General features: G+C 46.9%; 2 protein-coding genes across 3 annotated transcripts in view; one reads left to right on the top strand and one right to left on the bottom strand.

Moving 5' to 3' along the window:
• The window catches only part of LOC141258703 (uncharacterized), a 291618-nt gene extending 239803 nt beyond the window's left edge, over positions 1-51815 (bottom strand). Inside the window, exon 1 of one of the 2 annotated variants that reach the window (XM_073673723.1) lies at positions 51292-51815. In XM_073673723.1, coding sequence (XP_073529824.1) covers positions 51292-51495 — 204 coding nt within the window. In that variant the 5' untranslated portion in view covers positions 51496-51815. Of the gene's footprint in view, positions 1-20784; positions 21013-51291 lie in introns of those variants that run through there. The other variant, XM_073673724.1, reaches the window with a different exon arrangement.
• Positions 51816-81777: 29962 nt separating this feature from the next.
• On the top strand, positions 81778-122648 carry LOC141258704 (uncharacterized). Its single transcript, XM_073673726.1, has 7 exons — positions 81778-81924; positions 85049-85230; positions 107184-107333; positions 107737-108046; positions 108852-108928; positions 110656-110764; positions 120241-122648. The coding sequence occupies exons 2-7, from the start codon at positions 85153-85155 to the stop codon at positions 121527-121529; spliced, it is 2013 nt and encodes a 670-aa protein (XP_073529827.1). The 5' UTR covers positions 81778-81924; positions 85049-85152; the 3' UTR covers positions 121530-122648.
• The last annotated feature ends 21531 nt before the right edge of the window (positions 122649-144179 follow it).

The following is a 144179-nucleotide window of genomic DNA, read 5'->3' as shown; positions in this document are numbered from 1 at the left end:
ACGGAATCCTTCCGCAACCTTATGGCGGTGGCCATCCCTCAGTACTCGGTCCCCAGCTGACACTATTTTGCCCGGTGTGCCATCCCCGCACTGCACAAGCACGTGTCCCAAAACATCGGCCGTGCCCTCAACAACGCAGTTACTGGGAGAGTCCACCTGACAACGGACACGTGGACAAGTGCTTGTGGCCAGGGACGGTACATCTCCCTGACGGCACACTGGGTAAACATAGTGGAAGCCGGGACCCAGTCGGACCTTGGGACAGAACACATCCTCCCCACACCGAGGATTGCGGGCCCTATGTCAGTCAGAGTTGCCCCCACAGTGTACAGCTCCTGCGCATCATCCTCCTCCTCATGTTCAGCCTCCATCTCAGATATCACCACATCAGTTACAAGCTGGAAGCACTGCAGTACTGCCTCAGCCAAGCGGCAACAGGCTGTGCTGAAACTCATAAGCTTAGGTGATAAACCTCACACTGCTTGTGAGTTGTGGACAGCTGTGAAAGAGCAGGCAGATCTGTGGCTGAGACCGCTGAACCTACATCCAGGCGTGGTCGTGTGTGACAATGGCCGTAACCTGGCGGCGGCTATGAGGGGAGGCGAGATCACACACGTACCATGCCTGGCTCATGTGCTTAACCTCATGGTTCAGCGGTTTCTTAAATCGTACCCCGAGTTGCCAGATCAGCTCGTCCAAGTACGCCACCCGTCAGCTCATTTTCGGAAGTCGGCTACAGCTTCCGCCACCCTTGCTGTGTGATGTCCCCACACGTTGGAACTCTACCCTCCACATGTTGCAAAGGATTTGTGAGCAGAAGTGAGCAGGTGTGGAGTACCAGCTGCAACAAGGCCGTCAATATTCAGGTCAGACTCCACACATAAGACCTCAGGAGTGGACCTGGATGTTTGACATATGTACCATCCCGACAAACTTTGAGGAGTCCACCAAGATGGTGAGTGGCGATGACGCCATCATTAGCGTCAGCATCCGACTTGTCTGTCTTTTGCATCGCTCTCTGCAGAGAATTAAAGAGGAAGCATTGCACCCAGAGTATGAAGAGATGGATCAAGAAGCCGTAGGGGGCGATTACACACAGCCCAGCCTCTTCTCATCCCAATGTGCATTGGGGGACACTGAGGGAGAGGAGGAGGAAGAGGAGGATGAGGAAGAACAGGAGCTGGTATCATGCGCTGTAGACGGTAGTACCAGTACAACTGTCATACCGTCTGTTCAGCATAGGTGGCCTGAGGACAGGGGAGAGGAGGAGGAGGAGGAGAGGGAGAGCATGGTCAGTCGTCATCTTGGAGAGGACACAGAAGTCTTGCCCGTTACCAGTCTGGCATGCATGGCTGACTATGTTACGCTGCCTTAACCGTGACCCTCGCGTTGTCAAAATGTTGGGTGACAGTCACTACTGGTTGGTGACACTTTTAGACCCCCGCTACAAGGAGAACTTTCCCTCTCTTATTCCTGAGGTGGAGCGGTCTACAAAAATGGGGCAGTACCAGAAGGCCCTTGCTGCAGAACTGTTAAAAAAATTCCCATCTGAACACTCTAGCGGCAGAGGTCACAGTTCGTTGCCCAACCAAGGCGTTGTAATGAACTGCTACAAGCACTAAGGAAAGATAGGAAAACTGTCCCTACAATAGGACTAAGCTGATTCCCTACGATGCAGCGGGGGACCTGTTCCTTGTGAACAGACCCGCCTAAGTCCTCGGCTAGTCTGAACGCAGACCTATAGATATAAGGGAGGGGTCCCTACAAGAACTAAGGACTGGGATATAGATGGACACCTCCTAGCAGAAATTGTAGCAGAGCAAAGACAAACAAACAAAAAGTACTAGTGGTCCAAAGACCAAGCAAACTACAGAGTTAGGTACAAGGCACCTGGCTAGCTTAAGAGTAAAAGAAACACTGAAGTCCAGCAAGGCCAGAAGGGCGGAGCTGGATTATATAGGCAGAAAGTCATGTGACCAACAAAATAGAAAAAGAACTAACAGGAGGGTTCTAACAGGCGTACAGACGAGAGAGACGCAACTCCAATCCAGCAGAGGCAGGGGAACACTGTCAACGTTCTGGGACAGTTTTCTGAGACCCGCCCAGCTTACAGGCCCTGAGCCGTGGGGTACTCTCACAAGGAGTGGAAAGTTTCAAACGATGGTGAGGGAGTACCTTGCCGACCTTACCAGCGTCCTCCGTGATTCCTCTGTTCCTTTTAATTATTGGGTATCCAAGCTGGACACTTGGAATGAACTCGCTCTGTAGGCCTTAGAGGTCCTGGCCTGCCCTGCCGCTAGCGTGTTATCGGAGCGTCTTTTTAGTGCCGCTGGGGGAATTATAACTGATAAGCGCACTCGCCTGTCAACTGACAATGCTGACAAGCTGACCCTTATCAAAATGAACAAGGGCTGGATTGGGCCAGACTTCTCATCACCACCAAATGACAGCAGAGTTACAAAGTCAAATCCACTGTGTTATTTCGGGAGGTGTATTCCCATGCACCGATTCACACCCACACATGGATATACGCTTCCTCATTTCGGCTGTATTTTGCTCTTCTCCTTATCCTCAGCCTCCACCACCACTATACCACCAGTGTGACCGTGGTCCGTGTTGCCAGCATTGCTAGTTCCTCAGTCCTAATTTTTGGCAGCTTTTGCTTGGAAGGCATAGGCAAAGACTATGGGACACCCACTCCCCAATAATGGGAATAATGTTTTGAATATGCTGTACTGCATGGCTCTTGTAAGGTGCATTAAAACCGTCTTGTTAAGCTACTGTGACCTCCACCACTCTTCCAAAGGGCATTAAAACCGTCTTGTTAAGCTACTGTGACCTCCACCACTCCTCCAAGGGGCAGTAAAACCGTCTTGTTAAGCTACTGCGACCTCCACCACTCTTCCAAGGGGCATTAAAACAGTCTGGTTAAACCACTCTAAACTCCACAGCTCTTCCAAGGGGCATTGAAATGTTGTTTTTAATTACCTCTAACCTCCACGACTCTTATAACGGGCATTACATTTCCTCCTAATTTTAGTCAGCTTTTGCTTTTCAATGCATAGGCGAACACTAAGGGAGACCCACTCCCCAATAATGGGTAGAAGGTTTTTAGTACGCTGTAATCCACGTCTTTTTCAAGGGGCATTGCAGTTCCTCATAATTTTTGGAAAGCCTTCCATTCACTGCTTAGGCCAACAGTGTACTGGAGACCCAGTTGCTATAAATGGAAAAAACGGTTTAGTTAAGGCCCTCTGACCTCCATGTCACTTCCAAGGGGCATTGGAGCGCCTCAAAATTTTTGGTAGGCATTGCACTCACTGCATGCCCTATAACTGTGTAGCCGAACTGCTCCTTTTGGTACAGAAACATATCCTACAAGACATGTGTGGTTGACTGGCCTGATATTGATGTGAATGGTCCCTGTTCCTCCTGCTCTTTCTCCTTTGCCACCACCTCATCCATCATTCATCACCTGAAGCTTTGTTTTAACGGGAGTCATAGAACTGGGATAGTAGCAGGAAAACATCCAGCAATCCTCGGAGGAGGTAGGATATGCGCCAAAACGCTGACCAGGCCTAGCGGCTACTACATACGTGCGCTTGCATTCCAAGGAACAGAAAGCTAAGGAGATGGATGGCCTCATGATCATGAATAATTTACTCGTTGTGTAGGAGGCCAACCACTGCTGCTGTCTACCTTCTGAACTTTGTGTTGAAGCCTGATTGACCCAGGACCCGCAATCCTCTATTTCTGGAGGATGTGTTGCATCCCAGTGTCCAACTGTGTCCCGGCTTCCACAATATTAACCCAGTGTGAAGGCGTCAGTCAGATGGACCATCCCTGGCTACATTCACTTGTCCACGTGTTTGTGGTTAGGCTGTCCTTCAAATAGGGGCGGCTGGGGACCGTTTATGAACACCCGGCCGCCCCCAGGTGGCTGGGGACCGTGTGTGGGCACCCAGCCGCAGGGCGGCTGGGGACCGAGTATGGACACCCGGCCGCCCCCTGGCGGCTGGGGACCAAGCGTGGACACCCGGCCGCCGGGGACTGAGTATGGATACCAGGCCGCCGACGCAGCCATGACGTGGTGGCCAGATTCCGCCTCCACATGCCTAAAAGGCCCAATTTCAAGTGCAAGCAAGCAAGCAGTATGGTATTGCAGCCTGGGGGTGGGTGGGTGGCAGGCTGCATACTTGCGCTTGCATTGCAAGGAATGGGGGAGGTACAATTAAACACTGCCCTGGGACAAGTACTTGCACGGGGATAGTTGCAAGTCTGCATCTTCTGATGCGGCAAGGATCACTTCTGATGGGCACACTTTCAGGCAGTGACCTGGGTGTCAGAGATGCTTCCAGGGGTCTTCCCCATGCTGTTCCCATGTCTTTTCAGCACTGTATGCATGTGTCACACAGCACATGGCCAGATAAGGTTGTAAAATGTTAAAATGACATTTCCCGAATGCATTTGTCACGGTTGAAAGCAATACAAAAGTGCAAAAATACATAAAAAATGCTACTTGTGAACATAGCCCAAGGTGTGGAGGAGTATTTTTGGTTTTGGTTATTTATTTTACCTTATACACAAGTCTTTACCCTGGAAAGGAAGTTCCTTAACATATTTCACAGGAAAACAGTTTCAGTTTCGTTTTTTTACGCTTTATTGTGAGCCCGTAAAAGTGGCTTAATACCACTGACCACGTTGTTGACAGCAGTGACCTGGGGGTCAGAAATGCTTCCTGGGGCGATCCCCATGCTGTCCCCATGTCATTTGAGCACTGTCACTATCATTTTGGGCACATTTTAGGCTTTCTACAGACTGCCGGGGGTGCCGCCGCAAAAATGCTCGGGTCTCCCATAGACTAACATTGGTCACGTTGGTCGGGTCGAGCACCCGAGTATCACGGTGAGCTGAGCCCGAGCTTCGAGCACCCGAGCATTTTACTGCTCGCTCAACACTAGTAGGGACCAATAGCGGAGTCGTTCCAGGGAACACGGCGTCTATATCCAAGAAATCATGTGATGTTTAAGGACCTTCCCGGTCACATGATAAGGAGCCATGCAGGCACACTGAGTGCTGCAGTTACTACTTTTGTTAATTTATTTTTAGGGTGGTGGGAAGACAATAGTTTTTGGTGACGATTTAGTTTTTTTATACACAAGTCACATTTTATTTTGGGGTAGGTACATCGATCATCTACTTTTCCTATGGGATGGTGATGCACAGTTATTTCTTGATTTCAGCAAGATTCTAAACAGGAATAAGATATACTTCACATACGAAATTGGAAACAAAAACATCAAGTTTTTGGACTTAACTATACGTATCCAGGATGATGGCTATATTCATATGAAAATTTTTAGGAAACCTACAGCAACAAATGTTTTCCTTCATTGGAATAGCTGGCACACCCCGCCACTCAAGGCAGGGATACTGATAGGACAATATCTGAGAACTCGCCAAAACTTTTCAAATAATGAAAGTTTTGGTAAAGAATGGGGCAAACTTTTTAGATGGTTTACAGCAAGGGGTTACCCTGAAAAGGTGCTACATAAAGAATTCAATAGAGCAAAAGTCACAGATAGAGATATCCTATTAGATCAAGGAAAGAAGAAGAAAGAAAACTCATTAATCAGATTTATTGGTACTTTCGATAGGCAAGCAAAAGAAGAGGTAAACAATCTCGAGAAATTCTGGCTGATTCTCAGAGCAGATCCAGATTTGGAGAGGTAATCATTGTCTAGGACGCCAGCGACGACACTGGGGAGATAACACAATATCCCACCGCTGCTCTCACAATGTCAAGAATTCACAGGATTGAGCAGGGATTTGCGAGCACACGATCCCGACTACTCACTATGTGTATTTCAGATTCCAACGCATGGAATATGTGTATATATGTCTCAGTACGGTTACTGCCAGCTTCACGATAGCCCAATTATTATTCTCTGCCACCACCGGCCAGATTGGAAATATAATACAGGCCTGGTTGGATGCCTGCATTCTGGTAGCGTATGGCTTTAGGGGACGGAACGATTACAGAGCAAAAGAAACAGAACTATTACATTTTATATTTAATCCAAAAGGGAGGCAGTGTTTAGGAAAAATATATACAAGGATGTTACAAAGGAGACACTAAAATACATAAGCAGTTGCATAAAATAAACAGGATACAAGAAGAAAAACTTACACTATACAGTTCGCAGGGAGGAATCAGCATAGGTGGAGGAGGGGCTCCCCAGTTGATTTGTTTCCTAAAGTTAAAGTTCTAATGTTTCCTCAGCTAGATGTAAATTGTCGCAGGTCTGTGTCAGGGGAAAGCACAGTCGTATTTTAATTGGGTTTGTAGCACCTTTCTTTGTGCTAGCATTTGTTTACAAGCCCCTTCTGCTGTGTGGGCTAATTTGTGTAGGAACAGATGGTCCAGGTGTGAGCTCTTGGTCCTTTGACAAATGGTGGATAAGGGAGGGGTGAGAGGGGCTTCAGGGGGAGAATGAATATTTTCTATGACAATTGTCAGGGATTCCAACACAGCAATGACACCGGGGAGATCACGCGACATCTCACCGTGCCATCACGCTGTCAGTATTTCGTTCGGAATCGCGAGCATGCGGTCCAGATTACTCAATATGTGGTTATCGGAAAGCAACCAGTGAGAGTATGGCATCACACCTCTGGGTTACAAAGCCTGGAATCAGTGTTTACGCCCTAAGTAACGTCACTGTCAGCTTCACGATAGCCCAACTATTATTATTCTCTGCTACCACCGGCCGAGTTTGAAATATAATACAGGCCCCGGCCGGACGCCTGCGTTTTGGTAGTGTATATGGCTTCGGGGAAGGGAATGATTACAGAACAAAAGAAACAGGACTATTACATTTTATAATTAATCCAAAAGGGAGGCAGTGTTTAGGAAAAATATATACAAGGATGTTACAAAGGAGACATTAAAATACATAAGCAGTTGCATAAAATAAACAGGATAAAAGAAGAAAAACTTACACTATACAGTTCGCAGGGACGAATCAGTACAGGTGGAGGAGGGGCTCCCCAGTTGATTTGAGCATTATCGAACGCGATCCACTGCGTATAATCCTTATACCCCCCTGGCAATGAGTGCTCCTCTAAAGTTCATGGGTTCTCTTATATCTAAGGGGAGATCTGGCCACACGACCCCTGTGGTGACATCATGTGGGCTGGTTTCCAACCTGTACATTTTTATTAAAAATGGTAACGTCTGCGATAACTCATCGCTCATTGATCGCAGAAGCTTGCAAACAATGCCATTTTTTTCCCTTATGATTTTACCTTTATTTAGAGACCACTCATCGCATAGCTGCAGTCTGCTATTCTGGTGTTTTTGCACTACAGCTCTCTGATTTGGCTTGCAACAATGAAAAACTATGTATGCATTCCTCAGCTGTTTCTGTCACTAGAAATATGGGTCCCATTATTGTCAGACGCATAGAACTTACAATATTTCATATTTCGTTTCGTAGTCGGATTGTCTGGAGATTTCTTTGTTAAGCTCGGGAAAACAACTTTCCCAGTTACAAGAAAATTAGTGCAATCCTGCCAGTAATTACCCCCCTGCGTGTGCCAGGGACAAGAGGCTCGCATCTTAGCGAAGTTATAAAACTCCTTGGCTGCCATTTGTTTGTGTAAGCTATTTCTCAGGCGTGCGTTAATTGGGGCTTTTGTGCTGAGCAAAAGGGGAATAAGGGAGGGGGGTGAACATCTATGTCAGGCAAATATGGAAGAACATTTTCCTGATATTAATATTTCCCTGACATCTCCCCCTATTTGAGGTGGCGTAAGGGGTGATTTACAGATCGCCCCTTTAAGACCATCACCTGGCCCACTCTTCCTGCTGACCTGACAAGCCGCAGACCCACTTGACCACCAACCTGAGGATCCAGCTTTCCGATCACCCTGACCGGTTTGGGATACATTTTCCCGACACCTCTGACAGGCTATGGGGCCTCCCATACTCATGACAGACAGGGGGACACACTTTCCTGTTACCTTGCCTGGCTATGGGGCCTACCTTTTTACCTGTCATCATTTTTACCTTGGGAGCGGTGCTCCTTAGGGGAGAGCTACGCCCGACCAAGTCACAGTCCGTCATGACACTGGTCGGCGGCACGGGACCACTTTTCCTATGATCCCCGTGTTTCCCCTCATCCTTCCTCATCACCTCTGGAGCCATGCTAGTCATGGGGCAGCTACCATTGACCATGCCACTCTCTGGCGTGACACTGGTCACCTGCACAGGACGACCTGCTTCCAGGTGTCCGTGCCTGCTCCCCTTGCCCCTAGCACTTATGCTGGCTCGCTGTAGGGGATCCTTAGCAGAATCACCCCGCGGAATGAGGTGGCTGAGTTCACCTTTACCACAACACACATTTTTATCATACATCACATTGACATTTTTGACAGTGGCATTATAAGACATATCAGACCTGGGAGGGTTGTTAGGAATGTATTGGCCAACCAACCATCCCAGATCAGTTCCCAATTGCACATTAGTGGGGAGATTCTCCGACACCCCCACTTCCCTTAACCCCCTCCCCGCACCCCAGTCCAGGAAAACTCGGGCCATCAGTATACGGCAGCGAACACCCCCAAACCCGGTGACACTCAGGGTCTTCCCAGGAATGAGTTCCTCTGGCAACATAAACTCAGGGCAGATCAGGGTGCGTTCTGCTCCAGTGTGCTTAAGGCCGACAGGGACAGTGTTGCCCACAGAAACGGATTGTAAGTTCTCCTGGGCCCGGCCAGCCACCCCACCTACAAAAAAATGTCTGCAGTAGGCCCTGGGACCTCAGGTGTGGTGTTCATCTTCTGCCTCTCTGGGTAGACAATACTGATGTGACCCGTTTGGTCACAAGTATAGCACTTAAAGGAGTCAAATGCAGTCCAGGTGCTGGAAGATGAGGCAGAACCCGCTGAGGGCCGGCTGGCTGGAACACTGGGGTTGGCTGTAGACTTACCCCCTTTCCAGCTGGCGGAGGCTGACTTTCGCACCTCTGGTGTGCGGTTGGCCTCATAGGCATCTGCGATCTGGGCTGCTTTGGCGGCTTCCTTTTGCTCCCGGTCAAACACAAACTGTCGCACTTCCACTGGATAAAGATGAAGAAACTGGTCCTTCACCATCAGATCCTTCAGGTCCTCGAAGGTGGTGACTGACAGTCCTCGGATCCACAGCTCAAAGTTGGCTCTGAGCCCATCCACCAAATCACTGTAGCTATCTTGGGGTCAACGTTGGAGGGCTCTGAACATTTTAAGGTAAACCTCCGGAGTCAGCTGGTACTTTCTTATCAGGGCCTGCTTGACGGCCTCGTAGTCTCCATCTTGTTCTCGAGGGAGAGAAGCAAACACCTCCAGAGCTTTTCCTCTGAACCCTGGAGTTAAGTACCTTGCCCACTGGTCCGTGGACAGCTGATACTGCCTGCAGGCCTTTTCAAAGCCTCGATGGAATGTGTCCCAATCCCCCTCCTTTTCCATCACAGGGAAATGCTTAGGAAGGGGGTTTAAAGCAGTTGGCACTGTTGGACTCACGGGTCTGCGTGGAGGATGACTCCTTCTGAATCTGGGCTAGCTCCAGCTGGTGTTATCGGTCAGCTTGTGCCTGGCGCTCCTCTCCGTCAGCTAGTGCCTGGCGCTCCTCTCCGTCAGCTTGTGCCTGGCGCTCCTCTCCGTCAGCTTGTGCCTGGCGCTCCTCTCCGTCAGCTTGTGCCTGGCGCTCCTCTCCGTCAGCTTGTGCCTGGCGCTCCTCTCCGTCAGCTTGTGCCTGGCGCTCCTCTCCGTCAGCTTGTGCCTGGCGCTCCTCTCCGTCAGCTTGTGCCTGGCGCTAGGATTGCTCCTGGAATTTCAAGATCAGCTGCAGTCGTCCGTCATAATCGTCTGCGGCGAGCTGCTCCAAGGACATCTGCAGGTGGGGGTCCACACTACCCTGGTTGCGGGTATGGCTGGCAATCACAGGTGGAACCCCTGCAGCAGCGCCATCCGGGCCTTGGCTGACCGCCCGATCATCAGGGCTCTGCTGTCGGATGGGCTCTGTGGCACCTTGCAACAATTCAGCAATCAGTTGGGCCTTGATTTTGGCCGTGAGGTCAATCTGTCTCAGCTCACAGAGGGCAGTGAGAGTGGCCTTCGACTGCTGTTGATACCAGGGCTCTTCACGTGTAGCCATCATTGCCAAATAAAAGATAGGACATAAAAACAAAAGAAGGGAGGGAATGCAACCAAACCGCTTTACGTACAGTAATGTCCCAGTTAAAAAATATTAAAACACCGAGTATGATTTCTTAATACTCAGCACAGAATTCTGGCAAGAACAGTGCCAGTTTTTAGTGATAGGAATGATTGCTCAATTTAGCCACTGATGTTCTGTAATATCCCACCGCTGCCACCAATTTGTCAGGGATTCCAACACAGCGACATCAGCGTGGAGATCACGCGATATCTCACCGTGCTGTCAGTATTTCGTCCAGAATCACGAGCACGCAATCCAGACTACTCGCTACGTGGATATCGGCAAGCGACCAGTGAGAGTATGGCGTCACACCTCTGGGTTCCAAAGCCTGAAATCCGTGTTTATGCCCTCTGTACTATCACTGTCAGCTTCAGGATAGCCCAATTATTATTATTCTTTGCCACCACCGGCCGAGTTTGAAATACAATACAGGCCTGTCCGGACACCTGCGTTTTGGTAGCGTATATGGCTTCTGGGAAGGATTACAGAACAAAAGAAACAGGACTATTACATTTTATAATTAATCCAAAAGGGAGGCAGTGTTTAAGAAAAGTATATACAAGTATGTTACAAAGGAGACATTAAAACACATAAGCAGTTACATAAAATAAACAGGATAAAAGAAGAAAAACTTACACTATACAGTTCGCAGGGACAAATCAGCATAGGTGGAGGAGGGGCTCCCAAGTTGATTTGAGCGTTAACGAACGCGACCCACTGCGTATAATCCTTATACCCCTCTGGCAATGAGTGCTCCTTTAATGTCCATGGGTTCTCTTATACCTAAGGGGAGATCTGGCCACACGCCCCCTGTGGTTATATCATGTGGGCTGGTCTCCAGCCTGTACATTTTTATTAAAAACGCTAACTTCTATGATAACTCATCGCTCGTTGATCGCAGAAGCTGCAGTCTGCTATTCTGGTGTTTTTGCGCTACAGCTCTCTGATTTGGCTTGCAACAATGAAAAACTATGTATGCATTCCTCGGCTGTTTCTGTCACTAGAAATATGGGTCCCATTATTGTGAGATGCATGGAACTTAAAATATTTCATATTTCGTTTCAGAGTCGGATTGTCTGGAGATTTCTTTGTTAAGCTCGGGAAAGCAATTTTCCCAGTTGCAAACAAATTAGTGAAATCCTGCCAGTAATTACCTCCTTGCGTGTGCCAGGGACAGGAGGCTCGCATCTTAACGAAGTTATAACTGTTACAGATCTGGGTGGTGGAATCTCTGTGCTGCGGTGCAAGGAGGGACCAGAGGGGCGTGACTAAGTATCTACTTGGCCCGACCAAGGTATCACGGCGGCTCAGTCGACTCCGTGAACCAGGGAGGAACAGAGCAGAGGGACTAGGTGCCACTCTGGGACCGACCTTGTATGAGAGCAGGTGACTCCCACGGGTCAGAAGGCAGGAACTGACCGGTACAGCAGATGAGCACGGCAGGCAGGCTGACGGGTGGTCCGGGTAGACAAGCAGGCTGATTCGGCAGATAGCCAGACGGGTGCTCCGGGTAAGCAGGCAGGCGGGCACAACAGGTAACTGGCAGGTGCTTCCAGGTAAGCGGGCTGGCGGGCACGGCAGGTAACAGGCTGGTGCTTCCAGGTAAGCAGGCTGGCGGGCACGGCAGGTAACAGGCAGGTGCTTCCAGGTAAGCGGTCTGGTGGGCACGGCAGATAACAGGCAGGTGCTTCCAGGTAAGCGGTCTGGTGGGCACGGCAGGTAACAGGCAGGTGCTTCCAGGTAAGCAGAGCCCATAGACAGACTGGCGGACTGGGCTGAAGATCAGACTGGCGGACAGGACTGACTTGCAGAGGACCTGAGGGCTGAAGCAAAGTAAATATCACAGAGCAACAACCTTGCACGGGCACCTCTATATTGGAGGAGGTGCCTTATATAGGGAAAGTCCTCCGGCCATTTTAGCACTCAGCACAGAGCCAGGGAAGCTGTATGCACCAGCAGCAGCTGCAGGGAGACCGGAAGACGCCGGAGCAGGAACGCGATTGTAAGGGGAACGGCGTCTCTGCCTGGCAGGGGGTAGAGATGCCGATGCTACAATAACACTCCTTGGCTGGCATTTGTTTGTGTAAGCTATTTCTCAGGTGCTTTTGTTCTGAGCAAAAGGGGAATGAGGGAGGGGGGTGAACATCTACAGTGGGTACGGAAAGTATTCAGACCCCTTTAAATTTTTCACTCCTTGTTTCATTGCAGCCATAGTAAATTCTAAAAAGTTCACTTTTTTTTCTCATTAAAGTACACTCTGCACCACATCTTGACTGAAAAACAGAAATTTCGAAATTTTTGTAAATTTATTTAAAAAGAAAAACTGAAATATCACATGATCATAAGTATTCAGACCCTTTGCTCAGACACTCATATTTAAGTCACATGCTGTCCATTTCCTTGTGATCCTCCTTGAGATGGTTTTACTCCTTCACTGGAGTCCAGCTGTGTTAAACTGATAGGACTTGATTTGGACAGGCACACACCTGTCTATATAAGACCTCACAGCTCACAGTGAATGTCAGACCAAATGAGAATCATGAGCTCAAAAGAAACTGCCCAAGGAGCTCAGAGACACAGAATTGTGGCAACGCACAGTGGCCTCCATAATCCTTAAATGGAAGAAGTTTGGGCCCACCAGAAGTCTTCCTAGACCTGGCTGTCCAGCCAAACTGAGCAATCGTGGGAGAAGAGCCTTGGTGAGAAAGGTAAATAAAAACCCCAAGATCACTGTGGCTGAGCTACAGAGATGCAGTAGGGAGATGGGAGAAAGTTCCACAAAGTCAACTATCACTTCAGCCCTCCACCAATAAGGCCTTTATGGCAGAGTGGCCCGACGGAAGCCTCTCCTCAGTGTAAGACATATGAAAGCCCGCATAGAGTTTGCTCAAAAACACATTAAGGACTCCCAGACTATGAGAAATAAGATTCTCTGGTCTGATGAGACGAAGATAGAACTTTTTGGTGATAATTCTAAGCGGTATGTGTGGAGAAAACCAGGACTGCTCATCACCTGCCCAATACAATCCCAACAGTGAAACATGGTAGTGCCAGCATGCTATGGGGGCGTTTTTCAGCTGCAGGGACAGGACGACTGGTTGCAATTGAAGGAAACATGAATGCGGCCATGTACAGAGATATCCTGGATGAAAACCTCTTCCAGAGTGCTCGGGACCTCAGACTTGGCCGAAGGTTCACCTTCCAACAAGACAATGACTCTAAGCACACAGCTAAAATAACAAAGGAGTGGCTTCAGAACAACTCTGTGACCATTCTTGACTGGCCGAGCCACATCCCTGACCTAAACCCAATTGAGCATCTCTGGAGACCTGAAAATGGCTGTCCACCAACATTCACCATCCAATCTGACAGAACTGGAGGGGATCTGCAAGGAAGAATGGCCGAGGACCCCCAAATCCAGGTGTGAAAAACTTGTTGCATCATTCCCAAGAAGACTCATGGTTGTACTAGCTCAAAAGGGGGGCTTCTACTCAATACTGAGCAAAGGGTCTGAATACTTATGACCATGTGAGATTTCAGTTTTTCTTTTTTAATAAATTTGCAAAAACTTCTACATTTGTTTTTTTTTTCAGTCAAGATGGGGTGCAGAGAGTACTTTAATGAGGAAAAAATGAACTTTTTAGAATTTAACAAATGGCTGCAATGAAACAAAGAGTGAAAAATGTAAAGGGGTCTGAATACTTTCTTTACCCACTGTATGTCAGGCAAATATGGAAGAACATTTTCCTGACATTAATATTTCCCTGACAACAAGCCTCGCTCCTACTGCTGATTACCAAGGTCAGGACTCCCCCACTGCTGCCATTGGATAAATGCTGATGAAGAGAGTAAGTTTGTATATGTCATGTCCCAGTATAATGTGTGTAGTATGTATATATGTCTGTTTAAAGTGTATATATAGTGTGTATATACAGATTATGTCTCTGTATAATGTGTATATGTATAATGTGTAGGTCATGTGTCCATGTAATGTGTAGGTCATGTGACCGTATAATGTGTATATGTATAATGTGTAGGTCATGTGTCCGTGTAATGTGTATATGTATAATGTGTAGGTCATGTGTCCGTATAATGTGTATATGTATAATGTGTAGGTCATGTGTCCGTATATGTGTATACAATACAGACCAAAAGTTTGGACACACCTTCTCATTTAAAGATTTTTCTGTATTTTCATGACTATGAAAATTGTACATTCACACTGAAGGCATCAAAACTATGAATTAACACATGTGGAATTATATACTTAACAAAAAAGTGTGAAACAACTGAAAATATGTCTTATATTCTAGGGTCTTCACAGTAGCCACCTTTTGCTTTGATGACTGCTTTGCACACTCTTGGCATTCTCTTGATGAGCTTCAAGAGGTAGTCACCGGAAATGGTTTTCACTTCACAGGTGTGCCCTGTCAGGTTCAATAAGTGGGATTTCTTGCCTTATAAATGGGGTTGGGACCATTAGTTGTGTTGTGCAAAAGTCTGGTGGATACACAGCTGATAGTCCTACTGAATAGACTGTTAGCTGCTTTTTTCTTGCCATAATACAAATTATAAGTAAAGAAAAATGGGTGGCCATAATTACTTTAAGAAATGAAGGTCAGTCAGTGCGAAAAATTGGGAAAACTTTGAAAGTGTCCCCAAGTGCAGTTGCAAAAACCATCAAGCGTTGCAAAGAAACTGGCTCACATGAGGACCACCCCAGGAAAGGAAGACCAAGAGTCACCTCTGCTTCTGAGGATAAGTTTATCCGAGTCACCAGCCTCAGAAATCGCAGGTTAACAGCAGCTCAGATTAGAGACCAGGTCAATGCCACACAGAGTTCTAGCAGCAGACACATCTCTTCAACAACTGTTAAGAGGAGACTTAGTGCAGCAGGCCTTCATGGTAAAATAGCTGCTAGGAAACCACTCCTAAGGACAGGCAACAAGCAGAAGAGACTTGTTTGGGCTAAAGAACACAAGGAATGGACATTGGACCAGTGTAAATCTGTGCTTTGGTCTGATGAGTCCAAATTTGAGATCTTTGGTTCCAACCACCGTGTCTTTGTGAGACGCAGAAAAGGAGAACGGATGGACTCTACATGCCTGGTTCCCACCGTGAAGCATGGAGGAGGAGGTGTGATGGTGTGGGGGTGCTTTGCTGGTGACACTGTTGGGGATTTATTCAAAATTGAAGGCATACTGAACCAGCATGGCTACCACAGCATCTTGCAGCGGCATGCTATTCCATCCGGTTTGCGTTTAGTTGGACCATTATTTATTTTTCAACAGGACAATGACCCCAAACACACCTCCAGGCTGTGCAAGGGCTATTTGACCAAGAAAGAGAGTGATGGGGTGCTACGCCAGATGACCTGGCCTCCACAGTCACCAGACCTGAAGCCAATCAAGATGGTTTGGGGTGAGTTGTACCGCAGAGTGAAGGCAAACGGGCCAACAAGTGCTAAGCATCTCTGGGAACTCCTTCAAGATAGTTGTAGGACCATTTCCGGTGACTACCCCTTGAAGCGCATCAAGAGAATGCCAAGAGTGTGCAAAGCAGTCATCAAAGCAAAAGGTGGCTACTGTGAAGACCCTAGAATATCAGACATATTTTCAGTTGTTTCACACTTTTTTGTTAAGTATATAATTCCACATGTGTTAACTCATAGTTTTGATGCCTTCAGTGTGAATCTACAATTTTGATAGTGATGAAAATACAGAAAAATCTTTAAATGAGAAGGTGTGTCCAAACTTTTGGTCTGTACTGTATGTATAATGTGTAGGTCATGTGTCCGTATAATGTGTATATGTATAATGTGTAGGTCATGTGTCCGTATATTGTGTATATGTATAATGTGTAGGTCATGTGTCCGTATAATGTGTATATACAGTACAGACTAAAAGTTTGGACACACCTTCTCATTTAAAGATTTTCTGTATTTTCTTGACTATGAAAATTGTACATTCACACTGAAGGCATCAAAACTATGAATTAACACATGTGGAATTATATACTTAACAAAAAAGTGTGAGACAAATGAAAATAGGTCTTATATTTTAGGTTCTTCAAAGTAGCCACCTTTTGCTTTTATGACTGCTTTGCACACTCTTGGCATTCTCTTGATGAGCTTCAAGAGGTAGTCACCGGAAATGGTTTTCACTTCACAGGTGTGCCCTGTCAGGTTTAATAAGTGGGATTTCTTGCCTTATAATTGGGGTTGGTACCATCAGTTGTGTTGTGCAGAAGTCAGGTGGATACACAGCTGATAGTCCTACTGAATAGACTGTTAGAATTTGTATTATGGCAAGAAAAAAGCAGCTAAGTAAAGAAAAACGAGTGGCCATCATTACTTTAAGAAATGAAGGTCAGTCAGTACGAAAAATTGGGCAAACTTTGAAAGTGTAGTTGCAAAAACTATCAAGCGCTACAAAGAAACTGGCTCACATGAGGACCGCCCCAGGAAAGGAAGACCAAGAGTCACCTCTGCTTCTGAGGATAAGTTTATCCGAGTCACCAGCCTCAGAAATCGCAGGTTAACAGAAGCTCAGATTAGAGACCAGGTCAATGCCACACAGAGTTCTAGCAACAGACACATCTCTACAACAACTGTTAAGAGGAGACTTTGTGCAGCAGGCCTTCATGGTAAAATAGCTGCTAGGAAACCACTGCTAAGGACAGGCAACAAGCAGAAGAGACTTGTTTGTGCTAAAAAACACAAGGAATGGACATTAGACCAGTGGAAATCTGTGCTTTGGTCTGATGAGTCCAAATTTGTGATCTTTGGTTCCAACCACCGTGTCTTTGTGCGACGCAGAAAAGGTGAACGGATGGACTCTACAAGCCTGGTTCCCACCGTGAAGCATGGAGGAGGAGGTGTGATGATGTGGCGGGGCTTTGCTGGTGACACTGTTGGGGATTTATTCAAAATTGAAGGCATACTGAACCAGCATGGCTACCACAGCATCTTGCAGCGGCATGCTATTCCATCCGGTTTGCGTTTAGTTGGACCATCATTTATTTTTCAACAGGACAATGACCCCAAACACATCTCCAGGCTGTGTAAGTGTTATTTGACCAAGAAGAAGAGTGATGGGGTGCTACGCCAGATGACCTGGCCTCCACTGTCACCAGACCTGAACCCAATCGAGATGGTTTGGGGTGAGCTGGACCGCAGAGTGAAGGCAAAAGGGCCAACAAGTGCTAAGCATCTCTGGGAACTCCTTCAAGATTGTTGAAAGACCATTTCCGGTGACTACCTCTTGAAGCTCATCAAGAGAATGCCAAGAGTGTGCAAAGCAGTCATCAAAGCAAAAGGTGGCTACTTTGAAGAACCTAGAATATAAGAAATATTTTCAGTTGTTTCACACTTTTTTGTTAAGTATATAATTCCACATGTGGGAATTCATAGTTTTGATGCCTTCAGTGTGAATGTACAATTTTCATAGTCAAGAAAATACAGAAAAATCTTTAAATGAGAAGGTGTGTCCAAACTTTTGGTCTGTACTGTATGTATAATGTGTAGGTCATGTGTCCGTATATTGTGTATATGTATAATGTGTAGGTCATGTGTCCGTGTAATGTGTATATGTATAATGTGTAGGTCATGTGTCCGTGTAATGTGTATATGTATAATGTGTAGGTCATGTGTCCGTATAATGTGTATATGTATAATGTGTAGGTCATGTGTCCGTATAATGTGTAGGTCATGTGTCCGTATAATGTGTAGGTCATGTGTCCGTATAATGTGTATATGTATAATGTGTAGGTTATGTGTATGTATAATGTGTATGTTATGTGTATGTATAATGTGTATATGTATAATGTGCACCGTATATGTACAATATGTAGGTCATGTGTCCGTATAATGTGTGTATATATATATATATATATATATATATATATATATATTTTTTTTTTTTTTTTTTTTTTTTTTTTTTTCTCTGCGGTATCTGTGCATCATGAATCGCGGTATGTGCTAAAGGGGCCACTGAGACTCTTTCGCCTGGGGCTCACAAAATCCTGGAGCCGGCCCTGGGTCCTGCAGCTATGGTTTATCCAATCACTGATGTGATCATGGTCATGTGACCCCGCAGGTCCTTTACACAAGTGCGATAGGAATGCTGAATGGAAAGTCCTTCAGCTTTTTGTAGTAATTTTAACTGCAGCGCTCAGTGTGCCTGCATGGCTCTTTATCATGTGACCGGGAAGGTCCTTAATCATCACATGATTTCTTGGATATAGACGCCGTGTTCCCTGGAACGACTCCGCTATTGGTCCCTATCTTTTCTGCACCAAAATGATAAGTGGACCTAGTTTATAGCTTCGACCCGGAAGACTTAGGTCATTGGTGCTGATGGGGAAGGAGATAATAGGACTGGAGAGGTGAGAAACCTCCCCATAACCTTGTAGAGTCTATTAGCTTTTGTTTAGTGATTGACATAGCTGTCCACCAATGTTATTGGACTTAAGAACAGCCACGCTTATAGGACCTGTGTGACGTCACTAATCAATCTTTTATAAACTCTATGGTCCCGTCCATTTACCACTGCAGCCTCAATCCCCTGATGAAGCCAGTGATGGTGAAACTAGTTGGGGAGGCAGCTGGTTCATTTTATCAGCAGTGAGAAGTTATAAAGATGATATTTTACCTTCACAGAACCTTTAGTTAGGACTTATTTCATTCATATCAATATGTAAATATAAATCATAGATTTTTAACACACGCCCAAGTGACACATTTACTAACTGTTAAAAGCACTATGTCCTCTATTTTTAATAATGGGAAGAGCTTCATAGGCACCAATGTGCAGTAAGAGGTTTATTCAAACAATAATGTAAGAGAAATATAGAAGAGTTTACCTCTCCACTCAGTAGATAATAGAAATATAGAAGAGTTTACCTCTCCGCTCAGCAGATAATAGAAATATAGAAGAGTTTACCTCTCCACTCAGGAGATAATGATAGAAATATAGAAGAGTTTACCTCTCCACTCAGCAGATAATAGAAATATAGAAGAGTTTACCTCTCCGCTCAGCAGATAATAGAAATATGGAAGAGTTTACCTCTCCACTCAGCAGATTATAGATATATAGAAGAGTTTACCTCTCCACTCAGCAGATAATAGAAATATAGAAGAGTTTACCTCTCCACTCAGCAGATAATGATAGAAATATAGAAGAGTTTACCTCTCCACTCAGCAGATAATAGAAATATAGAAGAGTTTACCTCTCCACTCAGCAGATAATAGAAATATAGAAGAGTTTACCTCTCCACTCAGCAGATAATAGAAATATATAAGAGTTTACCTCTCCACTCAGGAGATAATGATAGAAATATAGAAGAGTTTACCTCTCCACTCAGCAGATAATAATAGAAATATAGAAGAGTTTCCCTCTCCGCTCAGCAGATAATAGAAATATAGAAGAGTTTACCTCTCCACTCAGCAGATTATAGAAATATAGAAGAGTTTACCTCTCCACTCAGCAGATAATAGAAATATAGAAGAGTTTACCTCTCCGCTCAGCAGATAATAGAAATATAGAAGAGTTTACCTCTCCACTCAGGAGATAATGATAGAAATATAGAAGAGTTTACCTCTCTACTCAGCAGATAATAGAAATATAGAAGAGTTTACCTCTCCACTCAGGAGATAATGATAGAAATATAGAAGAGTTTACCTCTCCGCTCAGCAGATAATAGAAATATAGAAGAGTTTACCTCTCCACTCAGCAGATTATAGATATATAGAAGAGTTTACCTCTCCACTCAGCAGATAATAGAAATATAGAAGAGTTTACCTCTCCACTCAGCAGATAATGATAGAAATATAGAAGAGTTTACCTCTCCACTCAGCAGATAATAGAAATATAGAAGAGTTTACCTCTCCACTCAGGAGATAATGATAGAAATATAGAAGAGTTTACCTCTCCGCTCAGCAGATTATAGATATATATTGGGGTTTACCTCTCGGCTCAGCAGATTATAGATATATATTAGGGTTTACCTCTCCGCTCAGCAGATAATAGATATATATTAGGGTTTACCTCTCCACTCAGCAGATTATAGATATATATTAGGGTTTACCTCTCCGCTCAGCAGATAATAGATATATATTAGGGTTTACCTCTCCGCTCAGCAGATTATAGATATATATTAGAGTTTACCTCTCCGCTCAGCAGATTATAGATATATATTAGGGTTTACCTCTCCGCTCAGCAGATTATAGATATATATTAGGGTTTACCTCTCCGCTCAGCAGATAATAGATATATATTAGGGTTTACCTCTCCGCTCAGCAGATTATAGATATATATTGGGGTTTACCTCTCCGCTCAGCAGATTATAGATATATATTAGGGTTTACCTCTCCACTCAGCAGATAATAGATATATATTGGGGTTTACCTCTCCGCTCAGCAGATTATAGATATATATTAGGGTTTACCTCTCCGCTCAGCAGATTATAGATATATATTGGGGTTTACCTCTCCGCTCAGCAGATTATAGATATATATTGGGGTTTACCTCTCCGCTCAGCAGGGAGATGATCTCCAGGGCGCACTGGATGATTCTTCGGGACGTCTCGGCCTCCATCCTCGGTCGTCGCTCAGGAGACAGAAGCTGTTGGATGATATTGGAGGATGGAGACCTGGAGGCTTCTGTATATCAGCGGCTGACACCAGAGACAATAACCTGCAGCTGCTGCACTGGAGGACATGAAGGACCTGTGATGACGTCATCACCATGTGATCATAAGGGGTGGAGCATATCACAGTTGTGGTGAAGGACCTGTGATGACGTCATCACCATGTGATCATAAGGGGTGGAGCATATCACAGTTGTGGTGCAGGACCTGTGATAACAACACCATGTGACCAGGAGGGGTGGAGCATATCACAGTTGTTGTGCAGGACCTGTGATGACATCAGCACCATGTGATCATAAGGGGTGGAGCATATCACAATTGTGGTGCAGGACCTGTGATGACATTAGCACCATGTGATCATAAGGGGTGGAGCATATCACAGTTGTGGTGAAGGACCTGTGATGACATCAGCACCATGTGACCAGGAGGGGTGGAGCATATCACAGTTGTGGTGCAGGACCTGTGATGACGTCATCACCATGTGACCAGGAGGGGTGGAGCATATCACAGTTGTGGTGCAGGACCTGTGATGACATCAGCACCATGTGACCGGTATATAACACAGATCTCCACAGTGAGGTGAAGAGAATGGGGCAGATCTGGCAGCAGCTGACACCGCGCTCCGCTCCTCAGGACGGCACAGAGAGGAGACAGGAGATATACACACACTCACACACATATATAGAAGATACGATGCCTCTCAGTGACGTGCCGGCGGCTCCCTCTCAGTGACGTGTCGGCGGCTCTTCTCAGTGACGTGTCGGCGGCTCCGCTCAGTGACGTGTCGGCGGCTCCTCTCAGTGACGTGTCGGCGGCTCCTCTCAGTGACGTGTCGGCGGCTCCTCTCAGTGACGTGTCGGCGGCTCCTCAGTGACGTGTCGGCGGCTCCTCTCAGTGACGTGTCAGCGGCTCCTCTCAGTGACGTGTCGGCGGCTCCTCTCGGTGACGTGTCGGCGGCTCCTCTCGGTGACGTGTCGGCGGCTCCTCTCAGTGACGTGTCGGCGGCTCCTCTCAGTGACGTGTCGGCGGCTCCTCTCGGTGACGTGTCGGCGGCTCCTCTCGGTGACGTGTCGGCGGCTCCTCTCGGTGACGTGTCGGCGGCTCCTCTCGGTGACGTGTCGGCGGCTCCTCTCGGTGACGTGTCGGCGGCTCCTCTCGGTGACGTGTCGGCGGCTCCTCTCGGTGACGTGTCGGCGGCTCCTCTCGGTGACGTGTCGGCGGCTCCTCTCGGTGACGTGTCGGCGGCTCCTCTCAGTGACGTGTCGGCGGCTCCTCTCAGTGACGTGTCGGCGGCTCCTCTCAGTGACGTGCCGGCGGCTCCTCTCAGTGACGTGCCGGCGGCTCCTCTCAGTGACGTGCCGGCGGCTCCTCTCAGTGACGTGCCGGCGGTTCCTCTCAGTGACGTGTCGGCGGCTCCCTCTCAGTGACGTGTCGGCGGCTCCTCTCAGTGACGTGTCGGCGGCTCCTCTCAGTGACGTGTCGGCGGCTCCTCTCACTGACGTGTCGGCGGCTCCCTCTCAGTGACGTGTCGGCGGCTCCTCTCAGTGACGTGTCGGCGGCTCCTCAGTGACGTGTCGGCGGCTCCTCTCAGTGACGTGTCGGCGGCTCCTCTCAGTGACGTGTCGGCGGCTCCTCTCACTGACGTGTCGGCGGCTCCTCTCACTGACGTGTCGGCGGCTCCTCTCAGTGACGTGTCGGCGGCTCCTCTCAGTGACGTGCCGGCGGCTCCTCTCAGTGACGTGCCGGCGGCTCCTCTCAGTGACGTGCCGGCGGCTCCCTCTCAGTGACGTGTCGGCGGCTCCCTCTCAGTGACGTGTCGGCGGCTCCTCTCAGTGACGTGTCGGCGGCTCCCTCTCAGTGACGTGTCGGCGGCTCCTCTCACTGACGTGTCGGCGGCTCCCTCTCAGTGACGTGTCGGCGGCTCCTCTCAGTGACGTGTCGGCGGCTCCTCTCACTGACGTGTCGGCGGTTCCCTCTCAGTGACGTGTCGGCGGCTCCTCTCAGTGACGTGCCGGCGGCTCCTCTCAGTGACGTGCCGGCGGTTCCTCTCAGTGACGTGTCGGCGGCTCCCTCTCAGTGACGTGTCGGCGGCTCCTCTCAGTGACGTGTCGGCGGCTCCTCTCAGTGACGTGTCGGCGGCTCCTCTCAGTGACGTGTCGGCGGCTCCTCTCAGTGACGTGTCGGCGGCTCCCTCTCAGTGATGGATTTCCCCTCCATTCTCTGGATAATAATATTTTTATGGGTGAATTTCCGGGTAAGATCCATTTTCTGCCTTCAGACTATTTCTGGAGATTATCTTTTAGTCTGAACGTTTCTCTTTATAGCCGTGAGGTTTTCGGCAGAGACGGCGTGCATCGTCCAGCTCCCAAGGTGTCAGACACATTCACCCTCATAGATATATATACACATCTGATATCGATGTAAATACTTGTATGCAAAAAATGACAAAAGTATTCTTGGGGTGATACCTTTATTGGCTAACCAGAAAATATATATATATATGCAAGCTTTCAGAGCACAGAGGCTCCTTCTTCAGGCAAGATTACAAATGAATTCATAAGACAAAAGGCACAGCATTTGAGAGATGTTACAACAAGACATTTGTTCATGAGGTGTAAGTTGTGATGCCTCCTACAGATAAGTTAGGGAGAGCAAATTGATACGGCTCAATTTTGTAGTGATATCGAGGAATTCTTCCGCAGATTACGGTTTAAAGAATTCTTTCACAACCATGCAGATATCACACCACAAGATAATCTGAACAACATATCAAAAAAGAGGACAGACTGGACCCCACAACCTGGGCACAACCAAACTCTAGATCACTACATAGACTGTTTCCGTAAAAAAGTTAAATCTGACATTTTGGACAGACACTACAAAGTGCCGCACAATATCAGTATGGAGGAAAGAAAAGCCATACAATCTTTAAAAGCAAATAACAATATCATCATCAAAACAGCAGACAAAGGAGGAGCTGTAGTCATTATGAACATGTCAGATTACATCCAAGAAGCACAGACAACTCTTGGATATAAAATACTACACTCCACTTCAGGAAGATCTCACCAAAAAATACACAGAGGAACTAACACATATCATCAATGGGTTTGATTCTACTTCATCCTCACTACTGGAACAAATACCAGACAATCCCCAAACAGGTACCTTCTACATGTTACCTAAAATACATAAAGGAGGTAATCCTAGGAGGCCAATCATTTCTAGCATTGGGACATTAACGGAAAATATCTCAGGCTGGGTGGAGAACATTCTGAAACCCCTGGTGAGACCCACACCCAGCTATATCCAGGACACCACGGATATTCTCTGCAAACTGTCAGCCCTGGGCCCACTTCCGTAGGACACAATACTAGCTACCATGGATGTAGAGTCTCTCCACTCCAACATTCCTCATGAGGATGGGATTGCAGCATGGAAACATTTCCTACAAAAAAAACAATCTGGCTACAGAACCAACCTTGCAATTCATCAGGTTTGTGCTCCATCACAATTATTTCTCCTTTGGGAACAATTTATACCAACAATGTATGGGCAGCGCCATGGGAAGCAAAATGTCCCCACAATATGCCAACCTGTTTATGGCTAAACTAGAGGAGGAGTTTTTGTCATCTTGCTCTATTAAACCTCTACCATACTTCCGCTACATTGATGATCTGCTAGTAATCTGGACAGGCTCATAAGATGATCTGCTGACCTTCCACGATAACTTCAACAGGTTCCACCCAGCCATCAAGCTCACCCTCAAAATCCTAAATACATTTTCTGGACATGATCATATACATCAAAGACAACACCATACAAACATTGATTTACCATAAGCGCACAGGACGTCCGGCATATCTTAGATGGAACAGCTTTCATCCAAGACACACAAAAAAATCCATCATCTACAGTCAAGCTCTGAGGTACATTCGAATCTGTTCAGACAGTAAGGACAGAAAACTACAGCTGCTATCACTGAGGAATACATTCCTACAACAAGGATACCATCCACTGGTAATAGATGAACAGATCCACAGAGCTACAAGAATCCCAAGAAGCTGCCTCCTGGATTATAGACAGAGGGAGGACAACAACAGGGCGCCTCTTGTAGTCACATACAACCCCCACACGAACATCCTAACGAAAATTGGTGCTGATCTCCAATCCATATTCCACAGAGACCACAAACTGAAAGAAATATTCCCAGAACTACCACTTCTCTCCTACAAACAGCCCCCTAACTTAAGGAATCTCCTTGTCAGAAGTGTCCTCTCATCACAATCAGTGACGGGTACATTCCCATGTAAAAACAAAAAATGCAAAACTTGTACCCACATATTACCATCAAATACAGTCTGCATACCAAACACAAATCAGGATTACAAAATCATGGATGTCTTTTCATGTACATCCTCCAATGTGGTGTACATGATGCAATGTACAAGGTGCCCGGAAGGAGTTTATATTGGAGAAACTATGCAAAGGCTGCAAACGAGAATGAATTTACACAAACACACAATTAAGAATGAACTGGACACCCCTGTGGGAAAACATTTCTCTGGCCGGGGACACTGTATGAAAGATCTAAAAGTTTTAGTACTAAAAGGTCACTTCAAGGGCAACAGAGAAAGAAAAATTTGGGAATTCAAATTGATAAGGATGTTCAATTCACTGACAACAGGACTAAATATAACACCTGGCTTTATGACTCACTACATGGACACAATTCACACCTCCAGATAATTAAACATTCCCAAGGCCTCTAATTTTGCAACAAAAAAAACTAATTTGCTCTCCCTAACTTATCTGTACGAGGCATCACAACTTACACCTCATGAACAAATGTCTTGTTGTAACATCTCTCAAATGCTGTGCCTCTTGTCTTATGAATTCATTTGTAATCTTGCCTGAAGAAGGAGCCTCTGTGCTCTGAAAGCTTGCATATATATATATATATATATATATATATATATATTTTCTGGTTAGCCAATAAAGGTATCACCCCAAGAATACTTTTGGCATACAAGTATTTACATTGATTTTTCTGGCTAATACAGTACCACAATATAACTTTGTATTGTACATCATACATCTGATATAAATGAATTACCCTGGGTAATCGGCGACCGTGCAGGGGAACCCACACATCGGCGCTGCAACCACACCTGGGTTTTCCTGCACGGTCGCTGATTACCCAGGGTAATTCATTTATATCATATGGATATTTATTGATAACATTATGGGGGTCTTCTGGCACTATGACTATGAGGTAACACATGGTTCTCATACTTATAGTAGAGTTCAGGGCTACATATAAGTAACATAGTAACATAGTTTGTAAAGCCGAATAAAGACTTGCGTCCATCAAGTTCGACCTGTTAGTTCTGTAATTGCTAAAGTTGATCCCGAGGAGGGCAAAAACCCCAAATGATTTAGCCAATCTTCACCTGAGGAAAAATTCCCTCCCGACTCTGAAACCAGCAGTCAGAATAAATCCCTGTATCAACCTACTATTTTATTTTATTTTTAATTATATGCTGAAATCTGCCTGGTATCTAGAAATGCATCCAGTCCCCGCTTGAACTGGTTTAGTGAATCCGACATTACCGTCTCCTCACTCAGTGAATTCCATATTCTCACTGCTCTTACCGTAAAGAACTCCTTCCTATGCTGGTGCTGAAACCTTTTCTCTTCCAGTCTTAGTGAGTGCCCTCTTGTTACCACAATATCCCTCCTTTTGAACAAATCCCGGGCAAGATCTCTATACTGTCCCCTAACATATTTGTACACATTTATTATGTCCCCCCTCAGCCTTCTCTTTTCCAAGCTGAATAGTCCTAGTTTTGCCAACCTCTCTGGGTATTGCAGTCCCTCCATTCCCTTTATTAATTTTGTTGCCCTCCTTTGTACCTTTTCAAGCTCATTTATATCCTTTCTATATATTGGGGCCCATAACTGAGCACAGTATTCCAAGTGTGGTCTGACCAGTGCTTTGTACAGTGGAAGAACAATGTTCTCATCCTTTGCAGCTATACCTCTTCTGATACATCCCATTACCCTGTTTGCCCTTACAGCAGCGGCCTGACTTTGGGCACTCCAATTTAGTTTGCTATCAATAAAGATGCCCAAGTCCTTCTCCATCTCTGAATTCCCCAATGATTTCCCATTCAGTGAGTACTGGTGACTTCCATTTTTCCTTCCCATATGTATGACCTTACATTTCTCCTCATTAAACCTCATTTGCCATTTAATGCTCCACCTACCCAGCTTATCCAAATCCCTCTGTAGGTCTGCACTGTCCTCTTTTGTATTAATTGTTTTACATAACTTTGTCTATTTAATATGATGTATGTAAGTATTGTGGTAGATCGCTCACACGGAGGTAGAAACAGGTACGCCGTCTCTTTAAATCTTTGGTTGATTTATTGTAATGCTACATAAACCAACCTGTAGTCCATAAATATAAACACAGCCCACTGGGCAAAACAGGAAAACAAAGCAAAAATGGTGACACCTAGAACACAGTCCTTGGAGTAGCAGGGATTCACCTGCTGAGAGTTCAGCAACTCCACATGGTTCAAACACACGCTCCCTTCTGGAGCTTACTTCTCCAGACATTGACCTCTGAATGCCTCAGCTGGCTGAGTACTGAAACCTCCCCCAGACCACACCCTGGGGAGGAGATATGGAGAACAACCTCCCACCCGCTCTATGGTCGTTCTCATAAAAACACGCCCTTTGGAAATTGAGACTTAACCCCTCCTTGCACATAACATGCTGGAGGAAACGTAACAGTTTAAATTCACTGACGCCCATAGTCTCAGGGAAACATGTCTCCCCTCCACCACTTTACCAGTGACTTTGTCACATATCCCCCTCCCCTGCCCAAAGCCGGGGGTTTTGGCTCCTTCACTCGCTAAACAGGGAAGTCTGGACAGGGCATCTGCGTTTCCTTGTAGTTTCCCGGGCCTGTGCTCTACATGAAAATGAAAATCTTGGAGTGCTAGGAACCACCTAGTTACCCAGGCATTGTTCCCCTCACTTTCCCTCATCCATCTCAGGGGTGCATGGTCTGACACTAGCCTGAACTTTCGGCCTAACAGGTAGTATCTTAGGGTTTCAATGGCCCATTTGATGGCCAAGCACTCCTTCTCTACAATGGCATAGTTTTTTTCACAGGAGGTGAGTTTCCTACTCAGGAAAAGGACTGGATGTTCGTCCCCATCTATTTCCTGGGACAACACAGCTCCCAAACCGACCTCAGAGGCGTCAGTCTGCACCGCAAATTCCTTAGTGAAGTCAGGCGCGACTAAGACCGGCTGTCCACATAGGGCGAGCTCCAACTCCAGGAATGCCATCTTCGCTTCTGAGGACCATTTTGCCATCGATGTCTTCGTGCCTTTAAGAAGATTAGTCAGGGGAGCCGCTATCATGGCGAAATTTGGAATAAATCGGCGATAATACCCCAAAGTTCCCAGAAACACACGAACTTGCTTCTTGGACTTCGGTTGCAGCCAGTTTTGGATAGCCTCCACCTCCTTTACTTGCGGCTTTATTTCGCCCCTTCCGACGACGTAGCCCAAGTACTTTGCATCTTCCTTCCCGATGGCGCACTTCTTTGGGATTATCGTAAACCCTGCCTTCCTTAGTGCATCTAGTACCACCTGGACTGCCTGTAAATGACTTTCCCAATCCGGGCTGAATATTACGATGTCATCCAGGTAAGCCGCGGCGTACTTCTTGTGAGAGGTTAGTATCCGGTCCATGGCCCTCTGGAAGGTAGCTGGGGCTTTTTGCAGACCGAATGGCATCCTGGTGTACTTGAAGCACCCATCAGGAGTAGAGAAGGCCTTCTTCTCCTTGGCACTTGGGGACAAGAGAATCTGCCAGTACCCTTTCGTTAGGTCCAGGGTGGTGATTTATCTGGCTGACCCTAGCCTCTCAATAAGCTCATCGACATGGGGCATCTGATATGCATCAAATTTTGATACTTCATTCAGCTTCCGGTAGTCATTACAGAACTGCCATTCCCCATCCGGCTTTGGCACCAGGACAATGGGGCTGGACCAGCCGCTTTTTGACTCCTCGATGACGCCGTGGCTCAACATTCTCCTCACCTCTGTGGAGATCACCTCGCGGCGGGCTTCCAGAATCCAATACGGCCTTTGATTCACCCTCACATGTGGCTCTGTCAAGATTTCATGTTCAACCACCTGCATACAACCTGGCAGCTCTGAAAACAGGTCACAGTTCCGCTGAAGCAGCTCTCGGCACTGTTGCTTCTGAGCCGGTGACAGTGTCTCTGCCACTGTGACATCCTCGATACGGGCTTCAGGTTGGGCTTCCCGGCACGTAGCCACCACTGGCTCCCTTTCTCGCCAAGGTTTCAGCAGGTTAACGTGATATGTCTGATATGGCTTTCTTCTTCCTGGTTGGTGGACCTTGTAGTTGATGTCACTCAACTTTTCGACCACCTCATATGGCCCATGTCACTTAGCCAGGAATTTACTCTTCACTGTTGGGATCAACACCAACACCCGGTCTCCAGGGCTGAACTGTCTCAGTCTCGCCGATCGATTGTAGACTCTTGCCTGGGCCTTTTGGGCTTGAAAGAGGCTCTCTCTTACAATCGGCATCACCCTCGCGATCCGGTCTTGCATTTGGGCCACATGCTCGATGATGCTCCGGTGGGGTGTCACCTCGGCTTCCCAGGTCTCCTTCGCAATGTCCAGCAGTCCCCGAGGGTGCTGCCGTAAAGCAGCTCGAAGGGCAAGAACCCCATAGAGGCCTGGGGAACTTCCATAATGGAGAATAGCAGGTAGGGAATTAGGCAATCCCAGTCTCGGCCATCCTTCCCCACGATCTTTTTAGCATAGAATTTAGGGTCTTGTTGAATCTCTCAACCAGGCCGTCCGTCTGCGGATGGTACACAGACGTCCGGAGTTGGGTAATTTGCAGAACTTTACACAACTCCCTTATCACTCTCGACATGAACGGAGTCCCTTGATCTGTCAGGATCTCCTTTGGCAGGCCTGTTCGGGAGAAAATATGGACTAGTTCACGCGCTATACTCCTGGCAGAGGAGTTTCTCAATGGTACTGCCTCCGGGTATCGTGTGGTGTAGTCCAGCACCACCAGGATGTATTGGAGACCCCTGGTGGACTTAACTAAGGGTCCTACCAGGTCCATAGCAATGCAGTCAAATGGAACCTCTATAATGGGTAATGGGACCAGGGGACTATAGAAGTGGGACACGGGAGCAGTTATCTGGCACGTTGGATAGGACTGACAGTAATTAACAACCTCCCGGCGACACCCAGGCCAGTAAAACCTCTGAAGGACCCGCTCTTGGGTTTTGTCTATGCCCAGATGCCCCCCCAAGACAAGAATGGGCTAGGTCTAGCACCCTACGCCTATAGGGTCCTGGTACCAACAGCTGCTCTAACACTTCCCCTCTCTGTTTAGTGACCCGATATAGCAAATCCTTATTGACTGCAAAATAAGTTAACCTGGTGTCAGCCCCCTGCCCTTGGGTGACCCCATTTATCACAGTCACATTGTCCCATGCACCTTTTAATATAAGGTCCTCAATTTGAACAGTCCCAAAATTCCCCCCAGAAACCCCCAATTCTGGAATCTCATCCTCATGGGTCACAGTCTTGTCCTCATTGCCAGCAAGGACACACAAGAGAAACTCTTCCGCCTCTGACTGCAAAGAGGATTCTTCACAGATGAACCGGCTCTTACCTGAGTTAGTGGGTACCCCCACCTTTCCCCACAAATGCCAGAACAGTCTGAAGTCCCGCCCTATTAATACCGGGTGCAGCAGGCCCTCCACCACCCCAACCTCATGGGTCTCAGTCCCACACTTAGTTTTTATTGTTACTCGGGAGATGGGGTAGTCCTTGGCATCCCCGTGGATACAGCGGACACCCACATACTTTCCTGGGACCAACTGGTGGGGAAGTGTGGCTTTTACCAGGGTCACCAAACTCCCAGAGTCCAAGAGTCCCGACACCAGTACCCCATTTACGGTCACAGGACATGACTGTGGCCCCTCACTGGGCTACATAGTTACATAGTTTATAAGGCCGAAAAAAGACAAGCGTCCATCCAGTTCAGCCTATTTCTTGTGCACTGCAGCTATTCCGCAGCGTTGATCCAGGGGAAGGCAGAAAAAAAACATGCGGTATAGGCCAATTTACATCATTGAGGAAAAATTCACTTCCCGACACCAATCTGGCAGTCAGATTAAATCCCTGGATTAATTAACTAAGCATAAGATGTAATTTTATTGTTCTCAAGAAAGGCGTCCAGGCCTCTCTTGAACTCATTAAGTGAGTTGGACATCACCACTTCCTCTCCCAGAGAGTTCCAGAGTCTCACGGCTCTGACCGTAAAGAATCCCCTTCTATGCTCGTGCAGGAACCTCCTTTCCTCCAGACGCATAGTGTGCCCCCTCGTCTTTGTCACCATCCTTGGTATAAACAGGTCATGGGAGAGATCTCTGTACTGCCCCCTGATGTATTTATACATGTTTATGAGGTCTCCCCTAAGCCTTCTCTTTTCCAATGTAAATAGGCCTAATTTTGACAACCTCTCTGGGTATTCTAGTCCCTCCATTCCCTTTATTACCTTAGTCGCCCTCCTTTGTACCCTCTCTAGCTCCAATATGTCTTTCCTGAGCACCGGAGCCCAGAACTGTGCACAATAGTCTAAGTGTGGCCTTACCAGCGCTTTATACAGAGGAAGAACAATGTTCTCATCATATGCCCCTATTCCTCTTCTGATGCATGCCATGACTCTATTTGCCTTCGCAGCTGCTGCCTGACACTGGGCACTCCAATTTAATTTGCTGTTAACCAAGACGCCCAGGTCCTTCTCCATGTCAGATTTCCCCAACGGTTTCCCATTTAATATGTATGGGTGACTGCTGTTTTTCTTTCCCATGTGCATGACCTTACATTTATCAGCATTGAACCCCATTTGCCATTTTTTGGCCCAACTCCCCAATTTATCTAAATCCTCCTGTAGCTGTGCCCTATTGTCACGCTGTCTCTGAATACTGGAGGTAGGGGGCCTAAGCTGACCCTAAGCTGGGGCCCTGACTAATCCCTCAACCTGGAGGTACTGTTAAAGGTACAGAGGTCCAGGCCGCCAGCGTAACCCCTACCTCCTGAGGATCCCTGCACCTAAGTAATCTAGTCCTGAGAAGGACCCCGATCACAACAAAAGGGGACAAGTAATAATATGCCCACACACAGTACTTAGACGAACGAGACAGTACAAGGGAAAAACCAAAACCACCTTGCATACAAAAACTACACAACTACAACAGAGGGAACACCAACGGGAAAGGAGATAAATGATAAAGCGAGGAAGGGAAAAAACACTCCAAATACACTTATCTCTGAAACTCCAAATACCACGATCCGCTCTGTTAGTCTGCATGAAATGCTTTCACCGACACTTCCCAAACAGACCAGCAGGCATTTGAAGGAGTCTCACTACAGCAGCATTGATTGCAGCTGGGCGAGGCTGGACCTCGTCTAGCACAGAGAGAGAGAGAATTAACTCCCTCACTGCCGAAAAACACAAAGCACCAAAAAGTCAGCTGCGAGAAGTCAGGCTGTGTAATTGTGACGATCTTCGTGGCGACACACCCGTGACAGTACCCCCCCTTCTACGAGGGGCCTCCGGACCCTCAGGGCCAGGTTTATCCGGGTGAGTCGTGTGGAAGGCCCGAACTAATCGGTCTGCGTTAATATCCGACGCAGGAACCCACATCCTCTCCTCAGGACCATACCCTTTCCAATGAACCAGGTACTGAAGGGACCGGCGATTAAAGCGTGAATCGATAACCCTCGATACCTGGAACTCCAAGTTACCATTAACCACCACTGGAGGGGGAGGTAAAGGTGACGGTACCACCGGCGCCACATACCTCTTAAGCAACGATCTGTGGAACACGTTGTGAATTTTAAACGTAGGGGGGAGGTCAAGACGGAATGCCACCGGATTAATAATAGAACTGATTCTGTACGGCCCGATGAACCTGGGACCCAGTTTCCAGGAGGGAACCTTAAGTTTTATATTCCTGGTAGACAACCATACCCGATCGTTCACACTTAGGTCCGGACCAGACACTCTCCTCCTATCAGCCATACGTTTGTATCGGTTTCCCATAGTATTCAGATTCTTCAGCACCCCTCTCCATACTGAAGCGAGTGATGAGGAAAATCGTTCCTCCTCAGGAACCCCCGAAGAGCCCCCCCTACTGAAAGTACAAAACTGGGGGTGAAAACCATATGCCCCAAAAAACGGGGACTTACCAGTGGACTCGCTCCGCCTATTATTAAGAGCAAACTCTGCCAGAGGTAAGAAAGAAGCCCAGTCCTCCTGGTTCTCTGACACAAAACACCGGAGATATGTCTCCAAGCTCTGGTTCATACGTTCCGTCTGACCATTGGTCTGAGGATGAAAAGCCGATGAGAATGACAAATGCATCCCCCGCCGTGCACAAAACGCCTTCCAGAACTTGGACACAAACTGAGACCCCCGATCAGACACCACCTCGGAGGGTACCCCGTGAAGCCTCACAATCTCCCCAATGAACACCTGCGCAAGAGTTTTAGCATTAGGGAGAGCCGGAAGAGTGATAAAATGTGCCATCTTGCTGAACCTGTCCACTACAACGAGTATGACCGTTTTACCGGAAGACGGAGGGAGGTCCGTAATAAAGTCCATAGACAGATGAGTCCAAGGACGCTCCGGGATCTTCAAAGGTAAGAGGGCCCCAGACGGACGGGTATGTGAGGTCTTAGAGCGCGCACAAACCCCACAGGACGCGACAAAAGTTACCACCTCCTTATGTAAGTTAGGCCACCAAAACCGACGCGAGAGGAGATCCACAGTTGCTTTACTCCCCGGGTGTCCTGCAAAAACTGAGTTATGGTGTGCCTCGATCACCTTTTGTCGCAACTGATCTGGAACAAACAGTCTCCCCGGAGGTCCAACAGGGGCGTCCCCCTGAGCCTCCAATACCTCCTCCTCCAGCTCAGAGCATACTGCCGAAACCACCACCCCCTCCTGAAGGATAGGAATCGGGTCGTCCGTATTCCCGGCCCCAGGGAAACTACGAGATAAGGCATCCGCCTTTACATTTTTTGACCCAGGACGATATGTAACGACAAAATTAAACCTGGTAAAAAACAATGACCACCTAGCTTGTCTGGGATTCAGACGTTTCGCGGACTCCAGATATAGCAGGTTCTTGTGATCGGTGATGACGGTGACCGGATGGACTGCCCCCTCCAAAAAATGGCGCCACTCCTCAAAAGCTAACTTAATGGCCAAGAGTTCCCTATTGCCGACATCGTAATTCCTCTCAGCGGACGACAATTTTTTAGAGAAAAAGGCGCACGGATGCCACTTACCAGGGGACGAACCCTGTGACAATACTGCTCCCACCCCTACCTCGGAAGCGTCTACCTCTACAATGAATGGCTGTGACGCATCAGGTTGAATGAGTATGGGTGCCGAGGCAAAACATTTTTTCAAGGAGGAGAATGCTTGACAAGCCTTGTCAGACCACCTAGAAAAATCCGTCCCCTTTTTAGTCATGTCTGTGAGAGGCTTAACCATGGACGAGAAATTACGAATGAACTTCCGGTAATAATTAGCAAACCCCAGGAAACGTTGTAGTGCCTTAAGATTCTCTGGCCGATCCCACTCAAGAACTGCCCGCACTTTCCCAGGGTCCATACGAAAACCGGACGCTGAAACCAGGAAGCCTAAAAACTGGAGTTCCTGTACAGCGAACACACACTTTTCCCATTTGGCATACAGTTTATTATCCCGCAAGATCTGTAACACCTGCCTAACGTGCTCCTGATGAGACACCAGATCCGGCGAGTAAATTAAGATATCATCCAGATATATGACAACAAACTGTCCCACCAGGCGGCGAAAAATGTCATTAACAAAGTGTTGGAACACCGCCGGGGCATTAGTCAGACCGAATGGCATGACAAGGTTCTCATAATGCCCCTCCGGAGTGTTAAACGCCGTCTTCCACTCATCCCCCTCCTTCATCCTAATCAGATTGTACGCCCCCCTGAGATCCAACTTAGAGAACCATTTGGCGCCCACGATCTGATTAAAGAGATCGGGAATAAGTGGGAGCGGATACGGATCTCGGACCGTAATCCGATTAAGTTCACGGAAATCCAGGCAAGGGCGTAGGCCTCCATCTTTCTTCTTAACAAAGAAGAACCCCGCAGCCACCGGTGAAGATGAAGGTCTAATATGCCCCTTAGCCAGACTTTCTGAAATATAATCCTTCATGGCCTGCCTCTCAGGACCAGAAAGGTTATACAACCTAGCTTTAGGTAACTTGGCCTCAGGGAGCAGTTTTACAGAACAGTCATACTCGCGATGAGGAGGTAGTTCCTGACACCCTTTCTCCAAGAATACATCCTCAAAGTCCGCCAGAAATGGAGGTAAGACCCAAGGAGTAACCGCACCGATGACCGTGTTCATGCAGTTTTTATTACAGAATTTACTCCATTGGCTTATCTCTCTGGTTTGCCAATTAATAACCGGGTTATGCTTAGTTAACCAAGGAAGACCCAACACTATAGGAGTGGGAAGACCTTCCAACACGTAGCAAGACAACAGTTCTTTACGTATCGCCCCCACTTGAAGTTTTACGTCATGCACAGCTTGCAAAAAACTTCCCTGACCGAGAGGCCTGGCATCGATCGAGAATATGGGGATGGGTTTAGCCAAGTCACTCAATCGCATACCTTGAACCCGGGCAAACCGAGCATCAACCAGATTAGCCCCGGCCCCACTATCCAGAAGAACAGATATCCTCTCAGTTCTCGTACCCACCACCACCTCTGCCGGTACGAGAAACTGAGACGAACCTAGGGACGAAATACCTACTCCCAGATTGCCGTCCACCACACAACCTGGGATCAACAGTTTTCCGACGACTCTTCACTCTGCAAGGGACGGGATGGACACCCCCTAATAAAATGTCCCTTTCTCCCGCAGAAAGAAACACCTTCCTGTCTTATGGCGCACCACCGGTCCCCTCCCCCGAAATGATGTCCCTCCTAATTGCATAGGCTCTTCTGGACTGACCAGGGGAACCACCATATGAGGGGACCTTGTAGGAGGTGGAGTCATCACAGGGGGTAGAGTTATCCCGCACCTCTCCCGAAGCCGTCTGTCAACGCGAATAGCAAGGGCCATAGCGGCTTCCAGTGACGCGGGAGAGTCATACTGTGCCAACACATCCTGTAATTTGTCGGATAAACCGTGACAAAACTGGCTCCTAAGAGCCGGGTCATTCCACTGGGTGTCCGTGGCCCACCTACGGAACTCCGAACAGAATTCCTCCGCCGGACGATCTCCCTGCTGGATCCTACGTAACTTAGACTCAGCAAGGGAGATCCGATCTGGGTCATCATATACGAGTCCCAGAGCAGCGAAAAACCTATCCACTGACTGGAGAGCCGGGGAGCCCGGGGGAAGAGAGAACGCCCAAGATTGTGGGTCCCCTTGTAGGAGCGAGATGACAATTCCCACCCTTTGTTCTTCACTCCCCGATGACCGAGGCCGCAGCCGAAAGTACAACTTGCATGCCTCCCGGAAAACAAAACACTTGTCCCGCCCCCCAGTGAACCTGTCAGGGAGAGCTACTTTAGGTTCTGGTCCGGCTTGCTCCTGAGGATACAAAACCTTGGACCTAACATTCGCCAGCTCCATGGACAAACTCTGCAACTGCCGAGCTAGACCGGCTACTGGATCCATGGTAGCTGGAGAAAAACTAAGTGGGTCGGTGAAAATGTCACGCTGTCTCTGAATACTGGAGGTAGGGGGCCTAAGCTGACCCTAAGCTGGGGCCCTGACTAATCCCTCAACCTGGAGGTACTGTTAAAGGTACAGAGGTCCAGGCCGCCAGCGTAACCCCTACCTCCTGAGGATCCCTGCACCTAAGTAATCTAGTCCTGAGAAGGACCCCGATCACAACAAAAGGGGACAAGTAATAATATGCCCACACACAGTACTTAGACGAACGAGACAGTACAAGGGAAAAACCAAAACCACCTTGCATACAAAAACTACACAACTACAACAGAGGGAACACCAACGGGAAAGGAGATAAATGATAAAGCGAGGAAGGGAAAAAACACTCCAAATACACTTATCTCTGAAACTCCAAATACCACGATCCGCTCTGTTAGTCTGCATGAAATGCTTTCACCGACACTTCCCAAACAGACCAGCAGGCATTTGAAGGAGTCTCACTACAGCAGCATTGATTGCAGCTGGGCGAGGCTGGACCTCGTCTAGCACAGAGAGAGAGAGAATTAACTCCCTCACTGCCGAAAAACACAAAGCACCAAAAAGTCAGCTGCGAGAAGTCAGGCTGTGTAATCGTGACGATCTTCGTGGCGACACACCCGTGACACCTATCCTCATCTGTATTAACTACTTTACAAAGTTTAGTATCATCTGCAAATATTGCTATTTTACTATGCAACCCTTCCACTAGATCATTAATAAATATATTAAATAATATAGGGCCCAAGACAGACTCTTGAGGCCCCCCGCTAGTAACCCTGACACACCCTGAGCTTACTCCATTGATAACCACCCTCTGCTTTCTATCACTCAGCCAGCTATTTACCCACTTGCACACATTATCCCCCAGACCAAGCATTCTCATTTTATATACCAACCTTTTGTGTGGCACGGTATCAAACGCTTTGGAGAAGTCAAGGTATACAACATCCACTGACTCTCCCCGGTCCAGCTGTGAGCTCACCTCCTCGTAGAAGGCGATCAGGTTTGTTTGGCAGGAGCGATCCCTCATGAATCCATGTTGATATGGAGTTAGACAGTTATTATCATTAAGATATTCTACAATAGCATCTCTAAGAAATCCTTCAAACAATTTACCCACAACAGACGTTAAGCTGACTGGTCTATAGTTCCCAGGGTCACTTTTAGACCCCTTTTTGAATATTGGTACCACATTTGCTTGGCGCCAGTCTAGTGGGACAGTCCCTGTCCATAAAGAGTGCTTGAATATAAGATACAGCGGCCTGTCTATCACATTACTTAATTCTTTTAAGTCTTTTAGGGTGTATGTCATCTGGGCCTGGTGACTTGTCTATTTTGATATTATTTAGGCGTTTCTGAACTTCCTCCTGGGTTAGGTGGGTGATATTTAGCGGAGGGTTTACTTTATCACTCTGCATTTCCTCCGATAAATTGTTTTCTTTTGTGAAAACAGTGGAGAAGAAGCTATTGAGTAGGTTTGCTTTACCCTCATCGCCCTCTAGGATTTTACCCAGGTTATTTTTCAATGGGCCAACTCCATCAGTTTTAATCCTTTTACTGTTTATATAGTTAAAGAACAGATTTGTTTCTTACAGATTTTGTTTTTTTCCCTATAAGATATTAGCGCTTCCTCGCTGCCTTCTTGTTTAAGTTTACCGAAAGCCCTTTTTTTGTTTTTCATTGCCCTCTTGACTTCCTTATTTAGCCACATTGGCTTCCTCCTATTCCTAGCCCTTTTATTCCCATAAGGTATGTACCTTCTACAGTGACTATGTAGGACTGTTTTGAAAATTTCCCATTTTCTATCCGTGCTCCTATTACTGAAGATACTATCCCAGTCTATAAGGTGAAGGGCATCTCTTTGCTGATAGTCCACACTGCCGGTGGGATTGTCAGGGTAAAAAAAAGAATATATATTTTCTCTACTTTTATACTTTTATACGCTTTGCTTATGTACTAACCACCATTTTGTGTCTTATAACAATAAGCTTTCCTTGCTACGTGTTACTTAGATCGAAATTTATGCTAAGATGGCGCCGGTATCAGCCAGCACCTGTTTCAGAGAAATGAAACCGAATCATCAACTGACGGTTGTCTGCCCAGAGACTGAGTTAAGGAGACATGGACCAATCAGGAGTGGCCGGATACTAGACATTTATGGCTTACCCCGCCCCGAACAACCCCTTTCCCCTCCCCATTATGTAGTGTATTTAAGTTTGTGCATGCGGAAATAAAGGGAACATTGCTGAGATCGTGGCTTGCCAGTAGCCTTCTGAGCATGCTCTGAGTTTGAACCAGCTTGTTGTCTGACTCATTCTTTGAATGGTTGACCCATGCTCATAGCCTTAATTTGGAGTGACTGGAGGACGAGTGGAATGTCGCTACGTCCCCGACAAATGGCGCCCAACGTGGGGTGTGGCTAGCGGTACGCCGCCCTCCCGGACCCATATTGTTGACTTCCCTGGTGGTGACCGCGGCGGCTGAATCTGAGGCCTGATCAACCTCCATCGAACACGGTAAGTCGAGATATATTTTATATGTCTCACTTGCCTGTGTGTCAGCTGCAGCGGTTCCTGTGGGGTTGTCAGTTTGGATCTGGGTGGGTGACCGGTCGAGTGGTGAGACCTCGGGCGTCCCGCGCCACGTCCTGAACCAGCAACTGTGAGACCGAGTGAAGTCGCTTGCCTGCGCGTGCTTGTGTGCACACCACCTCCTCCTCCCCCGGTCACTGTACTTTTCTTAGATAGTTGCCTCCCGTGACTAATAGTCGATTCCAAGCCATCCCTGAATTGTAGTGTAAGGGAGAAAGAATCTGTGACGAATTGAGGAGTGCTCTTCGTCTACCACAGAGACTGCTGTAAAGTCAAGGTTAGGGAAGGGGATAGATTGAGGTGTCTCTCTATCTCACCAGTGTATTGAGGTGTGCTCTACACTGACGGGTGGTGACCTGTAGTCAGGGTGCCGTGGTGAGTCGCACTGTAAAGTCGCCATTCAAGGTTAGGGAAGGGGATAGATTGAGGTGTCTCTCTATCTCACCAGTGTATTGAGGTGTGCTCTACACTGACCGGTGGCGACCTGTGGACTGCAGCAGTGATCTGAGTCGCGACAGATCATTGCATTCTATAAGAAAATGTTGCGTATGTTTAAATCTGAAAGACCTGGCAAGTTGCCGGATGGTGCAGTGGGAGTCATTCAGCTACTAGAGTCACGGGAAAGCAAGAAGGCTGTTAAGAATGTTAGGAATCTGTATTAAATGATAAGACTACCCAGTACGGGCAGACTTCAGCCTTCAGTGTAGAAGGAATGCGTTACAAAAAAAAAAAAAAAAAGGGGAAGTTGAGTGATGAAGGACTCCTGCACCAGGCTCAGGCACATTTTAGAGTAGCAAATGATTTAAAGGTTGAGGGCTGGAAAGAAGTAGATGGTGCAGGGGGAACAGGGAATGCCGAGCCTTTGTTCGAATACATGAAAGCTGCAGAATGTGATTTGTTATGTGACCCTAAATTGGCTGTAACCCCGTTGATGCCTGTCACTACACCGAGCCCTCAGCCACCACCCTATAATGGCGCCGACGCCAAATCATCGGAAGGATGGACGTGTCGTATGTGCGGAGAGCAAAACTCGCCCTGGGCGAAGTTCTGCTGTGTCTGTGGGGCGGGCCGCCCATGGCACGATGCCCAGCCTGTCTCCAAGAACAATCTCACCCCCACTCCAACTCCTCCCTCCAACGGCCATCTTACTACACCTTTTACTTGTTGTGGGAGGCCCGGAAAGCCCCAATCCGGCCTATATCCACTACTAGATCCGTCCGGTGCTTATTACCAGCCGCCAGCACGGGTGGAAAAGCCCGCAGTCCCAGAGCACCCATCTGAAACTAATGTGATACCCTCTGCTCCAGCCCACGACGCTGAGGCACTCCCTCTGTTCCCCATGGGGGGGGTCGCCCATAACCCTGGGGATATCCTCCTCAGCTCCCCAGAATTTCAGGCCAGACTGCTCTCGCTCCGCCAACATACTGTTACTCAAGATGATACGGAGCCAGATGAGGGATGGGCTCAAGATACTCCAGCGCCCCTCCCTTTACCCCATACGTCTCCTATGGCATCCTCCACCCCACATTCATTACCCATACTCTGGCCCTTGCTCCAAGCAACGGCTGAAAGAGCACCACCCCCCAGCCCCTCAGAAGTCTGGGACCCCTGCCGCTCCCGGAATCTAGTAGACCCATCAGGACGCCCTGTCACTCTGTCAATAGGCTATGGTGACATCCTTACACATCGGGTGGGGGCCATAGTCAACCCTGCAAACACCCGTATGAGCCATGCTGGAGGATTGGCTCGTAAAATTGCCCTTGCTGCTGGTTCCACTCTGGCTGCAGAATGCCAGGCTCACTTAGCCGAAAACGGAGAGCTTTCAAAAGGCCAGACCTTAGTCACCCGTGCGAGTAGACTGCCCGCTGATGTCATCATACATGCAGTGGGTCCTATTTATGACCCCCAGAACCCCGAACAGTCACGTTCCACTCTCGCATCTACCATCCGTTCAGTACTCCTCCATGCAGGAAAATTGAGTCATCAGGATATGCCCAGACGCACTTTAGCGATACCACTTATATCTTCTGGAATTTTCGGCTACCCACTCAGGCCGTGCATGGAGGAACACGTACTAGCCCTCAAGGAAGGCATGGAGACCCTCCCCCATGGATTGGACTCAATACGCATTGTATGTGTCCGTAGTCCAGCAGTTCATGCTGCTATGCCTTTGGCCCTTAAGCTACTAGTGGCAACCTCCTCCCCGACACCGATACCTAATGCGGTTCTGTTGCCTGAAGAATCCTCCCTAGCGGCCACCCCAAACACCACCAAGGAACACGCGACGCTGCCCGGTCCTCAACAAGTTCCTGGACCTTTAGGGATGATCAAATATCAACCCTTTACCCCAGTACAAGTAGACACTCTGGTCTCAAAGCTTCCTGATCCCGATAAATCTCCCATGCAGTATGCTAGACGCTTGGACACAACCAGAGCCATTTATGGTGCAACCTGGGCTGATTTGGCAGGTATCACATCTGTGAAGGCCAAGGAATATTTCCTGCCTACTATCGAAAAGGCCATGGATTCCACAAAAGCAGGATCCCTTAGTACGTATGAATCCGGCCTAGAATACATGAAACAGTTAAAAGCCTGGGCTCAGGATCGCTTGTCAGATCAAGCTGGGTCTGTACAAGATGTTCAACAAGACCCTGATGAATCTGTGGAAAGATATGCTGCAAGACTCAGCATGCATTTTGAGGATCTCGGATACAGTCCTCACGTCAAGACGCAGGCCGCCCTGTTGGTTCAGGCCCTAGTAGATGGCCTACAAGATGCTCTCAGAGATGAGGTTCTGAGGGTACGCCCCGAGATCCGTTCTTCTTCTTTTAACGACGCGGTGGACATTGTCAAAGCTTTCCAAAAAGCTATGCTAAAAATTGGAAAAGGATACTAAGCCAAAGAAGAAAGCCGCTCCTGACATGGTATATCAAGCTCAAGAAAGCTACCCACCCCCTGGCAACCAATATGGAATCAAGTGGGTAATGGTTAAAGGCACAGGTGATTGTAATGCACACGCCCGGACTGACTGGCGTGTGCGGGTGTTGTGGTTCCACTGGACCATGGACCGAAGAGTGCCTGGAGGGGCGTGACTAAGTATCTGGCCGATCCGACCAAGGTGGCACGACGGCATACGACGCCAGTGCACCAGGGAGAAACCGGGCAGAGGGACCAGGTGCTACTCCAGGTCAAACTCCGGACACGGGGGTTGACCCACACAGGGGAATACAGGAACAGACTGGTAGGCTGGCACACAGACTGGTGGGTATAGGCAGGCACGACTGGTATGCAGGCAGGCGGGTATGCAGGCAGGGGGGTACAGGCAAGCACAGCTAGAGTGCAGACAGGGAGGCACTAGCAGGTAGGAACACAGGCGGGATAGGACCCAGTACACACTGGGACTCAGGAACAATACAGGCAGAGGGGTACAGGCAAGCACAGCTAGAGTGCAGACAGGGAGGCACTAGCAGGTAGGGACACTGGCGGGATAGGACCCAGTACACACTGGGACTCAGGAACAGAACCACAGATGTGGCGGACAAACACAGCAGAGTGAGGCCGCCCAGAGAGGTGAGCGAGAACAGGGCAGGACAAGGCCGCCTGGAGCGGTGAGCAAGAGTAGAGCAGGACAAGGCCGCCAGGAGCGGTGAACAAAGGATCAGAGCTGAGCGAGACTGCCGGAGCAGTGAGCAAGAGTAAAGCAGGATGAGGCCGCCTGGAGCGGTGAGCAAGAGTGGAGCAAGACTGCCGGAGCAGCGAGCAAAAGGGTCAGAGCGGAGCAAGGCTGCCGGAGCAGCGAGCAAAGGAGTCAGAGCAGGCTAGAACCGCCGGAGCGGTAAGCAAAGGAGTCAGAGCAGACTAGAACCGCCGGAGCGGTAAGCAAAGGAGTCAGAGCAGACTAGAACCGCCGGAGCGGTAAGCAAAGGAGTCAGAGCAGACTAGAACCGCCGGAGCGGTAAGCAAAGGAGTCAGAGCAGACTAGAACCGCCGGAGCGGTAAGCAAAGGAGTAGAGCGGACACCGCAGAGCGGTAAACAAGGCAGGAGCAGAGCAGAAACCGCAAGAGCGGCAAGCTAAGCGGGAGCAGAGCGGACACCGCAGAGCGGTAAACAAGGCAGGAGCAGAGCAGAAACCGCAAGAGCGGCAAGCTAAGCAGGAGCAGAGCGGACACCGCAGAGCGGTAAACAAGGCAGGAGCAGAGCAGAAACCGCAAGAGCGGCAAGCTAAGCAGGAGCAGAGCGGACACCGCAGAGCGGTAAACAAGGCAAGGGGATAGGACGCACGCACAGTACTTACATAGAAGTAGCGAGCGTACACTAAATTCACAACAGAGGTACAGAGACGACGAGAAGGAATTTAGGAGCGGGTTCAGACTCTGCAGAAAGACGCAGAAAACAGACATAGAGGGAAAAGGGAGACAAGGTTAAAGTAGAAACGAGGCACAGACAACAGGGAACAGAGGAACGGGAACAGAGACAGCAAGGCAGGAACACAAACAGGACTCTGTTCAGACGGGAACAGATACCGCAAAGCAGGAACACAAACAGGACTCTGTTCAGACGGGAACAGATACCGCAAGGCAGGAACACAAACAGGACTCTGTTCAGACGGGAACAGATACCGCAAGGCAGGAACACAAACAGGACTCTGTTCAGACACGGGAACTGATACTGCAAGGCAGGAGACAAAGACAGGACTCAGCTCAGACACGGGAACTGATACCGCAAGGCAGGAGACATAGACAGGACTCAGTTCAGACACGGGAACTGATACCGCAAGACAGGAGACAAAGAACGGGACCTGGCACCTTCAGAGTGAAAGCACACACTGAATGAAACACTATGCTCAGGCAGGGATAGATGGGAGCAGCTGAGCTATATACCAGGTGACAGACAGCAATAGGCTGAGGACGCACAAGGGGTGTGACCCACAGCATGTACAAAAAGCAGGAAGTGATCGGGCGCCGCCCTTAAGCAGCAGAAACAGACACAAACAGACAGCATGGAGGGAAGCCAGAGAGACATTCTGGACTGGAGATCAAGTGCGCGCTCTTGCACAGTGGGAGATGGACCACCATGCAAGGACGCCGCCAGGTATGTTACAGTGATGATACTCCTCCCACATATAGAAAACAAGACAGAAGAAATGATAGGGGGCCACCTAGAGACAATCTCGTGATTCTGAAGGACGCATGCTGTGTTAGGAATGTGGTAGCCCTAATCACATTCTCAGAGACTGTCCAACCCGCAGACAGTACCATGACCGCTCGTTTCATGACGGTCCACACAACCATGGACCTTCCCGTGAACCATCTCACCCACGCCAATGACGGCCCGGTCAACCAGTGTCCACTTTCCCGGCTACGCACCCCACGGCCGCCTGTGGGACTGTCACTTTACAGGTGGACCATCAACCATTGAAGTTCCTGGTGGACACTGGGGCAGCCACATCTGTCATTTCTTCCACACAGCTCCCTCCCTCGGTATCCCTATCACCGGATACCCTCACCTGTGTTGGGGTGGAAGGCCAACATATTTCCTCTCCACTCACAGTCCCTGTGTCTGCAGGACCATTCACTGGAGTACTCACAAGATTCTAGGTCTCAGGAACTTGCCCCGTTAATTTGTTGGGAGCCGATCTCTTAGAGCGGATGAAGGCAACTATTACCTGCGGAAACCATGGTATGGAGCTTCTTCTGCGAGACCCTCATTCCGAACAAGGGACTGAAGACCGCTGCGTTCTCAAAGCCTTCCCTCTCATGATGATGACCATACAACCTCACACTCTTCTTGAAACCTCACAGTTCCCTCACTCTCTGTGGTCCAGCGGGCCAGAGGACGTTGGCCTCCTGCAGGTTCCCCCGGTCCAAGTACACCTCAAGCCTGGACACAGGTACCCACGGTTGCCACAATACCCCCTCAAGGCGGCACAAGAACAAAGCTTGGGTACCCAAATCGCTTCCCTCCTGGAGTCAGGAGTCCTTGTCAGATGTGTATCTCCATGCAATACACCCCTCTTTCCTGTAAAAAAAAAGAAAACAGCTCCAGGAGAGCCTCCAAGATACCGGTTGGTTCAGGATCTCAGAGCCGTCAATGCAGCTACCATTTTAGAAACTCCAGTGGTACCCAACCCAAACACCCTCTTATCTCAGCAGTGCCTCCAACGGCCACCTTGTTTACGGTGTTAGATCTGGCCAACGCCTTCTTCTGTATACCCTTGCATGAAGATTCATGGTTTCTTTTTGCCTTTACCTTTCAAGGAGCACAGCTTACATGGACCAGGACTCCACAAGGAGCCCAGAACTCTCCTAACCAATTCATTAATTCTATGAAGTCTATTCTGGAGCCATGGGTTCAAGAGAACCCTCAGGTCACTCTTCTACAATATGTGGATGATCTTTTACTCTGCGGCACTGAAGAAAATTTGTCAGAGATGTCAGCATCCTTTCTCTGGTTTCTTCACTCAGCTAACTGTAAAGTCTCGAAAGGCAAAGTCCAATGGTGTCTGCCCAAGGTCATTTTCCTTGGACATTGTATATCACAAGGTGCTAGACATCTGACTGAAGAAAGAAAACAAGCCATCATGGATATCACCTTCCCAACCACCTACTCCGCTATGCAGACTTTCCTTGGTCTCATCACTTACTGCAGGCAATGGATCCCGGATGCCTCAAAGCTTATGCAACCCCTGTATGACTGTCTTAAGGACGAAGGCTCCGTCTGGTTTCATGCTGAAGATTCACGTATCTCTCACCAACGCAGACTATGTTTTGACCGCCTTAAACAGGCTGTTGTCTCTGCCCCGGCCTTGGGCTTACCAGACTATACTCAGCCATTTCACCTCTTTGTCTCTGAATCAGAAGGTCATGCCTCTGGAGTTCTAGCACAACGCTATGATCATAAGCATCGGGCTTTAGGCTACTACTCAGCCCGCCTGGACCCTGTCGCCCGAACTGCCCCCACGTGCCTTAAGGCGGTCCACGCTGCTCACATCCTCCTTGACAAGTCAGCTGATATCGTCCTTGGACATGATCTAGTTATACAGGCTGGCCATGATCTCTCGGCTGTTCTGCAACAAACATCTCCGAAACATCTAACCAACCAAAGACACCTGCGGCTGCAGTGTTTCCTATTGTTGCCCTCCAATATAACATTTACCAGATGTCTGACTATCAACCCTGCCACTTTGCTTCCACCTTCTAGGGGGGAAGACGAACAGGGTGAAGGTCCATTGGTGGAACCTCATGATTGTATAAAAATTTTGCAGGAAGAGACTTCTGCTCCAGAGAATATGGTGGCACATCCGCTCGCACACCCTGCCTTTCACCTATGGACTGATGGATCCCGTTTCGCAGACCCTCAAGGGAAGTTCCACACGGGATATGCTGTCACAACAGACTTAACAGTCCTCAAGGCTGAAGCTCTACCACCATACATGTCTGCACAAGAAGCTGAACTTGTAGCTCTCACAGAAGCCTGCCACCTGGCAGCTGGAACAACGGCGAACATATATACTGATTCTAGGTATGGATATGGAATTTGCAATGATTTTGGACTCTTGTGGAAGTCTAGAGGATTCATCACAGCTGCAGGTACACCAGTGAAGCATGCCTCATGGATTAAGGCCCTAATGAAGGCCCTGGAATTACCCATTCAGCTTGCTGTTATCAAGGTCAAGGCTCATGGAAGACTAGATTCCAGGGAAGCCAGGGGCAACCACCTAGCTGGCCAAGCAGCCAAGACTGTGGCAGTGGAGAATGTGTCATCAAAGTGGCAGGAAAAGGAAGAAGAGATGGGGGAGACCCTGCAAACCGTAGCTGTGGCGCTCACTAGAGCAAGAGCCAAAGAACAGCCGGCGGAAGACCATACAAGTCCAGCGGAGACACGAGTGGAATCCAGGGGGGTCAGGATGCCTGAAGAAAAATTGTGTGAAGAGCAAAGGAAGACCCCCACTGAAGAAGTCAAGCAATGGAAAGCGGCGGGAGCCGTGCTGGCAGGTCGCAAAGATTTAAAGGTCGACTCAACTCTTTATCAAGTGGACGGAAAATCTTGCTTGCCTAGGCGCATGTACTCAGCCGTGGCAGCATGGGCTCACGGGCCTACACACAGAGGAAAGAATCAAGCCTTGGCATGTATCAAGAAACTGTACTTTGCACCCGGAATCTCTTCCACTGTGACTGCATACTCAAAATCCTGCTCTGTCTGCGCTACTTGCAACCCAACGTGTACGGCACGGTTCCCTCTCCAACACCTGGCTAAACCAGACTACCCTTGGCAGAGAATACAAGTCGACCATATCCAAATGCCTAAAGCAGGAAAATATGAGTACGTTTTGGTAGCCGTGGATATGTTCTCAGCCTGGCCCGAGGCCTACCCGGTTGTCAACATGACTGCTAAAGTCACAGCCAAGAAACTGATCACTGAAATTGCCTGCAGATTTGGAGTTCCCCAAGTCATAGAATCGGATCAAGGACCAGCTTTCACAGCAAATATCTACAAAGAACTTTGGAACATGTTGGGAACAGATTTGGGCCTTCACACTCCATACCATCCTGCCAGTTCAGGCAAAGTGGAAAGGATGAATTCCACACTCAAGACCCAGCTCTTGAAAATGACCCAAGATCATCCCCTCCCCTGGCCCGACCTACTCCCTATAGTATTGTATCATATCAGACACACCCCACAAGCTAAACATGGGCTAACTCCCTATGAAATTTTGTTTGGGACCCCACCTAAAATAGGAGAAATTAGGCCCCAAGAGTTGTCTGAAACACATGATAGAGTAGTAAAATTTGTGATTGCTCTGTCTAAAGAATTGACTAACACCCGCTCTACAGTATCTGCTTCTCTCCCAGAATCCACAGGTGATGCGGTACATGATTTCACCCCAGGCGACCTGGTGTACGTAAAGAAGTTTGTCCGGAAAGACTGTCTCCAACCCAGATTTGAGGGCCCCTACACTGTGATCCTGACTACTCCTACAGCTCTGAAGCTTGAGGGCAAGAGCACCTGGATTCACGCCTCCCACTGCAAGAGAGACAAAACGAACCTATAAAAGATGACTACCTTCTTCTATATCCTTCCCATATGCTTACTGTCTGTCCCAGGGTGGACAGCTACCACATTTTGGGTAGATACGCAAAAATCCAGACGTATCGATTTGATTACTGTGACATAGTGAATTGCGCAGGAATGATGTAACGGGTCTGGGAGGTGGAACCTCTGAGCTACTATACAAGGGGGCGGTCCTTGTAAGGGAGCGGGTGGCGACCAGGGAAGACGGGCAGGCAGTCACAGCAGGTGACCGGGACAGTCTCTGAGTGAACGCGCTGGAGGTCACGGCAAGTGACTGGGGCAGTCTCTGGATGAACGGGCAGGAGGTCACGGCAAGTGACCGGGGCAGTCTCTGGATGAACGGGCAGGAGGTCACGGCAAATGACCGGGGTAGTCTCTGGATGAACGGGCAGGAGGTCACGGCAAGTGACCGGGGCAGTCTCCGGGTAAAGGGTAGGTACGACCTGTGATGGCAGAGCCTCCAGGTAGGCTAGCAGGCAGATGGTTGATGTGTGCTCCCAGGTGAGCAAGCGAGAGTCTCTGGAATGGCAGGTGGTCACAGCACATGATGGCGGAGCCTCCAGGTAGGCTAGCAGGCAGGTAACAGGTATGCGCTCCCAGGTGAGCGGGCAGGAGTCTCTGGAATGGCAGGTGGTCACAGCACGTGACGGCGGGGCCTCCAGGTAGGCTAGCAGGCAGGTAACAGGTGTGCTCTCCCAGGTGAGCGGGCAGGAGTCTCTGGAATGGCAGGTGGTCACAGCACGTGACGGCGGAGCCTCCAGGTAGGCTAGTAGGCAGGTAGCAGATGTGCGCTCCCAGGTGAGCGGGCAAGCTGGTCCATAGACAGACTGACAGGAGTTGGAGGGCAGACCGTCGGACCTCAGGCTAGCAGGCAGGTAGCAGAGGAGCGCTCCCAGGTGAGCGGGCAAGCTGGTCCTTAGACAGACTGACAGGAGTCGGTAGGCAGACCGTCGGACCTCAGGCTAGCAGGCAGGTAAGCAGAATATCAGGCAGGAATCAGACAGCAAACTGGCAGGTATCTGGCAGGTAACTGGCAACGGGACCTGAGGGCTGAAGCAGAGTAGTGAACAGTGCAACAACATTGCTCGGGCACCTCCATTTTGGAGGAGGTGCCTTATATATGGTGAAGTCCTCCGGCCATTGGCCGGGGACTCCTTAGGACGGCGCGCGCGGCCCCTTTAAGAGGGAGGGAGCGCGCGCGCGCGCCCTAAGCACAGTGGCCGGGAAGGAGCGCGCGCTGCCAGCGGAGCGGGAGGAGGACGCCGGGCTCGGAGCAGAGGGGTGAGGGGAACAGCGTCCCTGCCTAGCAGAGGGCAGGGACGCCGGCGCTACAAATGACATGGTATGCTGCATAGTCTCCTTATACAGGAAAGCTATAAACAATGCTGTTCCAACCTCCGAGACCTTTTTGAATCAAGAAACCACATCTCTGTTACATGATGATACCAGTAAGGAAGATATGGAGAAATACACTTTTTTGAACAAGCCTGACCAGACCCCCCATGACAGAGTCCAATTGAGAGATCTAGTTTAGGGTCAGTTGGGAGAACTCCATGTGTCATTTAGGGTAGGCCTCAATTGTTTGGGGGCGTCCCATAAGGGGGCAGCTTCTAAGATAATTGGGTGAAGAAATCCACCTCCCCTCTCCCCACACATGGACAGTCTCAAAGGCCCCGAAGCAAGGGAAAGCTTAGTGTTTAGGGGGGAATGTCAGGGTAAAAAAAGAATATATATTTTCTCTACTTTTATACTTTTATACGCTTTGCTTATGTACTAACCACCATTTTGTGTCTTATAACAATAAGCTTTCCTTGCTACGTGTTACTTAGATCGAAATTTATGCTAAGATGGCGCCAGTATCAGCCAGCACCTGTTTCAGAGAAATGAAACCGAATCATCAACTGACGGTTGTCTGCCCAGAGACTGAGTTAAGGAGACATGGACCAATCAGGAGTGGCCGGATACTAGACATTTATGGCTTACCCCGCCCCGAACAACCCCTTTCCCCTCCCCATTATGTAGTGTATTTAAGTTTGTGCATGCGGAAATAAAGGGAACATTGCTGAGATCGTGGCTTGCCAGTAGCCTTCTGAGCGTGCTCTGAGTTTGAACCAGCTTGTTTGACTCATTCTTTGAATGGTTGAACCATGCTCATAGCCTTAATTTGGAGTGACTGGAGGACGAGTGGAATGTCGCTACGACCCCGACAGGATAAGCATAGTATGAGCAGCGTCTTCCTACGCTGCAGTCCATCTGCTCAGAGGACATAGGACACCTGGCGGCTACGTGTCCAGGATTGCGACACCTCCAGCAGATCATGTCTTTCCCTGTGGCCTTTGGCAGCCCCTCAGCAACTCCTGGGGACCTCGGACTCCCCCAGTCATGGCTCTACATCCCGTCTTTTGGGACTCTGGCTCCCCTTGAGTACCCCAGTATGGAGATGCAGCACCACCCGGCTTTTTTAGGGACCTCTCGACCACCTGGTATCTTTTTACTAGGTCAACCAGGTCATCCGCATTCCGTGGAGGACTCTGGCTGCAACACTTCTGCACAAGATGGAGGAGATCGAACATTTGGGAGCGAGGTGGTTTATCACCGCAATACGCCCAGTGGTGGACCCTTTGGGCTCTGACTGACATAGTCACTCTAGCACGTGCCAGTATCTCAGTTTTGAGTTTAATATACTCCTGGGCATCCTGCAAGGCCAAGTCGTAATAAGCCTTTTGGGGCTCACCAGTCAGATACAGGCCAACACCTCCGACCACTGTTCCGGCGGAAGCCTCTCCCGCTCTGCCACCCGCTCAAACACCCGCCTCCACATCATCACCTGGGGTCATTTTTTGCATGGCTCGTCTTACCTCTTTCCGGACGCTCAAGTCATCACCTGGAGTTGGGGGAGGGGCTGTTGGCATTTCACGAACCACTTCTGCGAGCAATTCCATCTGCTGCTGCTGTTGTTGGAGCTCGTCCTGTTGGTTCTGCTGCTGTTGGTGAATCTGTTGCAATAGCAGCTTGCTTGTCTTTTGCTTAGCTTTCACCAGGTGCTTGATTAGGTCCTCCATGATTTCTGTTGTCGTTTCCTGGGGATCTTGCCCGCACTTCTACTGCCACCTGTGGTAGATCGCTCACTCGGCTGCACACGGAGGTAGAAACAGGTACACCGTCTCTTTAAATCTTTGGTGGATTTATTGTAGGGCTGTATAAACCAACCTTTAGTCCATAAAAATAAACACAGCCCACTGGGCAAAACAGGAGAACAAAGCAACAATGGTCACACATAGAACACAGTCCTTGCAGTAGCAGGGATTCACCTGCTGAGAGTTCAGCTACTCCACATGGTTCAAACACACGCTCCCTTCTGGAGCTTACTTCTCCAGACATTGACCTCTGAATGCCTCAGCTGGCCAACTATTTAAACCTCCTCCAGACTACACCCTGGGGAGGAGATATGGAGAACAACCTCCCACCCGCTCTATGGTTGTTCTGGTAAAAACACGCCCTTTGGAAATGGAGACTTAACCCCTCCTTGCACATAACATGCTGGAGGAAACTTAACAGTTTCAATTCACTGACGCCCATAGCCTCAGGGAAACATGTCTCCCCTCCACCAATTCACCAGTGACTTTGTCACAGTATCTAACAATGACAGTGTAGACCAGGGGTCTCAAACTTGGCTGGGTATACAGGCCGCACACAGGAAAAAAATTTATTTGGGGGGCCACATTCTTTGCAGGAGAAAGTGACATTTTTAGTGATACCGTTTTTTTTTCTATACACCTTTTGAACATTTTTGCTGTTTTATTTTATTTTTTATAGCTTGGGTCGTTATGGATATGGCGATAATAAACGTGGACTTTTTTTGTTTACTTTAGTTTATATATAAAGCAGCATTTTTAGTGGGAAAATATTTTTTCATGCTTTATTTTTAAGTTTTTGTGGCAAAAGTCTTGTAGCAATGTGCCCCACCCTGGTCTGCATTTTGTAATGTCCCCTATCTTTGTCCCCATAATATTCCATACTAGTCCCTATCTTGTTGTAATGTCTCCCATCCTCCTGGGCCCCATATTGTCGTAATGTCACATACTGGTCCCCATATTGTAGATATGTCCTCATCTTGTAGTAATGACCCATCCTGGTCCCTATCTTGTTGTAATGTCCCTATCTTGTAGGAATGTCCCCATCATGGTCCCCCTCTTGTAGTAATGTGCCCATTCTGGTCCCCATCTTGTAGTAATGTTCCCCATCCTGGTCCCCATCTTGTAGGAAGGTCCCCATGTTGTAGGAATGTCCCCATCCTGGTCCCCATATTGTAGGAAGGTCCCCATCCTGTTCCCCATATTGTAGAAAGGTCCCCATCCTGGTCCCCCTCTTGAAGTAATGTCCCCATCCTGGTCGCCATATTGTAGAAATGTCCCCATCCTGGTCTCTGTAGGAATGTTCCCATCTTGTAGTAATGTGCCCATCCTGGTCCCCATCTTGTAGGAAGGTCCCCATATTGTAGGAAGGTCCTCATCCTGGTCACTATATTGTAGGAAGGTCTCCATCTTATAGGAATGTCCCCATCCTGGTCCCCATCTTGTAGGAATGTCCCCATCCTGGTCCCCATCTTGTAGGAAGGTCCCCATGTTGGAGGAATGTCCCCATCCTGGTCCCCGTATTGTAGGAATGTCCCCATCCTGGTCCCCCTCTTGAAGTAATGTGCCCATCCTGGTCCCCATCTTGTAAGAATGTCCCCATCCTGGTCGCCATATTGTAAGAATGTCCCCATCCTGGTCTCCATCTTGTAGCAATGTCCCCATCCTGGTTCCCATATTGTAAGAATGTCCCCATCCTGGTCGCCATATTGTAGGAATGTTCCCATCTTGATCCCCATATTGTAGGAAGGTTCCCATCTTGTAGTAATGTGCCCATCCTGGTCCCCATCTTGTAGGAAGGTCCCCATATTGTAGGAAGGTCCCCATCCTGGTCCCCATATTGTAGGAAGGTCCCCATCTTGTAGGAATGTCCCCATCCTGGTCCAGATCTTGTAGGAATGTCCCCACCCTGGTCCCCATCTTGTAGGAATGTCCCCATCCTGGTCCGCCTCTTGAAGTAATGTGCCCATCCTGGTCCCCATCTTGTAGGAGTGTCCCCATCCTGGTCCACATATTGTAAGAATGTCCCCATCCTGGTCACCATATTGTAAGAATGTCCCCATCCTGGTCACCATAGTGTAGGAATGTCCCCATCCTGGTCCCCATCTTGTAGTAATACCCCATCCTGGTCCCCATCTTGTAGGAATGTTCCCATCCTGGTCCTCATCTTGTAGGAAAGTCCCCATCCTGGTCCCCATCTTGTAGTAATGTGCCCATCCTGGTCCCCATCTTGTAGGAATGTCCCCATCCTGGTCGCCATATTGTAGGAATGTCCCCATCCTGGTCTCCATATTGTAGGAATGTTCCCATCTTGTAGTAATGTGCCCATCCTGGTCCCCATCTTGTAGGAAGGTCCACATCCTGGTCACCATATTGTAGGAAGGTCTCCATCTTGTAGGAATGTCCCCGTCCTGGTCCCCATCTTGTAGGAATGTCCCCATCCTGGTCCCCATCTTGTAGGAATGTCCCCATCCTGGTCGCCATATTGTAGGAATGTCCCCATCCTGGTCTCCATATTGTAGGAATGTTTCCATCTTGTAGTAATGTGCCCATCCTGGTCCCCATCTTGTAGGAAGGTCCCCATATTGTAGGAAGGTCCACATCCTGGTCACCATATTGTAGGAAGGTCTCCATCTTGTAGGAATGTCCCCGTCCTGGTCCCCATCTTGTAGGAATGTCCCCATCCTGGTCCCCATCTTGTAGGAATGTCCCCATCCTGGTCGCCATATTGTAGGAATGTCCCCATCCTGGTCTCCATATTGTAGGAATGTTCACATCTTGTAGTAATGTGCCCATCCTTGTCCCCATCTTGTAGGAAGGTCCACATATTGTAGGAAGGCCCCCATCCTGGTCACCATATTGTAGGAAGGTCTCCATCTTGTAGGAATGTCCCCATCCTGGTCCCCATCTTGTAGCAATGTGCCCATCCTGGTCCCCATCTTGTAGGAAGGTCCCCATATTGTAGGAAGGTCCACATCCTGGTCACCATATTGTAGGAAGGTCTCCATCTTGTAGGAATGTCCCCATCCTGGTCCCCATCTTGTAGGAATGTCCCCATCCTGGTCCCCATCTTGTAGGAATGTCCCCATCCTGGTCGCCATATTGTAGGAATGTCCCCATCCTGGTCTCCATATTGTAGGAATGTTTCCATCTTGTAGTAATGTGCCCATCCTGGTCCCCATCTTGTAGGAAGGTCCCCATATTGTAGGAAGGTCCACATCCTGGTCACCATATTGTAGGAAGGTCTCCATCTTGTAGGAATGTCCCCGTCCTGGTCCCCATCTTGTAGGAATGTCCCCATCCTGGTCCCCATCTTGTAGGAATGTCCCCATCCTGGTCGCCATATTGTAGGAATGTCCCCATCCTGGTCGCCATATTGTAGAAATGTCCCCATCCTGGTCTCTGTAGGAATGTTCCCATCTTGTAGTAATGTGCCCATCCTGGTCCCCATCTTGTAGGAAGGTCCCCATCTTGTAGGAAGGTCCTCATCCTGGTCACCATATTGTAGGAAGGTCTCCATCTTGTAGGAATGTCCCCATCCTGGTCCCCATCTTGTAGGAATGTCCCCATCCTGGTCCTCATCTTGTAGGAAGGTCCCCATGTTGGAGGAATGTCCCCATCCTGGTCCCCGTATTGTAGGAATGTCCCCATCCTGGTCCCCCTCTTGAAGTAATGTGCCCATCCTGGTCCCCATCTTGTAAGAATGTCCCCATCCTGGTCGCCATATTGTAAGAATGTCCCCATCCTGGTCTCCATCTTGTAGCAATGTCCCCATCCTGGTTCCCATATTGTAAGAATGTCCCCATCCTGGTCGCCATATTGTAAGAATGTCCCCATCCTGGTCTCCATCTTGTAGCAATGTCCCCATCCTGGTTCCCATATTGTAAGAATGTCCCCATCCTGGTCGCCATATTGTAGGAATGTTCCCATCTTGATCCCCATATTGTAGGAAGGTTCCCATCTTGTAGTAATGTGCCCATCCTGGTCCCCATCTTGTAGGAAGGTCCCCATATTGTAGGAAGGTCCCCATCCTGGTCCCCATATTGTAGGAAGGTCCCCATCTTGTAGGAATGTCCCCATCCTGGTCCAGATCTTGTAGGAATGTCCCCATCCTGGTCCCCATCTTGTAGGAATGTCCCCATCCTGGTCTGCCTCTTGAAGTAATGTGCCCATCCTGGTCCCCATCTTGTCGGAGTGTCCCCATCCTGGTCCCCATATTGTAAGAATGTCCCCATCCTGGTCGCCATATTGTAAGAATGTCCCCATCCTGGTCACCATAGTGTAGGAATGTCCCCATCCTGGTCCCCATCTTGTAGTAATACCCCATCCTGGTTCCCATCTTGTAGGAATGTTCCCATCCTGGTCCCCATCTTGTAGGAAAGTCCCCATCCTGGTCCCCATCTTGTAGTAATGTGCCCATCCTGGTCCCCATCTTGTAGGAATGTCCCCATCCTGGTCGCCATATTGTAGGAATGTCCCCATCCTGGTCTCCATATTGTAGGAATGTTCCCTTCTTGTAGTAATGTGCCCATCCTGGTCCCCATCTTGTAGGAAGGTCCCCATATTGTAGGAAGGTCCACATCCTGGTCACCATATTGTAGGAAGGTCTCCATCTTGTAGGAATGTCCCCGTCCTGGACCCCATCTTGTAGGAATGTCCCCATCCTGGTCCCCATCTTGTAGGAATGTCCCCATCCTGGTCGCCATAATGTAGGAATGTCCCCATCCTGGTCTCCATATTGCAGGAATGTTTCCATCTTGTAGTAATCTGCCCATCCTGGTCCACATCTTATAGGAAGGTCCCCATATTGTAGGAAGGTCCACATCCTGGTCACCATATTGTAGGAAGGTCTCCATCTTGTAGGAATGTCCCCGTCCTGGTCCCCATCTTGTAGGAATGTCCCCATCCTGGTCCCCATCTTGTAGGAATGTCCCCATCCTGGTCGCCATATTGTAGGAATGTCCCCATCCTGGTCTCCATATTGTAGGAATGTTCACATCTTGTAGTAATGTGCCCATCCTGGTCCCCATCTTGTAGGAAGGTCCCCATATTGTAGGAAGGCCCCCATCCTGGTCACCATATTGTAGGAAGGTCTCCATCTTGTAGGAATGTCCCCATCCTGGTCCCCATCTTGTAGGAATGTCCCCATCCTGGTCCCCATCTTGTAGGAAGGTCCTCATGTTGGAGGAATGTCCCCATCCTGGTCCCCATATTGTAGGAATGTCCCTATCCTGGTCCCCCTCTTGAAGTAATGTGCCCATCCTGGTCCCCATCTTGTAAGAATGTCCCCATCCTGGTTGCCATATTGTAAGAATTTCCCCATCCTGGTCTCCATCTTGTAGCAATGTCCCCATCCTGGTTCCCATACTGTAAGAATGTCCCCATCCTGGTCGCCATATTGTAAGAATGTCCCCATCCTGGTCTCCATCTTGTAGCAATGTCCCCATCCTGGTTCCCATACTGTAAGAATGTCCCCATCCTGGTCGCCATATTGTAGGAATGTTCCCATCTTGGTCCCCATCTTGTAGCAATGTCCCCATCCTGGCTCCCATATTGTAAGAATGTCCCCATCCTGGTCGCCATATTGTAGGAATGTTCCCATCCTGGTCCCCATCTTGTAGGAAGGTCCCCATATTGTAGGAAGGTCCCCATCCTGGTCCCCATATTGTAGGAAGGTCCCCATCTTGTAGGAATGTCTCCGTCCTGGTCCAGATCTTGTAGGAATGTCCCCATCCTGGTCCCCATCTTGTAGGAATGTCCCCATCCTGGTCCGCCTCTTGAAGTAATGTGCCCATCCTGGTCCCCATCTTGTAGGAGTGTCCCCATCCTGGTCCCCATATTGTAAGAATGTCCCCATCCTGGTCGCCATAGTGTAGGAATGTCCCCATCCTGGTCCCCATCTTGTAGTAATATCCCCATCCTGGTCCCCATATTGTAGGAATGTTCCCATCCTGGTCCCCATCTTGTAGGAAAGTCCCCATCTTGTAGGAAGGTCCCCATCCTGGTCCCCATGTTGGAGGAATGTCCCCATCCTGGTCCACATCTTGTAGGAATGTTCCCATCTTGGTCCCCATCTTGTAGGAAGGTCCCCATCCTGGTCCCCATGTTGGAGGAATGTCCCCATCCTGGTCCCCATCTTGTAGCAATGTCCCCATCCTGGTCCCCAGCTTGTAGGAATGTCCCCATCCTGGTCCCCATGTTGGAGGAATGTCCCCATCCTGGTCCCCATCTTGTAGGAAGGTCCCCATCCAGGTCCCCATGTAGCATCGGCGTCTCTGCCTCCTGCCCGAGCAAAGTTGTTGCAAAGCATACTCACCTCTGCTTCAGCCCTCAGGTCCCGTTGCCAGCCCGACTATCAGTCCTGTCTATCTGCTTGTCTTCTCTTCAGCCCGACAGTCTGTCTCCTGCATCCGCCAGTCTGTCTATGGGCAAGTCCACCTGCGGACCAGGAAGCACCTGCCAGTTACCTGCCTGCTACCTGCCGTACCTGCTAGCCCGCTCACCTGGGAGCGCTCACCTGCTACCCGCCTGCTAGCCTACCTGGAGGCTCCGCCGTCACTTGCCGTGACCACCTGCCTGCCAGCCAAGAGACTCTTACCCGTTCAGCCGTCACTTGCCGTGACCGCCTGCCTGCCAGCCAAGAGACTCTTACCCGCTCAGCCGTCACTTGCCATGACCGCCTGCCTGCCTGCCAAGAGACTCTTACCCGCTCAGCCGTCACTTGCCGTGACCGCCTGCCTGCCAGCCAAGAGACTCTTACCCGCTCAGCCGTCACTTGCCGTGACCACCTGCCTGCCAGCCAAGAGACTCTTACCTGCTCTTCCGTCACTTCCCGTGACCACCCGCCTACTCACCCAGAGACTGCTACCAACCTGTTGTGTCCACCCGCTACTCCGGTCAGTCCCAGCTACCTGACCCGTGGGAGCCACCTGCTCTATTACAAGGTCGTCCCCAGAATAACACCTGCCCCTCGGGGTCCCTCCTTGTTCCAAGGCACAGAGGTTCCACCACCCGGCCCCGTTACAGTTTGCTCAGGCCATGGAACCCGGTGGCACCCAAGCTCTCTCGCTCTCTGACCTGTTCCACGAAGTCTCCCGTCAGAGATCCCAACAGGAATCCATCCTGAACCACCTGCGTAATGTCAACTCCCGCCTGGACACACTGACTGCTCCACCTGGACCTGCCTCCAGTCATACGACTCACGCCCCGGCAGCGCCGCTGCCCATCAATGCCATGGTACCCGGTCCGGGTCCCCGGCTCTCTGCACCGCCTCGTTTTGGTGGAGATCCCGCCTTGGCTCGAGGCTTCATTAACCAGTGCACCCTGCACTTTGAACTCTTGGCACATCACTTTACCACCGACCGGGCCAAAGTGGCCTTCATCATGTCTCATCTCACTGGGGAAGCACTGACTTGGCTGAATCCCCTGTGGGAGAGAGGTGATCCCCTGGTATCCAACTTGTCAGCTTTCCTCACTGCTTTCCGGAAAGTCTTCGATGATCTGGGACGAAAGACCTCGTCAGCCTCCTCTCTGCTACGTCTCCGCCAAGGGAGTCTCACCGTAGGCCAATATACCATACGGCTCCGTACCCTCGCTTCTGAGCTTGCCTGGGATAACGAGGCCCTGCTCTCCGTCTTCTGGGAGGGTCTTTCGGATTAAAGATGAACTTGCCGGTCGGGACATCCCTACCACTCTGGACGACCTGGTGTCACTTGCTACCCGGATTGAAATCCGGTTCCAGGAACGTACCAAGGAAACCACCCGTGAGAGAAGGTTTCCCCGCCTTGCTCCTAACTTCCAGAGACCTGTCTCTTCTTCAGTCACTCCCCGGGCGCACTCACCCGAGCCCATGCAGGTCGACCAGACCAAGTTGGTCAAATCCCGCCAGGAGTCACGCCGGGCCGAGGGGAGCTGTTTCTATTGTGGCAGAAAGGAGCATCTGATCCGTTCCTGCCCGGAGAGGCCGGGAAACGCCGGTGTCTAGGATCGCTCGGAGAGGTCGTCCTAGACAAAAGTAAGTCCTCTCCCTCCCTGAATTTGCCTGTCTCTTTCTCCTGGGGAGAGGATCGGCACTTTGAAATCGCCCACCTGGACTCTGGAGCTGCTGAGAACCTCATCTCCCAGTCCTTGGTAGAGAGATACCGTATTCCCACCAAGCCTCTCACTGAACCTTTGTCAGTTGCCTCCGTGGATGGTAGACTCCTGCCAGTGCCCAACCTGCTCGTCACTGAACCCTTAACTCTGCAGGTGGGAATGCTGCACTCAGAGAAGATCTCCTTCCATGTGCTATCCGGACTCTCTCACTCCCTGTTGCTAGGTCTACCTTGGCTCCAGACACATGAACCCATATTGAACTGGCGATCCGGTGAAGTACTCCAGTGGAGTCCAGACTGCCATAAGACCTGCCTGGTTCCGGTCCGCCCAGCTCGCCCTCCGCCTACTCCAGCTAATCTACCCTGTCTCCCGGCTCCATACTGGCCCTATGCGGACGGCTTCGGTAAAAAGGAAGCAGAGACGTTGCCACCCCATAGGCCATATGACTGCCCGATCGACCTGGTACCTGGTGCCACTCCTCCCCGTGGGCGTATCTACCCGTTGTCTGCGGCCGAAACCCGGGCCATGTCTGAATACATTGAAGAAAATCTGGCTAGGGGATTTATCCGAAAATCTACCTCCCCGGCTGGAGCCGGATTCTTCTTTGTCAAAAAGAAAGACGGCTCGCTACGTCCCTGTATTGACTACAGAGGACTCAATCTAATCACTGTAAAAAACAAATACTCCCTGCCGCTCATCTCCGAATTGTTTGACCATCTCAAGGGCGCCAGGATCTTCTCCAAGCTGGATCTACGAGGAGCATATAACCTGGTCCGTATCCGTCAAGGAGACGAGTGGAAGACAGCATTCAATACCCGGGACGGTCACTATGAGTACCTTGTGATACCCTTCGGACTATGTAATGCCCCCGCTGTCTTTCAAGAGCTGGTCAACGACATCTTCCATGACCTCCTGTACTCCTGCGTAGTGGTATACCTGGACGATATCTTGGTCTTCTCTCCGGATCTCCCCACACACTGGAGGGATGTTCGTCAGGTCCTGCTTAGGCTTCGGCAGAACCACCTCTATGCACATTGCTATGGACTTTATCACCGATCTTCCTGTTTCTGCCGGTTGTGCAGTCATTTGGGTGGTCGCTGACCGCTTTTCTAAAATGGCCCACTTCATTCCCCTGCCTGGTCACCCACCTGCACCCGAGCTGGCTAAAGACTTTATCCGCCACATCTTCCGTCTCCATGGCCTACCCCTCCACATCGTGTCGGATCGTGGGGTTCAGTTCACCTCACGCTTCTGGAGAGCCACATGTAAACTGCTAGACGTCACCCTGGATTTCTACCTCCGGCACTCCGTTAATGCCCACCATTCGGATTGGGTGGATCTCCTACCATGGGCCGAATTCTCTTATAATAACCATGAGAGCGAATCCTCTTCCAAATCCCCGTTCTTTATAGTCGGTGGCCAACATCCCCGGATTCCAGTTCCTGTCTCCGCTTCTGTGGACAACCCTGCCGCGGAGTCTCTTGTCAGTGAATTTTCTACTATTTGGGAGAGTACCAGGTCCGCTCTTCTTCTGTCCTCCGAGCGGATGAAGAGATATGCTGATAAGAGACGTCTGGATCCGCCTCAATTCCGTCCGGGAGACAAGGTTTGGCTCTCTTCCAAACATGTGCGGCTCAAAGTACCCTCCTACAAGTTGGGTCCTCGATTCATCGGACCCTTCGAAGTCCTCAGGCAAATTAACCCAGTGGCCTACAAATTAAAACTCCCGGCCACCCTACACATTCCCAACTCCTTCCACGTATCCCTCCTCAAACCCGTTGTCCTTAACACTTTTTCCGACAATCCAGGTACTCGTCCTACTCCTGTTTCTGCTGAGGACATCTTTGAAGTGGAGAGTATCCTGGCCACCAAGAGGGTAAGAGGGAGAACCTTTTTTCTGGTGGATTGGAAGGGGTTTGGTCCTGAGGAAAGAACTTGGGAACCCAGGGAGAACATCAACGCTCCGCTTCTCCTTGAGAAATTTCTCTCTGGCCTAAAAAAGGGGGGCCTAAAGGGGGGGTACTGTAGCATCGGCGTCTCCGCCTCCTGCTAGGCAGAGACGCCGTCCCTCTCACCTTCCTGTTCAGCGCACGGCGTCCTCCAGTGCTCCTTCCCTCGCTGCTGCCGGCGCGCGCTCCTTCCCGGGTACTGTGCTTAGGGCGCGCGTGTGCGCGCTCCCCCTCTCTTAAAGGGACCGCGCGCGCCGTCCTAAAGAGTCCCCGGCCAATAGCCGGAGGACTTCCCATATATAAGGCACCTCCTCCAATATGGAGGTGCCCGAGCAAAGTTGTTGCAAAGCATACTCACCTCTGCTTCAGCCCTCAGGTCCCGTTGCCAGCCTGACTACCAGTCTTGTCTGCCTGCTTGTCTTCTCTTCAGCCCGACAGTCTGTCTCCTGCATCCGCCAGTCTGTCTATGGGCAAGTCCACCTGCAGACCAGGAAGCACCTGCCAGTTACCTGCCTGCTACCTGCCAGTTACCTGCTAGCCCGCTCACCTGGGAGCGCTCACCTGCTACCCGCCTGCTAGCCTACCTGGAGGCTCCGCCGTCACTTGCCGTGACCACCTGCCTGCCAGCCAAGAGACTCTTACCCGTTCAGCCATCACTTGCCGTGACCGCCTGCCTGCCAGCCAAGAGACTCTTACCCGCTCAGCCGTCACTTGCCATGACCGCCTGCCTGCCAGCCAAGAGACTCTTACCCGCTCAGCCGTCACTTGCCGTGACCGCCTGCCTGCCAGCCAAGAGACTCTTACCCGCTCAGCCGTCACTTGCCGTGACCACCTGCCTGCCAGCCAAGAGACTCTTACCTGCTCTTCCGTCACTTCCCGTGACCACCCGCCTACTCACCCAGAGACTGCTACCAACCTGTTGTGTCCACCCGCTACTCCGGTCAGTCCCAGCTACCTGACCCGTGGGAGCCACCTGCTCTATTACAAGGTCGTCCCCAGAATAACACCTGCCCCTCGGGGTCCCTCCTTGTTCCAAGGCACAGAGGTTCCGCCACCCGGCCCCGTTACACCCCATATTGGAGGAATGTCCCCATCCAGGTCCCCATATTGGAGGAATGTCCCCATCCTGGTCCCCATATTGGAGGAAGGTCCCCATGCTGGTCCCCATTTTGTAGGAATGTCCCCATCCTGGTCCCCAGCTTGTAGGAATGTCCCCATCCTGGTCCCCAGCTTGTAAGAATGTCCCCATTCTGGTCCCCATGTTGGAGGAATGTCCCCATCCTGGACCCCATCTTGTAGGAAGGTCCCCATCCAGGTCCCCATATTGGAGAAATGCCCCCATCCTGGTCCCCATATTGGAGGAAGGTCCCCATGCTGGTCCCCATATTGGAGGAATGTCCCCATCCTAGTCCCCATATTGGAGGAATGTCCCTTGTGTCGTTCTTCACATACACATATAAGACATATGCCAGCTGATAGCCTCTGATAGGCCGGCGGCTGGCATTGGTATTGCTGTGCAGAGAGCCGGTGTAATGGGTCTGGGAGGTGGAACCTCTGAGCAACTATACAAAGGGGCAGTCCTTGTAAGGAAGCGGGTGGCTCCCAGGGAAGGTGGGCAGGTAGTCACGGCAAGTGACAGGGACAGTCTCTGGGTAGAAGGGCAGGAGGTCACGGCAAGTGACGGGGACAGTCTTTGGGTAGAAGGGCAGGAGGTCACGGCAAGTGACGGGGACAGTCTCTTGACAGGCGGGTGGTCACGGCAAGTGACAGCAGGGTAAGAGTCTCTAGACAGGCAGGTGGTCACGGCAAGTGACAGCAGGATAAGAGTCTCTAGAAGGCAGGTGGTCACGGCAAGTGACGGCAGAGCCTCCAGGTAGGCTAGCAGGCGGGTAGCAGGTGGGCGCTCCCAGGTGAGCGGGCAGGAGTCTCTGGACAGGCAGGTGGTCATGGCAAGTGACGGCAGAGCCTCCAGGTAGGCTAGCAGGCAGGTAGCAGGTGAGCGCTCCCAGGTGAGCGGGCAAGAGTCTCTGGACAGGCAGGTGGTCACGGCAAGTGACGGCAGAGCCTCCAGGTAGGCTAGCAGGCAGGTAGCAGGTGAGCGCTCCCAGGTGAGCGGGCAAGAGTCTCTGGACAGGCAGGTGGTCACGGCAAGTGACGGCAGAGCCTCCAGGTAGGCTAGCAGGCAGGTAGCAGGTGAGTGCTCCCAGGTGAGCGGGCAAGAGTCTCTGGACAGGCAGGTGGTCACGGCAAGTGACAGCAGAGCCTCCAGGTAGGCTAGCAGGCAGGTAGCAGGTGAGCGCTCCCAGGTGGGCGGGCAGATCCATAGACAGACTGACAGGTGTTGGTAGGCAGACTGTCGGACCGCAGGAATGCAAGCAGGTAGACAGGAATCAGGTAGGTATCAAGCAGAGATCTGGCAGGTAACTGGCAGGTATCTGGTAACGGGACCTGATGGCTGAAGCAGAGTTGAAAGGCTTTGCAACAACATTGCTCTGGCACCTCCATTTTGAAGGAGGTGCCTTATATATGGTGAGGTCCTCCGGCCATTGGCCGGGGACTCCTTAGGACGGCGCGCGCGGCCCCTTTAAGAGAGGGGGAGCGCGCGCGCGCCCTAAGCACAGAGGCCGGGAAGCAGCGCGCGCTGCCAGCAGAGCAGGAGGAAGCCGCCGGGCACGGAGCGGAGAGGTGAGGGGAACGGCGTCCCTGCCTAGCAGGAGGCAGGGACGCCGACGCTATAGCCGGTCTGTGCGTGGCTATACACTGAACTAAAGCGCAGCTGTCGGCAGCTCCTGGACCGGGCCGCGATCGGTGTCTATGGTGCCTGCGGGCCGCGTGTTTGAGACCTCTGGTGTAGACCCTCATATATGTACTTCGTCTACAATAATCAGGTGTCTGGTGCTGCTACGTTTTCCACATGGATGTCTGTATATGTGTTTGTTTTCCCCTCCCTTCACTTGGTAATTTTAACAATAAAGTTTTTTGTATTTTCATATCCTCTTGTTTTCGGTTTATCTTTTTAGGGGTTTGCGCCCGTCCCTCCCCTTTCTTGCCTCATTATAGTGAATGGATCCCTCGGGGGTTTCATCTGTATCATGTCACTCGGAGATTGAGATGGAAACCCTGATATACTGTTGTCATCAAATACCAGCTGTCCAATATGACTATCCAGATTAATCAGTGTTTTTGGTATAAATTCTTTCACCACATGTCAAACAATTTACCAGTCGGTGCAGTAGATTGTAAGAAAATCCCCAGACTCCGCATTCATGATTTGCTGTTTTTTGAGTCTGTGTATCTGAATAATTAATTGTACGGGATGTGTTCACAATAATAGCAGTGTGGAGGTCAATCAGTGCTGTCAATCATTCTGTGAAGAAACAGGTGTGAATCAGAGGGCCCTTATTTAAGGGTGAAGCCAGCACATGTTGTACATGCATTTCTCCTTGAAAGCCTGAGAAATATGGGTCGTTCAAGACATTGTTCAGAAGAACAGCATACTTTGATTAAAAAGTTGATTGGAGAGTGTAAAACTTATAAAGAAGTGCAGACATCGATCGGCTGTTCAGATAAAATGATCTCCAATGCTTTACAATGGAAAGCAGAACCAGAGAGACGTGGAAGAAAACGGAAGACTACCATTCGAATGGATAGAAGAATAGCAAAGGCTCAGCCAATGATCAGCTCCAGGATGATCACAGACAGTCTCCAGTTACCTGTGAGTACTGTGACAGTTAGAAGACGCCGGTGTGAAGCTAATCTCTTAGGAAGAAGTCCCCGCAAAGTCCTGCTGTTAAAACAACACATGTACTGAAGCAAAGACAATTTTTCCAAAGAACACATCAACTGGCCTAAAGAGAAATGGAGAAACATTTTGTGGACTGATGAAAGTAAAATTGTTCTTTTCGGGTCCAAGGGCTGCAGACCGTTCATCAGGCGACCCCCAAACTCGGCATTCAGCCACAATACACTCTGAAGACAATGAAGCATGGTGGAGCAGCATCATAATATGGGCATGCTTCTCTTAATATGTTGCCGGAACTATTTACCGCATACCAGGGATCATGGACCAGTCTGCACATATTAAAATACTTAAAGAGGTCATGTTGCCTTACGCTGAAGAGGATATGCCCTTGAAATGGGTGTTTAAACAAGACAACGACCCTAAACACACCAGTAAACAAGCAAAATCTTGGTTCCAGTCCAACACAATTGAGGTTATGGAGTGTCCAGCCAAATCCCCGGACCTTAATCCGATAGAACACTTGTAGGGTGACATCAAAAATTTTGTTTCGGAGGCAAAGCCAATAAATGGCAAAAAATTGTGGGAAGTAGTCAAAGCATCCTGGGTTTAAATAACAGCTGACAGGTGCAGAAGTTGCTTGACTCTATGCAACATAGATGTGAAGCAGTTCTAAAAAACTGTGGGTATACTATTAAATATTAGGTTGGTGATTCACAGGAATGCTACATCCTCAAAAACAAAGACATATTGTAAGTTTCTAAAGACAAACGAGGACACTGATATTTTTTAGAAAAGCCCAATTTTCATTTTTTATTTTCTATAATGTAGTTAAAAATTAATCTACATTTATCTTCAGGTTTTGAATTAGAAAACAGTGTGCAATGTTCCCAATGATGGAAATAAAAACTAGTAGAACCATTTTGTGCTTAACACATGTTTGTGAACACACTGCTATTATTTTGAACACTACTATATTTGATAGAGGAAGACATTGGGGATCAGACTGTGTGTGTGATAGAGGAGGACATGAGGGCACAGACTGTGTGATAGAGGAGGACATGGAGGAACAGGCTGTGTGGTAGAGGACATGGGGGCACAGACTGTGTGTGATAGAGGAGGACATGGGGGCACAGACTGTGTGTGATAGAGGAGGACATGGGGGAGCCGACTGTGTGTGATAGAGGAGGACATGGGGAGCAGACTGTGTGTGATAGAGGAGGACATGAGGGCGCAGACTGTGTGTGTGATAGAGGAGGACATGGGGGCACAGACTGTGTGTGTGGTAGAGGAAGATATAGGGGAGCAGACTGTGTGTTTATGATAGTGCAGGGGACGTGGTTACATCAGCCATTCTCTATACACAAAGCGGTGACTGAACCTACTCCGGCGTCGCCCTCATGGCCGGAGCCAAATGCTGCCGGGCGAATAACGTTAAATTCTAAGTGCTCGATTCAATCAGATTAACCCCATTACCCCTCCAGCCGGGCAGAGACGCCGTTCCCCTCACCGCTGATGTCCAGTTCCGGCGTCCTCCCGCGCCCCTGCTGCTGTGGCGCGCTCCGCGCGCAGCTCCCCGAGCTCTGTGCTTAGGGCTCGCGCGCGCTCCCTCCCTCTTAAAGGGGCCGCGCGCGCCGTCCTATAGTGTCCCCGGCCAGTGGCCGGAGGACTGCCCCTATATAAGGCACCTCCTCCAAAATGGAGGTGCCTGTGCAAGGTTGTTGTTCTGTGTGCTAACACTTGCTTCAGCCCTCAGGTCCCGCTGCCTGTCAGTCCTGTTCGTCAGTCTGTCTACAGTCAAGCCCGCCAGTCTGTCTATAGTTCTGCCTACCTGGAGCACCAACCTGTTACCTGTTGGGCCCGCCTGCCAGCCTACCTGGAGCACCTACCTGTTACCTGTCATGCCCGCCAGCTGCCTACCTGGAGCACCCGTCTGGCTATCTGCCGAACCAGCCTGCTTACCTACCAGGACTACCCGTCAGCCTTCCTGCCGTGCTCATCCGCTGTACCGGTCAGTTCCTGCCTTCTGACCCGTGGGAGTCACCAGCTCTCATACAAGGTCGGTCCCAGAGTGGCACCTGGTCCTCCTGCTCGGTCCCTCCTTGGTTCATGGAGTCGATTGAGTCGCCATGCGACCTTGGTAAGGCCGAGTAGGCACTTAGTCATGCCTCTCTGGTCCCTCTTTGCACCGAAGCACAAAGGTTTCACCACCCGGACTTGTAACAGATTACAGAGCAAAAGAAACAGGATGTAGCATCGGCGTCTGTGCCCCCTGACAGGCAGAGACGCCGTCCCCCTTACCGCCGCGCTCCCGGCCCGGCGTCTTCCGGCTGTCCTGCTGCTGCTGCCGGCGCGCGCAGCTTCCCGGGCACTGTGCTTAGGGTGCTCGCGCGCTCCCTCCCGCTTAAAGGGGCCGCGCGTGCCGTCCTAAGGAGTCCCTGGCCAATGGCCGGAGGACTTCGCATATAAAAGGCACCTCCTCCAAAATGGAGGTGCCCGTGCAAGGTTGTAGCTTTGTGTTCTAAACTCTGCTTCAGCCCTCAGGTCCCGCTGCTAGTCTGACTAGCAGTCCGCCAGCCTGACTACCAGTCCAGTCCGCCAGCCTGACTACCAGTCCAGTCCACCAGCCTGACTACCAGTCCGCCAGCCTGACTACCAGTCCAGTCCGCCAACCTGACTACCAGTCCAGTCCGCCAGCCTGACTACCAGTCCTGTCCGCCAGCCTGACTACCTGTCTCCGCCAGCCAAGTGTACTCTCCAGCCCGACGGTCTGCCTACGATCCAAACCAGCCAGTCTGTCTATGAGCTAGGCTTGCCTGCCTACCCGGAGAACGTACTAGTTACCTGCCGTGCCTATCAGCCAGCCTACCTGGAGGCTCCTACCAGTTACCTGCCGTGCCTACCAGACAGCCTACCCGGAGGCTCCTGCCAGTTACCCGTGGGAGTCACCTGCTCTCATACAAGGACTGGCCCAGTGTAGCACCTGGTCCCTCTGCTCGGTCCTTCCCTGGTTCACGAAGTCGATAGAGCCGCCGTGCGACCTTGGTCAGTCCGAGTTGATACCTAGTTACGCCCCTCTGGTCCCTCTTTGCACCGCAGTACAGAGGTTCCACCACCCGGATCCATAACAGGCTCCTTCGCTTGCTGACCTGACCTGTTTCTCGTCAGAGATCCCAACAGGAAACCATCCTGAACTACCTGCGGTCTGTCAACTCTCGCTTGGACACGCTGTCTGTCCCACCTGTGCCCGCCTCGAGCCGAACGACACCCGCTTCGGCAGCGCCACTGCCTACTAGTACACGGCATCCAGCTCAGGACCCCTGCTCTCTGCGCCTCCTCATTTTGGGGGTGACCCCATCTTATGTCGGGGTTTTCTGAAGCAGTGCACGCTGCACTTTGAACTACTGGCACATCAGTTTCCCTCCGACCGGGCCAAGGTGGCGTTCATCATGTCTCACCTCACAGGGGAAGCATTGGCATGGCTAAACCCTCTATGGGAGAGAGGGGATTCCCTGATGTCCGACCTTCCGGCTTTCCTCACTGCCTTCCGGAGAGTCTTCGATGAGCCTGGATGAAGGACTTCTACAGCCTCCTCATTGCTCTGTCTCCGCCAATGGAGTCTCACCGTGGGCTAGTATGCCATACAGTTCCGTACCCTCGCTTCTGAGCTTGCCTGGAACAACGAGGCCCTGGTGTCCACCTTCTGGGAGGGTCTTTCCGGACGGATCAAGGACGAGCTAGCCGGCGGGGACATTCCTACCACCCTGTGTTACGGGTCTGGGAAGTGGAACCTCTGAGCTGCAATACAAGGGGGAAGTCCTTGTAAGGAAGCGGGTGACTCCCAGGGAGGGCAAGCAGGTAGTCACAGCAAGTGACGGGGACAGTCTCTGGGTAGACAGGCAGGTGGTCACGGCAAGTGATGGGGGCAGTCTCTGGGTAGATAGGCAGGAAGTCACGGCAAGTGACCGGGGCAGTCTCTGGGTAGATAGGCAGGTGGTCACGGCAAGTGACCGGGGCAGTCTCTGGGTAGATAGGCAGGTGGTCACGGCAAGTGACCGGGGCAGTCTCTGGGTAGATAGGCAGGTGGTCACGGCAAGTGACCGGGGCAGTCTCTGGGTAGACAGGCGAGGCGGGTACCTGACAGGTAGCTGGCGGGCACTCCCAGGTGAGCGGGCAGACTGAGACAGCAGGAAACAGTCAGGTAACTGGTGGACGCTCCCAGGTGAGCAGTCTGACAGACGAGGCAGGAGACAGGCAGGTGACTGGTGGGCGCTCCCAGGTGAGCAGTCAGCAGACAAGGCAGGTAACAGGCAAGTAACTGGTGTACGCTCCCAGGTGAGCGGTCTGACAGACGAGGCAGGTAACAGGCAGGTAACTGAAGGACGCTCCCAGGTGAGCGGACTGGCAGACAAGGCAGGTAAGTAGAAGATGCTCCCAGGTGAGCGGTCTGACGGACTAGGCAAGTAACAGGCTGGCATGCAGGACGGGAAGTCAGGCTAGCAGCGGAACCTGAGGGCTGAAGCACAGGTGAGACACAGTGCAAACAACATAGCTCGGGCACCTCCATTTTGGAGGAGGTGCCTTATAAATGGGAGGTCCTCCGGCAATTGGCCGAGGACTCCTTAGGACGGCGCGCGCGGTCCCTTTAAGAGCGGGGGAGCGCGCGCGCGCGTGCCCTAAGCACACTGCCGGGGAAGGAGCGCGTGCCGGAAGCAGCGGGGAGAGAAGCGCTGGAGGACGCCGCGCCAGGAGTGAGGAGGTGAGAGGGACGGCGTCTCTGCCTAGCACGGGGCAGAGACGCCGATGCTACACCCTGGATGACCTGGTGTCACTGGCTACCTGGTTTGACATCCGTTTCCTGGAATGAGCTAAGGAGACTACCCGGGAGAGAAGATTTCCTCGTCTTGCTCCTGTTTTCCAGAAACCTGCTTCCCAACCAGAAACTCCCCGGGCACGCTCGCCCGAACTCATGCAGATCGACCAGACCAAGATGGTCAAGTCTCGCCAAGAAACACGCCGAGCCGAGGGGAGTTGATTCTACTGTGGTAGTAAGGAGCATCTGATCCGTTCCTGTCCAGTGGAGCCGGGAAACTCCAGTGTCTAGGACCGCTCGGAGAGGTCGTCCTAGGCAAGAGCAAATCCTCTCCGTTCTTGACTTTATCTGTCTCTATTTCCTGTGGAGAGAACCGCTTCTTTAAAACCACCCACCTGGATTCCGGAGCCACTGGGAATCTCATTTCCCCGTACCTTGTAGAGAAGTATCAGATTCCTACCAAACCTCTGGCTGAACCATTGGCAGTCACTTCCGGTGACCATCTTGCTCGTCACTGAGCCCGTAACCCTTCAGGTGGGAATGCTGCACTCGGAGAGGATCTCCTTCCATGTGCTATCCAGACTCTGTCACTCCGTTTTGCTAGGTCTACCATGGCTACAGAGACATGAACCCGTTCTGAATTGGTAATTCGGTGAGGTGCTCCGTTGGGGGCAGGATTGACATGAGACCTGCCTGGTTCTGGTTCGCCCGGTTCGACCTCCATCTTCTCTGGCTAATTTACCTAGTCTACCGAACCTTACTGGTCCTATGCAGATGTCTTCGACAAGAAGGAGGCAGAGACACTGCCACCTCATAGGCCATATGATTTCCCTATCGACCTGGTACCCGGTGCCACTCCACCCCGTGGGCGTATCTACCCTTTTTCGTTGGCCGAAACCCGGGCCATGTCGGAGTACGTCGAAGAAAATCTGGCTAGGGGATTCATCCAGAAATCTACCTCCCCGGCTGGAGCTGGATTCTTCTTTGTAAAAAAGAAAGATGGTTCACTACGCCCGTGTATCGATTTATAGAGGACTCAACCTGATTACTATCAAAAATAAATACCCCCTGCCGCTCATCTGTGAGCTGTTCGACCGCCTTAAAGGCGCAAAGATCTTTACCAAGCTCAATCTTTGTGGGGCGTATAACTTGGTCCGGATCCGCCAAGGAGACAAGTGGAAGACGTCATTCAATACCTGGGACGGCCAATATGAATACCGTGTGATGCCCTTCGGCCTCTGTAATGCTCCAGCCATCTTCCAAGAACTAGTCAACGACATCTTCCGTGACCTCTTATATTCTTGCGTGGTGGTGTACCTGGATGACATCTTGGTCTTCTCTCCAGATCTTCCCACACACCGGAGGGATGTTCATCAGGTCCTGCATAGGCTCAGGCAGGATCATCTATACGCAAAATTTGAGAAATGTCTCTTCGAGCAGACCTCTCTTCCGTTCCCGGGCTATATTATCTCTAAGACAGGTCTACGGATGGACCCCGAGAAGGTCTCTGCTGTCTTAAAGTGGCCCCTTCCGGAGGGGTTGAAGGCGATTCAGCAATTCTTGGGCTTCGCCAACTATTACCGTCTCTTCATCCCACATTTCTCTTCCCGGACTGCTCCCATCTCTGCGCTCACCCGAAAGGGAGCAAATCCTAAGGAATGGCCGTCCGAAGCGGAGTAGGCCTTCCTCTCCTTAAAACAAGTCTTCTCCTCTGCCTCAGTGCTGCATCGTCAACAAACAGTGCTTTCTGGAGGTTGATGCTTCCTCTTCCGGAGCGGTGCTCACCCAGAAATCTCCATCCAGGAGAATGGTAACCTGTGGCTTCTTCTCCAAGCTCTTCTCCTCGTCTGAGCGCAACTACTCCATAGGAGACTGAGAACTGCTAGCCATCAAATTGGTGCTGGAGGAGTGGCGTTACCTGCTCGAGGGGACTCTGCACCCGGTGGTCATCTATACTGACCACAAAAACCTGGCATATCTATGTAACATCCCTGGCGGCGTGCTTGCATGGTGCACCACCTCCCACTATGCAAGATCGCAATCTTACCTGTCAGTCCATGCCGCACTCTTTGCTCCAGTACCTGCTTTGTCCATGTCTCTTGTCTGATTGCTTAGGGCATCGGCGCGGCTTTCTGCTTGTTTCTTATAGCTACTGTGTGCACAGACCTAATGCGTCCCCAGCCTATTGCTGTGAGTCACTGGATACTTAAACCCCCTCCACCCAGTAGGAGGTGTCTGAGCAACTCTTTCACTCAGTTTGTCTTTTCAAACTGAGGTGCCAGGTCCTGTCCTGACTCTAGTCTGTCCACCACCCTGGGGGCTGATTACCCAGGGTCTTTTCCTGTACCTGTGAATTCTAGTCTGTTTCTGCCACCCTGGGGGCCGAGTACCCAGGGCCGCTACCTGTATCTTTGACTTCTAGTCTGTTTTCCGCCACCCTGGGGGCTGAGTTCCCAGGCTCGTTCCTGTATCTTGTTCCTGGTTCTGATCCTGTCTGAACAGCGTCCTAGTCCGTTACCCATTTGTCTCTGTCTGTTGCTCTCCCTTTTCCTGCAGTATCTGAACCTGCACCTAACTCCAACTCGTTGTCTCTGTACTTCTGTTTGTGAGTTTTGTGTCCACTCGCTACTTCATTGTAAGTACCTTGTGTGTATCTGGTTCTTGTTGTCCCCTTTTCCTTCCTCCGTATCTACCTCCTGTGTTCTAACCATCTTCCTGTATTTTCCAGTCTGTTCCATGTGAACAGAGCCCTGTCCTGTCTGCCTTCACTTTCTGCTCTGCTCTGCTTGTTCACCGCTCCGGCGGTTACGCTCTGCTCCGCTTGGTTACCGTAGCTGCGGTTTTGATCCGCTCTGCTTGTTCTCCGCACCTGCGGTTTTGCTCTGCTCTGCTTGTCTACCGCATCTGCGGGTTTTGCTCTGCTCAGCTTGTCTACCGCATCTGCGGGTTTCGCTCTGCTCAGCTTGTCTATCGCATCTGCGGGTTTTGCTATGCTCAGCTTGTCTACCGCATCTGCGGGTTTTGCTCTGCTCAGCTTGTCTACCGCACCTGCGGGTTTTGCTCTGCTCAACTTGTCTACTGCACCTGCTGGTTTTGCTCTGCTCAGCTTGTCTACCGCATCTGCGAGTTTTGCTCTGCTCAGCTTGTCTACCGCATCTGCGGGTTTTGCTCTGCTCAGCTTGTCTACCGCATCTGCGGGTTTTGCTCTGCTCAGCTTGTCTACCGCATCTGCAGGTTTTGCTCTGCTCAGCTTGTCTACCGCATCTGCGGGTTTTGCTCTGCTCAGCTTGTCTACCGCACCTGCGGGTTTTGCTCTGCTCAGCTTGTCTACTGCACCTGCGGGTTTTGCTCTGCTCAGCTTGTCTACCGCATCTGCGAGTTTTGCTCTGCTCAGCTTGTCTACCGCATCTGCGGGTTTTGCTCTGCTCAGCTTGTCTACCGCATCTGCGGATTTTGCTCTGCTCAGCTTGTTTACCGCATCTGCGGGTTTTGCTCTGCTCAGCTTGTCTACCGCATCTACGGGTTTTGCTCTGCTCAGCTTGTCTACCGCATCTGCGGGTTTTGCTCTGCTCAGCTTGTCTACCGCATCTGCGAGTTTTGCTCTGCTCAGCTTGTCTACCGCATCTGCGGGTTTTGCTCTGCTCAGCTTGTCTACCGCATCTGCGGGTTTTGCTCTGCTCAGCTTGTTTATCGCATCTGCGGGTTTTGCTCTGCCCAGCTTGTCTACCGCATCTACGGGTTTTGCTCTGCTCAGCTTGTCTACCGCATCTGCGGGTTTTGCTCTGCTCTGCTCGTCTACTGCACCTGCGGCTCCCTTCCTGTGTCCCAGTCTGTACAGATCCCTATCCTGCCTGCGTTTCTACCTGCCAGTACCCGCCTCTCTGCATGTCAGCCGTGCCTGCCTGTGTCCACCTGTCTGCATGCCAGCCGGGCCTGCAGTGCATACCTGTCTGCATACCAGCTGTGCCTGTCAATATCCACCTGTCTGCATACCAGCCATGTTTGCCAGTACCCACCTGTCTACATGCCGGTCTAACCTGCCTGTTCCTGCATTCCCTGGTGTGGATCAACACTTGTGACCGGGGTCTGTCCTGGAGTAGCACCTGGTCCCTCTGCTCGGTTCCTTCTTGGTTCACGGAGTCGACTGAGCTGCCGTGCGACCTTGGTCGGATCGGGTTGATACTTAGTTACGCCCCTCCAGGCACTCCTTGTTTCATGGTACAGTGGGATCACTAATCACACTCACGCCAGTCAGTCTGGGCGCGAGCGTAACAATCTACAGAATGTCCAAAGACTCAATCCGCGTCAGGCCCGGTGGTCTTTGTTCTTCGCCCGCTTCAACTTTACCCTACATTACCGCCCGGTGGACAAGAACGTTAAAGCCGACGCCTTGTCCCGATCCTTCCTGTCTTCCGATCAAGAGGAGGAGCCTATGCATATCATCGATCCCTCCAAAGTGATGAATGTAGCCCCCTTGGACCTGTCTCGTCTTCCACCCGGTAAGACGTTTGTAGCGGTTCCAGATCATAAGAAGGTTCTTCACTGGGGTCATTCATCCAAACTAGCCGGCCATGCTGGCCAGAAGAAGACCTTCCTGCTCATTACCCGGCATTACTGTTGGCCTACCCTGCGCAAGGATGTGGTAGACTTCGTCTCGGCCTGTTCGTCCTGTGCCCGCAACAAGGTTCCCAGACATCTTCCAGCCGGCCTTCTCCTGCCTCTTCCCGTACCTGCTGCCCCGTGGCAACACATTGCTATGGACTTTATTACTGATCTCCCTGTTTCTGCCGGTTGTACGGTCATTTGGGTGGTCGCTGACCTTTTTTCTAAAATGGCCCACTTCATCCCTCTTCCTGGTCTCCCGTCTGCATCTGTTCTGGCTAAGGACTTCATCCATCACATCTTTCGTCTCCACGGCCTACCCCTCCACATTGTGTCTGATCGAGGGGTCCAGTTCACTATGCACTTCTGGAGAGCTACGTGTAAGCTGCTGGATGTCACCCTGGATTTCTCCTCAGCTTACCATCTGCAGTCCAATGGCCAAGTGGAATGTATCAACCAGATCCTTACCAGCTTCCTCCGGCACTTCGTCAACGCTCACAATACCGATTGGGTGGAGCTCCTACCATGGGCCGAGTTCTCCTATAACAACCATGAGAGCGAATCTTCTTCCAAGTCCCCATTCTTTGTGGTCTATGGTCAACATCCCCGAATTCCGCTTCCCGTTTCCGCTTCAGTGGACAACCCTGCCGCGGAGTCTCTGGTCAGCGAATTTTCCACCATTTGGGAAGACACTAGGTCCGCACTTCTTCAATCCTCCGAGCGGATGAGGAAACATGCTTATAAGAGACGTCTGGATCCGCCTCAATTCCGTCCAGGAGACAAGGTTTGGCTCTCCTCCAAACATGTTCGTCTCAAAATACCCTTCTATAAGTTGGGTCCTCGGTTCATCTATCCATTTAAAGTCCTCAAGCAAATCAAACCAGTAGCCTACAAGTTACTCCTGGCCACCTTACGGATTCCCAACTCCTTCCACGTACCTCTCCTCAAACCAGTTGTTCTTAATTCTTTTTCTGATGATCCAGGTACCTCCCCAGCTCCGGTCTCCGCTGAGGACGTCTATGAGGTAGAGAACATTCTGGCCACCAACAGGGTAAAAGGAAAAACCTTTTTTCTGGTGGATTGGAAGGGGTTTGGCCCAGAGGAGAGAACTTGGGAACCCAGGGAGAACATCCACACCCCGCTTCTCCTTAAATGTCTTTCAGGACTAAAGAAGAGGGGGCGTAAAGGGGGGGTACTGTAGCATAGGCGTCTCTGCCCCCTGACAGGCGGAGACGCCGTCCCCCTTCCCGCCGCGCTCCCGGCCCGGCGTCTTCCAGTTGTTTTGCTGCTGCCGGCGCGCGCAGCTTCCCAGGCACTGTGCTTAGGGCGTGCGCACTCCCTCCCTCTTAAAGGGGCCGCGTGCGCCATCCTAAGGAGTCCCCGGCCAATGGCCGGAGGACTTCTCATATAAAAGGCACCTCCTCCAAAATGGAGGTGCCCATGCAAGGTTGTAGCTTTGTGTTCTAAACTCTGCTTCAGCCCTCAGGTCCCGCTGCTAGTCTGACTACAGTCCAGTTCGCCAGCCTGACTACCAGTCCAATCCGCCAGCCTGACTACCAGTCCAGTCCGCCAGCCTGACTACCAGTCCAGTCCCCAAGCCTGACTACCAGTCCAGTCCGCCAGCCTACCAGTCCTGTCCGCCAGCCTGACTACCTGTCTCCGCCAGCCAAGTGTACTCTCCAGCCCGACGGTCTGCCTACGATCCAAACCCGCCAGTCTGTCCATGGGCCAGGCTTGCCTGCCTACCCAGAGAACGTACTAGTTACCTGCCATGCCTACCAGCCAGCCTACCTGGAGGCTCCTACCAGTTACCTGCCATGCCTACCAGTCAGCCTACCTGGAGGCTCCTGCCAGTTACCCGTGGGAGTCACCTGCTCTCATACAAGGACTGGCCCAGAGTAGCACCTGGTCCCTCTGCTCGGTCCTTCCCTGGTTCACGGAGTCGATTGAGCCACCATGCGAACTTGGTCAATCCGAGTTGATACCTAGCTACGCCCCTCTGGTCCCTCCTTGCACTGCAGCACAGAGGTTACACCACCTGGATCCATAACACAGGACTATTAAATTTTATATTTAATCCAAAAGGGAGGCAGAGTTTAGGAAACATATACAAGATTTTACAAAAGGAGATAATACAATATATATGCAGCTACACAAAATAATAAGGATTAAAGAAGAAACTTACTCTATACAGTTCGCAGGGACGACTCAGTATAGGTGGAGGGGAGACACTCTAGATTATTGATTTGACTGTTCTCGAACAGGATCCTTTGCTATAATAAATATATACTCCCAGCAATGAATATTGATCAATCTTCTGTTGGATCTTTTATGCTGAAGAGGGGACCATGCCTGACATCATGTTGGCTGAGCTCCATCCTTCATGTTTTTATTAAAAACTCTCACTTCTTTGATAACTCCTCACTGGTGGATTGCAGAAGCCCAAAAGTGATACCATATTTTTTATTATGAATTTACCTTTCCGTAGAGACTACACATGGCATAGCTGCGATCCGTTATTTTGTTACTTTTGCATCACAGCCCCCCGAAGGGGCTTACAGCAACGGGAAAATATCCATATTGTTCCCTTGCTGACCCTGGCACGAAAAATATACGTCCCATTATTATCGGAATTATGGAACTTACAATATTCAATATTTCGCATCGGCTCTGGCCGTCTACAGAGCTCTGTTAAATTTCCTTTGACGTCCTGGGAATACAACCTTCCCACCTAGATGTAGATTTATTGCAAGCCTGTGTCTAATTATCCCCTGCCTCTGCCAGGGGGAAATACACTCGCATTTTAATTGGGTTGGTAGCACCTTCTGTGCCAGCATTTGTTTACAAGTCACATCTGCTGTAGGTGATAATTTGTATACAGATAGATGGTAGATTGTCAGCTCTTCTCTCCTGAAAAATACTATAGGGAAGAGGTGAGAGGGGCTTCAGGGGGGAAAGAATATTTTCATAATATCTCCATGACAAGCACTTTAAACTATGGCACTTAAAATATATTGCACGTGTCACCCAGCACGCGTAATATCCCTAGCCAGAGCTGAATATATATGAAAAATCGTTGCTTTTATGAATAATGCCCGTGCCGTTGCTTTTATGAATAATGCCCGTGCCATTGCTTTTATGAATAATGCCCGTGCCATTGCTTTTATGAATAATGCCCGTGTCATTGCTTTTATGAATAACGCCCGGGTCGTCGCTGTTATGAATGACGCCCGGGTCGTCGCTGTTATGAATGACGCCCAGGTCGTCGCTGTTATGAATGACGCCCGGGTCGTCGCTTTTGTGAATGACGCCCGGGTCGTCGATGTTATGAAAGACGCCCGGGTCGTCGATGTTATGAAAGACGCCCGGGTCGTCGCTGTTATGAATGACGCCCGGGTCCGTGCTGTTATGAATGACGCCCGGGTCCGTGCTGTTATGAATGACGCCCAGGTCGTCGCTGTTATGAATGACGCCCGGGTCGTCGCTCTTATGAATGACGCCCGGGTCGTCGCTCTTATGAATGACGCCAGGGTCGTTGCTTTTATGAATCACACCCGGGTCGTTGCTGTTATGAATGACGCCCGGGTCGTCGCTGTTATGAATGACGCCCGGGTCCGTGCAGTTATGAATGACGCCCGGGTCGTCGCTGTTATGAATGACGCCCGGGTCGTCGCTGTTATGAATGACGCCCGGGTCGTCGATGTTATGAATGACGCCCGGGTCGTCGCTGTTATGAATGACGCCCGGGTCGTCGATGTTATGAATGACGCCCGGGTCCGTGCTGTTATGAATGACGCCCGGGTCGTCGATGTTATGAATGACGCCCGGGTCCTTGCTGTTATGAATGACGCCCGGGTCGTCGCTGTTATGAATGCCGCCCGGGTCGTCGCTGTTATGAATGACGCCCGGGTCGTCGCTCTTATGAATGACGCCCGGGTCGTCGCTCTTATGAATGACGTCCGGGTCGTCGCTGTTATGAATGACGCCCGGGTCGTCGCTCTTATGAATGACGACCGGGTCGTCGCTGTTATGAATGACGCCCGGGTCGTCGCTGTTATGAATGACGCCCGGGTCGTCGCTGTTATGAATGACGCCCGGGTCGTCGCTGTTATGAATGACGCCCGGGTCGTCGCTGTTATGAATGACGCCCGGGTCGTCGCTGTTATGAATGACGCCCGGGTCGTCGATGTTATGAATGACGCCCGGGTCGTCGCAGTTATGAATGACGCCCGGGTCGTCGATGTTATGAATGACGCCCGGGTCGTCGCTGTTATGAATGACGCCCGGGTCGTCGCTTTTATGAATGACGCCCGGGTCGTCGCTGTTATGAATGACGCCCGGGTCGTCGCTGTTATGAATGACGCCCGGGTCGTCGCTCTTATGAATGACGCCCGGGTCGTCGCTCTTATGAATGACGCCCGGGTCGTCGCTCTTATGAATGACGCCCGGGTCGTCGCTCTTATGAATGACGCCCGGGTCGTCGCTGTTATGAATGACTCCCGGGTCCGTGCTGTTATGAATGACGCCCGGGTCGTCGCTGTTATGAATGACGCCCGGGTCGTCGCTGTTATGAATGATGCCCGGGTCGTCGCTGTTATGAATGACGCCCGGGTCGTCGATGTTATGAATGACGCCCGGGTCCTTGCTGTTATGAATGACGCCCGGGTCGTCGCTGTTATGAATGACGCCCGGGTCGTCGCTGTTATGAATGACGCCCGGGTCGTCGATGTTATGAATGACGCCCGGGTCCTTGCTGTTATGAATGACGCCCGGGTCCGTGCTGTTATGAATGACGCCCGGGTCGTCGCTGTTATGAATGACGCCGGGGTCGTCGCTGTTATGAATGACGCCCGGGTCCTTGCTGTTATGAATGACGCCCGGGTCGTCGCTGTTATGAATGACGCCCGGGTTGTCGATGTTATGAATGACGCCCGGGTCCTTGCTGTTATGAATGACGCCCGGGTCGTCGCTGTTATGAATGACGCCCGGGTCGTCGCTGTTATGAATGACGCCCGGGTCGTCGATGTTATGAATGACGCCCGGGTCCTTGCTGTTATGAATGACGCCCGGGTCGTCGCTGTTATGAATGACGCCCGGGTCGTCGCTGTTATGAATGACGCCCGGGTCGTTGCTGTTATGAATGACGCCCGGGTCGTTGCTGTTATGAATGACGCCCGGGTCATCGCTGTTATGAATGACACCCGGGTCGTCGCTGTTATGAATGACGCCCGGGTCGTTGCTGTTATGAATGACGCCCGTGTCGTTGCTGTTATGAATGACGCCCGTGTCGTCGCTGTTATGAATGACGCCCGGGTCGTCGCTGTTATGAATGACGCCCGGGTCCTTGCTGTTATGAATGACGCCCGGGTCGTCGCTGTTATGAATGACGCCCGGGTCGTCGATGTTATGAATGACGCCCGGGTCCTTGCTGTTATGAATGACGCCCGGGTCGTCGCTGTTATGAATGACGCCCGGGTCGTCGCTGTTATGAATGACGCCCGGGTCGTCGATGTTATGAATGACGCCCGGGTCCTTGCTGTTATGAATGACGCCCGGGTCGTCGCTGTTATGAATGACACCCGGGTCGTCGCTGTTATGAATGACGCCCGGGTCCTTGCTGTTATGAATGACGCCCGGGTCGTTGCTGTTATGAATGACGCCCGGGTCGTCGCTGTTATGAATGACGCCCGGGTCGTCGCTGTTATGAATGACGCCCGGGTCGTCGATGTTATGAATGACGCCCGGGTCCTTGCTGTTATGAATGACGCCCGGGTCGTCGCTGTTATGAATGACACCCGGGTCGTCGCTGTTATGAATGACGCCCGGGTCCTTGCTGTTATGAATGACGCCCGGGTCCTTGCTGTTATGAATGACGCCCGGGTCGTCGCTGTTATGAATGACGCCCGTGTCGTCGCTGTTATGAATGACGCCCGGGTCGTTGCTGTTATGAATGACGCCCGGGTCGTTGCTGTTATGAATGACAACCGGGTCGTTGCTGTTATGAATGACGCCCGGGTCGTCGCTGTTATGAATGACGCCCGGGTCGTCGCTGTTATGAATGACGCCCGGGTCGTTGCTGTTATGAATGACGCCCGTGTCGTAGCTGTTATGAATGACGCCCGTGTCGTCGCTGTTATGAATGACGCCCGGGTCGTCGCTGTTATGAATGACGCCCGGGTCGTCGCTGTTATGAATGACGCCCGGGTCGTTGCTCTTATGAATGACGCCCGGGTCGTCGCTGTTATGAATGACGCCCGGGTCGTCGATGTTATGAATGACGCCCGGGTCGTCGCTGTTATGAATGACGCCCGGGTCGTTGCTGTTATGAATGACGCCCGGGTCGTCGCTGTTATGAATGACGCCCGGGTCGTCGCTGTTATGAATGACGCCCGGGTCGTTGCTGTTATGAATGACGCCCGGGTCGTTGCTCTTATGAATGACGCCCGGGTCGTCGCTGTTATGAATGACGCCCGGGTCGTCGCTGTTATGAATGACGCCCGGGTCGTTGCTGTTATGAATGACGCCCGGGTCGTTGCTCTTATGAATGACGCCCGGGTCGTCGCTGTTATGAATGACGCCCGGGTCGTCGCTGTTATGAATGACGCCCGGGTCGTTGCTGTTATGAATGACGCCCGGGTCGTTGCTGTTATGAATGACGCCCGGGTCGTCGCTGTTATGAATGACGCCCGGGTCGTTGCTGTTATGAATGACGCCCGGGTCCTTGCTGTTATGAATGACGCCCGGGTCGTCGCTGTTATGAATGACGCCCGGGTCGTTGCTGTTATGAATGACGCCCGGGTCGTTGCTGTTATGAATGACGCCCGGGTCCTTGCTGTTATGAATGACGCCCGGGTCGTTGCTGTTATGAATGACGCCCGGGTCGTTGCTGTTATGAATGACGCCCGGGTCGTCGCTGTTATGAATGACGCCCGGGTCGTTGCTGTTATTAACCCTATACGGCATCACGGGTCCTCCAGTAAATGTCTCCTGTGTGGAGCTCCGCCCCTACTGGTCACATGGTGCTGACGTCATCACAGGTCCTTCAGCTGCTGCAGTGCAGTAGGTGCAGGTTGTTGTCTCTGCTGTCAGCCGCGCCGTACACAGGACACTGCACAGCTCCTGCTCTCCTGTTACTTCCCCTCTGATGGCTGCAGTGTGAGGTGAGAGGGCTGCCGTCACCGAGGAGGGGGGCTGCCGTCACCGAGGAGGGGGGCTGCCGTCACCGAGGAGGGGGGCTGCCGTCACCGAGGAGGGGGGCTGCCGTCACCGAGGAGGGGGGCTGCCGTCACCGAGGAGGGGGGCTGCCGTCACCGAGGAGGGGGGCTGCCGTCACCGAGGAGGGGGCTGCCGTCACCGAGGAGGGGGCTGCCGTCACCGAGGAGGGGGGCTGCCGTCACCGAGGAGGGGGGCTGCCGTCACCGAGGAGGGGGGCTGCCGTCACCGAGGAGGGGGGCTGCCGTCACCGAGGAGGGGGGCTGCCGTCACCGAGGAGGGGGGCTGCCGTCACCGAGGAGGGGGCTGCCGTCACCGAGGAGGGGGGCTGCCGTCACCGAGGAGGGGGCTGCCGTCACCGAGGAGGGGGGCTGCCGTCACCGAGGAGGGGGCTGCCGTCACCGAGGAGGGGGGCTGCCGTCACCGAGGAGGGGGCTGCCGTCACCGAGGAGGGGGGCTGCCGTCACCGAGGAGTGGGGCTGCCGTCACCGAGGAGGGGGCTGCCGTCACCGAGGAGGGGGCTGCCGTCACCGAGGAGGGGGGCTGCCGTCACCGAGGAGGGGGCTGCCGTCACCGAGGAGGGGGGCTGCCGTCACCGAGGAGGGGGGCTGCCGTCACCGAGGAGGGGGGCTGCCGTCACCGAGGAGGGGGGCTGCCGTCACCGAGGAGAGGGCTGCCGTCACCGAGGAGAGGGCTGCCGTCACCGAGGAGGGAGCTGCTGTCAACATGTTAGGCTATGGGTTGAACTAGATGGACTTAGTCTTCCTTCAACCTTAAAAACTGTTACTAAGGAGGGGGCTGCCGTCACTGAGGAAGGGGCTGCCGTCACTGAGGAGGGGGCTGCCGTCACTGAGGATGGGGCTGCCGTCACTGAGGATGGGGCTGCCGTCACTGAGGAGGGGGCTGCTGTCAACATGTTAGGCTATGGGTTGAACTAGATGGACTTAGTCTTCCTTCAACCTTAAAAACTGTCACTGAGGAGGGGGCTGCCATCACTGAGGAGGGGGCTGCCGTCACTGAGGACAGACCCCCAGACCCTGCAGAGGGAGGAGGAGGCCACTGCCACAGGATAGACCCCCAGACCCTGCAGAGGGAGGAGGAGTCCACTGCCACAGGAAATACCCCCAGACCCTGCCGATGGAGGAGGCCACTGCCACAGTACAGACCCCCAGACTCTGCAGAGGGAGGAGGAGGCCACTGCCACAGTACAGACCCCCAGACTCTGCAGAGGGAGGAGGGGGCCACTGCCACAGGACAGACCCCCAGACTCCTCAGAGGGAAGAGGGGCACTGCCACAGGACAGACCCCTCGACTCTGCAGAGGGAGGAGTGGGCTACTGCCACAGAACAGACCTCCAGACTCTGCAGAGGGAGGAGGGAGCTACTGCCACAGAACGGACCCCCAGACTCTGCAGATGGAGGAGGGGACCACTGCCACAAGACAGACCCCTAGACTTTGCAGAGGGAGGAGAGGGATACTGCCACAGAACAGACCCCGAGACTCTGTAGAGGGAGGAGGGGGCCATGGCCACAGGACAGACCCTTCAGAGGGAGGGGGGGGCCACTGCCACAGGACAGACCCCCAGACTCTGTAGATGGAGGAGTGGGCTATTGCCACAGAACCGACCTCCAGACTCTGCAGAGGGAGGAGTGGGCTACTGCCACAGAACAGACCTCCAGACTCTGCAGATGGAGGAGGGGACCACTGCCACAAGACAGACCCCTAGACTCTGCAGAGGGAGGAGAGGGATACTGCCACAGAACAGACCCCTAGACTCTGTAGAGGGAGGAGGGGGCCATGGCCACAGGACAGACCCTTCAGAGGGAGGAGGGGGCCACTGCCACAGGACAGACCCCCAGACTCTGTAGAGGGAGGAGGGGGCCACGGCCACAGGACAGACCCTTCAGAGGGAGGAGGGGACCACTGCCACAGGACAGACCCCCAGACTCTGCAGAGGGAGGAGGAGGCCACTGCCCAGGACAGACCCCCAGACTCTGCTGAGGGAGGAGGGGGCCACAGGACAGACTGTGAATAGGGGGCTACTGCCACAGGACAGACCTCTAACCCTTGCCCAATGGGTGAGGTCATTTACATAGGATAGACCCTCTTCCTGCTCCTTGGGGGAGGTCACTACTACAGAAGAGATCTACTCTCAGCTTCTGGTCAAGGTCAAACATTTTTTTCAATAATTTTTTTCCACCACTTAAAATCGCTTTCATAGTTATTTTTATGATTTTATTGCACGTGATTTTTTCTCCATTATTCATTACACTCAATGGTAAAGTACATGGTGTCATTCAACACTAAAGCTTGTGCCAAGCTAAAAAAATAAAACAGCCCTCATGCAGGAATGTCGATAGGAAAATTCAAATTCATGGCTCTAGAAAGAAAAGGTGAAAAGAACATAAACACACAAAAAAAGAAAAATTGCCTTTACCTTAAAGATGTTGTCCAGTAGCTAAAATATCTTGTCTAAATATCTAATTTTACAGCCAATCAATTTTGTAATTGGCTTTATTAACAATTTCCCTACACTGCTTCCCATCCTGCTAATCCCTAAATTTTTTTCCTGCACTTCATATGACGCTTCGTTTGAGAGGTGGTTCAGACTGGCGTCACACAGGCTGGGGCTGCACTCACTTCCCGCAGCGTCTTTTGCCCCTGTTGGAACAGGACATTATCAGGGGACAGCTCTGCAGTTATTACTACACATTAATGCATCGCCACCCTCTGAAGTCAGCCTGGTTCAATGGCACTGAATGGTACTGTGGGAGAGGTGAGTGCAGCGCCGGCCCTCTTCTATCATCATTGCAGGCACAGCTCCTAACTGTACAACAAAGCGTCAACAAGGGACGAAGATAGAAGCAGTAAGTGACACCAGCGCCACAACACAACTTCTAGCACCTCCCTCAAACCAATCATTATAGGACAAGTAATATTCTTAATGAGCAGTGTATTGAGGTTGATGTATATTGATTAATTGGGCAATTATAGCGATAAATTTAGACTGTTCAGAGAACAGTCAGTAAGTTATCAATGTCACTGATGATGATTCCTTTGTATGTTTTGCAGCCTTAGTTTCTATAATATCGGCACCTGTGAGACGAGATCACTCAAGATCAACCAGTATTTTTATGTTTCCATCCAAAACTGTGCACCTGCATGACTGATCAAAAATGGACAAACCCAAAAGTAACATTACCAGAAGAATAGTAGACTTAGCCTTGGAAATCATCTCCCTCCTGAGTGGAGAGGTAAACTCTTCTATATTTCTATTATCTGCTGAGTGGAGAGGTAAACTCTTCTATATTTCTATCATTATCTGCTGAGCGGAAAGGTAAACTTCTATATTTCTATCATTATCTGCTGAGCGGAGAGGTAAACTCTTCGATATTTCTATCATTATCTGCTGAGCGGAGAGGTAAACTCTTCGATATTTCTATCATTATCTGCTGAGCGGAAAGGTAAACTTCTATATTTCTATCATTATCTGCTGAGCGGAGAAGTAAACTCTTCTATATTTCTATTATCTGCTGAGTGGAGAGGTAAACTCTTCTTTATTTCTTTTTTTTTAAACAATGTGTTTATTGAATTTTGCACAAAAATCAGAACATACAATCTATAGGGCCAGCAGATGCCCTCTGGGCTTACAAAATTAACAGTATAAAAATAAAATAAAAGGAAATTACATATACATAAAAGAAAACAAATGAAAAAAGAATGGATTAATTACATTAAATTCCCCATATATTAGATGGTTGTGAGAAATAATTTATATCCGTAAGTGCTGTGAATGTCGCATGGCTCATATTTTGCTCTATTGCAAGATGGGAGGTGCAAGGTAGGGAGAGGGGCCCAGAATCGTCCCGCGCGTCACCCAAACTCAGAACGGCACACAAAATATCCCGCTTCCTCAACGTTCCCCATGTATAGACAATGGGCTGTTTAACCAAGGTTCCCATATTTTATCAGTTTTCTTCTTTGCCTTGAGTGTGTGTGCCAGAGCCCTTTCATATTGACAGTTCGTGTTTAGTCTGGTCACTATCCCCCCCACCGTAGGGATGCCCACTCCTTTCCATTTAGCCGCGATAGCTGATCTAACTGCGATCAGAATATGTGACAAAATTCCTCTAATTTCCCAGGGGACATCCATTAATCCTATATGAAGTATTCCCATACTAGGTGTTATCTTCAGGTGAGTCCCCAGTACATCCCATATCAAACTATCCAGTGCCCCCCATAGTGATTGAAGTTTTGGACAAAACCACCACATGTGGCCCAACGAGCCTTCCCCATTGCATCCTCTCCAACATAAAGATGATGATTCAGACCCGAAGTGTACCATCTGTGCCGGGTAGTAGTACCATCTCATGTGCGTCTTTTTAAGCTTCTCTAGGTGGTTTAAACACGACAAAACTCGCTGGACCTCATCCAAACCATCCCGCCAGTCCTGAGGGTCCGTCGAAATTCTTAGATCCCGTTCCCAACGAGTCATATACGTCAATTTATCGTCCAGATCTGGGTCGTATAGAAACCCCCTTAGAATCGGTCTTAGAGTGGAGAAAATAAGCCATAGCTCTTTTATCCTTAGGTAGAATAAAAAAGGGGGATGTCTGTGTAGAGTGAAGTAAATGCCTTATTTGCAAATACTGATAAAACAAGGGCCGTAGGTCCGGGAATCTCATGACTAGTTTATCAAAAAGAATTATTACATTGTCCTCCAACAGGTCTGCTAGCGACTGAACTCCAGCTGACACCCAACGTTGAAGGTTAATATATGGAATATGATATTCTAGAGCTCGTAAAGAGATCTCAGTCCTGGGGAGTAACAGCAGTTTGGATGCCAAATTCCTCCAACAATGCATAGTAGCCTCCGATGTTGGTAACACGGCGACCATAGTGCTTATCTTCACTACTTCTGTCTCCAATATCAATCTAGTAGAATGGTTTTGGGCAAGTAAGGACTCTATTTGCAACCATTTGTGGTCGCTGTCCATGTTCCACCAGTCCCTGAGTCCTGTCAAGAACGCCGCTCTATAGTAGGCTATGAGATTGGGCATGCCCATCCCTCCCATGTCATATGGATAATACAGAAGTCTACTAGACACCCTCGGTCTCCTATTGTCCCAAACGTAATTATTAGCCAGTCTTTGAAGAGTATTTATGATTTTAGAAGGGATTTTAATTGGGATACACCTAAAATAGTATAAAATTTTTGGAAGGACCTTCATTTTAAAAATATATATCCTGGCTATCCACGATGCAATAACATTTTGTAATACCGCCAGCTCCTCCCGCACCGTATTTATCAGTCTAGTAAAATTTACTTCCACCAATTGTTTTGAAAGGGTTAAGGTGATACCCAAATACGTCATTCCTTCCTGCGCCCACTGAAAAGGGTATGTCCCTTCCAGTCTTTGCCTAAGTGACAACGGAACAAGAATCGGCAGGACAACCGTCTTAGAGTGGAGAAAATAACCCATAGCTCTTTTATCCTTAGGTAGTTTATAATACGAGATGTTTGTAAACGTTTTGAGATCGGACATAATGGCAGAGAAGGACCTGTCCAGATCAGTGCACGGGATAACCACATCGTCTGCATATAGACCGATTTTGTGGGACGACCCCCCCCCACCGAGATGCCCGAAATCGCTGAGTTATTTCTAATCTTTTCAGCCAAGGGCTCCATACATAAAGCAAATATGACTGGAGATAAGGGGCAGCCCTGCCGTGTCCCATTTGTTATGGGGAAGGATTCAGAGACGAAACCAGACGTCAAAACCTTAGCGGAAGGAGTGGAGTACAATGCGTTAATCGCAGACAGAATAGGTCCTTTTAGTCCAAATTTAAGCAAAACACTTTTAAGGTATCCCCAGTGCACCCTATCAAACGCTTTCTTAGCATCTAGCGACAGGAGTGCACTGGGGAGACCGCTCAACTCTGCCACTTTAATCAGATCCAACATCCTCCTCGTACCATCTTTAGCTTCCCTACCAGCTACAAAACCAACTTGATCCGAGGATATCAGGGAAGGAACGACACGATTTAGTCTAACAGCCAAGAGCTTGGTAAAGATCTTTACATCACTATTCAAAAGTGCTATTGGTCTAAAATTACCTGGAGAATCAGGGGTCTTTCCAGGCTTAGGCAATGTGACGATCGTAGCCTCCAAATTAGGTACTGCTACCTTTCCCGAGTCTCTCCAGGTATTATATAGCCTGATAAGGTATGGGGTAAGCATTTTTTGGAAACCACGATAGTACTCGTTAGCTATGCCGTCTGGGCCAGGGGTCTTGTGACATTTGGATGAATTAATAACATCTTTCAGTTCTACTTCGGTGAAGGGGGCATTCAATATTTGTAACTGTTCCCGGGAAATCTTCGGGAGCTTCAAATCACTCAAATATTGATCAATATCTGACTGTTGTGGCTGTGGGGTATCAACATCATCTTTTAGGTTATATAAAGATTTATAGTATGCAGCAAAGACTGCAGCTATGTCCTTCGGACTTCTGGCTATCAACCCTTTCGAGTCTCGTAGATAATCTATTCTGGATTTTGCAGCCCTTTTCTTGACCCGCTTGGCCAAAACGACTCCCGACCTATCTCCCATGGCGTAGTGACTAAGTTGGAACTTGCAGAGGTTATATTCATATACTGCCAGCAGATCAGAGCGCAGTTTAAATCTGAGCTGATATATGGCCTCAGTGGTAGCCGGGGAGGGGGAGGTTTTATTTAATATTTCTAGCTTTTTCAACTCAGTCAGGAGGTCATTCCTGCGTTGCTCCCTCTTTCTTTTCAATTGTGACGCTTGTTGTAAGAAGACTTCCCGTATCACCGCTTTGTGCGCTGTCCATAAAGTCTCGTCGGAAACTGTGCCATTGTCGTTTAATTCAAAATAAGATGTCAATTCTGCTGTTGCTTTTGTCATTATAGAGTCATTCAATAATAGAGAGGTATTTAGTCGCCAGTGTGGTGTTGGATTGAATTGGTGCGCAAGATGTACACGTAGGTAGATCGGTGCGTGGTCAGACCACGTAATCGTTCCAACCTCCGCAGATATACATCTATTGAGAGCTCTATTGTCTACTAGGAATAAGTTAATCCTACTATATGACCCATGTCGGAGAGAATGAAAAGTATAGTCCCTTTCACTGGCCTGAGAGTATCTCCAAAAATCATGCAGACCCAATTCATGGACCAACTTGCCCAATTCTCTCCGAGGGCGACCCGATCTAGATGAGCAGTCTAAGGTACCATCCATTGGCATGTTAAAATCCCCGCATACAATAACCTCCCCTTGTTTAAGTGTTGAAATGGTAGAGAGGACTTTTCGCACAAATGGGAACTGGGCAGAATTTGGGGCATATAGTGCTGAAATCGTATGAGGGGTCCCATTCAATGTACACACCAACACCAAGTATCTACCCATGGGGTCTGCACACATCTGAATGTTCTGTAAGGCCACCGAATTTTTTATCATAATACAGATTCCTGCTGTCTTAGTCTGGGCATTTGCAAAGAATATATGGGGAAATTGTGCCTGATGCAATCTATGATTATCAGCTGCCAATAAATGCGTCTCCTGCAGACACACAATGTCTGCCTTCGATTTCCTCACCTCCCTCCACAACATAGAGCGTTTAGCAGGTGAATTTAACCCTTTCACATTCAACGAGAGAAATTGTATACTCCTAATTACACATAAAGGAGGAAATTGTTATGAGCCGCATACAAAAATCCAATTTTTCTCTCCCACACCACCCCTCATGAGCCATTCACTGAAAAAAGCACATATGTCCTTAGAACGATCAGCAGTTACGTCAATAGGGGAAATATACCTCAAGTTAAATTGGAAAAAACAAACACACAGTAAAAAGAAGGAAAAAACACAGCGGAAAAAAGTCCGCAGAAAAAACCATAGAGAAAACTACAGTCAAAAAAGTAAATTCTTCAGACATAAATCTGATCACAAGGTCCCGTGAGATTTTCAAATCTCGTTGTCACTCAGCAAGATTTCTCACAGTCCAGAGGATCACCAACCAGACTGCTTCATCTCAGCCAGGATAGCGTCCTCGCCTCTCTTTCAGGTCGATACCCATTCCTGCACAATTTTCTTGCCCCTAGCAGGTTGTCTAGGAGCGTAGGCAATCTTCCAGGAAGCCAATTTCTCTTCCGCTTGTTTAGGGGTAAAACACACTACCACACCACTGTCACGGAGTATTAGTAGTTTTACTGGGTTGAATCCCCATCTATACCGTATGCCAGCCTCTCTCAATGCCCTGCACACATGGGCAAATTCTCTTCTCTTTGCCAGGGTAGCCACAGAAAGGTCTGGAAACACCTGCAGATTTTGAAATTCCTCAGGCAGCCTAGGGGTTTTCCTTAGTTGGTATAGGAACATGTCCTTCATAGTGAAGAAATGAATACGTGCCAAGGTATCTCTAGGCAGGGTAGGATCTAAGTGTCTGGGCTTCGGTGTTCTGTGAATCCTGTCCACCATTTAATTCATTAGGGGCAACCTCCGGTAATACAGCCATCAGGAAGCATCGCATGAACTCAGAGAGATCCTTATCTGGCACTTCTTCAGAGATTCCCCTAAGCCTCACATTGTTATGTCTGGATCTATCTTCTAAGTCATAAACTTTATCAGTGACTCGAGACATCTCTTCCCTGAGTGCCTCATTTTCATCTACCAAGGCATTGATCGTTCTGGCATATTCTTCCAACTTGTTTTCAATGTGGGAAGTACAATCCCCAATGGAAGTAATCTCCCCTTTTATCTCCTGCAACATTGCCTGCATATCTTCCCTCATGGAGGAGCGAATTGCAGCCAGAAATTCTTGCATATCTGCCCTTGTCATTGGTGCTGTGGGCTCATTGTCCCTGCTGCTGTGTTTCACATTCTCTGCTTCCCCTCCCCCTGAGGAGTGTGAAGAAGCTGCAGGAGAAGCAGGTGCCATCTTACTCACTGTTCTTGTTGTTTGTCCCCTCTGGAAGAAAGCCTCCAATCTCGCCTGGGATCCTCTTTTTTGAGACCTTCCCCTGGTCATCATGGGCCCTGGGTGTTAGGTAATAGGCTGTAGGACGATGCTGCATGCTGCTTTTTGCTGGTTTTAATCCTGGCTGGCTGGAGCTATGCAGTTAAGCTGCTGCCACCTTGTCTTGCAGGCCACACACCCCCTCTTCTATATTTCTCTCATTATCTGTTGAGTGGAGAGGTAAACTCTTCTATATTTCTATTATCTGCTGAGTGGAGAGGTAAACTCTTCTATATTTCTATTATCTGCTGAGTGGAGAGGTAAACTCTTCTATATTTCTATTATCTGCTGAGTGGAGAGGTAAACTCTTCTATATTTCTATTATTATCTGCAGAGTGGAGAGGTAAACTCTTCTATATTTCTAATATCTGCTGAGCGGAGAGGTAAACTCTTCTACATTTCTATTATCTGCTGAGCGGAGAGGTAAACTCTTCTATATTTCTATTATCTGCTGAGTGGAGAGGTAAACTCTTCTATATTTCTATCATTATCTGCTGAGCGGAGAGGTAAACTCTTCTATATTTCTATTATCTACTGAGTGGAGAGGTAAACTCTTCTATATTTCTATGATTATCTGCTGAGTGGAGAGGTAAACTCTTCTGTATTTCTATCATTATCTGTTGAGTGGAGAGGTAAACTCTTCTATATTTCTATCATATGCTGAGCGGAGAGGTAAACTCTTCTATATTTCTATCATTATCTGCTGAGTGGAGAGGTAAACTCTTCTATATTTCTATTATCTGCTGAGTGGAGCGGTAAACTCTAATATATTTCTATTATCTGCTGAGCGGAGAGGTAAACTTCTATATTTCTATTATCTACTGAGTGGAGAGGTAAACTCTTCTATATTTCTATCATATGCTGAGCGGAGAGGTAAACTCTTCTATATTTCTATCATTATCTGCTGAGTGGAGAGGTAAACTCTTCTATATTTCTATTTGCTGAGCGGAGAGGTAAACTCTTCTATATTTCTATTTGCTGAGCGGAGAGGTAAACTCTTCTATATTTCTATTTGCTGAGCGGAGAGGTAAACTCTTCTATATTTCTATTTGCTGAGCGGAGAGGTAAACTCTTATATATTTCTATTATCTGCTGAGTGGAGAGGTAAACTCTTATATATTTCTATTATCTGCTGAGTGGAGAGGTAAACTCTTCGATATTTCTATTATCTGCTGAGTGGAGAGGTAAACTCTTCGATATTTCTATTATCTGCTGAGTGGAGAGGTAAACTCTTCGATATATCTATTATCTGCTGAGCGGAGAGGTAAACTCTAATATATATCTATTATCTGCTGAGCGGAGAGGTAAACTCTAATATATATCTATTATCTGCTGAGTGGAGAGGTAAACTCTTCTATATTTCTATTATCTGCTGAGTTGAGAGGTAGACTCTTCTATAATTCTATTATCTGCTGAGTGGAGAGGTAAACTCTTCTATATTCTATTATCTGCTGAGCGGAGAGGTAAACTCTTCTATATTTCTATTATCTGCTGAGTGGAGAGGTAAACTCTTCTATATTCTATTATCTGCTGAGTGGAGAGGTAAACTCTTCTATATTTCTATCATTATCTGCTGAGTGGAGAGGTAAACTCTTCTATATTTCTATCATTATCTGCTGAGTGGAGAGGTAAACTGTTCTATATTTCTATTTCCTGCTGAGTGGAGAGTTAAACGCTTCTATATTTCTTTTATCTGCTGATTGGAGAGGTAAACTCTTCTAGATTTCTATTATCTACTGAGTGGAGAGGTAAACTCGTCTATATTTCTATTATCTGCTGAGCGGAGAGGTAAACTCTTCTATATTTCTATTTTCTGCTGAGTGGAGAGGTAATCTCTTCTATATTTCTATGATTATCTGCTGAGTGGAGAGGTAAACTCTTCTATATTTCTATTATCTGCTGAGTGGAGAGGTAAACTCTTCTATATTTCTATTATCTGCTGAGTGGAGAGGTAAACTCTTCTATATTTCTATTTTCTGCTGAGAGGAGAGGTAAACTCTTCTATGTTTCTATCATTATCTGTTGAGTGGAGAGGTAAACTCTTCTATGTTTCTATCATTATCTGTTGAGTGGAGAGGTAAACTCTTCTATATTTCTATTATCTGCTGAGTGGAGAGGTAAACTCTTCTATATTGCTATCATTATCTGTTGAGTAGAGAGGTAAACTCTTCTATATTTCTATTATCTACTGAGTGGAGAGGTAAACTCTTCTATATTTCTATTATCTACTGAGTTGAGAGGTAGACTCTTCTATATTTCTATTATCTGCTGAGTTGAGAGGTAGACTCTTCTATATTTCTATGATTATCTGCTGAGTGGAGAGGTAAACTCTTCTATATTTCTATTATCTGCTGATTGGAGAGGTAAACTCTTCTATATTTCTATTATCTGCTGAGTGAAGAGGCAAACTCTTCTATATTCTATTATCTGCTGAGCGGAGAGGTAAACTCATATATTTCTATTATCTGCTGAGTGGAGAGGTAAACTCGTCTATATTTCTATTATCTGCTGAGCGGAGAGGTAAACTTCTATATTTCTATTATCTGCTGAGTGGAGAGGTAAACTCTTCTATATTCTATTATCTGCTGAGCGGAGAGGTAAACTTCTATATTTCTATTATCTGCTGAGTGGAGAGGTAAACTCTTCTATATTCTATTATCTGCTGAGTGGAGAGGTAAACTCTTCTATATTCTATTATCTGCTGAGCGGAGAGGTAAACTCTTCTATATTCTATTATCTGCTGAGTGGAGAGGTAAACTCTTCTATATTCTATTATCTGCTGAGTGGAGAGGTAAACTCTTTCTCTATTTCTATTATCTGCTGAGTGGAGAGGTAAACTCTTCTATATTTCTATTATCTACTGAGTGGAGAGGTAAACTCTTCTATATTCCTATGATTATCTGCTGAGCGGAGAGGTAAACTCTTTCTCTTTTTCTATTATCTACTGAGTGGAGAGGTAAACTCTTCTATATTCCTGTGATTTTCTGCTGAGCGGAGAGGTAAACTCTTCTATATTTCTATTTTCTGCTGAGTGGAGAGGTAAACTCTTCTATATTTCTATCATTATCTGTTGAGTAGGGAGGTAAACTCTTCTATATTTCTATCATTATCTGTTGAGTAGAGAGGTAAACTCTTCTATATTTCTATTATCTGTTGAGCGGAGAGGTAAACTCTTCTATATTTCTATTATCTACTGAGTGGAGAGGTAAACTCTTCTATATTTCTATGATTATCTGCTGAGTGGAGAGGTAAACTCGTCTATATTTCTATTATCTGCTGAGCGGAGAGGTAAACTCTTCTATATTTCTATGATTACCTGCTGAGTGGAGAGGTAAACTCGTCTATATTTCTATTATCTACTGAGTGGAGAGGTAAACTGTTCTATATTTCTATTATCTGCTGAGCGGAGAGGTAAACTCTTCTATATTCTATTATCTGCTGAGCGGAGAGGTAAACTCTTCTCTATTTCTATTATCTACTGAGTGGAGAGGTAAACTCTTCTATATTCCTATGATTATCTGCTGAGCGGAGAGGTAATCTCTTCTATATTTCTATTATCTGCTGAGTGGAGAGGTAAACTCTTCTATATTTCTATCATTATCTGCTGAGTGGAGAGGTAAACTCTTCTATATTTCTATCATTATCTGCTGAGTGGAGAGGTAAACTCTTCTATATTTCTATTATCTGCTGAGCGGAGAGGTAAACTCTTCTATATTTCTATTATCTGCTGAGTGGAGAGGTAAACTCTTCTATATTTCTATTATCTGCTGAGCGGAGATGTAAACTCTTCTATATTTCTATTATCTACTGAGTGGAGAGGTAAACTCTTCTATATTTCTATTATCTACTGAGTGGAGAGGTAAACTCTTCTATATTCCTATGATTATCTGCTGAGTGGAGAGGTAAACTCTTCTATATTTCTATTATCTGCTGAGTGGAGAGGTAAACTCTTCTATATTTCTATTATTATCTGCTGAGTGGAGAGGTAAACTCTTCTAAATTTCTATAATCTGCTGAGCGGAGAGGTAAACTCTTCTATATTTCTATTATCTGCTGAGTGGAGAGGTAAACTCTTCTATATTCTATTATCTGCTGAGTGGAGAGGTAAACTCTACTATATATCTATTATCTGCTGTGTGGAGAGGTAAACTATATTTCTATCATTATCTCCTGAGCGGAGAGGTAAACTCTTCTGTATTTCTATTGTCTGCTGTGTGGAGAGGTAAACTCTTCTATATTTCTATTATCTGCTGAGTGGAGAGATAAACTCTTTATTTATTGGTCGACCATGACAGCAGCACGAGAGAGGGGATCCGCCCACCAAGGACAGGAAACTTACAGGCTTAAAAGGGGGCAGCCCTCCCTCTTGCCTCAGTTTGATTTCCTGTTCTTGATGGAGGGAACCTATTGCAGGCTCGTGGAAGATCTGGATGAAGACTGCATCTGCAGCTCCAGCCTTCTGCCTATGCGAGTGCACCCCTATTTGGGAGAGGCCCAGCATTTTTTCGCACCGGATATGCAGGGGAGCTGCGCTCCTATCTGGGGTGGGTGCCCTTTTATCTGCCTCAGCCAGATTGCTCTTTCTGTAGAGGAGTCTGCCCTTGTTGGGATCCGGATTGCAGTGGGACTGCGCCCCTATCTGGGGTGGCAAGCCCACCATCGCCCTGGAGATGCGAGTTGCTTGGGGTGTTGTCCCCATCGACACCTGGCGGAGGTCGGCGCGCCGGGTCTGAGGCCGTCTGTGAACCTCCACGGTAGCAGGCCATCGCTATGGGCAGGGCCTACCTGGGAGCGCCGGCGGTGTATGAGGCATCCTCGCGCGAGCGCGCACTTCCGTTGTACTGTAAGTCGTGGCCTGATGACGTCACCGCGCCTCGAGGACATCATGTGACCGGAAGTCGGGTTACCGGCATCTGTTTGTTAGTGCGTTATTCACCGCGATGCATGCGTCCCTAAAGATAAAAAAAATAAAATAATCGGCAGCTCCCCTGTCTGGGGTCGACAGTTCCCTTTCCGTGCATCAGTGGAGAAGCTACTGGGGACCTGCGCTCCTGTCTGGGGTCGACAGCTCCAGTTCCGTGCATCAGTGGAGAAGCTGCTGGGGACCTGTGACCCTGTCTGGGGTCGACAGCTCCAGTTTTGTGCATCAGTGGAGAAGCCTGCCTGGGATTGACCACCTCAGTATTGCTTGGGCATGGACGGATGGAGAGGAACAGGCCTGTGACTCTTTCCTGCCTCCGAATCCGTACAGCTGGTGGAGTGATCTTCGTGAATGTTTACCTTGATTATGGGGCCCTTTCCTTGTTATGGATACTAGGGAAGGCTGAAGGATGTTTGCGCAAAACTCAAAAATGGATGTGTGTGCGCTCTGTGAGACCCCATCTGGGCCAAGGGCATCGTGCTTTAAAATTGGCTTCAGGACGGAAGCTGGACCTTAGACCTCTAGGCTAAAGTGAGCCACATGTCTGGGCCGCACAGAGCCTCATGATTGGCCTTCAGAATTTACCACAAAAATGAGCCTCAATCTGCTCAGTAAATGTTAAACTAACACTGAGGGTTTTACTGTTGTCCTCCAGTCTGTTTACTCCATCCATAGGACGGCACATGGTGTTAATACAGCACATGGTCTCTGTGAAGGTCTGCTGTCCAGCTGCGTCTCATCAGTTGGCTCCTTCGGGTGGGGCTAGTCTGACAATTGAGATTTACCACCCAAAGGAAAGGTTTATCCTTCATTCAGATGGATTACTCTTTTAAATATAAATCTGAGCGCAGTGCCTCACAGTGCCTTATAAAGCCTCTTTGCGCTTCACAAACAGCACATCATAGCTCTTTATACACATCATAGTGCCTCATGCCACATTTTAATGCCTCATAGCACATCATAGTGCAACATAGCATAGCGCTTCATAGCACATCATAGTGCCTCACCTCATGGCACATCATAGTGTCTCATTGCACATAATAGTGCGTCATGGCATAGCGCTTTATAGCACATCATAGTGCCTCACAGCGCTTCATGGCACATCATAGTGCCTCATGGCACATCATAGTGCCTCATAGCATTGCGCCTCATGGCACATCATAGTGCATCATAGCATAGCTCTTCATAGCACATCATAGTGCCTCATGGCACATCATAGTGCGTCATAGCATAGCGCTTCATAGCACATCTTGGTACATCATAGCATGGTGCCTCGCGGCGCATCATAGCATGGTGCCTCGCGGCGCATCATAGCATGGTGCCTCGCGGCATAGCTTTTCATGTCACTTAATAGTGCCTCGTTGCACATAGCGCTTCACAGTGCCTCATAACGCATGTTAGTGTCTCAAAGCACATCATAGTGCCGCATAGCGTCTCATAGTGCTTATAGTGCCTCATGGCATAGTGCCTCATAGCACTTCATAGCGCCTTATGGCTCTTCATAGCATAACATATCATAGTGACTCATGGCATACCATAATACTTTATGGTGCATTCATAGTGCCGTATAGCGCCTGTTAGTACCTCATAGCGATTCACAGTGCCTTTTAGTACCTAATGGGGCCTCATAGTATCTCTCAGTGCTTCAGGGTGCACCTGTGCCTTGTAGTGCTTTTATAGGGTGTCTGTACCTCATAGTCCCTCTTTGTAAAGGTACTGGGGGGAAAAAAAAAAAAAGAGGAATTTGATGGAAATCTGGTGGCGGAGGGGTGGATCAAGGCCTATTTAACTGGCCAGGCACCACTGTTCAGGGCTTCCCAGCTTCATTCTCCCTATCATGGAGTTTGACAGTGAACAGCAACAGCAGCAGCAGCTACTGCAGCAGCAAGTTGAGCAGCCGCCATCTCCACCATCTCAGCGGCCGTTTGGGGAGCCCCAAAAGGTGCATCGCACGCGTGTTTCTGGTAATGCCCGGTCCTCAGGAAAACGAGGTTAGTCGTCTAAGTCCAGTCATCATGGCCCCAGCAGGATGGACGAATCTGCAGCCTCCAGGGAAGATCCCCCGGCTGAGAAGGGTCCTTCCTCCAAGTCTGTACCAGCCTTTTGAGCCACCTGGATTTCGGAATGCCATCTCTTTTCTTTAACGGCCCTCTACATCAAAGGAAACGAAAACAAATGGGGTCTTCCGGTGGTAGATCTCTTTGCCACAGGGCTAAATCGAAAGACAAAGCCCTTTTGCTCCCTAAATCCCAGAGAAAACCACCTGGCAGTAGACTCTCTCCAAATAGCTTGGGATTTCAGTCTGGCCTACGCCTTCTCCCCCATTCAATCTCCTTCCCATGGTTCTAAGAAAGATCAGAGAGGACAAGGCGAGGGTCCTTCTGGTCGCCCCCTTTTGGCCCAGGAGGCCCTGGTTCTCATGCCTGAGGAACATGTCCATCTCCGATCCTTGGGTCCTACCAGAAATCCCGGATCTCCTCAGCCAGGGTCCGATACTCCATCCTCCAGCTCCTGGCCTCCACTTGACGGTGGGGAACTTGAGAGGTCCCTGTTAGAATGCAAAGGATTCTCCCGAGATCTAGTGACTACACTAATGCATAGTAGAAAACCTGTCACGACCAGGATTTACTCTAGAACTTGGGAAAAAAATTTTAATCTTTCTCTGGTTCTACCGTTGGTGAGGGAGCTCCAATTAGTAAAATTTTAGAATTTTTACAGAAGGGCCTAGAGATTGGGTTGGTGACAAGCACCCTTAAAGTCCAAGTCTCAGCATTAGGTGCCCTATATAACTGTGACCTGGCAGGGAATTACTGGTTTTCTTGCTTTATCAGAGTTGTGTTTAGATCCAGACCGTTTATCAAAAGCAATTTGGTACCCTGGGATCTAAATTTAGTTCTAAAAGCATTAACCGGTTCACCTTTTGAACCAATAGATTCAGCATCCCTTAAGTCCATCTCCCTTAAAACAGCGCTTCTAATAGCTCTAACATCAGCTAGAAGGGTTAGTGATATCCAGGCTCTGTCTTCAGCCCCACCTTTCACTCAAATCCTGGACGATAGAATAATTCTTAGAACGGACCCGGCATATTGAAGCTTTTTTTTTAAGCTTTTTTCACTGTTTTCAGAACATTAACAATAAGAACATGGAAGAGTCCAGGAGCCATTTGGTGAGCTGCATATCCTGCTACATGTTCACAGACTTGCCAGTGGAAAAGCCAAACTTCACATGCCAGAAATGCAAGCTTGTGTCCCTGTTGGAGGAAAAGTTGCGAAATCTAGAAGAGAGGTTAACTACCTTGAAAATCATTAAGGAAGGTGAAGAGTTCTTAGACAGAGCAGAATTATCTCTTCATGATTCAGAAAGAGAAGAAATTCGAACTGCACCTGACGAAACAGAGGAATGGAAGCATGTGACCCACAGAAGCCGGAGGATCGAGAGGCAGTCAGCACCTATACTGCTCAGGAACCAGTACCAGGCTCTCACGCAGGAGAACCATGAAGAAATACAGCAAAATAAGACTTTGCCAGCAATGAATAACCTTGTAAGCCCTCAGAATCCTCCTGGATGGAGAAAGAAGAATGTTGTGAAGAAGAAAAAACGGAGAGTGGTGGTCATGGGGGATTCCCTGTTAAGAGGAACAGAGGCCGCTATCTGCAGACCAGACATAACCTCAAGAGAAATGTGCTGTCTTCCAGGAGCAAAAATTAAAGATGTGTCTGACAGGATATCAAGACTCTTCAGACCTACAGATCACTACCCATTCCTGCTAATACATGTGGGGACAAATGACACCGCAAGAAAGGACCTGGAAACCATCTGCAGTGACTTTGAAGACTTAGGCAAGAAAGTGAAAGAATTGGGAGCGCAGGTGGTCTTCTCATCCATCCTCCCAGTGGATGGCCATGGAACAATGAGGTGGAATAAGATTCTACAGGTGAACAACTGGCTACGTCGATGGTGCCGTCTACAAGGATTTGGATTTCTGGATCACGGAATGAATTACCTATACGATGGACTACTTGCTAGAGATGGGGTGCACCTTACGAAGACTGGAAAACGTGTATTTGGAAGTCGCCTTGCTACACTCATCAGAAGAGCTTTAAACTAGAACAATGTGGGAAGGGAAGCAAAAGGCCAGAAAAAGCCATACAGCTGACAAATACTATTGAGATCTCTGCTACTGGAAGTGGAAAGGAAGAACAAAGACAAAACTATTTAAATAATAAAAATATGGGAGGAAGAGAAACCAATCACAAACTAAAATGTTTTTATACAAATGCACAAAGCATGGGCAACAAACAAGGAGAATTGGAACTACTAATGCAGGAAAAGGAATATGATGTCATTGGAATCACTGAAACTTGGTGGGACGATACACATGATTGGAATAAAAGGATGCAACTTATTTGCAAGAAACAGACTTGATAAACGAGGAGGAGGTGTTGCATTGTATGTTAGAAAAGCGTATATCTGCACAGAGATTGAAGCTTCAGAGACTGGGAGTTCTGTGGAAACTGTTTGGGTAAGAATACAAGGAGAGAACAACGGAAAGGACACCATTGTAGGCATTTACTACAGGCCACCTGGGCAAGCTGAAGATATGGATGAACTCTTTATGTATCAAATGACCAAGTTCTCCAAAAAATATGACGTAGTGGTCATGGGAGATTTCAACTATCCAGACATTTGTTGGGAATCTCTCTCAAGTAAAACTAACAGGTCAAGCAAATTCTTATCCTCTCTTGCTGACAACTTTATCTTCCAAAAGGTAGGGGAGAAAACAAGGGGATCTGCTACTTTGGATCTAATCCTTATAAACAGGGAGGAAATGGTTGAAGAGGTAAAGGTGGCTGGGACCCTAGGAGGCAGCGATCATGATATTATAGAATTTTGGATAACTAGAGGAGGAAGACATGTGAAGACTCAGACTTCAAGGTTAGATTTTAGAAAGGCAGATTTTAAGAGACTCAGAAAGAGAATAGGAGGGATCCAATGGCTGGATGTCCTTAAGGACAAAAATGTCCAGGAAGGATGGGAAATTTTTAAAAATGAGATTCTCAAAGCACAATCGTTAACAATCCCGAAAAGTAGGAAGAATGGGAAGCATTTAAGGAAACCAGGATGGATGAACACAGAACTTAAACACATGCTAAAAAGAAAGAAAGAAAAGTTTATTAAATGGAAAGAGGGAGGCATATCTAAAGAAGATTATAATGCAGTCTGCAGATCCTGCAGGGCACGTATCAGGTTAGCTAAAGCTGACAATGAATTAAGGCTTGCAAGAGATGTCAAAAGCAATAAAAAAGGATTTTGGGGGTATGTCAAAAGTAAAAGAAAAGTCAAAGATGCTATAGGATTTTTACAGGATGAAAATGGAGAAATGGTAAGAGAGGATGTTGAGAAGGCCGAACTTTTTAATTCCTATTTTGCATCTGTTTTCTCTCAGAAAGAAAATGTAACATCAACTGATCTTCACTGTCCTTTTAAAGGAATAGAGGAATCCAAGTTATCTGTAAACAGAAAGATAGTGAGGGAATATTTAGCTAACATAAATAAGTTCAAGTCTCCAGGTCCAGATGAATTACACCCCAGAGTACTGAAGGAGATCGTAGAAGAAATTTTAGAACCACTCTCCATAATCTTTGAAAATTCTTGGAGAACAGGAGAAGTCCCAGAAGACTGGAGAAGAGCAAATGTTGTTCCTATCTTCAAAAAGGGGAAGAAGGTGGACCCAGGGAACTATAGGCCGGTGAGTCTGACTTCTATACCAGGAAAGATCTTTGAACAAATTATTAAACAACATGTATGTAAGTACATGGATAAGAATGAAGTGATTAACCAGAGTCAGCATGGGTTTGTAACTAACAAGTCATGTCAGACTAACTTAATTTCCTTCTATGACAGAATCACTGACTGGGTGGATCAGGGAAATGCTGTAGATATAGTATATCTTGACTTCAGCAAAGCATTTGACAAAGTATCTCACACCATCCTTATTGAAAAAATGACCAAGTATGCAATGGACCAGGCAACTGTTAGGTGGATTCATAACTGGCTTAGTGATCGGACTCAAAGGGTGGTTGTAAATGGCTTCACATCTAGCTGGATGAATGTCTCAAGTGGGGTACCACAGGGCTCCGTCCTGGGACCTGTATTGTTCAACATCTTTATCAATGATTTAGATGAAGGAATTGAGGGTAAACTGATTAAATTTGCTGATGACACAAAGCTAGGAGGGATAGCTAATACTAGAGAAGAGAGAGAGAGGATTCAAAAAGACCTAAATAAACTGGAGCAGTGGGCAGCAACCAACATAATGGTTTTTAACAGGGAAAAATGCAAAGTACTACATCTGGGCAATAAAAATGAAAAAAGCATATACAGAATGGGAGGAATAGAGCTAAGCAACAGTACATGTGAAAAAGACTTAGGTATACTAATAGATCATAGACTGAACATGAGTCAAGAGTGTGATGCAGCAGCAAAAAAGGCAAATACAATTCTGGGATGTATTAACAGAAGCATACAGTCTAGATCACGTGAAGTCATTATCGGTCTTTACTCCTCTTTGGTCAGACCTCATCTGGAATACTGTGTACAGTTTTGGGCACCACATTTTAAAAAAGACATAGACAAACTGGAGCAAGTTCAGGGAAGAGCGACCAGAATGGTGACTGGTCTGCAAACCATGTCCTATGAGGAACGGTTGCAGGATTTGGGAATGTTTAGCTTGCAAAAAAGTAGACTGAGAGGAGACTTAATAGCTGTCTACAAATATGTCAAGGGCTGTCACATTGTAGAAGGATCATCTTTATTCTCATTTGCACAAGGAAAGACTAGAAGCAATGGGATGAAACTAAATGGGAGGAGACACAGATTAGATATTAGAAAAAACTTTTTGACAGTTAGGGTGATTAATGAGTGGAACAGGCTGCCACGAGAGGTGGTGAGTTCCCCTTCAATGGACGTCTTCAAACAGAGGCTGGACAGACATCTGTCTGAGATGATCTAGTGAATCCTGCTTTGAGCAGGGGGTTGGACCAGATGACCCAGGAGGTCCCTTCCAACTCTACCATTCTATGATTCTATGATATCTCCCTAAAGTAGTTTCCCGTTTCCATAGACTCCAGCAAATAATACTTCCCTCGTTCTGTCTTAATCCAAGTAACCAAAAAGAAGCAGAGTTCCATACCTTAGAGGTTAGAAGATGTGTGATTAAGTACCTGTCGGTTACCCAGGCCTTCAGGAAAGATAGTTCCTTATTTATCTCCTTCCAAGGGGTGAGGAAGGGGCTTAAGGTTACTAAATCCACCATAGCTAGGTGGATCAGGGAGGCTATTACTCTAGCCTATGTCTCCAGCGGTGAGGAAGCGCCACAGGGGTTGAAGACTCACTCTACCCGGGCGGTGGCAACCTCATGGGCGGAGAAGACTGGTGTCTCGATGGAAGACATATGTAAGGCTGCTACCTGGTCTTCTCCATCTACCTTCTATAGGCACTATAGACTGGATTCTGGTGTTTAATTCAACCTCACATTTGGGAGAAGGGTGCTCCAGGCGGTGGTCCCTCCCTAGACTTTTTCATCTCTGCAATTCTCTCGTGGTGCTGTCATGGTCGACCGATAAAGTCATAAGTTACTTACCGGTAACGGGATTTTTCGGAGACCATGACAGCACCCTTATATTCCCTCCCTTCACCTTATGGGAGCACGCGTCATCTATTAATTACAACCTTTTCTCACTTACTGGTGTTGTATAAAAATGTTATTTTTATTATTGTTTTGCTATGTCTACTAACCTGGCGGTCCTCTCAATGCTCTGTAATCCAAACTGAGGCGAGAGGGAGGGCCGCCCCCTTTTAAGCCTGTAGGTTTCCTGTCCTTGGTGGGCGGATCCCCTCTCTCGTGGTGCTGTCATGGTCTCCGAAAAATCCCGTTACTGGTAAGTAACTTATGACTTTCTATCATTATCTGCTGAGCGGAGAGAGAAACTCTTCTATATTTCTATTATCTGCTGAGTGGAGAGGTAAACTCTTATATATTTCTATCATTATCTGCTGAGCGGAGAGGTAAACTCTTCTATATTTCTATCATTATCTGCTGATCGGAGAGGTAAACTCTTATATATTTCTATCATTATCTGCTGAGCGGAGAGGTAAACTCTTCTATATTTCTATCATTATCTACTGAGTGGAGAGGTAAACTCTTCTATATTTCTATCATCTGCTGAGCGGAGAGGTAAACTCTTCTATATTTCTATCATTATCTGCTGAGCGGAGAGGTAAACTCTTCTATATTTCTATTATCTGCTGAGTGGAGAGGTAAACTCTTCTATATTTCTATTATCTGCTGAGTGGAGAGGTAAACTCTTCTATATTTCTATTATCTGCTGAGTGGAGAGGTAAACTCTTCTATATTTCTATTATCTGCTGAGTGGAGAGGTAAACTCTTCTATATTTCTATCATTATCTGCTGAGCGGAGAGGTAAACTCTTCTATATTTCTATCATTATCTACTGAGTGGAGAGGTAAACTCTTCTATATTTCTATTATCTGCTGAGTGGAGAGGTAAACTCTTATATATTTCTATCATTATCTGCTGAGTGGAGAGGTAAACTCTTCTATATTTCTATTATCTGCTGAGTGGAGAGGTAAACTCTTCTATATTTCTATCATTATCCACTGAGTGGAGAGGTAAACTCTTCTATATTTCTATTATCTGCTGAGTGGAGAGGTAAACTCTTCTATATTTCTATTATCTGCTGAGTGGAGAGGTAAACTCTTCTATATTTCTATCATTATCTGCTGAGTGGAGAGGTAAACTCTTCTATATTTCTATCATTATCTACTGAGTGGAGAGGTAAACTCTTCTATATTTCTATTATTATTTGCTGAGTGGAGAGGTAAACTCTTCTATATTATTATTATCTGCTGAGTGGAGAGTTAAACTCTTCTATATTTCTATTTTCTGCTGAGCGGAGAGGTAAACTCTTCTATATTTCTATTATCTGCTGAGCGGAGAGGTAAACTCTTCTATATTTCTATGATTATCTGCTGATTGGAGAGGTAAACTCTTCTATATTTCTATTATCTGCTGAGTGGAGAGGTAAACTCTTCTATATTTCTATCATTATCTGCTGAGCGGAGAGGTAAACTCTTCTATATTTCTATCATTATCTACTGAGTGGAGAGGTAAACTCTCCTATATTTCTATCATTATCTGTTGAGTGGAGAGGTAAACTCTTCTATATTTCTATTATCTGCTGAGCGGAGAGGTAAACTCTCCTATATTTCTATCATTATCTGTTGAGTGGAGAGGTAAACTCTTCTATATTTCTATTATCTGCTGAGCGGAGAGGTAAACTCTTCTATATTTCTATTATCTACTGAGTGGAGAGGTAAACTCTTCTATATTTCTATTATCTGCTGAGTGGAGAGGTAAACTCTTCTATATTTCTATTTTCTGCTGAGTGGAGAGGTAAACTCTTCTATATTTCTATCATTATCTGCTGAGTGGAGAGGTAAACTCTTCTATATTTCTATCATTATCTGCTGAGTGGAGAGGTAAACTCTTCTATATTTCTATCATTATCTGCTGAGCGGAGAGGTAAACTCTTCTATATTTCTATTATCTGCTGAGTGGAGAGGTAAACTCTTCTATATTACTATTATCTGCTGAGTGGAGAAGTAAACTCTTCTATATTTCTATCATTATCTGCTGAGTGGAGAGGTAAACTCTTCTATATTTCTATCATTATCTACTGAGTGGAGAGGTAAACTCTTCTATATTTCTATTATCTGCTGAGTGGAGAGGTAAACTCTTCTATATTTCTATTATCTGCAGAGTGGAGTGGTAAACTCTTCTATATTTCTATTATTATTTGCTGAGTGGAGAGGTAAACTCTTCTATATTATTATTATCTGCTGAGTGGAGAGGTAAACTCTTCTATATTTCTATTTGCTGAGTGGAAAGGTAAACTCTTCTATATTATTATTATCTGCTGAGTGGAGAGGTAAACTCTTCTATATTACTATTATCTACTGAGTGGAGAGGTAAACTCTTCTATATTTCTATTATCTGCTGAGTGGAGAGGTAAACTCTTCTATATTTCTATTATCTGCAGAGTGGAGTGGTAAACTCTTCTATATTTCTATTATTATTTGCTGAGTGGAGAGGTAAACTCTTTTATATTATTATTATCTGCTGAGTGGAGAGGTAAACTCTTCTATATTTCTATTTGCTGAGTGGAAAGGTAAACTCTTCTATATTATTATTATCTGCTGAGTGGAGAGGTAAACTCTTCTATATTTCTATTATCTGCTGAGTGGAGAGGTAAACTCTTCTATATTTCTATTATCTGCTGAGCGGAGAGGTAATCTCTTCTATATTTCTATTATCTGCTGAGCGGAGAGGTAAACTCTTCTATATTTCTATTATCTGCTGAGTGGAGAGGTAAACTCTTCTATATTTCTATTATCTGCTGAGTGGAGAGGTAAACTCTTCTATATTTCTATTATCTGCTGAGTGGAGAGGTAAATTCTTCTATAATTCTATTATCTGCTGAGTGGAGAGGTAAACTCTTCTATATTTCTATTATCTGCTGAGCGGAGAGGTAAACTCTTCTATATTTCTATCATTATCTGCTGAGTGGAGAGGTAAACTCTTCTATATTTCTATTATCTGCTGAGTGGAGAGGTAAACTCGCCTATATTTCTATTATCTGCTGAGTGGAGAGGTAAACTCTTCTATATTTCTATCATTATCTGCTGAGTGGAGAGGTAAACTCTTCTATATTTCTATTATCTGCTGAGTGGAGAGGTAAACTCGCCTATATTTCTATTATCTGCTGAGTGGAGAGGTAAACTCTTCTATATTTCTATTATCTGCTGAGTGGAGAGGTAAACTCTTCTATATTTCTATTATCTGCTGAGTGGAGAGGTAAACTCTTCTATATTTCTATTATCTGCTGAGTGGAGAGGTAAACTCTTCTATATTTCTATTATCTGCTCAGTGGAGAGGTAAACTCGCCTATATTTCTATTATCTGCTGAGTGGAGAGGTAAACTCGTCTATATTTCTATCATTATCTGCTGAGTGGAGAGGTAAACTCTTCTATATTTCTATGATTATCTGCTGAGTGGAGAGGTAAACTCTTCTGTATTTCTATTATCTGCTGAGCGGAGAGGTAAACTCTTCTATATTTCTATCATTATCTCCATTATATTTTCCTGTTTCTCTTCATATACAGGATTACACAGTAATGAAGAACACTTTGAGAGTCTGTGTGGCTCCTATCATTCAAGTCCAAGAGTCTATCAAAGAACCACCCTCACACTTTCCAATATGTGAGAAAATCTTAGAACTCACAAGCAAGATCACTGAGCTGCTGACCGGAGAGGTGACTGCTGGGAGATTATACAGTATACACTGGAGGATTCTGGGTGATGAGAGGAGACTGCTGGGAGATTATACAGTATACACTGGAGGATTCTGGGTGATGAGAGGAGACAGCTGGGAGATTATACAGTATACACTGGAGGATTCTGGGTGATGAGCGGAGTGGAGACTGCTGGGAGATTACACAGTATACACTGGAGGATTCTGGGTGAGGAGAGGAGACTGCTGGGAGCTTAAACAGTATACACTGGCGGATTCTGGGTGATGAGCAGAAAGGTGACTGCTGGGAGCTTAAACAGTATACACTGGAGGATTCTGGGTGATGAGTGGAGAGGTGACTGCTGGGAGATTATTCTGTCATATACTGGAGGATTTTGGGTCATGTCAGTCTCGTTGTTTGTCAGGTTCCTCTCCGGTGTCAGGACTTCGCTCTCTATTTCTCCATGGAGGAGTGGGATTATGTAGAAGGACATCGGGATCTGTACTCGGGCTTTGTGGTGGAGGAGCATCGGGATCTGTACTCGGACTTTGTGGTGGTGGAGGAGCACCTGGATCTGTACTCGGACGTTGTGGTGGAGGAGGAGCACCGGGATCTGTACTTGGGCGTTGGGGTGAAGGAGCATCGGGATCTGTACTCGGACGTTGTGGTGGAGGAGCATCGGGATCTGTACTCGGACGTTGTGGTGGAGGAGCACCGGTTTCATACATCACCAGGTAAGCGGAGACTTGTGTATTATATATCATTACTGTGGGCACAGGCTGCACTGGGGTCTTGTCGGACCCTCTCTCTCGCCATGTACAGGGCATACACTCAGGGGTACAATGGCCGGTGATGTAGAGGATATCCGGTTTCGGCTCATGTTCTGGTCTTACATCTGCAGTGTGTCAGTCTCGGGGTCGCCCATCTCTATAAAGGGCAGAATGTACACTGATCAGCGCCTCCTTCTATCCTCTTATGAGTCACAGGAAACTGTACCTGGCAGCGGAGGTTTGCGCCTGTCACACAGCTGCTCCTACAGGAGAATGCCATGCTGGCAATAAAGTGATGCTGACTCCTCCGGCTCCATGCCGCCACCTTAAGCTTCTCACCGTCACCGAGGGCCTCATACTGCACACATTCAAGTAGAGATATTCATAAACTCACATTAAGAAGAAACCTCATTCCCCCCTAATTGAACAACTTTTGGTTCTGACTTCTTCCGGCACCTGAAGTTATTAGTGGTGAAATTTGAATCTGATGGTGCTCTTTTTACATTCTCCTTATTCAGCAAGAAAATGGATTCTCCAAAATTGAGGGCAGTACAAGTGTAGAGGCATTCTGCTCCTAGAACCTAGAACCATGAGCCTTAGAGCGAGCTCAGGCTCCTGCTTCCTTCGTGAGGTCATAGATGTAGTAGGGGAAACACATTTCATGGCCGAGCATATTGTAAGGAGGGGACGTTCATGACTGTTAGAGGGTCATCTAGATACTACTCCCATCATCCCATGTAACAATCTCTTGTCCGGCTGTTTCTTGCAGATGGCCTCAGTGTAAGAAATCCCCCGGAGAGATGTCCGGCTCCTCTGTATTCCCAGGATTGTCCGGAGAGTCACCAGGTAGATGAACCTGCGCCTCCACCACATCTACACTACCGTTCAAAAGTTTGGGGTCACCCAGACAATTTTGTGTTTTCCATGAAAACTGATACTTTTATTTACCAAATGAGTTGCAAAATGATTAGAAAATATCATCCAGACATTGACAAGGTTAGAAATAATGATTTTTATTAGAAAGAATAATTTTCTCCTTCACACTTTGCTTTGGGCACAGAATGCTCCTTTGCAGCAATTCCAGCATTGCAGACCTTTGGCTTCTAGCTGTTAATTTGCTGAGACCATCTTGAGAAATTTCCCCCCATGCTTCCTGAAGCCCCTCCACAAGTTGGATTGGCTTGATGGGCACTTTTTGCGTACCATACTGTCAAGCTGCTCCCACAACAGCTGAATGGGGTTGAGATCTGGTGACTGCGCTGGCCACTCCATTACAGATAGAATACCAGCTGCCTGCTTCTTCCCTAAATAGTTCATGAATAATTTGGAGGTGTGCTTTGGGTCATTGTCCTGTTGTAGGATGAAATTGGCTCCCATCAAGCGCTGTCCACAGGGTATGGCATGGCGTTGCAAAATGGAGTGATAGCCTTCCTTATTCAAAATCCCATTTACGTTGTACAAATCTCCCACTTTACCAGCACCAAAGCAACCCCAGACCATCACATTACTTCCACCATGCTTGACAGATGGCGTCAGGCACTCTTCCAGCATCTTTTCAGTTGTTCTGTGTTTCACAAATGTTCTTCTGTGTGATCCAAGCACCTCAAACTTTGATTCGTCTGTCCATAAAACTTTTTTCCAATCTTCCTCTGTCCAATGTCTGTGTTCTTTTGCCCATATTAATCTTTTCCTTTTATTAGCCAGTCTGAGATATGGCTTTTTCTTTGCCACTTTGCTCTGAAGGCCAGTATCCCAGAGTCGCCTCTTCACTGTAGACGTTGATACTGGCGTTTTGCGTGTACTATTTAATGAAGCTGCCAGTAGAGGAGCTGTGAGGCCTCGATTTCTCACACTAGAGAGACTAATGTACTTGCCTTGTTGCTCAGTTGTGCAGTGGGGCCTCCCACTTCTCTTTCTACTCTGGTTAGAGCCTGTTTGTGCTCTCCTCTGAAGGGAGTAGTACACACCGTTGTAGGAAATCTTCAGTTTCTTGGCAAGTTCTCGCATGGAATAGCCTTCATTTCTAAGAACAAGAATAGACTGTCGAGTTTCACATGAAAGTTCTCTTTTTCTGGCCATTTTGAGAGTTTCATGGAACAAACAAATGTAATGCTCCAGATTCTCAACTAGCTCAAAGGAAGGTCAATTTTATAGCTTCTCAAATCAGCCAAACCGTTTTCAGCTGGGCTAACATACTTGTGCAATGGTTTTCTAGGGTTTTCTGAACATCCATTAGCTTCTTACACAGTTAGCAAACACAATGTACCATTAAAACACTGGAGCGGTGGTTGCTGGAAATGGGCCTCTATACACCTATGTAGATATTGCAATAAAAACAAGACGTTTGCAGCTAGAAAAGACATTTACCACATTAACAATGTATAGAGTGGATTTCTGATTCATCTAATGTTAGCTTCATTGAAAAAAAAATGGTCTTTTCTTTCAAAAATAATGAAATTTCTAAATGACCCCAAACTTTTGAACAGTAGTGTATATGGGGGCGCTGTGAGAGATTTGGGGGTTTCCGGTGATGTCTGTTGTATTGTACTGAGCTGCTATATATGTGACATCAGGGTGGAGATCTGACTGATATTAAAGTGGAGGATGAAGAAAAGCAGATGATGGACGATCAGCCGTGTATGAGGGATGTGAAGGAGGAGACTCCAGGAGATGATACCGCAGGTATGTAATAATGGGGTCACTGGTGTCTTCTGGTGAAGCTCCAACTCATAGCTACATGAGAGTAGCACATCTGGTAATACTGATGGACTGTGGTGTGTATGTATTGTGATAATGTCACTGGCAAAGTACTGGAGGGGAGATATGTAGCACTGAGATTGTTAGCTCCAGTAATTAAACATAGGAAAAAGGTTCCAGCACATGAAGAAATAAGGGGTTAATCGGCCATCTTTAGTGCTAGGGTGATTATACATCTGTAGAGAGGGAGGAGGTCAGAGGAAAGATTCCCAGCCTTTTAGAGCATTTAGTGTGGGGTGGGCCTGGAGACACAAGCTCTGGAGCTGTTTTGTTATGTGAAAGAAGGCTAAACCTTGGGTTGTTTGTTCTTGAAGTGGGCAGTTTCCCGTAGCAACAAGGACTGTGCCATATGTTACGTTTTGTTTTTCCTGTTAGGAAGGCCGTGTTTGTTTTGCTAATATTACCGTGGTTTATGCAGCAGTCTTAATAAAACCAGCAGAAGAGTTAAAGAAACAGCGCTTCTGTGTCTACCTCTTTGTGCAAGCAAGTGAGCCTATCTACCACAGTTTGTGATCCGCAGGACGCAAGTGTGATGGCTGTGGACAGACTGCATGTCCTGGGTGAAGGCGGCAGTGAGCATGGAACAGCGGTCAGACAAAATGGAGGAGCTGATCAAGCACCTGGTCCAAAGCCAGCACCTGTAACAGCTGAAGCAGCATCGGGAACAGCAGCAGCTCCAACAGCAACAGCTGCAGCAGCATCGGGAGCAGAAACTGCAGCAGCAACAGCTGGCACAACAGGAGACAAGTAAGCTGCTTATGCAACAGTAGCAAAGGTACTAGTAACAGAGCCGACAACAGCAGCAGCACATTGATGTGCTCAGAGGTGGTTCGTGGCAGGGCAACGGCTCTGACCCCAATGTGAGCTGCTGATTTCTCTGTCCGGAAGGGGGTGGGGAGAGCCTTGCAGAAAATGACCGCGGGTGATGACATAGAGACCTTTTTAACAGTTTTTTTGAAAGGGTCGCCGATTGAGAGAAACTCCGCCAGAGGAGTGGTCGGAAGTCCTGGCGTCATACTTAACGGGAGAGCCAGAAAGCCAGAAAAGGCCTACTATAATTTGGCTTTGCAGGATGCCAAAGACAATGAAAAATTGAAAACAGAAATTTTGGCACGCTTGGGATGACCATTTCTGTCAGGGCACAACGGGTCCACCGCTGGGCATATCACCGTGACAAACCCCCTCAATCTCAAATGTTTGATCTGCTGCACCTCGTCCAAAAGTGGTTACAGCCAGAGTCCTCTACCCCAGTGCAGATGGTGGAGCGAGTTGTAATGGACTGGTTCGTGCACTCCCTTTCGAGCCTGATGCAAACTTGGGTTGCCCTGGCAGATCCCCGGAACGACGATGAATTGGTTGGATTGGTCGAAAGGTATCAGGCGGTCGACGGGTCCGTGGAGAAGCAACCCATTCCATACTGGGGAGGTGGAGGTTAAAAAGGGGGTGGGATGTACAAAATGTAAGGGGGCGGCAGAGGTCATGCTAAGGCCCTCATCGGGGGATGTAGTTTGCTGGAGATGTCACGGCCCAGGTCATACAGCTGCCCATTGTACCCTGACCACCGAGCAAATGGACTGTAGCATGGGACGCGGTGTTTCTTCTACACATATCCAGCTTGCAGTGTGGACTATCCAGTTTGTAGTGTGGCGGGGGGGCCCAAACTTGTCCTGTAAAAGTGAATAGCCTGAAAATGACTGGACTACTGGACTCAATGAGTTTGGTGACCCTCATGAGGGACACACTCCCTCTCTAATTGATCACTGGGAAGAAAGAGGGCATCCGCTGCATTCACGGGGTTGCTAAAGACTATCTGGTGGCTAGAGTGGTCATTGAGACGGCCCGAGATACTGATTCCCATGAGGATGGCGTGGTCTAGGATTAGTTGCGTCCAATTATCATGTCGGGACTTTGCGTTGTTTTGGGACTTGTGGGGGGAGGGGCGGAGACCTCAATTGCTTAAGTAAGAAATGGGTTGTCGCTAAAAAAGTCCCACCAACCCCAGAGTCTGATGAGTTTCCCTTCTGTGTAATGGGAGAAGAGGTGAAGATAGTATTCCCTGAGGCAGACATTCCTGAGATAGGGGTGACTAGAGAAAATTTGGGGTTTAACCAACATAGGGACCTAAATATAAAAGAGGCATTCAGTAAGGTAATGTCACGCAAGGTGTGGGAAAGACTTAGTGCAACACAAAAGGGAAAGGGAGCCCACACTCTAGGGAAAGGGGGGAAAGTGGAGACCTTCTAGGTTGATCTAGTGTCACCCTGTCTCCCCTAACGTCCCTGTATTGGCTCTTAACCAATCGCCACACGCGTACCTCGCCCTGTCTTTTCCTGGCTTTTGGCTCAAGCTAGGGAAGGGAGGAGATGAGTACTAGTCGATCTCGACTAAACACTATAGACAACAAGGAAGAACAAACAAGGGAAAAGTGCATAGCTTTAGATGACTCAAGACAAATGCACAAACACGTCCTCAAGCTCCAGAGAGGGCGAAGTACTGCTCTTGCTAAGCATTCACAAGGAATAATGAATATTTTACGGCACCTCCCTCTAGAACACGCCAGTTATTTATACACCCAGGCCAGGAAGTTAATTAGCCAGAGGGAGGTAGCCGCTGAGCCCTAGAGACAGCCTCTAAGAAGATGTCTGTAATGCCAAACGTAGAGATCTCCTGCAACCAACTGCAGGGCGACTGTCTGTCACCTCTGACACACTCTTGACAGGTAAAAGTTATAAACGCCATAGCACAGAAGTCAAGGGCTGACACCAGATTTCCCTATTTCATGTTGAGTGGGGACTTATCATTCCGGGTTACTAAGATGAGGGAGGAGATGGTGGAGCAATTATTGGTACCAGGACCCTATAGACAAAGGGTGTTGGACAGGGCCCATTCACACGTCTTGGTTGGCCAACTAGGGGCTGGACAAGACTCAATAATGAGTCAGGTAGTGGTTCTATTGGCCAAGAGATCACTGAGAAATCCAAAAATATTGCAAGTCCTGTCCCACTTACCAGTTAGCTGCTACCACCTCTCCCTTCCAAAATCCTCTCGTGTTGCTATCCGTCAAGCCAGGACAACTGAGAAACCAAGTTGAAACTCCATGTGGGCTGGACTGACCAGAAGAGGACACTAAGGGTGTCACCATGGCAGAGACACTGTCACCGGCCCAAAAACAACACTGTCACCGGCCCAAAAACAACAGTGCCAAGAACTGCTGCAGCGGAACCGGGACCTGTTTTTGTAGTTGTACGCAGGTTGGTGAACATGGATTCCTGACTGAACCACGTGTACAGGTGAACCAAAAGCCGTATAGAAACCCCGAATCCCACTACAAGGTGTTTTCGAAGGAATGGGCTACATTTGACATGTGTCTGATAACCTGCGACGATCAACTCATATCGAAGCTCAGATACTTCACCTCCCTGGACCTAACGAAAGGTTACTGGCAAAGTGCCAAGAAGAAGACTACCTCTTTTATACCTGACGGATGCTTCTAGTATATCAGAAGCCCTTTTGGCCTGCAAAGAGACCCAGCTACCTTCCAGAGGGCCATAGACTGGATCTTAGCCCCTCACAAAAAGTACGCCGCAGCTTACCTCGATGATGGTGATATTCAGCCCAGATTGGGAAAGTCATCTGCAGAAGGTCCAGGCCGTGCTGGATGCGCTGAGGAAAGGTGGGTTTGCCATAAACCCAAGAAGTGTGCCATTAGGAAAAAGAAGGAAAAATACCTGAGCTGCCTCATTGGAAGAAGCAAAGTAAAGGTGCAAGTGAATAAAGTGGAGGCAGTCCAAAATTGGTTGAAACCGGTCTAAAAGGAACAGCTTTGAGCATTTTTGGGAATAATGCGACGCTGTCAGCCGGGTATCCACATGATAGCCGCACCCCTAACCCACCTTCTTAAGGGCACGAAGATGTCAATGGCCAAATGGCCTCTTGAAGCAGAGATGGCATTCCAAGAGTTGAAACTCAGGACTACAGGTCTTCATCTTTCATGTGGAACACAGGCCTGGGGAGGTGCACAGTAACGCAGATGCCCTGTTTAGACTTCCATGTTTGGTGACTGAAGGTGCCAAAACCTACGGCTTTGGGCAGAGGTGGGGATATGTGACAATGTCACTGACAAAGTACTGGATAGGAAATTTGTAGCACTGAGATTGTTAGCTCCAGTAATTAAACATAAGAAAAAGGTTCCAGCACAAAAATAAATAAGGGGATAATCAGCCATCTTTAGTGCTAGGATTATTAAATACTGTAGAAAGGGAGGAGGTCAAAGGATAAAATCCTAGCCTTTTAGAGCATTTGGTGTGGGGAGGGCCTGGAGACACAAGCTCTGAAGTTGCTTTGTAATGTGAAGGAAAGATAAACAATGGGTTGTTTGTTTCTGAAGTGGGCAGTTACCCATAGCTACAAGGACTGTGCCATACGTTATGTTTTGTTTTTTCTTGTTAGGCCGGGAAGGCCATGTTTGTTTTGCTAACATTACCTTGGTTTATGCTGCACTTTTAATAAACCCAGCAGAAGACTTCTAGAGACAGTGCTTCTGTGTCCACCTCTATGTGCAACCAAGTGAGCCGATCTACCACAGTATTTCATTCACTTGCCTCTATAGCACTGTCAGAGATAACCACAGAGGGATGACACCGGGGAGATCATGCGATATCTCACCGTGCCGTCACGCTGTCAGTATTTCGTCCAGAATCCTGAGCACGCGATCCAGACTATTCACTACATGGATGTTGGCAAGCGGCCAGTGAGAGTATGGCGTCACACCTCTGGGTTCCAAAGCCTGGAATCCATGTTTACTCCCCCTCCGTACGGTCACTGTCAGCTTCGTGATAGCCCAATTATTATTATTCTCTGCCACCACCATCCAGATTTGAAATATAATACAGGCCTGCGTTTTGGTAGCGTGTATGGCTTCAGGGGAGGGAGCGATTTATAGGACAAAAGAAACAGAACTATTAAATTTTATATTTAATCCAAAAGGGAGGCAGTGTTTAGGAAAAATATACACACAAGGATGTTACAAAGGAGACATTAAGATACATAAGCAGTTACATAAAACAGGATAAAATTAGACAACTTACACTATACAGTTCGCAGGGACGAATCAACATAGGTGGAGGAGGAGCTCCCCAGTTGATTTGAGTGTTATCGAACTCGACCCGTTGCTTATAATTCTTATATCCACCCTGGCAATGAGGGAGTCTGTCCTGTCCATGAGTTTTCTTATACCTAAAGAGAGATCTGGCCACACGCCCCCTGTGGTGACGACATGTGAGTCGGTCTCCAGCCTGTACATTTTTATTAAAAACGCTAACTTCTGCAATAACTCATTGCTCGTTGATCACAGAAGCTTGCAAACAACGCGATTTTTTTCCCTTATGATTTTATCTTCATTTAGAGACCACACAAGACATAGCTGCAGTCTGCTATTCTGGTGTTTTTGCGCTACAGCTCTAGGTAGCGTTTTTCAGTGCCAGAAAAATATCCCTATCATTCCCTAGTTGATTTTCATCTCTAAAGATAGAGGTCCCGTTATTGTCGGACGCATTGACCTTACAATATTTCATATTTCGTTTCGGAGTCAGCGTGTCTGCAAATTTTCCTTTTTGGCTCGGGAAGCAGCCTCACGGATACATGCAAATTAGTGAAAGCCTGCATTTTAATTACCCCCTGCGTATTTCAGGGACAAGATGCTTGCTTCCTAACGAAGTTATAACACTCCTTGGCTGGCATTTGTTTGTGTATTTGTTTCTCAGGCGTGTGTTAATTGGGGCTCTTGTGCTGAGCAAAAGGGGAAGAGTGGTCAATATTCATGACAGAATTTCAATATTCCTCAATATTTCCCTGACAAGCACCTTTAATTCCACAGTTTTAGAAATGACATCATTACTGTTCCCATTGGGGCTCAAAATCTCAATTCTTTATCAGTCTTTGGAGGAAACCAACAGTCCCGGAGGAAACCCACATAAATACAAGGAGCAGTAAGGAGTTCAAACGGTTTTTCACTGCGCTGCTGGTTATCCACGTGGAAAAGACGTCTCAAATCAAAAGATTCCAATAAGGATTTATCTATTATATACCCCATCGTGATGAAGAAGTTGGAGAGACTTCGAAATGCATAGATTTTTAATTTGTAACAAACAAAAATAAAAAATCCTTATTGGAATCTTTTGATTTGAGACTTCTTTTCCACGTGAATGACCAGCAGCGCAGTGAAAAACCGTTTGAACTCCTTACTGCATCCAGTTTTGGTCTATTGATCCACGGTTGTGCAGCAGCTGGTACATGCTTTCATATAGTTGCAGGTTGCAACTTATTAAGATGAGCGTAAAATCGCTTTTATTTTGCATTTATTTTAACCAGTTAAAGCCCTATTTTGCGCTCAATTGTCTTTTCAGTGTTTCTACTTACATAAATACAAGGAGAACATAAAAAACCATTTGTATGGATTCATATAAAGTTCTGCACAAGTGTTTTCGGGAAGTGTGGAAATAATTCTCAAAATTAAGAATGCTTGATAAAATTAAACCATTAACAATCCTATTTTTTAAAGGAGCAAAATACACAGTAACTGAGGGGAAAAAAGTAAATTCCATCCACCTGTTGCTTCAATGATCAGCATCTGGTGACCGCCCGTCATCTCTATTATCAGTATCTGGTGACCACCCGTCGCCTCCATCATCAGTATCCAGTGACTGCCTATCGCCTCCATCATCACTATCTGGTGACCGTCCATCACCTTCTTCACTACTGGTCACTTGTACACAGGTTATGGAGCAGGTCAGCAGGAGATTGCACCAAACATCTTGGAGAACTGAGCTCAGATCTTCTGTGTATGAGGCTTGTGCTGATCCTTCTGTCTTTACATGTGATCCCAGACATATGGCATGTTATGCGATCAGGGTTTTGTGTTATGATCTGCAACATGTACTAAGGAATGATAGGGGAAAGCTATCCCTACGATGTAGCGGGCTGCCTGTTCCTAGTGAACAGACCCGCCTTAGTCCTCGGCTAATCTGAACGAAGACCTATAGAATTAAGGGAGGGGTCCCTAAAAGAACTAAGGACTGGGACAAAAATGGGACACCTCCTAAACGGAAGTTGTTGCAGAACACAAAAAGACAAACAGACAAAAAGGTACTAGAGGTCCCAGAAGGACCAAACGAACTGACAGAGAAAGGCACAGAAGCACCTGGCTAGAGAAACAGTCAAACACTGAAGTCCAGCACAGCCAGAAGGGCGGAGCTGGAATATAAAGGCAGGTGGTCACGTGACCGCAAACCACAAGATAGAAGAAACAAACAGGAGGGTTCTAACAGTGAGGCCAGATCATCACTCCCAGGAATCCTTGTTCTTAATGACATTGGCTGGATATTGGGGGGTCGTTGTCCAGCTGCAGAATAAGTTTGGAGCCAATCAGACTCCACCTGATGGTATTACATGATGGAGAAGTGTCTGTCTGCCTTTCTCCGCATTGACACTATTAATCCTGAAGTCCACAACTCCATTTGCTGAAATACAGTCATTAAGTTGCCAAACTCTCCATCTCGCGTCACTACTCCTGCAGACCCTCATTATTGTGTCGCTCTTCAATCCTTCAGGAAACATCTGCTTCTGTTACAGCCGAATGTGTCACATTTTACTCCTCGGTCCCCAGATCTGCTGCCATTATCTGCACTTCAGTTTCTGTATATTGTATTGCTGAAGAGGGTAGACCTACATTCCAGCGTCTGTTTCTCCATTCCATCCTTCGGTCTCTATCTGGAACTCATGTGGGCAGCATGATGAGGATCAGACTGATGTTTCATTGATAATTATCTGCACCCCGAGGCCACTTCTTCACTTCCAACTTTTCAGTGTTTGATAGAAACCATTTTGCCTGAGATCAGCCTGAAGTCTTGGTGGAATGGATTCAACAAGGTCCTGGAGATCTTCATTACAGATACTGATTGATGGCTGTGCTTTTTTTGTTGTTGTATCCATTCCACTAATTCCTGGGTCCATAATTGGGATCAGTGACTGGGCTATGCTGAGCATACAAACTTTCTGGTCATGTCCATGATATCAGCCTGAGATTTGTGCTTTCAATTTCAGCACATTATCTTGTTAATATTGTGCACTTGATTAGATGGTCAATAACCATATTAAGGTAACGTACCTGTCCGGTTTTATCCTTGTGTGAAATTTGAGATCAGTGGCGGAGAGATACAATTGTAGCTGAGGATCCCATATGATGTCCTGCACACGTTATTCAGCATGGGACCCGTGCCTTGGTAGTTGTACTACGTCTCTCAACGCCTGGTGTCAGATGGCATAGGAAAGGTACATTGGAGGGACATTTAAATTTGTTGAAAGGCTGTGTGTCCACGATGCGTATTTCATGCGTTTTTGGTGCGGAAATTTCCGCAGCGTAAATGCATGGTAAGCCTTCTGCCATGGTCCCCTATGCAATTCGGCACTTTCAATGCCCATTCCGCAGCGTTTATGCTGTGCTCAAAAATCCGCAGCATGTCCATTAATTTTGCGGAAGCGCAGTGTTTTCGCCGCCATTGACTTGCATTAGAACGCGCCAATGCCGCTAGACTGCATCTGTACTTGCGTAATTGGCGCGTTCTAATGTGCGGATGGTACCCGGGTGTGGAGGACAGGAGACTCTCTTCCACACCCAGATACCATAGAAAACTGTAAAAAAAAAAAAAAGAATAAAATAAAAAATAAAGATTATATTTACCTTCTGGCGGCCCGCGCTGCGCTCCTTCTCCTTTGCCGGCACATCGCGTTGGACTGTAGGACCTGCGGTGACGTCACAGTCATGTGACGGTAGGTCCTTCAGTACAGGGCATCGTGATATCCCGGCAGCCAGGAACGAGCGCAGCAGCACACCCCGGGCCATCAGAAGTTAAGTATCAAGGTTTATTTTTTTATTTTTAACCATTCTAAAGGTCACACTATATAAATCCATGCTGTTTGCATGGATTTATATAGTGTGACCTAGTTGTCAAGCACTTTGAAAGTGATGCTAAAATCGCTTTGAAAGCGCATGTGAATCCGCATGTATTACGCAGGAAAAACGCATGTACAATCTGCATGCGTTTTTTCTGCCAGGGAGATGCAGAAATGCTGCAGAAATTTTCTGCTTCATTTCTGCATCGTGGGCACATAGCCTAAGGCAACGTTCACACATATAGTATTGTCAGTATTTTACATCAGTATTTGTAAGCCAAAACCAGGAGTGAATGAAAAATGCAGAAGTGGTGACAACTTGTTTCTATTATACTTTTCCTCTGATTTTCCACTCCTGATTTTGGCTGACCAAATACTGAACATGTGAATGTGACCATAAAGTGATGCTTTTGTGAAAAAAAATCATGCGATCAATTTTAAATTCCAACTAGATGATCCCAGCAAGAAATGTGAGGGAAACCTAATGGTTTCGTTAAGTTGTAAAGTAGAAGATGAAGATGTCATGCAGCACACTCCAGGACAAAGCATCAATGCCCTTCCTGTACATCCGGGACCTCCCCCTAATCATGAGGAGTCTTCTCCTGACCAAGGACAGATTGGTTCCACAAGTGCTGTTCAGAAAGTCAATAAAAAGGTTCAACCTGGAAAACCGTTTACAAAAAACTCCGGTCTTTTCTCCTCTGTCACTAATTCTGTGTGGAAAAAGTTGTATTCATGTTCAATGTGTGGGAAATGTTTTACAGATAAAACTAGGTTTACTTCACATGAGAGAATTCACACAGGAGAAAAACCGTACTCATGTTCTGAATGTGGGAAATGTTTTGCAAACAAATCATATCTAGTTTCACATCAGAGAATTCACACAGGAGTGAAGCCGTATTCTTGTTCAGAATGTGGAAAATGTTTTACAAGCAAAGCTCATCTGGTTTCACATGAGACAATTCACACAGGAGTGAAGCCGTATTCATGTTCTCTATGTGGAAAATGCTTTACAAATAAAACTAGGCTTACCACACATGAGAGAATTCACACTGGAGAGAGGCCGTATTCATGTTCTGAATGTGGAAAACGTTTTACTTGTAGATCACATCTTATTGCACATCAGAGAAGACACATAGGAGAGAAGCCGTACTCATGTTCACAATGTGGGAAATGCTTTACAGATAAAACTAGTCTTACTACACATGAGAGAAGTCACACGGGAGAGAAGCCGTATTCATGTTCACAATGTGGGAAATGTTTTATAGAAAAAGCGCATCTTGTTAGACATGAGAGAATTCACACGGAAGAGAAGCCATATTCATGTTCAAAGTGTGTAAAATATTTTAAAAATAAATCCAGTCTTGTTAGACATGAGAGAGATCACACAGGAGAGAAGCCGTATTCATGTTCAGAATGTGAGAAATGTTTTACAAATAAATCCAGTCTTGTTAGACATGAGAGGATTCACACAGGTGAGAGACCATACTCTTGTTCAGAATGTGGAAGATCTTTTAGAAATAAATCTAATCTTGTTACACATCAGAAAACTCATACAGGAAAGACGTTGTATTCATGTTCACTATGTCGGAAATGTTTTACAGATAAATCAAGTCTTGTTGAACATCAAAGAATTCACACAGGGGAGAAGTCATTCACATGTTCTGAATGTGGAAAACATTTTATGCAGAAATTGTATCTTGCCAGACATGAGAGAATTCACACAAGAGAGAAGCTGTAATCATGTTCATAATGCATGAAATCACTTATAGATACATTCCCTCTTATTAAACATCAGAGAAGTCCTATAGGAGAGAAAGTGACATTATGTTCTGAATGTGAGAACTATTTTCTGCAGAAAGAGCATGTAGTTACACATGAGAGAATCCACATTCATGATCACAGTGTGAGAATATATATAGATAAATCTAGTTAAACAGAGAATTCACACAGGAGTGAAAGTGTCTTCTTGTTCCGAATGTTTTAAACCTAAAGCTCATCTTGTTTCACATGAGACAATTCGCACACTTGTTTACATGTGGAGAATGCTTTAACGATGAAATTAGACTTCCTACTCATGAGAAGTCACACTGTAGAGAAGCCATATTCATGTTCAGAATGTTGAAAACATTTTTTATAGATCACATCTTCTTGCTTATCAGAAAAGAAATATGGGAGAGAAGTCATATTCATGTTCTTTTTGTGTAAAATGCTGTGCAGATAAAACTAGTCTTGCTGTGCATGAGCGAATTCACACAGGAGAGAAGCCGTAATGCTGTTCATAGTGTGGGAAATCACTTCTAGATCAATTCCTTCTTATTAAGCATCACAGAAGTCATACAGTAGAGAAACTGTATTTATGTTCTGAATGGGGGAAAAGTTTTCTGCAGAAAGAACATCTAGTTACACATGAGAGAAATCAGACAGCAGAGGATCCATATTTGTGGTTACAGTGTGGGAAATCATTTATAAATAAATCAAATCTAATTAGACACCCAGGAATTCACAGGAGAGAATTCGTATTCATGGGAGGGAAATGCTTATCAGTACTCAGATCGCAGACAAGATATTCTAACCCTAACTTTAAATGGTAAGATAATGACCTATGAACCTAGAACAACATTGATATTTTACTTCACACGTAAAATAATGCTTTCATTGTGTTACCATAGGAAAGGTCTTACATGAAGTGTTTCTTTGTTGACACAACCATTGGATGATCTCCCATCATCTTGCTCTGAGCAATGTGTAATGTTATGATACGATTTTTTCTATATAGTTCTTTTTATCCACTGTTTGTGTAAATCCTTTTTCTTGAGCATTTGGTGAATTTAGTTATCTCACTCTGTATCAGACGTTTGTTGCAGACTGTACTGATGCCAAGTTAAAAAAGCTTTACACTGTGTTTCAAATTATTATGAAAATTGCATTTAAGTGTCTTAAATATGTAATTGTTTGTTTCTCCCATAAACTCTTTTGGATCTTTGGATCACTGACGTCAATCTCAAACACCTGTGATAATTGGTTTGCCAGGTAAGCCCTTAAGGGCAGAGACAGACTGCCACATTTCTCGCGCGAGTATCGCAATGTAAACCTCGTACTGGCTGTCTGCTCTCCGGACCTGAGTTTGACAGCTGCATAGAAATACCTCATGCCGTCACGCTCAGGTCAGGAGAGGTGCCGGCCAGTCCGTGCACTGCGATGCGATCATCACACGAATTATACAGTAGTCTGTCTCTGCCCGAAGAAGGATGTTCCACATTATTAAGCAGCCGCAGGTTTCAAGCAATATGGGAAAGAAAAAGGATCTCTGCCTCCAAAAAGCATCAAATAGTGCAATGCCCCGGAAAAGGTGTGAAATAATTACCGTAGATATTTCATAAAAACGTAAACGTGATCATAGTACTGTGAGCAGATTTGTGGCTGTTACACAGCACGGACGGGTTAGTGCAGACAAAGGCGTAATGAGGATGGTTTCTGCCAAACAAATTCATCGGCTTAAGAGAGCAGCTGCTAAAATACTATCACAAAGCAGCAAACAGGTATGTGAAGCTGCTGCAGTTGTGCATAAACCTACTATTCGGCCGGCCCTAAACAGTGCGGTCTCAAGCAGCAATGGCTGCTGTGGCCCCGACACACATGAAGACTCATTGTAAACCGGCCATGTTCACTGACGATGCCGTGCAACCCTGGATGGAGTAGTGGATGGCGACCATGTCCCCAACCTGGTTCCATCTCATCAAGGAGTTGGCAGAGTCGTGTTTTGGGCCAGAATCATAGTGAGAGAGCTGGAATCCCCTTCAGGGTCCTTGAAGATGTGATAATGACCTTGGCAAAGCAATATAGAGCCAACTGTCAGACAGAAACAGTGCACATAATATGAGAAAACCTCATAGTAAAAGTTAATACATCTAAAATGTATAATGGCAGCACAAAGCAAAATATTCCATACTATGGCTATATGAAATACAATATAAGCCTATTCACACAAAATATAGCCAAAGATAGGGGGAAGGAAGGAAATATAAATCTTTATTAGGTCACAATGTAGACAAAAAACATTTTGATAAAAAGGCACAGTGAGCAAACACCGATCGGCACAAAACAGCAGGAGGGGATGATGTAGATATAGTAAATATAGCAGCACCAATAAATAAGGTAACTATCTGATAGAACAATGTCCAACAGACTAGAAGTGGAATATAGGGAGCAAAGTATAGAAACAGCTCAGTATTTAGTAAATGGGCAAATCCATACACCTACTCATACACTGCATTCATCTGCTGGAATGGCACCAGGTCCCAGTGCGCTTTTGAGCATTCGCCATTGTCTAAAAAAACAAAGCCCCATCTCATACTGCAAATAAACCTCCGAGTCAATGGCTGCTATGCACATAAAGGAGAGAAACTAATCTGAGAAATAGTGTTTGCATAATATTTTGGAACGCGGTGTCACGAGTTATAGTTATTCTCTATCCACTGAATAGGGGGCAGTTATTTTATGGCTAGGGATCTGACCACTGGGACCTCCAGTGACCACAAGGACAGGTCTTTGGAACACCAAGAACAACCAGTCATGTAGTGAAGGTGCACATGTTTGACCTTTGCTACATTTAGTGGCTATGGGACTGCAGGAGAAAGTAGAGCTTTGTACTAGAATACTTCTGGCAGTCCTAGGATCATGATCGAGCATTCCTACAAATGGTTATTCCCCGAAAATCAGGTTGTGTAGAAGGACCATAAATTTACACCAACTATTAATTGGCTTACTGTTAACCAAATATTTGCACCAAAATGTCATAACTGGTTTGGCTCAAAGTGTTGCATCAAAAGCCATGCCCCCTCTCCAGAGCGCAAGATGCCGTCCGTGTTACATAAGATACACTGCTCAAAAAAATAAAGGGAACACTTAAACAACAGAATATAACTCCAAGTGAATCAAACTTCTGTGAAATCAAACTGTCCACTTAGGAAGCAACACTGATTGACAATCAATTTCACATGCTGTTCCGCAAATGGAATAGACAATAGATGGAAATTATTGGCAATTATCAAGACACTCTCAATAAAGGAGTGGTTCTGCAGGTGGGGACCACAGACCACATCTCGGTACAAATGCTTTTTGGCTGATATTTTGGTCACTTTTGAATGTTGGTTGTGCTGTCACACTCGTGGTAGCATGAGATGGACTCTACAACCCACAGAAGTTGCTCAGGTAGTGCAGCTCATCCAGGATGGCACATCAATGCGAGCTGTGGCAAGAAGGTTTGCTGTGTCTGTCAGCGTAGTGTCCAGAGGCTGGAGGCGCTACCAGGAGACGTGGAGGGGGCCATAGGAGGGCAACAACCCAGCAGCAGGACCGCTACCTCCGCCTTTGTGCAAGGAGGAACAGGAGGAGCACTGCCAGAGCCCTGCAAAATGACCTCCAGCAGGCGACAAATGTGCATGTGTCTGCACAAATGGTTAGAAACCGACTCCATGAGGGTGGTATGAGGGCCCGACGTCCACAGATGGGGGTTGTGCTCACAGCCAAACACCGTGCAGGACGCTTGGCATTTGCCACAGAACACCAGGATTGGCAAAGTCGCCACTGGCGCCCTATGCTCTTCACAGATGAAAGCAGGTTCACACTGAGCACATGTGACAGACGTGACAGAGTCTGGAGACGCCGTGGAGAGCGATCTGCTGCCTGCAACATCCTTCAGCATGACCGGTTTGGCAGTGGGTCAGTAATGGTGTGGGGTGGCATTTCTTTGGAGGGCCGCACAGCCCTCCATGTGCTCGCCAGAGGTAGCCTGACTGCCATTAGGTACCAAGATGAGATCCTCAGACCCCTTGTGAGACCATATGCTGGTGCGGTTGGCCCTGGGTTCCTCCTAATGCAGGACAATGCCAGACCTCATGTGTCTGGAGTGTGTCAGCAGTTCCTGCAAGATGAAGGCATTGAAGCTATGGACTGGCCGCCCGTTCCCCAGACCTGAATCCGATTGAGCACATCTGGGACATCATGTCTCGCTCCATCCACCAACGTCACGTTGCACCACAGACTGTCCAGGAGTTGGCGGATGATTTAGTCCAGGTCTGGGAGGCGATCCCACAGGAGACCATCCGCAACCTCATCAGGAGCATGCCCAGGCGTTGTAGGGAGGTCATACAGGCACGTGGAGGCCACACACAATACTCAGCCTCATCAAGAGCATGCCCAGGTGTTGTAGGGAGGTCATACAAGCACATGGAGGCCACACACAATACTCAGCCTCATCAGGAGCATGCCCAGGCGTTGTATGGAGGTCATACAGGCACGTGGAGGCCACACACAATACTCAGCCTCATCAGGAGCATGCCCAGGCGTTGTAGGGAGGTCATACAGGCACGTGGAGGCCACACACAATACTCAGCCTCATCAGGAGCATGCCCAGGCATTGTAGGGAGGTCATACAGGCACGTGGATGCCACACACAATACTGAGACTCATCAGAAGCATGCCCAGGCGTTGTAGGGAGGTCATACAGGCACGTGGAGGCCACACACAATACTCAGCCTCATCAGGAGCATGCCCAGGCGTTGTAAGGAGGTCATACAGGCACGTGGAGGCCACACACAATACTCGGCCTCATCAGGAGCATGCCCAGGCGTTGTAGGGAGGTCATACAGGCACGTGGAGGCCACATACAATACTCAGCCTCATCAGGAGCATGCCCAGGCATTGTAGGGAGGTCATACAGGCACGTGGAGGCCACACACAATACTCGGCCTCATCAGGAGCATGCCCAGGCGTTGTAGGGAGGTCATACAGGCACGTGGAGGCCACATACAATACTCAGCCTCATCAGGAGCATGCCCAGGCATTGTAGGGAGGTCATACAGGCACGTGGAGGCCACACACAATACTCAGCCTCATCAGGAGCATGCCCAGGCGTTGTAGAGAGGTCATACAGGCACGTGGAGGCCACACACAATACTCAGCCTCATCAGGAGCATGCCCAGGCGTTGTAGGGAGGTCATACAGGCACGTGGAGGCCACACACAATACTCAGCCTCATCAGGAGCATGCCCAGGCGTTGTAGGAATGTCATACAGGCACGTGGAGGCCACACACAATACTCAGCCTCATCAGGAGCATGCCCAGGCGTTGTAGGGAGGTCATACAGGCACGTGGAGGCCACACACAATACTCAGCCTCATCAGGAGCATGCCCAGGCGTTGTAGGAAGGTCATACAGGCACGTGGAGGCCACACACAATACTCAGCCTCATCAGGAGCATGCCCAGGCGTTGTAGGGAGGTCATACAGGCACGTGGAGGCCACACACAATACTCAGCCTCATCAGGAGCATGCCCAGGCGTTGTAGGGAGGTCATACAGGCACGTGGAGGCCACACACAATACTCAGCCTCATTGTGACTTGTTTTAAGGACATTACATCAAAGTTGGAACAGCCTGTAGTGTGTGTTTCCACTTTAATTTTGGGGGTGACGCCAAATCCAGGCCTCCATTGGTTAATAAATTTGATTTCCATTGATGATTTTTGTGTGATTTTGTTCTCAGCACATTCAGCTTTCTACAGAACAAAGTATTCACTGAGAAGATTTCATTCATTCAGATCTAGGATGGGTTATGTGAGTTTTCCCTTTATTTTTTTGAGCAGTGTGTATATATATATATATATATATATATATATATATATATATATATATATATATATATATATATATATATACAGTGCTGGCCAAAAGTATTGGCACCCCTGCAATTCTGTCAGATAATACTCAGTTTCTTCCTGAAAATGATTGCAATCACAAATTCTTTGGTATTATTATCTTCATTTAATTTGCTTGCAAGGAAAAAACACAAAAGAGAATGAAGCAAAAATCAAATCATTGATCATTTCATACAAAACTCCAAAAAAGGGCCAGACAAAAGTATTGGCACCCTCAGCCTAATACTTGGTTGCACAACCTTTAGCCAACATAACTGGGAACAACCGCTTCCGGTAACCATCAATGAGTTTCTTACAATGCTCTGCTGGAATTGTAGACCATTCTTCTTTGGCAAACTGCTCCAGGTCTCTGATATTTGAAGGGTGCCTTCTCCAAACTGCCATTTTGAGATCTCTCCACAGGTGTTCTATGGGATTCAGGTCTGGACTCATTGCTGGCCACCTTAGAAGTCTCCAGTGCTTTCTCTCAAACCATTTTATAGTGCTTTTGGAAGTGTGTTTTGGGTCATTGTCCTGCTGGAAGACCCATGACCTCTGAGGGAGACCCAGCTTTCTCACACTGGGCCCTACATTATGCTGCAAAATTTGTTGGTAGTCATCAGACTTCATAATGCCATGCACACGGTCAAGCAGTCCAGTGCCAGAGGCAGCAAAGCAACCCCAAAACATCAGGGAACCTCCGCCGTGTTTGACTGTAGGGACCGTGTTCTTTTCTTTGAATGCCTCTTTTTTTTCCTGTACACTCTATGTTGATGCTTTTTCACAAAAAGCTCTACTTTTGTCTCATCTGACCAGAGAACATTCTTCCAAAACGTTTTAGGCTTTCTCAGGTAAGTTTTGGCAAACTCCAGCCTGGCTTTTTTATGTCTCGGGGTAAGAAGTGGGGTCTTCCTGGGTATCCTACCATACAGTCCCTTTTCATTCAGACGTCGACGGATAGTACGGGTTGACACTGTTGTACCCTCGGACTGCAGGGCAGCTTGAACTTGTTTGGATGTTAGTCGAGGTTCTTTATCCACCATCCGCACAATCTTGCGTTGAAATCTCTCGTCAATTTTTCTTTTCCGTCCACATCTAGGGAGGTTAGCCACAGTGCCATGGGCTTTAAACTTCTTGATGACACTGCGCACGGAAGACACAGGAACATTCAGGTCTTTGGAGATGGACTTGTAGCCTTGAGATTGCTCATGCGTCCTCACAATTTGGTTTCTCAAGTCCTCAGACAGTTCTTTGGTCTTCTTTCTTTTCTCCATGCTCAATGTGGTACACACAAGGACACAGGACAGAGGTTGAGTCAACTTTAATCCATGTTAACTGGCTGCAAGTGTGATTTAGTTATTGCCAACACCTGTTAGGTGCCACAGGTAAGTTACAGGTGCTGTTAATTACACCAATTAGAGAAGCATCAGGCTGAGTTCACACGATGCGTATTTAATGCGTTTCCGCGGCGTTTTTGCAGTTGCGTAAACGCCGCGGAAACGCATTAAAAACGCATGGTAGAAGGGCAGCAATGTTCCCCAATTGAAATCCGCATGTGCTGTGCCCATGATGCGGATTTTTCCACAGCGTAAACGCTGCGCTCAAAGATCCGCAGCATGTCAATTAATTTTGCGTAAACGCGGCGTTTTCGTTGCCATTGACTTGCATTAGAACGCGCCAATTCCGCAAGACTGCATTTGTACTTGCGTTATTGGCGCGTTCTAATGTGTGGATGGTACCCGGGTGTGGAGGAGAGGAGAGTCTCCTCCACACCCAGGTACCATTAAAATAGCTGTAAAACAAGAATAAAATAAAAAATAAATGTATACTTACCTTCTGTCGGCCCGCGCACCGCTCCTGTTTGGTTCCCGGCACTTGTGAGTTGAAGGACCTGCTCTGACGTCAGAGTCATGTGACGGGTCACGTGACGATGACGTCGGCAGGTCTTTCAATTTAAAGTTGCCGGCGAGGGAGAACGGATTGAGCAGGACAGCGTGGGCCATCAGAGGTAAGTATATACACTCTCTCGGGTCACAGTATATAAATCCATGCTGTTTGCATGGATTTATATAGTGTGACCTAGTTGTCAAGCACTTTTCAAGTGATGCTAAAATCGCCTGGAAAGCGCTTGTCAATCCACATGCGGAAACACATGTGAATAACGCTTCAAATCCGCATGTATTTGGCAGGAAAAACACATGCACACTCTGCATGCGTTTTTTCAGCCAGGGAGATGCAGAAATTTTCTGCTTCATTTCTGCATCGTGTGCACATACCCTCGCATGATTTTTTAAAGGGTGCCAATACTTTTGTCCACCCCCTTTTTTAGGTTTGGTGTGGAATTATATCCAATTTGGCTTTAGGACAATTCTTTTTGTGTTTTTTTCATTGAAGACAAATTAAATGAAGAGAATAATATCAAAGAATTTGTGATTGCAATTATTTTCAGGAAGAAGCCGAGTATTATCTGAATTGCAGGGGTGCCAATACTTTTGGCCAGCACTGTATATATATATATATATATATATATATATATACAGTACAGACCAAAAGTTTGGACACACCTTCTCATTTAAAGATTTTTCTGTATTTTCATGACTATGAAAATTGTATATTCACACTGAAGGCATCAAAACTATGAATTAACACATGTGCAATTATATACTTAACAAAAAAATGTGAAACAACTGAAAATATGTCTTATATTCTAGGTTCTTCACAGTAGCCACCTTTTGCTTTGATGACTGCTTTGCACACTCTTGGCATTCTCTTGATGAGCTTCCAGAGGTAGTCACCGGAAATGGTTTTCACTTCACAGGTGTGCCCTGTCAGGTTTAATAAGTGGGATTTCTTGCCTTATAAATGGGGTTGGGACCATTAGTTGTGTTGTGCAGAAGTCAGGTGGATACACAGCTGATAGTCTTACTGAATAGACTGTTAGAATTTGTATTATGGCAAGAAAAAAGCAGCAAAGTAAAGAAAAACAAGTGGCCATCATTACTTTAAGAAATGAAGGTCAGTCAGTCCGAAAAATTGGGAAAACTTTGAAAATGTCCCCAAGTGCAGTTGCAAAAACCATCAAGCGCTACAAAGAAACTGGCTCACATGAGGACCACCCCAGGAAAGGAAGACCAAGAGTCACCTCTGCTTCTGAGGATAAGTTTATCCGAGTCATCAGCCTCAGAAATCGCAGATTAACAGCAGCTCAGATTAGAGACCAGGTCAATGTCACACAGAGTTTTAGCAGCAGACACATCTCTACAACAACTGTTAAGAGGAGACTTTGTGCAGCAGGCCTTCATGGTAAAATAGCTGCTAGGAAACCACTGCTAAGGACAGGCAACAAGCAGAAGAGACTTGTTTGGGCAAAAGAATACAAGGAATGGACATTAGACCAGTGGAAATCTGTGCTTTGGTCTGATGAGTCCAAATTTGAGATCTTTGGTTCCAACCACCGTGTCTTTGTGCGACGCAGAAAAGGTGAACGGATGGACTCTACATGCCTGGTTCTCACCATGAAGCATGGAGGAGGAGGTGTGATGGTGTGGGGGGGGGGGGGCTTTGCTGGTGACACTGTTGGGAATTTATTCAAAATTGAAGGCATACTGAACCAGCATGGCTACCACAGCATCTTACAGCGGCATGCTATTCCATCCGGTTGGAGTTTAGTTGGACCATCATTTATTTTTCAACAGGACAATGACCCCAAACACACCTCCAGGCTGTGTAAGGGCTATTTGACCAAGAAGGAGAGTGATGGGGGGCTACGCCAGATGACCTGGCCTCCACAGTCACCAGACCTGAACCCAATCGAGATGGTTTGGGATGAGCTGGACCGCAGAGTGAAGGCAAAAGGGCCAACAAGTGCTAAGCATCTCTGGGAACTCCTTCAAGATTGTTGGAAGACCATTTCCGGTGACTACCTCTTGAAGCTCATCAAGAGAATGCCAAGAGTGTGCAAAGCAGTCATCAAAGCAAAAGGTGGCTACTTTGAAGAACCTAGAATATAAGACATATTTTCAGTTGTTTCACACTTTTTTGTTAAGTATATAATTCCACATGTGTTAATTCATAGTTTTGATGCCTTCAGTGTGAATGTACAATTTTCATAGTCATGAAAATACAGAAAAATCTTTAAATGAGAAGGTGTGTCCAAAGTTTTGGTCTGTACTGTATTCGTGTATATATATATATATATGTAATATATCCGGAGGAGACAATATATACATATATATATATACAGTACAGACCAAAAGTTTGGACACACCTTCTCATTTAAAGATTTTCCTGTATTTTCTTGACTATGAAAATTGTACATTCACACTGAAGGCATCAAAACTATGAATTAACACATGTGGAATTATATACTTAACAAAAAAGTGTGAAGCAAGTGAAAATATGTCTTATATTCTAGGTTCTTCACAGTAGCCACCTTTTGCTTTGATGACTGCTTTGCACACTCTTGGCATTCTCTTGAAGAACTTCAAGAGGTAGTCACCGGAAATGGTTTTCACTTCACAGGTGTGCCCTGTCAGGTTTAATAAGTGGGATTTCTTGCCTTATAAATGGGGTTGGGACCATCAGTTGTGCTGTGCAGAAGTCTGGTGGATACACAGCTGATAGTCCTACTGAATAGACTGTTAGAATTTGTATTATGGCAAGAAAAAAGCAGCTAAGTAAAGAAAAACGAGTGGCCATCATTACTTTAAGAAATTAAGGTCAGTCAGTCCGAAAAATTGGGCAAACTCTGAAAGTGTCTCCAAGTGCAGTTGCAAAAACCATCAAGCGCTACAAAGAAACTGGCTCACATGAGGACCGCCCCAGGAAAGGAAGACCAAGAGTCACCTCTGCTTCTGAGGATAAGTTTATCTGAGTCACCAGCCTCAGAAATCGCAGGTTAACAGCAGCTCAGATTAGAGACCAGGTCAATGCCACACAGAGTTCTAGCAGCAGACACGTCTCTTCAACAACTGTTAAGAGGAGACTTTGTGCAGCAGGCCTTCATGGTAAAATAGCTGCTAGGAAACTACTGCTAAGGACAGGCAACAAGCAGAAGAGACTTGTTTGGGCTAAAGAACACAAGGAATGGACAGTAGACCAGTGGAAATCTGTGCTTTGGTCTGATGAGTCCAAATTTGAGATTTTTGGTTCCAACCACTGTGTCTTTGTGCGACGCAGAAAAGGTGAACGGATGGACTCTATATGCCTGGTTCCCACCGTGAAGCATGGAGGAGGAGGTGTGATGGTGTGGTCGTGCTTTGCTGGTGACACTGTTGGAGATTTATTCAAAATTGAAGGCATACTGAACCAGCATGGCTACCCCAGCATCTTGCAGCGGCATGCTATTCCATCCGGTTTGCGTTTAGTTGGGCCATCATTTATTTTTCAACAGGACAATGACCCCAAACACACCTCCAGGCTGTGTAAGGGCTATTTGACCAAGAAGGAGAGTGATGGGGGGCTACGCCAGATGACCTGGCCTCCACAGTCACCAGACCTGAACCCAATCGAGATGGTTTGGGGTGAGCTGGACCACAGAGTGAAGGCAAAAGGGCCAACAAGTGCTAAGCATCTCTGGGAACTCCTTCAAGATTGTTGGAAGACCATTTCCGGTGACTACCTCTTGAAGCTCATCAAGAGAATGCCAAGAGTGTGCAAAGCAGTCATCAAAGCAAAAGGTGGCTACTTTGAAGAACCTAGAATATAAGACATATTTTCAGTTGTTTCACACTTTTTTGTTAAGTATATAATTCCACATGTGGTAATTCATAGTTTTGATGCCTTCAATGTGAATGTACAATTTTTATAGTCATGAAAATACAGAAAAATCTTTAAATGAGAAGGTGTGTCCAAACTTTTGTTCTGTACTGTATATATATATTGTCTCTAGTTGTCTCCTCAGGATATATTATATATATATATATTGTCTCTAGTTGTCTCCTCAGGATATATTATATATATATATATATTGTCTCTAGTTGTCCCCTCAGGATATATTATATATATATATATATATATATATATATATATATATATATATATATTGTCTCTAGTTGTCCCCTCAGGATATATTATATATATATATTGTCTCTAGTTGTCTCCTCAGGATATATTATATATATATATTGTCTCTAGTTGTCTCCTCAGGATATATTATATATATATATATATTGTCTCTAGTTGTCTCCTCAGGATATATTATTATATATATATATATATATATATATATATATATATATATAGTCTCTAGTTGTCTCCTCAGGATATATATTATATATATATATATATATTGTCTCTAGTTGTCTCCTCAGGATATATTATATATATATATTGTCTCTAGTTGTCTCCTCAGGATATATTATATATATATACAGTACAGACCAAAAGTTTGGACACACCTTCTCATTTAAAGATTTTTCTGTATTTTCATGACTATGAAAATTGTACATTCACACTGAAGGCATCAAAACTATGAATTAACACATGTGGAATTATATACTTAACAAAAAAGTGTGAAACAACTGAAAATATGTCTTATATTCTAGGTTCTTCAAAGTAACCACCTTTTGCTTTGATGACTGCTTTGCACACTCTTGGCATTCTCTTGATGAGCTTCAAGAGAAATGGTTTTCACTTCACAGGTGTGCCCTGTCAGGTTTAATAAGTGGGATTTCTTGCCTTATAAATGGGGTTGGGACCATCAGTTGTGTTGTGCAGAAGTTAGGTGGATACACAACTGATAGTCCTACTGAATAGACTGTTAGCTGCTTTTTTTCTTGCCATAATACAAATTCTAAGTAAAGAAAAAAGAGTGGCCATCATTACTTTAAGAAATGAAGGTCAGTCAGTCCGAAAAATTGGGCAAACTTTGAAAGTGTCCCCTAGTGCAGTTGCAAAAACCATCAAGCGCTACAAAGAAACTGGCTCACATGAGGACCGCCCCAGGAAAGGAAGACCAAGAGTCACCTCTGCTTCTGAGGATAAGTTTATCCGAGTCACCGGCCTCAGAAATCGCAGGTTAACAGTAGCTCAGATTAGAGACCAGGTCAATGCCACACAGAGTTCTAGCAGCAGACACATCTGTTCAACAACTGTTAAGAGGAGACTTTGTGCAGCAGGCCTTCATGGTAAAATAGCTGCTAGGAAACCACTGCTAAGGACAGGCAACAAGCAGAAGAGACTTGTTTGGGCTAAAGAACACAAGGAATGGACATTAGACTAGTGGAAATCTGTGCTTTGGTCTGATGAGTCCAAATTTGAGATCTTTGGTTCCAACCACTGTGTCTTTGTCATGAACGGATGGACTCTACATGCCTGGTTACCACCGTGAAGCATGGAGGAGGAGGTGTGATGGTGTGGGGGTGCTTTTCTGGTGACACTGTTGGGGATTTATTCAAAATTGAAGGCATACTGAACCAGCATGGCTACCACAGTATCTTACAGAGCATTGCTATTCCATCCGGTTTGCGTTTAGTTGGACCATCATTTATTTTTCAACAGGACAATGACCCCAAACACACCTCCAGGCTGTGTAAGGGCTATTTGACCAAGAAGGAGAGTGATGGGGGGCTACGCCAGATGACCTGGCCTCCACAGTCACCAGACCTGAACCCAATCGAGATGGTTTGGGGTGAACTGGACCGCAGAGTGAAGGCAAAAGGGCCAACAAGTGCTAAGCATCTCTGGGAACTCCTTCAAGATTGTTGGAAGACCATTTCCGGTGACTACCTCTTGAAGCTCATGAAGAGAATGCCAAGAGTGTGCAAAGCAGTCATCAAAGCAAAAGGTGGCTACTTTGAAGAACCTAGAATATAAGAAATATTTTCAGTTGTTTCACACTTTTTTGTTAAGTATATAATTGCACATGTGTTAATTCATAGTTTTGATGCCTTCAGTGTGAATGTACAATTTCCATAGTCATGAAAATACAGAAAAAACTTTAAATAAGAAGGTGTGTCCAAACTTTTGGTCTGTACTGTATATATTGTCTCTAGTTGTCTCCTCAGGATATATTATATATATATATTGTCTCTAGTTGTCTCCTCAGGATATATATTATATATATATATATATATATATATATATATATATATATATATATTGTCTCTAGTTGTCTCCTCAGGATATATTATATATATATATATATATATATATATATATATATATATTATACATCTTAGACCTCAGTTCACATTGCTTGGTTTTTTGTCTTGTTTGCATTCTGTGCAATTTAAGGGTGTGGCATCCCCTTTGTTGAGCTGATTAGTATATATGTAGCTTACCACGGGCCTAGGTGGTCTGGAGTTGGGACCCGGTCCTATTTGTCTACCCTTTTATATGCATTACTTCAACTTTGATATACAGTAAGGTTTTTAATATAGACAGTATAGGTACCGTCCCAATTTAGGGTCACCTTGCCGCTGGTGGGACGGCTTGTATACTTTTTTTGATCAAAAATAGTTCAGTAAGTACCCTATATTTATTATGCAACTTTGCTTTACATTTATATATAATGATGGTAGGGTATGAGATATATTTTTGTCTTTTGTAGGTTTTGCTTCTTTTTGCTAGTGTGAACATGCTCCTATTTCTTGCATGTCTACCATCTTAGACCTCAGTTCACATTGCTTGGTATATTATATATATATATATTGTCTCTAGTTGTCCCCTCAGGATATATTATATATATATATTGTCTCTAGTTGTCCCCTCAGGATATATTATATATATATATTGTCTCTAGTTGTCTCCTCAGGATATATTATATATATATATATTGTCTCTAGTTGTCCCCTCAGGATATATTATATATATATATTGTCTCTAGTTGTCTCCTCAGGATATATTATATATATATATATTGTCTCTAGTTGTCCCCTCAGGATATATTATATATATATATATTGTCTCTAGTTGTCTCCTCAGGATATATTATATATATATATATTGTCTCTAGTTGTCCCCTCAGGATATATTATATATATATATTGTCTCTAGTTGTCCCCTCAGGATATATTATATATATATATTGTCTCTAGTTGTCCCCTCAGGATATATTATATATATATATTGTCTCTAGTTGTCCCCTCAGGATATATTATATATATATATATTGTCTCTAGTTGTCTCCTCAGGATATATTATATATATATATTGTCTCTAGTTGTCTCCTCAGGATATATTATATATATATATTTTGTCTCTAGTTGTCCCCTCAGGATATATTATATATATATATTGTCTCTAGTTGTCCCCTCAGGATATATTATATATATATATATTGTCTCTAGTTGTCTCCTCAGGATATATTATATATATATATATATAGTCTCTAGTTGTCCCCTCAGGATATATTATATATATATATATATATATATATATATATATATATATATATATATTGTCTCTAGTTGTCTCCTCAGGATATATTATATATATATATTGTCTCTAGTTGTCTCCTCAGGATATATTATATATATATATATTGTCTCTAGCTGTCCCCTCAGGATATATTATATATATATATATATATATATATAGTCTATAGTTGTCTCCTCAGGATATATTATATATATATATTGTCTCTAGCTGTCCCCTCAGGATATATTATATATATATATATATATATATATATATATATATATATATAGTCTATAGCTTTCTCCTCAGGATATATTATATATATATATATTGTCTCTAGTTGTCCCCTCAGGATATATTATATATATATATATATATTGTCTCTAGTTGTCTCCTCAGGATATATTATATATATATATTGTCTCTAGTTGTCTCCTCAGGATATATTATATATATATATATATTGTCTCTAGTTGTCCCCTCAGGATATATTATATATATATATATATATATTGTCTCTAGTTGTCCCCTCAGGATATATTATATATATATATTGTCTCTAGTTGTCCCCTCAGGATATATTATATATATATATATTGTCTCTAGTTGTCCCCTCAGGATATATTATATATATATATATATATTGTCTCTAGTTGTCCCCTCAGGATATATTATATATATATATATATTGTCTCTAGTTGTCTCCTCAGGATATATTATATATATATATTGTCTCTAGTTGTCTCCTCAGGATATATTATATATATATATTGTCTCTAGTTGTCTCCTCAGGATATATTATATATATATATATTGTCTCTAGTTGTCCCCTCAGGATATATTATATATATATATATATATTGTCTCTAGTTGTCTCCTCAGGATATATTATATATATATATATTGTCTCTAGTTGTCTCCTCAGGATATGTTATATATATATATATATATATTGTCTCTAGTTGTCTCCTCAGGATATATTATATATATATATATGTAGTCTCTAGTTGTCTCCTCAGGATATATTATATATATATTATATATATTGTCTCTAGTTGTCTCCTCAGGATATATTATATATATATATATATATAGTCTATAGTTGTCTCCTCAGGATATATTATATATATATTATATATATTGTCTCTAGTTGTCGCCTCAGGATATATTATATATATATATATTGTCTCTAGTTGTCTCCTCAGGATATATTATATATATATATATATATATATATTGTCTCTAGTTGTCTCCTCAGTATATATTATATATATATATATGTAGTCTCTAGTTGTCTCCTCAGGATATATTATATATATATTATATATATTGTCTCTAGTTGTCTCCTCAGGATATATTATATATATATATATTGTCTCTAGTTGTCTCCTCAGGATATATTATATATATATATATATATATATTGTCTCTAGTTGTCTCCTCAGGATATATTATATATATATATATGTAGTCTCTAGTTGTCTCCTCAGGATATATTATATATATTGTCTCTAGTTGTCTCCTCAGGATATATTATATATATATATATATATATAGTCTATAGTTGTCTCCTCAGGATATATTATATATATATTATATATATTGTCTCTAGTTGTCGCCTCAGGATATATTATATATATATATTGTCTCTAGTTGTCTCCTCAGGATATATTATATATATATATATATATATATATATTGTCTCTAGTTGTCTCCTCAGGATATATTATATATATATATATATATATTGTCTCTAGTTGTCGCCTCAGGATATATTATATATATATATATTGTCTCTAGTTGTCTCCTCAGGATATATTATATATATATATTTTGTCTCTAGTTGTCTCCTCAGGATATATTATATATATATATATATTGTCTCTAGTTGTCTCCTCAGGATATATTATATATATATAGTCTCTAGTTGTCCCCTCAGGATATATTATATATATATATTGTCTCTAGTTGTCCCCTCAGGATATATTATATATATATATATTGTCTCTAGTTGTCTCCTCAGGATATATTATATATATATATATATTGTCTCTAGTTGTCTCCTCAGGATATATTATATATATATAGTCTCTAGTTGTCCCCTCAGGATATATTATATATATATATTGTCTCTAGTTGTCCCCTCAGGATATATTATATATATATATATTGTCTCTAGTTGTCTCCTCAGGATATATTATATATATATATATTGTCTCTAGTTGTCTCCTCAGGATATATTATATATATATTGTCTCTAGTTGTCTCCTCAGTATATATTATATATATATATATTGTCTCTAGTTGTCTCCTCAGGATATATTATATATATATTGTCTCTAGTTGTCTCCTCAGGATATATTATATATATATTGTCTCTAGTTGTCCCCTCAGGATATATTATATATATATATATTGTCTCTAGTTGTCTCCTCAGGATATATTATATATATATTGTCTCTAGTTGTCGCCTCAGGATATATTATATATATATATTGTCTCTAGTTGTCTCCTCAGGATATATTATATATATATATATTGTCTCTAGTTGTCTCCTCAGGATATATTATATATATATATATTGTCTCTAGTTGTCTCCTCAGGATATATTATATATATATATTGTCTCTAGTTGTCTCCTCAGGATATATTATATATATATATATTGTCTCTAGTTGTCTCCTCAGGATATATTATACATATATATATTGTCTCTAGTTGTCTCCTCAGGATATATTATATATATATTGTCTCTAGTTGTCTCCTCAGGATATATTATATATATATATATATATATATATTGTCTCTAGTTGTCGCCTCAGGATATATTATATATATATATTTTGTCTCTAGTTGTCTCCTCAGGATATATTATATATATATATATTGTCTCTAGTTGTCCCCTCAGGATATATTATATATATATTGTCTCTAGTTGTCCCCTCAGGATATATTATATATATATATATATTGTCTCTAGTTGTCTCCTCAGGATATATATATATATATATATATATATATATATATATATATATATATTGTCTCTAGTTGTCCCCTCAGGATATATTATATATATATATAGTCTCTAGTTGTCTCCTCAGGATATATTATATATATATATATTGTCTCTAGTTGTCCCCTCAGGATATATTATATATATATATTGTCTCTAGTTGTCTCCTCAGGATATATTATATATATATATATTGTCTCTAGTTGTCCCCTCAGGATATATTATATATATATATTGTCTCTAGTTGTCTCCTCAGGATATATTATATATATATATATATTGTCTCTAGTTGTCTCCTCAGGATATATTATATATATATATATTGTCTCTAGTTGTCCCCTCAGGATATATTATATATATATATATTGTCTCTAGTTGTCTCCTCAGGATATATTATATATATATATATATATTGTCTCTAGTTGTCTCCTCAGGATATATTATATATATATATATATTGTCTCTAGTTGTCTCCTCAGGATATATTATATATATATACCGTATATTCCGGCGTATAAGACGACCTGGTGTATAAGACGACCCCCCTACTTTCCTGTTAAAATATAGAGTTTAGGATATATTCACCGTATAAGACTACCCCTTTTCCAACGCATACCAAACACCGGTAAAAATTTAAAAAAAACAGATTTGAATTTAACATGGTCCTTTTTTAATTTAAATTCTTATGACATGCAGGTATATAGCAGGAAAACTGTCACTCATAAACATATTAAAATAGGGGGGACCCCACGTCATTTTTTGGGGGGGTCCCCCATTCTAATAGCTAGTAAAGGCTAGGTATTCAGCTGGGGGCTGATATTAGTAGCCTGGGAAGCTCCGTGGGTATTACCCCCTTCCCAGACTTCAAACATCTGCCCCAGCCGTCTGCTTAACCTCCGCTAGAGACTATAATGATGGTGGATCCCACGCCAATTTTCTTTTTAAAAAATCCTTTATTTTAACACTAAATGACAATTGAGGGGTTAATAAAGATGCAGTCCCTAAATTATTAATTTTGTAATTAATTTTTCCCAAAAATGTTGACGTGGGGCTTCGCCATATTTTTGTGTCCAGCCAGGTACAGCAGGCAGGAACGGGCTGCCCCCAACCACCAGCTGCCTATTTGTACCTGGCCGGACACAACAATATAGGGAAGCCCTTTTTTTTTTAATTATTTCATGAAATAATTTAAAAAAAAAATACGTGGGGCTTCGCCCTATTTTTGTGTCCAGCCAGGTACAACTAGGCAGCTGGGGGCTGGAATCTGCAGCGCAGGGAGGCCCAAGCTTTCTGGGCCCCCCCTGCTGCAAATTGCAGTCCACAGCCACCCCGGAAAATGGCGCGTTCATAGAAGCGCCATCTTCTGGCGCTGTACCCAACTCATCCAGGGCCCTGGTGCGGTGGCTCACTGGGTAATAAAGGGGTTAGGGCCAGCTTGGCATTATCAGCTGGCCCTAAGCCCGAAATTCATGGGGTCACGCCAATATTAGACATGACCGCCATGAATTTCTAGTAAAGTAATTAAAAAAAACACAACACCCAGAATAAAGTCCTTTAATTGAAATAAAGACACAATTTTTTAATGTTCTAAATTAAACCATACTTACCATCACGCCCATTCCAGCTGAAGCCAACGATCTCCTGCAATAAAAGTAAAATAATAAAGCAACCTCATCCTTACCTCTCCATGGTTCCCAGGACCGGTCCAGCTCTGCTACATTCACATGACAGGCTGCACCGCAGCAGAACGCTGCCGTTCAGCTTGCCATGCGGCAGACACTGAGAAGCGCAGGCATGCTTGTGCTCCTCAGTGTCTGACTGTGACGGCATCCAGATGAGCCGAGATCATGTCCAATGAACTCGGCTCACCTCATGCACGTCACTGACAGCGTGGGAAAATTCTCCTGCTCCCCGCATGCGCAGTAGAAGTTTCCCACGCTGTCAATGACGGACGTCCAGGAGGTGAGCTGAGTTCATTGTCGGCTCATCTGGATGCCGTCACAGAGAGACACTGAGGAGCGCAAGCAAGCCTGCGCTTCTCAGTGTCTGCGGGATGAGAGGCTGGATGGCAGCGTTCTGCTGCGGTCCAGCCTGTCATCTCGATGTAGCAGAGCTGAAGCTGTCCTGGGAACCATGGAGAGGTAAGGATGAGGTTGGTTTATTATTTTTCTTTTATTGCAGGAGATCGTTGGCTTCAGCTGGAATGGGCGTGATGGTAAGTATGGTTTAATTTAGAACAATAAAGAATTGTGTCTTTATTTCAATTAAAGGACTTTATTCTGGGTGTTTGTGTTTTTTTGTAACTTTGACTATGGGGTTAGTAATGGGGGTGTCTTATAGACGCCTCTCCATTACTAACCTGGGCTTGATGTCAGCTGGCATTATAAGCTGACATCAACCCCAGCCCTATTACCCCCTGCCACCGCACCAGGGCAGCGTGGAAGAGCGAGGCTAAGTGCCAGAATTGGCGCATCCTATGAATGCGCCATTTCTGGGGCGGCTGACGGCTGGTGTTTCTAGCCTGGGAGGGGGCCAATATTCATGGCTCCCTTCCTGGGCTATTAATATCAGCCCCCAGCTGTCTGCCTAGCCTTTGCTAGCTATTAAATTAGGGGGGACCCCACGTCATTTTTTTGGGGGGGTTCCCCATTTTAATAGCTAGTAAAGACTAGGTATTCAGCTGGGGGCTGATATTAGTAGCCTGGGAAGCTCCGTGGGTATTACCCCCTTCCCAGGCTTCAAACATCTGCCCCAGCCGTCTGCTTAACCTCCGCTAGAGCCTAAAATTAAGGGGAACCCCACGCCAATTTTTTTAATAATAAATCCTTTATTTTAATACTAAATGACAAGTACAGTAACCAACACTATCACTGTACTTCATATATATGTGACTGACATGTTTCTATCTATCTAATCTATGTGTGAAGCTCTATTCTGTCTGTTATAAATTGTCGGGTACCGCTGCTGAATTGCCGGCCGGCTTTTTTAAAGAGACAGTGCATGAAAGCACTATTATTTGTTTTAATAAATCCTTTACACTAAATGACAAGTACAGTAAGCAACACTATCACTGTACTTCATATATATGTGACTGACATGTTTCTATCTATCTAATCTATGTGTGAAGCTCTATTCTTTCTATTCTAAATTGTCGGGTGCCGGCTTATGCCGCTGCTGAATTGCCGGCTTTTTATATATTGTCACAGAAGCGATGCGAACTTCCCTGCTCCGGACACAGCGCAGCGCTTCTGTGACAAGTGAAAGCTGTCGGCACAGAAGCCCTGCGCTGTGTCCGGAGCTGGGAATACGCAGCGATGTGTCAGTTTCAGCACAGAAGCGCTGACTGTCTGGACCTACCGCCGCCGTATTTTAACTCCCTCCACTTTATATTAACTCCGACATGGCAGGGATACGGCCACGGCAGCTTATTAACACCCCCAGAGTATCCCCGCATGTCAATTTCTGAAAGTTCAAAAGCATTACCGGCGTATAAGACGACCCCAGACTAGACAGAAGATTTTTCAGTCTTCAAAAGTCGTCTTATACGCCGGAATATACGGTATATTGTCTCTAGTTGTCTCCTCAGGATATATTATATATATATTGTCTCTAGTTGTCTCCTCAGGATATATTATATATATATATATTGTCTCTAGTTGTCCCCTCAGGATATATTATATATATATATTGTCTCTAGTTGTCTCCTCAGGATATATTATATATATATATATATATATTGTCTCTAGTTGTCTCCTCAGGATATATTATATATATATTGTCTCTAGTTGTCTCCTCAGGATATATTATATATATATATATATATATTGTCTCTAGTTGTCCCCTCAGGATATATTATATATATATATATTGTCTCTAGTTGTCTCCTCAGGATATATTATATATATATATATTGTCTCTAGTTGTCCCCTCAGGATATATTATATATATATATTGTCTCTAGTTGTCCCCTCAGGATATATTATATATATATATTGTCTCTAGTTGTCTCCTCAGGATATATTATATATATATATATTGTCTCTAGTTGTCTCCTCAGGATATATTATATATATATTGTCTCTAGTTGTCTCCTCAGGATATATTATATATATATATATATTGTCTCTAGTTGTCCCCTCAGGATATATTATATATATATATATATTGTCTCTAGTTGTCTCCTCAGGATATATTATATATATTGTCTCTAGCTGTCTCCTCAGGATATATTATATATATATATTGTCTCTAGTTGTCTCCTCAGGATATATTATATATATATATATATTGTCTCTAGTTGTCTCCTCAGGATATATTATAT

This window comes from Phyllobates terribilis, unplaced genomic scaffold (assembly GCF_046119375.1).
Source record: "Phyllobates terribilis strain yellow unplaced genomic scaffold, ASM4611937v1 Scaffold_3__8_contigs__length_932513732, whole genome shotgun sequence".
NCBI lineage: Eukaryota > Metazoa > Chordata > Amphibia > Anura > Dendrobatidae > Phyllobates > Phyllobates terribilis.
Note: the sequence above shows the minus strand (reverse complement) of the source record. Positions and strands in the feature narration are given on the sequence as shown.

Coding starts and splice junctions, on each gene's coding strand:
- LOC141258704 (XM_073673726.1), top strand. CDS start 85,153: ATGGACAAACCCAAAAGTAACATTACCAGAAGAATAGTAGACTTAGCC. Junction 85,231..107,183: donor TCTCCCTCCTGAGTGGAGAG/GTAAACTCTTCT, acceptor CTTCATATACAG/GATTACACAGTAATGAAGAA. Junction 110,765..120,240: donor TCCAGGAGATGATACCGCAG/GTATGTAATAAT, acceptor AATTCCAACTAG/ATGATCCCAGCAAGAAATGT.